General features: G+C 37.1%; 1 protein-coding gene across 1 annotated transcript; it reads left to right on the forward strand.

Moving 5' to 3' along the window:
• The first annotated feature begins 60,680 nt into the window (after nt 1-60,680).
• LOC5566945 (NACHT and WD repeat domain-containing protein 2) lies at nt 60,681-121,657 on the forward strand. The gene is made up of 16 exons (XM_001651312.2): nt 60,681-60,933; nt 74,382-74,470; nt 78,204-78,394; nt 78,450-78,579; nt 78,650-78,794; nt 78,848-79,515; nt 79,577-79,777; nt 79,838-80,683; nt 80,740-81,132; nt 81,220-81,404; nt 106,469-106,698; nt 106,944-107,131; nt 107,189-107,502; nt 107,557-107,775; nt 120,278-121,367; nt 121,435-121,657. The coding sequence occupies exons 1-16, from the start codon at nt 60,831-60,833 to the stop codon at nt 121,567-121,569; spliced, it is 5,127 nt and encodes a 1,708-aa protein (XP_001651362.1). The 5' UTR covers nt 60,681-60,830; the 3' UTR covers nt 121,570-121,657.
• Nucleotides 121,658-122,003: the final 346 nt, after the last annotated feature.

Genomic DNA, 122,003 nt, shown 5'->3' on the forward strand with positions numbered 1-122,003 from the left:
TTTATCGATACAGATCTATTTTCAACACTTATCTATATTTACATCTAGTTTCACTCTCTCCTACTCTTTAACTCTCACACCGAGCAGGTAGGAAAGATCTCTGCTATAAGCAGTGCTGGGAATGGTAATAGTAGTAGGCTTGAATTTCGCGAAAATCACGTGCTCTCTCATTACAGTAGTTTAAAATCGTGAATCTCATCAAGTGGCCTATATTGGGTACATGAATTTCTTCAAATCAGTAGTGTCATTGAAGGCTCTAAATGCGGGAAATAGAACATTTTTCTACAATAATTTTGGGTTGCCCTTAGCAACGGGTGTTTTGCAATTTTCAAGGCTTTTTGCCTACAGCAGCGATGGGCGTGAGTTTCACTGGCTTCGCTGACTGTGATTGGCTTTGTTTGACTACTGTAGAGTGAATTTCAGATTTTTTCCCAACCCTGGCTATAAGTGAGGCTAGCTGCCTGCGAAGAGGGTCAGTTTGTCTCAGTCACCATCTGATATTGACGGAGGATGGATGTTCTGGTGGCTGGACGGGTTTTTTGTAGAGGGGCTGGGAATCGAACCCATGACCTTCCGCTTATGAAGCGGAAGCATAACCTCAAGGCTACAGACCCCCCTAATTGAGGGTGTTATCTCTTTCAAAAATCAGGTTTATATTCAAAACAGGCGATATTTTTAGAGAAAATTGACATAATTTCCATTGTTTTGCTCTCAATTCAGTACTTTTTATTTATTTTAGTATTGTAAGATCATATGTGGTACACTTAACATCGAATAAAAACAGATTTGAAACAAAAAGATTTTGTGAAAAATTTTCAAACTTTTGGTGAAAACTCTAATTTACGAACTAGCATCACGGCCGGGCTAGAAACGAAGTGCCCTATTGCAATCCAACTCAACGATGTGAAAGTAGGCCTATGCCAAAACAACCAATGAGAAGTGGTCTTTTTTTTGACAGGCAATTGGTTTCATTTTTTGTACTTTGACCTGACACGTCTTGTCTTAGGTGTAGACAAGAAGTGTCGTAAGGGGGTGATTCTAAATTTATAGCATGCTAGCGTAAAAATCTGGATATACTACCAGGTCCGTCACACTCGGGCTCAGATTGTGTACCACTTCTAGTACTGCATTTGGTCCCTCGATAGTACAAAAGGTACCCAAGTTTGACAGATCGCAGTACACTTTTCACGGCATTCTAGATTACCTTATGAGCCATAAAATTTTGGGCAACTGCAAGGGACATCGAGGTCTTTAATTTGTCTTTGATACTACCGTTTTTGAAAATGCCATAGCCCGTCTGGTATTTGAGATATTGACTTTTGGAAATACTTTATTTATAGATTTCAGTCAACCTGTAAGCAAGTTTACCCGTTTGTATGCTAATTTTACTACAGAAATCAGGTTTAGGTGTTAACGATTAGCATTTTGCACAAATTCGTAGGTGGTACAGTCCTAGACCATTGTATGATGGTTGCCTCCTTCCGGTCCGTAACAAAAGTCAGAAATTTGGAACTAATCTCTAACTCTTAGACAAGATTGACGCATCCTCCAATAGTCGAGAGCTGTTCTGGTCACGTCCTTGCAAAAGCTGGAGAATGGGAAAGGAAGATTGATTGAACATCTACTTAAGAAAGATGTAGAGAACTCTACGACCTCTCATAGGTATTACGGGATGTTGTGGAATGTTGATGGAAAGGGCATAGTGCCATAGGATACGTTCGGTAGACGTTCTGACCGACAAGTATTTAATATTTACGCATTGTGATCATGCGCTGCTAATCAGAACAAACTTTTTCGAAACTCCTCTGCAATCTGTCGCTCCTCTAACAATTAAAGGCCGGTTTGCTACTGACAAGAAAAGGAATCGCCTATCTCGATGCGTGGAAAATTTCTCCCAAGAAATGGTCAAGAAAATCACTTTTTTCTGATCGCAGTACGCAGTTGAGAAGAAATGTCACTTCAAAGGGGGCTCTCTGTAGGAAATTTCTCGACCCTTTCAGTCAAGGAATTTCTTTACTTTTCTTGAGCAAAACAGCATACTTAGCTTAACAATCGCGTGAGCCGTAACTAAGCACTGCCCACCAAAATGCACACTCCGCACGACAAAAAAAAACTGCATAATACCATCCGCCAAATCTAATTTTCACGAATTGAAAAATCGTGGAACGTGACACAAAATTCAAAACGCAGCCGCCCGCTCGCACGGCTTGCTGTGATCCAGCGGGTTTAGGTGCTCAATTTTACATATAAAGCCTGATTTGCTACTGAAAAGGAATCGCTAAAGAAATTTCTCGCCCATTCCTTGCAGAAATTTTCTACAGCGACTCCCATTTGAACTGACAGTTCTTTTCAAGTGCGTACTGCGATCAGAAAAAAAGCGCATTTTTGATCGATTCCTTGCAGAAATTTCCCATGCACCAAGATAGACCGAGAAATTACTTGACAGCAGCGAATCAGGCTTAATAGTATATTTTACATGCTCGGGGAATATACTTACCAAAAGGTTTAATGTATCATAATCAAAATTTAATATGAAAATGTATAAAACCAGTATTTTATACAACTTACACAACCTGTAGCACAAAAATGTGAATGCTGGAACATTTATACAATGAATTAGTTCAGGTTTGAAATTAGCTATTTTAGATTTAAAAATAACTATTTTAGGTTCAAAATTGACTATTTTAATACACAAATAACAATTATCAAAAGTGTGACACAAAAATATACTTCACAATTCCATATTTAACTATCTAGACGAATACAAATTTCTAGATTTCAAAAGGAGTTGCGATAAAAAATAAATAATTTGATAAGGTACTCCAAAAAACAATGTGCTAGATGAACTCCTGAATGCCAGGATCTAACATTGGGAATATTCTTGGAAAAAAATGTCAACATAAGGTAATTACGATAGAATATTTGAAAAACACTTAAATCAATTCTACAGAAAGAAAAGAAACAACAAAAAGATAAATATTTGCTTAGAGAAATGTTTAGATATATTAACTGAACTTAAATTGCTGGATCATTTCTTATAAAAATTTTACACATGGGTGAAAGAAAATAAGGGATCGTCCATAAATGACGTAGATTTTTTTGGTCTATTTTCAACACCCTCCTGGGTAGCCTATTTTCCCATACCTAATACATGATTCGTCACGAAATCGCCCTCCATCCTAAAATGCTACGTTATTTATGGACGGCCGCTAATAAATTTCTGGCAAAAAATTGCTTGAAAAAAAAAACAACTTAAGTGTGAGTGAACTTCGTGAAAAAAAATTGGAATCTTTGAAAACATTATTGTGCTAATCGCTGAATAAATACCTAAGATAAATAATGGAATCATTCAAAACTGATTATTACCCGTAACGCGGGTAGATCACCTTTTCGAGGTGCGTTACGGGGTAAGATCTACCAAATTGTACTCTTGCTGTATCTGTTCTTGTGAATACTTATAAGTTACGGTCGGAAGAGTATAAGAGAGTAACAAGCCACTAAGGCCCACCTATTTGTCCTAGATGATGAGGAGGTCGAAGTGGAAAAATGGCTCAATCAGCATCTGAGGTTGGTTTCAACGCATGAGACAATTTCTTTCCAAGTTCAAGAGTTTATCTTTCGATATCTAGGAGGGAAACGATTCCGAATCAGTGGAGTAGCAGACCTCTTAACTTCTAAAATAAGCTTTTTGTTTCAAGGAATCTAAATGTCTCATGCGATGAAACCTGTTCACAGTTTCAAAAAACGACTTTGAACCTTATAAGTAGAAGCAAAAATTTGATACGCTAGAGTACCGATGCATGATCAAAATCAGTATCATTCAACCAGCTTAGTGGCCGAACCTGATTAAAGGGCGCGCTTTTGAGAGTTTAATGGTGACAAACTGTTTTCTCCAACAGGTATAAATAGCGGTATCTTTTTCTAAAGAGGCTCTATGCAAAATGGTAAAGAATGATATTTGTATAAAAAACGACTACTTCATTATTTCTCAATAGTAATGGAGTAGAACGACATGCACTAAATAAAGGACACGGGTATACCACGAAAGATAAAAAAACTGGTCGCAGTGGTTCATCCCGAACAGAAACAGAAAAAAAAAACTGATTATCAACTACCTATCTGAAAATCTTTATAAACTTCCTGGAGGAATCTCGAAAACAAGTTTTACAGAAATCTTTAGGCTTATGCTTAGAAAACCTTTAACATACTCTTAAGAGAAGACATGAAATCTCTGGAGGAGAAATGTTTTGAAGTCAAGAGGTATTATTAGAAATTTGGTGGGGCCTAGATAGTCGTAGCGGTAAACGCGCAGCTATTCAGCAAGACCAAGCTGAGGGTCGTGGGTTCGAGTCCCACCGGTCGAGGATCTTTTCGGGTTGGAAATTTTCTCGATTCCCAGGGCATCAAGTATCTTCGTACCTGCCACACGATATACGCATGCAAAAATGGTCATTGGCATAGTAAGCTCTCAGTTAATAACTGTGGAAGTGCTCATTAGAACACTAAGCTGATAAGCAGGCTCTGTCCCAGTGGGGACGTAACGCCAGAAAGAAGAAGGTGTCATTAGAAGTAAAGTAAAGGTTTCTTTTTAAGATTTCTAGCTCAATTCAAAATAAATGTTGTAAGTATCGTAGTGGTTCGAATTATGTTCATCTAAGTGGCATTAAGATGAAGATTAATCAAATCCACACATCAAATTTACAAGAGCACGAATCTGGAAAACTATAAGGCCCACCAAGCTGTAAACTAGATATATTGGTCACTACTATCAACTGTCTAAATCAATTAGGTTTTCAATTTGATCGGCCATCTGGTTATCCCGATTTGTGCATTCTAAAGTTTGAGGTTGGGCTCGATTTATCTTCACAATAACTACAAATATTTGTTACCGATGATATCGGCAACAATAGAGACGTACTTAAATTAGATTTTTCGTTTAACATTTTTTTCTATTCTCTTAGTTTACCAGTTGAAAATTCCTTGTTATATTTCATAAAATAAATAATATTTATCCTATCGTAAGTGTTTGACCTAATCCGATCATTAGTAATTAAAGAAACATAAAAAAGAAACATTTAATTAAGAACCACTGCTGTAGGTTAAAATCAAATTCAAAACCCAGTTGAAAAAAAATGTTCCTTACAATCTAAAGGTGTGATGTGAAAAACTTGAAATTGTGGTATATTTGACAATATTATATAAGCATAAGCATAGATGACCGTACAATTCATAGTTGCTACTCCGTGATTGACCAGAACAATCGAAGTTGCACAGAGGTTTAATGAATGGGGCTTGGGATTAGCTTACCATTCTCAATGTACACAAATCGAGAACTCAAATTTTAAAAGTCAATGACGGGGCCGGCCACGTCCTTACGGTCATCGAGAAGGAAGGAATGTTAGTTCGACAACCGTTGTTACTAGAGACCGAGATCACCTCTGCATCTCCACAGCTGTCATGGAGAGGATATTGGGTTAGTGAGATATCTGGGAGTCACCAATGTTTGGCGATGCGATCCATGATATAATCACGCTTAACCAGATTCGGAAATAATTCGATAACCACATTGTACGACGAACAAGTGTTCGTCACTCGCCTACGCAAGAGCAAGCGACGCGAAATAGATCAAACACTACTAACGATTCGTGGCGCTTTTTCATTTCACTGAGCGAACGACGCGTGACATGTTTTATCCTGCCCTCATTGCCCGCCCCGCAGGGGCAAGCGTCAAAGTCAAAGGATCAAACACTACTCTGTGGTATGTTTGACAATGTTGAATGTGGAATAAAGTATTGTTTCTCATGTGAAGTCCATTATACACCAGTTTATTTCGTGTAGGATCGTGAAACCGACAAGCGACAACGGGACGCTTCGTCGCTTCTAGACGTGTCCCCGATTTTGAAAACCTTACAAATCAAACGAATTTTTACAAAATTGTAGTTCAGTTACAAATGATTAACATGCCCTCGAATTTGTTATTTTATTCTAATTTTTGTCTTAGTTCTTAGGGATGCAGAACTATTCTGCCCCCAAAGAAAGAATTTCCAAGGGCATCTTGAGCCTATGTATATACCTCATTTCTTAGCTTCAAGAAATTACTTGTTATGCTAACAGATTCGAAGTCTTGTACTCTACGAAGTTCTGGAGCATCTTCGAGCTCTACATTGAATTGATTATATTTGTTTGAGCCTTGTGTCGTACAAACCTCATTCATTGATATCCAGAAGATTACTGGTTACGCTGATTGATCAGAATTTCTGCAATCAATAAGTTCTTAGATTAGCTTAGAACTCATGACTTGATGGATTTTTTTAATCTGATTTAGTATGTACCTCATTAATTAATCTAAAGATCCCGGATTATGCATGTCGATATGAAGGCCTAAATTCAAATGATTTCTTAGGTACCCATAGCCAAGTATTAGCCAATTTTTTTAAGGTCATGATTACAGTCAACCCTCCATGAGTCGATATTGAAGGGACCATGGAAATATCGAGTCATGGAATAGCAATGCTATGGGAAGCTGTTTGAGGGGACCATCATAGTAACCATGAAATTTGATTTTTTGTATGGTTCCATGAGTCGATATCGAGTACCGTGCTGCATCAATACCCGGACACCTAAGCAGTTACAAACGTTTGAACCCTATTTAAAATATGATTTATAGCGGTTACATTAATATTTTATTGTTTTACAAACAAAGTCATACAACATCATTATGGAAGTAATTATGCTTACTTTAAAAATTACGATTTTATTATGAAAATCGTCAAAATAATGAGACACGTCTTGGTTTTAAATCCGGACATCTGAAGTGGATCTTGTCTTTAAATCCGGACACTCTTGAATCGAAATCCGGACAAGTCTAAATTCTCATGAATTATTCACGATCATTCCACTAAAATCATACTCCAGTTCAATTCCATAGCACACATTAAAGGATTTAAGTCATTCATGTGTCTTACAATGCTTCGAAGAGCAGAAAATAACTTAAACATGCACTTTGATTACCTGCACTATTAAGCTTGTGGCTTGAGCGTCAGCAACATCAGATTCAAGCAATTTTTCCACATAATTTGATGCTTGTTTCACTCATAATGACTTCTTTATGAATAGTCGCTGTGTTTATACATATCTCTTCATGTTTCACATTTTTAAATTGACTCATTTGACGTAAAAAAAATAGTTAAAATACAATGTCCGGATTTCAAACACTTGATTATAATCCCGGACAGTTTCTTCTTTCAGCACTAAATACACATTTGCACTATATTCCTTGGTTTGCGAGTCACTGGAATGTTCAATTCTCATTCAGGGTACAATTATATTCAAATGAATTCACTTATGACTATTGAAAACATCACTGATGACTTATTAATCAAACACATTATTAGAAGTCACACATTGAAGCTGGGTTTTACCAAACGAACTTTCGTGGTGAAAATATGACGGCTGACTGGAGCAAGGTTTTTGTTTTGTTTTTATTAATTATATGGCAATGGTTACTAGATCTAAAATGGTATGAACATGTTCAAAATACTTTAAATTAACAATTTCAATCAAATGTGGGCACTTAAATATTCAATTTCACATCATTTTAATGAATTTATTCAGACTGTCCGGATATTGGTACCGTCCGGATTTTGATTCACCACGGTAATGGAACATCGACTCATGGAGGTTTAACTGTACATAATTTGATTTTTTTTAGTGATTTGCAGTGTTTGAGCTCTAGAAAATCACTGGGTACACTGCAAATAATATTAACCCCTCTACCGGCCGCTTCATTTTTTACTGTCAAAAAATATTTAAATCGCGATAACTTTTTTGTTTCTCTATATTTTTGCATTATTTTTTTACAAGTTCTCAAAAAACTCCTTGTTTAAGAATCCGTGTCGATATTGTTCATTGGTGATCTGGTTTTGAAGATATTCAGATGTTCCTTGGGGGACCGACGTTCTTCATATAAATGTCTTTAGCGGCTATTTTGTTTTACGTCAATTTATCAAAAAATGAAATATGGGCTATATATTACTAGTTAATAAGGAGGTACTCTGAAAAAATCATTCAAATCGGTTGAGTATTATTGGAGTTATCTGAATATTACGATACGATGTTTTTTGAAGTTTTCAAGATCTTTATTTGGCCAGTGTGGTAAGAGACTCACAAATGCCCATTACTCAAAAACAGCTGCACCAAATTGCTTCATTTTTTTACAACATACTCGCATTAATTTACTGTATCGAATAGTGAATATCAGAATACGATAAAAAATCTGTAGCCTGAGATATTTAGGTGGGTTATGGCTACGCGTCGGTCCCCCAAGGAATTTCGGAATATCTCCGGATCCAGATGATCAATTATCAACTACTTCTTTGAATCAAAAAAAACACTGTGCTATGTTTGCCCAATCCTTGAAAGCACCGAAAATCAAGCCACTAATTTTTAGACATGCATCGGCTACCCACAGGACAAGCGAAACGGAACTGGCTGACTGACACACCATCGAAAACAACAACTGTTGCGCCCCGGTTCTTCGACCGGGACAAAAGACCCTACTGAACCAGCCAGTCAAAGTTCTCCAATCGAACCTTCCGAAGAGACAATGGCTTCAATTGGACTAAACACACGGCTTGAATGAACGACAGGTTCCAATTGAGGGAACTGAATGCTTCCTCCCATAACAACAAGCCGTGCCGCCAGAAGCCAATGTCGAGTGAGTTTCGTTAGACGCATATAGGTGCAGAGTTTCTTCATCAATCTTTCGCGGCTCGTGAGTTATAACAGGTCAGGTGGATCCTGTCGGTATTTTCCAATCACATGTGCATGATGAAAAAGGAAAACATTTTCGTTGCTGGTCTGGTTCCGGCTGAACGTCAGAAGTCGAAATATGCTCAATCGAAAGAAGCAACGAAACATCCCAAATTGACTTCTAGCGTTGAAATTAGCTTTGATAGTGCATTTTGAACATTAGTTTTTTTTCTTTTTATTTTATTTCTTTATTAGTATCATTCCAAACATTACATTCATTTCTTATATCTAGGTGTTCTGTGTTAGACAACACTATCATCCTAATTTGATAAAACAAATTTAAGATTTTATTAACATTTTGTTAATAACATATTACATTTTATTTGCCGTAGCAATTCAGATTTTTTACAGGTGAGTTGATTTCACCTACTTATAAGAGAAAAAAAACGATTTCAATATACTTAACCTAACTAAACATAAATATATAACGCTTTAATCGTGGCAATAGAAGATTGTAACGATTTTTGCCTGAAATTATTAATTATTTTATTTGACATTTGTTCCAATGTTTCAACATTGAATATTCTATGTAACTCATTGGTACTATACCAGGGAGGAAGCTTCAGAATCATTTTCAAAATTTTATTTTGAATTCTCTGCAGAGCTTTCTTCTTGGTATCACAACAGCTAGTTGGTACACCAAACAACATGGCTGGCCTGAAAATTTGTTTGAATATCAAAAGCTTGTTCTTAACAAAGCTTTGATTTTCTATTAATACGGGGATAGAGGCATTTTACATATTTATTACATTTGGCTTGAATGCCCTCAATGTGATTTTTGAAAGTTCAATTCTTATCTAGCATGGGCCCTATAGTATGGCCCATAAAAAAATGCGAAAATGGTCAAATCATGTTTTATGGTAGTTTCATATAGAAAATGTGAACGAAACATAAATGTTATTCATTATTTGTATTGTTTAATCTATATATACTCAGTTTTTCGTTTTGGATATGATTTTTATCTGTTACTTTTACCTTACTGAAGAGGAATTGGAAGCATACCTGCAAATTTTATCATGAGGTTGTAGCCGGCTCGAGACGGCGAGCGAACCAATCTGCTAGGGCGTTCGGGTTGGGAGAGAAACAAGTAGCTTATGCGCCACCTCCTTAGAGGACCACTTGTCGATTTATATTGCCCGGCAAACTCAAACCTCAGGGCGAGTCCTGTTATCCTATCAAACTACCGAACGATCTAGCAAATGCTCCGTGTAGTCAAAGTACTCAAAACGCTACCCTCTGACCGGCTCAAAACATAACCGACAACTCGACTTTCTACCGATAACGAATGCACGTGGTCGACGGGTATCATCACTGGCCAAGTTCGTCACGACCACAATTCCCTTTCACGCTTCAGGACAAAAATGGAGGACTGAGATTCCCAAGCAGTCCGACTTGGAGTACAACAAACAACTACAAGCAATAACTACAACATCTAGGGAAACGCAAAAATACTAATAACATTTATTCATTTCTACTTTCCTAACATTCACTTCTACTCGGGTACCCACTTTCACATAACGTTCTCTTTCCTCTTCCTCTCCCTTCTACTTTCTCCTAACTGTGCGGATTTCTAGCTATCTACCTTAAAACTTTAAACTTTAAACAAACGCTCCGGAGCTTTCAAACGCTTCCCAAGCTTACGAACGCTTCGGAGCGTTTGGCGCCCAACTGCAGGTTTCTATTTATTTATTTATTTTATTTTTTAACTTCAAATTTTGAAAGAGGGAAATCCCCTTTGAGTGATTTTTAATTAAAATCTTTCTCAAAAAGGCACAAAACCTCTTTATCTTTTCTGAATACATTATAAAATCAACAATCTTAATAATAAAAGGCTAAAACGGTAATGATCCATAGCAGAGCCAGTTTCTTGAAAATGGGAAACGTCCAGGATTATTGAGATACCACACACAGTAAAAAATTCTTCACATCTGAAAATAAACATACGAAGAAAAAGAAAATATCACACATAATATGAGATTTCATTTAAAAACTGAAATAGAAGTTTCAAAATTGGCAGAAACATATTTCCTAAAATATCTCGAACAGATATTGGAATGGGATAACCTGTATTTTGAATTTGTTTTAAAAATGTATTTCTTGGTAAGATGTATCGAGTACAATGAAAAATTATATGATCTATGTCTTCATAGGATTCACCACAGTCACATAAATTGGAATCTTTTATGTTAATGCGATATAAATGACTATTACAATTATAATGGTTTGAAATCAATCTTGAAATACAGCAAATAAAATTTCTACTAACTGATAAATTTTTAAACCATGGATTTAGATTAACTTTTGGATGAATAGAATGACACCAACGCCCTTTATCACTAGTGTCCCAAGACACTTGCCAATTATACAAAGAAGATTTTTTTAGTTTTGGAAAATATTCAGATCCTGAAATAATGCGATTATATGTACTTCCACAACGAACACCTAATTTAGCTAAAGAATCAGCTTGTTCATTACCGTAAATTTGTGAATGAGCTGGGACCCATACAAATTTAATAATAAATCCTAATAAATTTAATTCAAGTAATAATTGCTTTATCATTTGAATAAGATGAGTTTTAGAATGAAAGTTTACTGAACGAATAGCTTTAAGACAACTAAAACTATCAGAACAAATAAAAAATATATTTGGTGAACGAGATTTTATCAAACTACATGCAAAATATAATGCAGTTAATTCAGCAAATAAAAATGGTACACGGGGATTGTAATTTGAAAAAATGTGCTGAGAAATGATTATACACTCCAAATCCTGCAATATCATTGATTAATGATCCATCTGAAAAATAAAATTGATCAACATTTACTCCAACAAATTTTCGATGAAAAAACAATCTAGCAAACCGAGAATAGTCATGACATGAAATTTGTTTCAATTCTTCATGTAAAGATAAATCAATGAAAGGTTGCAGTGAGTGAATTTCAATTTCATGTTTATAAAAAACGCTTGAAGAAACAGGTATAATGTTTTGCTCCATGCAATAATTGAAGGAATCTAAAATTTTACTCGTATGATTAATTTCTGCTAAGGATTTCAAAATTGTTATTATAGGATGATTGTTCGAAATACATTGAATAATATATTTACAATTTAATTCATGAAATCGAATTTTTAATGGAACAATTCCTGTTAAAACTTCCACAGACATTGTGTGAGTGGAATTCATTAATTTTAAACAAATTCTTAAACAACGATATTGAATTTTTTCAATTTTAGAAAAATGCGTATGAGCAGCACATCCAAAAGTAAAACAACCGTATTCTAGAACAGATCGAATTGTTGTTTTATAAAGTGTTAACATATCAGAAGGATGAGCACCCCACCAAGTGCCAGTAATTGTTTTCAAGAAATTTATCCGTTTTGAGCAAGTTTTTTGAATTTGTTGTATATGAAATTTCCACGTTAACTTAGAATCAAAAAATATTCCAAGATATTTGTATACATCAACTTTTTCAATTTCAATATTATTGAAAAATAAATTAATATTAATATAAGAATGTTTACGTGAAAAAATTATAAATTTTGTTTTAGCCACTGAAAACGTAAAACCATTATTATGTGCCCAATCATAAATATTATCAAGTTTACATTGCATAAAATGACGAATTGTTTCTCTATTTTTGCCACTAATAGAGATAACTTTATCATCAGCAAATTGATAAAAGTAACAACCATTTGGTATAACAGATGCTAAATCACTTGTAAACAAATTATATAAAAAAGGACTCAAGCAAGATCCTTGAGGAAGACCAAAATAACTATGACGAATCATTTTGGATGATCCATTGTGGTAAAAATTCATGATTTTGAAAGAAAACAAATTACATATAAAATTTGATAATACAATTGGAATTTTGAAATTTATCATTTTTTCATATAATAAATCAATAAGAACAGAATCATATGCTCCAGAAACATCAAGAAAAGTTGAAACCATATCTTGTTTTCTATTAAAAGATAAATAAATTTGCGATGCTAGAAGTGCAGTACAATCCCGTGTACCACAACCTTTTCTAAAACCATATTGTGATGAAGATAAAATGTTATTCCTCTCAGCCCATAATTCAAGGCGATTTAAAATCATTCTTTCCATGAGTTTACGTACACATTAAACTAATAGGCCGTCGACTGTCAGCCAATGAAGGATTTTTACCTGGTTTCAATAAACTTATAACTTTTACAAAACGCCATTCTGGTGGGAAAATATTTTGAAGAAGAAAACTGTTATACAATGATAGTAAATGCATTTTTCCTTCAAATGGTAAATTTTGTAATACAATAAATTTAATTTTATCAATTCCTGGAGAAGTATTATGAGTAACAGATAAAGCCAAATTCATTTCTTCCAGAGAAAATAAACTACAAAGCTCTGGGAAATAGTTGAATTTTTGATGAGTTTTGAAATTTATTTTTTGAGGTGCAAAATTAGGACAAATCTTTGATGCAAATTTTTCTATCCATTCCATAGAATATTCCAAAACAGGTTGAAATGAAAATTCATAGTTTCTCAAATTTCTTGCAACTTTCCATAAAGTGGATAATGGAGATTCTCTGTCGAGATTTTGAACAAAATTTTTCCAATAATTTCTTTTCTTAAATTTGGTAATTCTAGTAAACTGAGCTTCGGCTTTACAATATAAAAAATAATTTTCCCTCGTTCCAAATTTTCGAAATTTTTTAAATGCATCAGATTTATTCTTCAAGCAAAAGAACAATCATTATCCCACCAAAATGTCGGACGTTATTTAACAAAAGAATTGGAAGCATTATGTTTAATTTGTGATCTCATCAAAGCTTCTGTTAATAACTTCAAAAATAATTTGTAATTTTCAAGTGGAGTAGAGGAATAATCGAACTGAATTAAAGAAAAAGAAACATGATCTGAAAATTTATTCCAATCAACATTTTTACACAAATCAGGAGAATTTGTTGAAACATATTCAGATTTACTTTTAGAATCATGAATTTGTATTAAAATGGGTAAATGATCACTGCCATTTGGATCATTTAATGTTTTCCAAGAAGAAATAAATGATAAATTACTAGTGCAAAGTGATAAATCAATTGCTGAATTATGAGCCGGAGGAACTGCAATTCTAGTGAATGATCCATCATTCATTATAATTAAATTTAGGTCATCTATCAAATCCATCAACAAAGATCCTCTACCATCAATTTTATCGCTTCCCCATGCAAAATTATGAGCATTAAAATCTCCAAGAATGTAAAAAGGAGAGGGAACATTTTCCAAAATATGTTTAATATCAAGTAATGAAAATGAAACATTTGGGGGAATGTATATACAAATAATTGAAAATTGTAAACCATTACAATTTACAGAAATAGCAACAAATTCAATATTTGTATTAAATGTTATATCCAAATATTTAAATTCAATATTATCACGGATACCAATTTATACTCCTCCATAGGGTACATTTCTATCACAACGTATAATATTATATGAAGGAACACGAAAGAATTTATCCTCAGTCAACCAAGTCTCACTCAAACAAAATATATCAAAATTATAATCAATCAACATGGCTTTAAGCCTATCAATTTTTGGAAAAATACTATGGCAATTCCATTGTAAAATATTCAAATCTTCTAAACTTGTAGAAGCCATTACGAAAATAATGAAGACAAAAAGGGACCAAATGAATTGAGTTTTTCAAAAAGATTCGCAAGAAATGGTAAAAATCGTTTTATTAAATTTTTCCAAAAATCACTCATACCTAATAAATTTAAAATTTCTTCCAAAATGCTCAAAAAAATCATTTTTCTCATTATCACCTGAGTTGTTGTTATTATTATTATTGCTATTGTTATTATTTTTAGTTACGTCATTACTACAATCATTCGGTGACCTAGAAGGTGTATTTATTTTCTGAAAACCAGGAATGTTTTTAGAAGTTGATGCAATATTTAAGGGAGGGAAATTTTTTTCAAACTGGTTCGAAGAATAAGTATAAGACATATCATCATCATGAATTGATGAAATATTAAGCCTTTTTCTTTTACTAGGAGGTTTGTAAATATATTTATTATGATTATCTAATGAAGTATCATTTTTAATATCTGATAATGTTTCATATACATTAGGTGAACTAAAGTCTTCAGAAGTTTTTAAAATTTCCGAATAAGAAAATTTATTTTGATTTTTAATTTTTTCATTGAGCTTTTTTTGATTTGTCATGTATACTGAACAATTTTTAATCGAAATATGTTTTTGTTTACAATATACACAATTATCAGAATTTAATTTACAATCATCTGCAGAATGAAAATCTCCACATTTTGAGCATTTTTGTTTGTTCGAACAAAAATTTGATGTATGCCCAAACAATAAACACCGATTGCAGTGCATGAGTTTCGGAAAGTAAAGCCTTACACGAAACAAAACATTATCTATGTTTACAAAATCTGGTAAAACTGACCCAGAAAAAGTAATTTTGATGCAATTGGAATGAATGTATTTAGAAATTCCTTTGTCATCAAAGAATAATTATCAACCGATTATCAATCGATTATCAACGTTCACAATCTAAAATTTTAACTGGCGAGATCGATTGATTTCTGAAAATACCAGAACCATGTGATCAAATATCATCACAATTGAATGATTCATCATAAATGACTCCGCTGATTTCGCAAGAATCACACGGAGCATAAACACGATAAAATTCATTAAATAATTTAGACTCCAAAAGGGAATTGGCATCTTCTCTATTACCAAAAACTACCCGAAGTTTATCTAAGGAATTTTTTTTAATTTCCTTAACTGATTTGTACTTCTTGTAAACTTCCGATGAAATTAAAAGAACATTTATAGGTCGTTCTTTCTTTCGGAAATATACAGGAAATGGACCAGCAAATGTTGAGGGATAAACTTTTACACGAAAAGGTTTTGAAGTTGAAGGTACTAAATCATTATTAGTACCTGAGTTTTGCACACCCCCGTCAATTTCCATGATGGAAATTGAACGTGGGGACTGAATAAATAATTAAAAAAAAGAAAAACTAAGCTAACAAAAAAATAGAAATAAAAATACTTAACGGACGACAAACTGAATCCAAGAAACACCGGAATTTTCAATCGTTTCAGCTACTTCAGTATCCACCGAATATCACTTCAAAAGCACGCCAATCAGCAACTCCTGATACAATTCCACAGATAAACAGATTCACCAGGTCACAATAATTGAAAAATCTTGAAAACTCGTATCTGAAAATTGAAAAAAAAATGACAAGCAGAAAAAAGACCATCCAAGCCGGTCAAGGCCTACTTACCTTTTTGTGAAGGTTTCTAATTACGTACTATTTGTTGTTGAAGTTCATTTTTTGTTCCATATTCTATTTATTTCATTGCAAGTTTCTGTTCGTATAATAAGTTTATAATATCAAAGTAAAACCGCTGTTTGTATTCATATACAGATTTGTAGCTGTTCAGTTGTTTGTATGATTTTGAGAACATTCTTTTTTTCAATTTACTTGAAGTACATTAAAAAAATGGCTGCCAAATTTCCGCGAGCAGACCATTTAACAAATGAAGAAGTAGATTATGAATTGATCATTCGAGGGAAAAGGGAAGAGACAAAGGAGGAATTAGGTGTAAAACATCGACTACTAAGAAATTTAATTTTTGAAGATGTGCGAGAAAATAAAACATACACTTCTCGTTACACGATGGACCAGGAATATGACTATATTGCAAGTAAACTTGATATTTTGGGTAAAAGGTTACAAAAAGGCCAAGACGATAAAAGTATCTCAAGATTGAAACATTATTTAATGAGAGTGGAACGGTGTGTTGCGGATGATCCACGATCAATACAGTTAAAGGAAGAATTAAGCCAAGAAATCAATTCCATTTTGAGCAGGTTTGCACATAAGGACTTCTCTAACAAAGAACCATCAAATTGGGAACAACTGACTGGAGCTGTAGGGGGAATTGAAGCACAAGATCAGGAAAACATGTCAGAAAGGTCAGAGAAGAGCGATTTTCACAATTCTCCTGACAAACGAGTAGATTCACCAGTAAACGAAAACACAAATAATTCTTTAGGAGCTATTCCAAAAACCAATAACTCCCAATTACAAAACCCATCCATGGAAGAAAATGAGGCTCTGCGACGGCAAATTCAAAGTTTGGAAACACAATTAGCAGAATTGCGTGCCAAAGCACAGAACACTCTTGGTAAATTGCCAGGCCAAGGTGTAAATCCTAATGCAGTCCAGTTTGACAAAACCTCTCAGCAGAGAGAAATGTTTCATGAGCAACCTTGCTCAGGGAATATTGCTGGGTTAGAAAGTTTCAATAAGATTCCGGAAACGAGGAGAAACGATATGCAAAACTGGGGTAATGTAAATAGAATGGACAGGACACGAAGAAACAGTTATAATACAGTAAACTCAGAAGAGAACTATAGAAGGCAGAACCACATCAGAAATAGTCAGGGGTATTACAGGGCAGGTATTAGAAATCAATTCAGGTATGGTGCATATGAACAGGAAAACATGAGGTATCAAGGAGTAAATCCGCACGAAGCTAGAGAAAACAGTGAAATTTTCGTTGAGCCTGGTCTAAGACAGAGTCGAGTGCAAAACAGAAGGAATGACTTCCGGAATAATGCAGCGTATTTATACGAAGAAGACGATAATGACCTACCGCAGTATCAAGCTAGACGTTCAGTAAGTGAATTTGAAATTATCAATGCTGATAGGCGGATGGAGAAATGGCACCTAACGTTCAACGGCGACTCTCGTCAAAGATCGTTAGAGGACTTTCTCCATAAAGTTCGTAGGCTTGCTAGAATGGATCGTATTGAGGGAGATGTACTACTCCAGCGAATCCATACAATTTTAAGAGGAGAAGCGTACGATTGGTACCTTTGCTATTCCGATGAGTTCATGAGCTGGAATGACTTTGAAGAACGAATAAGGTATATGTACGGTAATCCTAATAAAGATCAAGGCAACCGTCAAAGAATATACGAACGGAAACAGCAACGCAATGAAACGTTCCTGTCGTTCAAAATGGAGATCGAGCGGTTAAACAAACACTTGACCAGGACAGGTTGTTTGAGGTCATTTGGGACAACATGCGCCCACATTATAGATCCAAATTAGCTTGCATCAATGTTAGAGATCTTCAGATGCTCGAATATTATGCCTATAGAATAGACGCCAGTGATTCCTCGTTCCGTCAACAAGAAATTCCGTCTAGAACGACCAATGCTGTTCATAACATAGAGGCGACCACTGACTCAGAGAAATCCTACTCGTCTGGCTCAGAAGCGGAGGAAGTTAACGAAGTTGGCAGAAAATATGATAAATCCAAAAGAGTTCCTAGCAGAAATGTTCCAAATCAGCAGTCTAGAGTTACTCGAGAGACAGCTGAGGACCAGAACATTCCTCTTTGTTGGAATTGCAACAAAACTGGTCATTTGTGGCGGTACTGCAAAGAGCCGAGAAGGATTTTCTGTTACTCATGTGGAAACCCAGGCAAAACGACGGTATCGTGTCCAAATCACGTACGAGATGCTCAGCAATCAGCTCAAAGATCGGGAAACTAGATTTGGAGTGTAACACAGGGAGCCAGTCCACTCCAAATGATGATAAGGTTCCCAGCGTTAAACCCTTTCAAGACCCTTTTCTTCAAATTTGCGAAATCAAAATACATACCGGAAGCTGTCCTCATGTTAGCGTCCAGATTTTCGACAAAGTCTATGATGCACTGCTTGATTCTGGAGCAAGCGTCAGTGTTACTAATGTCATAGACATTGCACGAAACCACGGTTTAAAAATGCATAGAAGTCCATTTCGAATCGTTACTGCAGACAAAACGGCTCATGAGTGTTTAGGGTATGTTAATCTACCCATTGCTTTTCGAGGAGTGACCAAGATTGTACCAACTGTAGTTGTGCCTCAGATCGCCCGAAAGTTGATTCTCGGATGTAACTTTTGGGATGTCTTTGGTATAAAACCAATGATTGAAAACGAAAATGGATTTGAACAAATTGCATCCATTTCAGTCGAAAATAAATCAGCTGAAACGATTGAGCTCTCTTTGTGTCCCGTTGAAACCTTGCCGATCATCAAGAAGTTTGAGCCTGATGAAACTCTGGATATTCCGGCTTTGGAGTTACCAGAAGCTTCTAAGACAACACCAGAGACTATTGAAACTGAACATATACTTTCTGAGGCTGAACGAAAGGAACTAACAAAGGCTGTTGAAGCATTCCCATGCACTTCTGAACATCGACTCGGTAGAACAACGTTAATACAACATGAAATCATTCTCAAAGAGGGGGCTAAACCAAGGCGACAACCGTTGTACAGGTGCTCACCAACGGTTCAGGCCGAAATGGAAGCAGAACTTGAAAGGTACCGGAGAATGGACGCTATTGAAGAGTGTACCAGCGAATGGGCCAGCGCTCTAGTGCCAGTTCGGAAAGCGAATGGTAAACTACGAGTTTGTCTGGATTCCCGAGGAGTTAACGCTTTAGAGATGGGCAAAACAGTTCTTTTCAATGAACAGTTCCCATTCGTTCCGTTCTCGAAAGAGAACTAGTTCTTTTGAACCGTTCTTTCGTTCTTAAAAAAATCTTTTTTTTTCGCTTTCAAAATAATGTATTACGACTCATGAAATTTTTTTTAGTCAGCGCGGGAATTTTCTGCTAAATTATGATTAATTAATAATAATTATGATTAATTAAATTATGTTTCTGTTTACAATTAGAAAACTTTGACAAGAGAAAATTGAACAGAATGCATTTATTTGGAAACTAGAATAAAAGATTTATTGTAAAATAAATTATAAAATAAAAATAGATAAGCTTATTCCTTGCGCTTTTCTTTGCACGCCAAGCCTTGTCGTATTTAGCCTTATCCAGCTAATCCAAACACATATTGAATGATTGAAATGATTAAAGCGAAGCGACGAGGACTCATCATTCACACAAACACATTTCATTCGTTGCTCATTCGTCGCACATAATCATAACCACACGGGAAAAAATTCTGTGGTAAAAATAACTATTTTAGCTGACTACACCCATTCTTGAAACTACCATGGAAATTCAGACCAATTTACTATGTTTGCGGTACACCCCACCGCATTACTGGTACATTTGACAGAAATAATTTACAACAATCTGATTCCGACTATAGACATGGTAAAATCAAGCGCATTTCTGGTCTGCTGAAAATTGCCGGTGCGAGCGCTTAAGTTAACCCCCTAAAATGGTAGTTTTTACCGCACAATTTTTTTGCGTGCAGCGTCTTGTGGACGTAGAAAGGACAGGACATACCAAAAGCGGAGTGTAGCGTTCTTCATTTGCTTCGTTTTGTTTCTTTCGTTCGGTGAGAACGATCGAAGAATGCATGCCGAATAGTTCTCTCCTCCAGTTCGTTGCGTTCGTTCATTCGCAGTTCGAGTTCAGTAAACCGTTCTTGCTGAACTACCGTTCTCAAAAAAAGAACTACGTATCATTCGTTCACCGCAAAGAACTAGTTCTTTTGAACCGTTCGCGAACGGTTCGCCCATCTCTATAACGCTTGGACAAAAAAGGACTCGTACCCTATGCGGAACATGGGAGGAATCTTCCATCGGCTAGGGAGTGCGAGGTTCTTCTCAGTGGTGGACCTAAAGGACGCGTACTTTCAGATTCCTCTAAAAGAGGAATCTAGAGACTACACAGCTTTTAGGACCCCACAAGGTCTATTCCGATTTAAAGTTTGCCCATTTGGTTTAACAAACGCGCCCTTTACAATGTGCCGGTTGATGGACCGTGTAATCGGGTTTGATTTGGAGCCGAACGTGTTCGTCTATTTAGACGATATTGTCATAGCCACAACCACGTTTGAAGAGCATGTTCGTCTATTAAAGATAGTTGCTGAACGCCTCACTGCAGTAAACTTGACGATATCGCTCGATAAGAGTAGATTCTGTCGTAAACAGGTGTCTTACCTCGGTTATCTTTTAACAGAAGAAGGCGTATCGATCGATAACTCGAGAATCTCACCGATACTCGATTATGCTCGACCAAAGAATGTAAAAGACATTCGAAGACTCTTAGGCCTTGCAGGCTTTTACCAGCGTTTCATACGCAATTATAGCGCAATCGTAGCACCGATATCGGATCTGCTTAAGAAGACGCGTAGCAAATTTGTGTGGACAGAGGCGGCTGAGAAGGCCTTCGGGGACCTTAAGTCAGCTTTGGTATCTGCCCCTATCTTAAGCAACCCTGATTTTAATTGTCCATTTATAATAGAGTCAGATGCATCGGACAACGCCGTTGGAGCTGCCTTAATCCAGCAGCAAGATGGCCAGCCGAAGGTAATCGCCTACTTCAGCAAAAAGCTCAGTAGTATGCAGAAGAAGTACGCTAGCGTTGAAAAGGAGTGCTTAGGCGTCCTTCTGGCTATCGAGCATTTTCGCCATTATGTTGAAGGCACTCGCTTTAAGGTAGTTACCGACGCCAGAAGCCTACTGTGGTTATTCACCATAGGCGTAGAGTCAGGCAACTCAAAGTTGTTACGGTGGGCGTTGAAAATCCAATCTCACGATATCGAGTTGGAATATCGAAAGGGGAAGCAAAATATTTTGGCTGATTGCCTCTCTCGATCAGTCAAAGCGTACATAGACGCTAACGATAGACCCCGAGTATCAAGAACTTCTGGATCGTATTAGGCAAGACCCAATAAAATATCCAGATTTCAGAATCGTCGATGATAAGATCTTTAAGTTTATTAAGATGTCGGGAAAACTGGAGGATAGCAGATTTCAATGGAAATCCTATCCACCAAAGTCAAAAAGATCGGCGATAATAAAATCCATTCACGACCAAGCGCACCTAGGAGCGGATAAAACAATCAATGCGGTCAAAGAACGATACTTCTGGCCTTCAATGGGCGTTGAAATAAAGAAGTATTGCCAAAGCTGTCTGTTATGCCAAACGAGCAAGGGCACTAACAAAAATACTACTCCTCCAATGACAGAACAGAAAAAAGTTGTCCAATATCCATGGCAGTTCTTGGCCATGGATTATGTTGGTCCACTTCCGGCATCAGGCCGTGGTAGAAACACATGCCTTTTAGTTGTGACAGATCTTTTCACGAAATTTGTCATAGTACAGCCTTTTCGACAGGCAACAGCAGAGTCCTTGGCACAATTTGTCGAAAACTCTCTGTTCCTGCTATTCGGAGTTCCGGAAGTAATCCTTTCAGACAATGGAACGCAGTTTACTTCAAAGCAGTTCCAGTCATTGCTGGCAAAGTACCACGTAAATCATTGGCGCACACCAAACTATCATCCGCAAATCAATGATACGGAGAGAGTAAATCGTGTGATTACTACTGCCATTAGAACTTCGATTAAGAAAGGTCATACAGAGTGGTCCAATAATCTCTAGCAAATCGCCAATGCGGTCAGAAACTCTGTCCATGAAGCGACACAGTACACTCCGTACTTCATTTTGTTCGGTCGCAATATGGTTTCCGATGGCCGTGAATACAGGAAGCTACGGGACCTAGACTCTACTAACGACCACCAGTTAGGGGCCGAAGATAGGGAAAAACTATTTGAAGATGTGAGGAATAACCTTAAGAAGGCATATGAGAAGCACGCCTCTTACTATAATCTACGCTCCAACTCAAATTGCCCAACATATGTCGTAGGAGAGAAAGTCCTTAAGAAAAATATGGAACAATCAGACAAAGGGCAGAACTTTTGTTCAAAATTAGCACCAAAATATGTCCAAGCAGTGGTCAAAAGAGTCGTAGGAAGCCACTGTTACGATCTTGAAGATCTCAATAGGAAAAGATTAGGCATCTTCAATTTTAAATTCTTAAAGAAATTAGTTCAACAGGGCTAGTTTCTCAATTGGTCAAGCTATGTAGCTCTCAATTTTGTTGAGTAGTAACAATTGCACCATGATGCTTTGGCTCTGGTTGCAGCGAACACGCTATGCCACCGTTTGTGAAGTTTAGCATCAGACCTAGTCTGATGCCGCCCCCACAAAAACATTATCTACTGGGGGAATCCTTGGTGCAAGGACATCTGTTCGAGCCCAAGAAAAAACTTCACAGATGAGTAGGTCAATGTTATCTTTCGACCGCCTTAGGATAGCAAATTCTCTTTACAATTAGGTTGGTTCTGTGAATGCCTATCCCCTCGACAGGAAGACAGAGCGAGTCCTCGATGGTTTCATCAGGACGATGAGCTTCATTAACAGAAACTCTGAGGTAAGATAGCGTTGATGAGGAGTACCTCAAAGGGAAAAAGAAGCGAAAGTTTGAGATCGGGAATGCTCAGACGCTGATCGCATCAAAGACTCAAATGTCATCCAGGAATGGATAGACGAAAAAGAGCAAATTAAGTCAATCGAGCTATCAGAACAACCAAAGTTGCAAATAGAATTTAAAATACTAAGGAACTAGTTTTAAAACTGAATTTTCCCATTCTAGTCTCCTAGATCGTAGATCTGACTGAACGTGACGTTTCATGAATTGTATATACAAATGTGACCAATGAAGGGTATTTCTTTCGTTTGATAAATGTTAGCAAGTAGTGCACATCGAGTCTTATGGCTATGTTAGTACTTAAGGCTAGATGATTTATTGCGCTCTTTGTAAATATGTTGTAGAGTATATAGATGTGTTAATTTATTTATTTTGTGTTATTTATTAGATGTTTGTTTATTGATTTCCTTATTTGCTAATTGTATATATAAATTATTAGATGCTTTATTTACAATCTGTTAGATGCATTATTTATAGCTTTAAGAGATGCATTATTAATTTATATATTTATTAGATGATTTATTTATTTATTATATCAATTTATTTAATTATTGGATGCTTTATTTATTTATTTATTAGATGCTTTATTTAGTTAGATAGTAATTTATTACTTTTTTTCATGATTAATCGTCGTTGAAAGCTCTGTCCGTGACGTCATGTTCATTTCGGTGCTTTTTAAGCGGCTACGCATCGCTAGAACCATTTTTCTCTATAGTTGCTCGTCTGATTGTACCTAAAAATAACAAAACATGGATATAGTACATGCTCAATAACAAAATATTATATGGAATGATACTTATCTGTTGCCTCAAGATGTGGTCATTCCGCAATTCACCGAAAACCATCCGAATCCGTGTATTTTCACTCCTATTCTTCAATTTTGAGGCCGTTTTCGTTGATATGCTTCGTCCATAAGAGTTCCGATGTAGTCCTTGGCACCGTTCCGTATGGTTTCCTACAGGAATCATACATAAAAACATTGAAAACATACCTTTTATAACAAGAAGGATGCAATGGTTACTTCTTCGATAATTTTCCAATTGAAGGTGTAAAATTTCACACTAATTGATTAAAAAATATTCCACTTCCACAAACTGTAAACAAACTTCTGTAACAGCTCATATATTTGACGTTTCTGAAGTTCATTTGGAGTCATCGATGAATATGTTCATAGTTCATGTGATGTAGTGATGTTGCTCATTTCTTATGTTTCGGTGAGCCGAGCTTCTGGCTTGGCGTGAGAAACATAGAAGAAGTGGGGTTTCGAGTTATGATTCAACATAATTCTTATGTTGAGTCAAGTTATGCTATGAAAGCGCTCTCTTCCTAGCCAACACGTTGGTATTGAAGACGATGCGTGATCATGTAGTTAGTTTTAAGTTTTGCGTTTGTACCTTAGAAAGACATTGTTTCAGGGAATAGCCTTGATGTTCGATCTAAGGACAGACAGTGAGGTGAATTCAGAATGAGGTATTGTATCCATCGTCAGGAATGGAATAGCTTCATTACTGAATGAGCCGGTTTATGATGTTTCGTTGAGTGGTTGTGTATGGAAGTTGATATGAATCAATTTTCATGTGTTTTTGATGTCGATGTCGTTCTGTTAACTGAACTTAGGAATTGATAACTCCAATGAACCAAAGATCCGTACTATAGTATACAAGTTGAGACCACATTATTGTAATTAATTTGTACATAGTCACAGTTAGATTGTTAAACTTTGTTTATTTATTTAATTACTCAGTCCACTTGTTATTGTGTCATGATGGATTGATAGATTTATTTACACATTTATTTATTCAGATATTTACATCTATGTACAGAAAATATTTGTTCATTATATTTTTTCATATTTTATTTATTTATTTACTATTTATTTATTTAGTTATTTATTTATTTATTTATGTGTTTATTAATTTATTTATTTATTTATTTATTTATTTATTTATTTATTTATTTATTTATTTATTTATTTATTTATTTATTTATTTATTTATTTATTTATTTATTTATTTATTTATTTATTTATTTATTTATTTATTTATTTACTAATTTATTTATTATTTTTTTATTTATTCTTCTATATGGCATATTATTCAAACCATTGAATATACTAAAAGATATCGATGTTTATGGAAAATATATGTACTTTTCGTTAGAAGTTTATTTACAATAGGTGAGAGTCTCGATTTGACAAATCTGTAATGAGTAAGGCTTGCCCTTACGAAAATTTGGTTGTACTCCTACAACCAAATTTTCGTAAAACAAGTCCGGTGTTATGTAGCGGTATTTGCTAGAGTAATTAATTAAGGATATTTTGTTATGGTAGAAGTATAATAAAAGGCAAACGAACAGCAATATAAATTCATTTACGTTTCAAACGAACAGCAGTATAGTTCACTTGCACTGAACTTGCATGCAAGAGTGAACCCCAATCACTCGCAAATAAACTCTTCAGCGAGCTTCACTCGTACAAGTTATCGTTCACTCACTTGGCGCGAACATAACTCATCTCACGAAGCATGCGCCGGGGGCCGTTGGGATTGAGTATGCTCTCCCGTCGGGACCACTTGTCGTTAGATTTAAAGAATAAAACGTTACGGGAAAGAATTGACACGAACTAGCTAAATGCGAAATGTTTGAGAGGGAAAAAGACAATATTCACTGATCGGCTCAAGGGATAATCGGGAACCGACTTTTGATAAGATCGTTCCACGATTTCCGGTACGAATGCCGAAAACATAAACTGCGACCTTTCTGAGGCATCTCAAGTTCTGTCTCGTCCACTTTGATCTGACCCGTGGAAGAGGCAGGAGTGTGAAGTTTTGTTTAAGTAGTTTCGCGGTGTGTTTGTAAAGGTAGTTAAAACGTGGAAAGTGTCTTAATGTTCAGTGTAATAATTGATAGGTTTTTCCCTCCCGATAGGTAGTGCTAGAGTAATAAATTAGCTAGCTTGTGCGGTGCTGTGCGTGATAGTGGAGATAAAAATAAAAGGTAATATTTCTTAAACGCTTTCCGAACAAAAGCTTACCCCGTCGAATAGCCGTTCGATGGCTTTTCATTTGCTAGTTTTGTTTCCCGCACCAACCCACCTCCCGCTCGGCACACCGCGCCCATTTTCGCCACATTTCCACACTTCTGACCCCACGTGCCAGCTTCGAAGGTATTCCTAACTGCCGGCCGGAGTTAGAAGGGAGTTGCGCCGTCACCATCGCACTCCGGAAGAGCGATTTACCCCCCCAGCTAGGGAAATTCATCGTATCGACGACGACAACGGAACAGCGCTATTCATTCCGTGCGCTTTTGTTCATTCGTGGGCAAGCGTCGTAGAGGCGACGCGAAGAAGGAAGCAGCCGCTAAAGCAGAAGCCAGACTGTAAGTAAAAGGCTATTTTTGTACATTGTTCGAGAGTTGGTGAAGCGTTCGTAAGCTTGGGAAGCGTTTGGAAGCTCCGGAGCGTTTGTTTAAAGTTTAAAGTTTAAAGGTAGATAGCTAGAAATCCGCACAGTTAGGAGAAAGTAGAAGGGAGAGGAAGAGGATAGAGTGGGTACCCGAGTAGAAGTGAATGTTAGGAAAGTAGAAATGAATAAATGTTTTTAGTATTTTTGCGTTTCCCTAGATGTTGTAGTTATTGCTGAGTTGTAGTCCCCGTAATTGAATGCACTGGTCTTAGGATATTTCCCACGTTTCGTTGTTTCGTTGTTGTAGTTTAGTTGTTTGTTGTACTCCAAGTCGGACTGCTTGGGAATCTCAGTCCTCCATTTTTGTCCTGAAGCGTGAAAGGGAATTGTGGTCGTGACGAACTTGGCCAGTGATGATACCCGTCGACCACGTGCATTCGTTATCGGTAGAAAGTCGAGTTGTCGGTTATGTTTTGAGCCGGTCAGAGGGTAGCGTTTTGAGTACTTTGACTACACGGAGCATTTGCTAGATCGTTCGGTAGTTTGATAGGATAACAGGACTCGCCCTGAGGTTTGATTTTGCCGGGCAATATAAATCGACAAGTGGTCCTCTAAGGAGGTGGCGCATAAGCTACTTGTTTCTCTCCCAACCCGAACGCCCTAGCAGATTGGTTCGCTCGCCGTCTCGAGCCGGCTACAAGGTCATCGAGTTTGATATCTTTGTGATGAAAGCTTCTAAAACATCGACGAAGGCATGAGATTCCTCACGTGTCTTGTCTCCAGCATTCGCCCATATCAAATGATAGAATTGGATCATATCTGGGTCATTGGAGACTTAAACATATTTTCGAAAAAAAAACGGCTCATTTTGGAGAGCCGTGGTTGAACCTTCATATAAGTGTGATAAGCGGCTTTGTTTTGCTCAAAACCTATGAGCTAGTATTGATATAAGTTGTCTTTAACCGAAGGAACAAAATCCATCCTCAAAAAAGTGTTATAGACCTCCGTATTTATTTTTTATTAAACTTTAACACAAAATAAAGGCATATCAAATTTATAAGACGCAAATGCCCTTAACACTATGACCCTGGCAAAATATTTTAATGTGACCATGAAAAAATCGTTCTCTAAGAACTCCTCTACCCTCTAATACCAAACAAACTAAAATGTTCAACAATAAAGTGTGATTTTTAAAGGTGGAAAGTTTATCACCAGAGTATACGACAATCAGACGCTATTTCTAACTTTGAGCAGACAAAACCTTCAAACTTCTTTGCTTTATTACATTATTTACACACTTAATTCAGAATGCCGAGTCTCGGCTAATTTTAACCGAGATCCGCACAGCCGAGTAGTCGGCAAACAAATTTCCTGGGATCTCAGCAAATAAAAGCCGAGTATCAGTAAATCGTGCTTCGTTGCTAAGCAACCAGACAATTTGTTAGCTGAGTCTCGGTTAAAATCGGGAAACCGAGATTCGCACAGCCGAGCTCGTGAAAAAAATCTTAGTGTGTAGTACAGTAAGAAACATATGAGAAAAAATTTCCTAGATAGCGAAGTTATATTAGAATATAATACAGTAATCAAAAATTACATTCACTCACAAAAACAATGAAAAAAATGCTTGTGGATGCTATATTCACGTTCAAACATTTTTCGCATTTTTTTATGGGCCATACTGTAGATACTTAAGGCCGCACGGGACGTCATCATAATCACCCTATCCATTTCAAAAAGCAAATCTCAAGAACTACTCCATATATCGAAGCGAAAATGTATCACTATGATTCTATATATGTAGTGCACAACCCGACAACAATTTTCAGCTTCATCGGTTCACTAAAACTCGAGATTGGCTTCCACAAAGTTTTGATGATTATTGTTAGAGTGAGACGAAAGATAGGTAAAATAACACGGTCTCCCGTGTCCCCTTAACTTCATCTGACCAATTTATTGGAATCCCTCTCATCGTGACAACATGTCTACTTGAAGGTTTCAAATATAGAGCTTTTGGTTTATGTGGGAATATTATTAGTTGAGTTTTGGAAGCATTAGGAGAAATCTTCCATTTTTGTAAGTATGAAGAAAAATATATCCAAACTTTTTTGCAATCGACTACAGATGACACGCAGGCTTCGACCTTTAGCGGAGAGGCCTGTGTCATCCGCAAACAAAGATTTTTGACATCCCTGAGGTAACTCAGGTAAGTCAGATGTGAAAATATTGTATAATATTGGTCCCAAAATGCTGCCTTGAGGAACACCAGCTCTTACAGGACGTCTTTGGAAAATTAAAGTTTTTTTAATTTTACAATCAAACCTTCATGCCAAACACTGTCGAATGCTTTTTCTAAGTCTAGAACTGCAAGACCAGTAGAATAGCCTTCAGAGTTGTTGGAACGGATCAAATTTGTTACACGTAAGAGTTGATGAGTGGTCGAATGTCCATGACGGAATCCGAACTGTTCATTGGCAAAAATTGAATTTTCGTTGATGTGGGCCATCATTCTGTTACAAATCGGGTTTATTCTACGACTGGCATGAGGTGACAATTGTCGGTCTCGTATAGCGAGGTGACAATTCTCGACTCGAGTGAAGTGACTCTCCATTTGATTTACACGGCGAATCACTTCACTCGAGTCGAGAATTGTCATCTCGCTATACGAGACCGACAATTGTCACCTCACGCCAATCGTAGAATAAACCCGAATGACTTTTTAAAAAGTTTACTGATGGAGGAAAGCAAACTGATTGGACGATAGCTAGAAGCTTCTGCAGGATTTGTCTGGTTTTAAAATTGGTACATTTGTCAGGAAAATATGCTAATTGAAAACATTTGTTAAATATATCAATTAAGAATGATAAGCTACTTTCTGGAAGTTTCTTGATGAGGATGTAGAAAATTGAATTGAAACTTGATTTTCAATTGGACTGGTAAGTCCTTAATTAAAATTGTGCGCGCTTTCAAACTGCATAGCAAGTTTTTGAGCTTTTTTGCAATTGGTTAGTAGTAATTTGTTATCCTCTTTCAATGCCGGTTCTGGTTTTTTTCAAAATTTTAGATAATTTCCAAAAGGGCTTAGAGCCAGGGTCCAATTGAGAAATTTTATTTTAAAAATTTTTGTTTCTTAACTGTGAAAAACGTTTCTTGATTTCTTTCTGCAAATCCTGCCATATTATTTTTAAAGCTAGATCGCGAATGCGTTGAAATTGCCTTCTCCTCACGTTTTTAATACGGATCAAGAGTTTAAGATCATCGTCTATAATCACGGATTCGAAATTTACTTCACATTTTGGAATTGCAATGCTTCTGGCTTCAACAATGGAATTTGTTAAAGATTCAAGAGCATTGTCAACATCAAGTTTTGTTTGTGATGAAATGTTAACATCAAGATTAGAATCAATATATGTTTCATATATATTCCAGTCGGCTCGAAAATAATTGAAAGTGGATCTGATATGATTGAGAGGGACATGATCAGAATCAAAATCAGCATGAGTAATCAGTTGGCTACAAAGATGACTAGAGTCGGTTAAGGTGAAAGTTCAAACATAATGTTGCCACCCACTCGAGCCACCCGCTAAAGCACCCTCTCGAGAAGAAGTTCAATGATTATCATTCAGCAAATTATGACAATATAAGACAGAAAATCAATCAAATAAGTTGGCAAAATGTGTTATGAAGCGAAGAAAATGTTGAATCTGCCGTTAAAATGTTTTACAAAATTTTAAACGACATAATACACGACGATATACCCTTAATAAAAAGAAGAAGGAATCATAACTCAAAGTATCCTATATGGTTTAATAGAGAAATCAAAAATTTAAAGAATCGTAAGCAAAAGGCACATAAAATATACAAAAAATGTCCTGGAGATGAACCAGCCAAGGGCTGAAAATCTCCCTAATAAAGATAACTAACTAACTAACTAACAAAAAATGTAAAAATGATGAAAATTTAATTAACTATTTCAATATTTGCGATCAATTAAATCTTGATATTGATACCGCATTTGAAGAGTATAATGAGCGAACTGAGCGTAAATTGAAATCATGTCCTAAAAATTTCTTTAAATACGTTAAAACAAAAACCAAATCTGACCTTGATGATAAAATTGGTATGAACCCTGAAGAAAGTTGCAATCTTTTTGCAACATTTTTCCAAGTCGTTTACACTACTTATTCGGAAAATAATCGAGATCGTGAATATTTCTCATTTCTTCCGGAAATTCCAAAAGACGTTTCCGTCAATCAAATCAAAGTACATGATATTGTAGATGCACCAAAAATTCTAGATGTCTCCGAAGGTGCTGGACCTGACGGGATTTCACCTGTATTTTTGAAAATGTTATCAATCGAACTTGCATCTCCGCTATTTTGGCTCTACAATATGTCTCTGCAATCAGGTAGTTTCCCTGAAACATGGAAAAGCTCATTTTTAGTGCCGATCTTTAAAAGTGGCAAAAAATTTGACACACGTAATTATCGTGGGATAGCCATTATCTATCTAAGATTTTCGAATCAATCTATATAAATAAAAATGGAGTGGTGTTTGTATGTCACGAAATGGCTTGAGAACGGGACAACCGATTTTCACAATTGTTTCACTGTTGTTTCGACGTGTTCATGCGACGAAAAAGTTTAGAGAAGTTTTCGGGAAATTTGGTAAAACGGGAGAGTACTAATATGCCATTTTGTATGGGAGGTATCATTGACATCTTCCAACAGCCTACTTGATGGCAAGACGGGCACCACTAGTAATAAATAAAACTTTTATACAATATGGTTAAAAACAGAATAACTCACACTCAACATGTTTTTTAAGGGAGCCGTTTCATGCCATTTTTAGCCGTTTAAAGCAGTTTTAAGCCATTTTTATCCGTTTCAAGCGGTTTATAGCCGTTTTATGCCGTTTTAAGCCGTTTTATGCCGTTTTAAGCCATTTTAAGCCTTTCTAAGCCGTTTTCAGCTGTTTTAAACCATTTTAAGCCATTTTTAGCCATTTTGAACCGTTTTTAGCCGTTTTAAGCCGTTTCAAGCCATTTTTAGCCGTGATAAGCCGTTTTAAGCCGTTTTAAGCCGCTTAAAGCCGTTTCAAGCTGTTTTAAGCCGATTTAAGCCGTTTTAAGGCATTTTAAGCCGTATCAAGCCGTTGTAAGGCATTTTAAGCCGTTTTAAGCCATTTTAAGCCTTTTTAAGCCGTTTTAAGCCGTTTAAGCCGTTTTAAGCCGTTTTCAGTCGTTTTATGCCGTTTTTAGCCGTTTTAAGCCGTTTCAAGCCATTTTTAGCCGTGATAAGCCGTTTTAAGCCGTTTTAAGCCGCTTAAAGCCGTTTCAAGCTGTTTTAAGCCGATTTAAGCCGTTTTAAGGCATTTTAAGCCGTATCAAGCCGTTGTAAGGCATTTTAAGCCGTTTTAAGCCATTTTAAGCCTTTTTAAGCCTTTTTAAGCCGTTTTAAGCCGTTTAAGCCGTTTTAAGCCGTTTTCAGTCGTTTTATGCCGTTTTTAGCCGTTTTAAGCCGTTTAAAGCCATTTTTAGCCGCGATAAGCCGTTTTAAGCCGCTTAAAGCCGTTTCAAGCTGTTTTAAGCCGATTTAAGCCGTTTTAAGGCATTTTAAGCCGTATCAAGCCGTTGTAAGGCATTTTAAGCCGTTTTAAGCCATTTTAAGCCTTTTTAAGCCGTTTTAAGCCGTTTAAGCCGTTTTAAGCCGTTTTCAGTCGTTTTATGCCGTTTTTAGCCGTTTTAAGCCGTTTCAAGCCATTTTTAGCCGTGATAAGCCGTTTTATGCCGTTTTAAGCCGCTTAAAGCCGTTTCAAGCTGTTTTAAGCCGATTTAAGCCGTTTTAAGGCATTTTAAGCCGTATCAAGCCGTTGTAAGGCATTTTAAGCCGTTTTAAGCCATTTTAAGCCTTTTTAAGCCGTTTTAAGCCGTTTTCAGTCGTTTTATGCCGTTTTAAGCCATTTTATGCTGCTTTAAGCCGTTCTAAGGACTGTTCATTAAAGAAAGTGGACACCCGATTATTAACATTTTGGTGTGAAAATTCCAAAGAAAAAAATCAAATTTTGTTTCAGTGTGTACTCAAGTGTTTTTTTTTTTTTTTTTTTTTTTTGACAGCAGAAGAAAGTTGACATCAAACAGTTGTAAATTCCAAGCGATAGGTCGGTTTAACATAGCGACACGCAGCTTTATTCTGCACTACATCTTAAGAAGGATGGAAGATGAGCAAATTCCATGGATTTTTTCAAGAAAATGTGGTAAGCAACACAAGGAAAAGTTACAAAGAAAGTTGTGTAGAACCTGATGGGAGGCATAAGAGAAAAGTCAGAGCATTATCCAGGAATGCTCAATAAATTTTCAAACTTATGTGAATTTGGTCGAAATTACTTTGATTTCCATGTATTTCAAGAAAACTCATGAATTTGTTCGAAAATAAACAGTTTGTTTTAAAAATACGTGTCCACTTTCTTAAATGAACAGTCCTTAAGCTGTTTTAAGCTATTTTGAGCCGTTTTAAGCCGTAATTAGCCGTTCAAAGCCGTTTAAAGCCATATTTATCCGTTTTCAGTTGTTTAAGCCGCTTTAAGCCATTTTTAAGCCATTTTAAGCCGTTTTTAGCCGTTTTAAGCAGTTTTTAGCCGTTTAAAACCATTTTAAGCAGTTTTCAGTTGTTTAAGTCGTTTAAGGCCGTTTTTAGCCATTTTAAGCCATTTTAAGCCGTTTTTAGCCGTTTTAAGCCGTTTTATTCCGTTTAAAGCCGTATAAGCCGTTTTTAGCCGTTATGAGCCGTTGTTAGCCGTTATTAGCCGTTTTAGCCGTTTAAAGCCATTTTTAGCCCTTTTTTGCCGTTTTAGGCCGATTTAAGTCGTTTAAGCCGTTTGAAGCCGTTTTAAGCAGTTTTTAGCCATTTTAGCCATTTTAAGCCGTTTTCAGTTGTTTAAGTCGTTTTAAGCCATTTTAAGCTATTTGAAGCCGTTTTTAGCCGTTTTAAGCCGTTTTATTCCGGTTAAAGCCGTATAAGCCGTTTTAAGCCGTTATTAGCCGTTTTTAGCCGTTTTTAGCCGTTTTAAGCCGTTCTAAGCCGTTTAAAGTCGTTTAAGCCGTTTGAAGCCGTTTTAAGCAGTTATTAGGCATTTTTAGCCATTTTAAGCCGTTTTAAGCTGTTTTTAGCCGTTTTAGCCGTTTTAAGCCATTTTAAGCCGTTTCAAGCAGTTTTAAGCCATTTTAAACTGTTTTAAGGCATTTTAGCCGTGTTTAGCCATTTTAAGCTGTTTTAAGCCGTTTTAAGCTGTTTTTAGCTGGTTAAAGCCGTTTTAAGCTGTTTTAAACTGTTTTAAGCCGTTTTAAGCCTTTTTAAACCTTTTTGAGCCGTTTTAAGCCTTTGTTAGCCGTTTTAAGCCATTTGAACCCGTTTTAAGCCTTTGTTAGCCGTTTTAAGCCATTTTAAGCCGTTTTAAGCCATTTTAAGCCGTTTTAAGCCGGTTTAGCTGTTTTAAGCCGTTTTAAGCTGTTTTAATCCGTTTTAAGCCGTTTTAAGCTGTTTAAGCCGTATTTAGCCGTTTTAATTCATTTTAGGTAGTTTCAAGCCATTTTAGCCGTTTCAAGCTGTTTTAAGCCGTTTTAATCCATTTTAAGCCTTTGTAAGCCGTTTTAAGCCATTTTAAGCCGTCTTAAGCCGTCTTAAGCTGTTTTAAGCCGTTTTAAGCTGTATTTAGCCGTTTTAAGCTGTTTTAAGCCGATCTAAGCCATTTTAAAACGTTTTAAGCCATTTTTAGCCGTTCAAAGCCGTTTTAACCCATTTTAAGCTTTTTTAAGCCGATTTAAGCCATTTTAAGCCGTTTTAAGCCGGTTTAGCTGTTTTAAGCCATTTTAAGCCTTTTTAAGCCTTTTTAAGCCGTTTTAAGCCTTTTTAAGCCGTTTTAAGCCTTTTTAAGCCTTTTTAAGCCGTTTTAAGCCGTTTTAAGCCTTTGTTAGCCGTTTTAAGCCATTTTAAGCCGTTTTAAGCCGTTTTAAGCCGATTTAAGCCGATTTAGTTGTTTTAAGCCGTTTTAAGCTGTTTTAATCCGTTTTAAGCCGTTTTAAGCTGTTTAAGCCGTATTTAGCCGTTTTATTTCATTTAAGGTAGTTTCAAGACATTTTAGCCGTTTCAACCTGTTTTAAGCCGTTTTAATCCATTTTAAGCCTTTGTTAGCCGTTTTAAGCCATTTGAAGCCGATTAAAGCCATTTTAAGCCGTTTCAAGCCATTTTAAGCCGGTTTAAGCCGTTTTAAGCTGGTTTAGCTGTTTTAAGCCGTTTTAAGCTGTTTTAAGCCGTTTTAAGCTGTTTAAGCCGTATTTAGCCGTTTTAATTCATTTTAGGTAGTTTCAAGCCATTTTAGCCGTTTCAAGCTGTTTTAAGCCGTTTTAATCCATTTTAAGCCTTTGTTAGCCGTTTTAAGCCATTTGAAGCCGATTAAAGCCATTTGAGGCCGTTTCAAGCCATTTTAAGCCGTTTTAAGCAGTTTTAAGTCATTTTAAGCCGTTCTAAGCCGTTTTAAGCCTTTGTTAGCCGTTTTAAGCCATTTTAAGCCGTTTAAAGCCGTTTTAAGCCATTTTAAGCCGTTTCAAGCAGTTTAAAGCCGTTTCAGCCATTTTAAGCCGTTTTAAGCCGTTTTTAGCCTTTTTAAGCCTTTTTAAGCCGTTTTAAGCCGTTTTAAGCCTTTGTTAGCCGTTTTAAGCCATTTTAAGCCATTTTAAGCCTTTTTAAGCGTGTTTAGCTGTTTTAAGCCGTTTTAAGCTGTTTAAGCCGTATTTAGCCGTTTTAATTCATTTTAAGTCGTTTCAAGCCATTTTAGCCGTTTCAAGCTGTTTTAAGCCGTTTTAATCCATTTTAAGCCTTTGTTAGCCGTTTTAAGCCATTTGAAGCCGATTAAAGCCATTTTAAGCCGTTTCAAGCCATTTTAAGCCGTTTTAAGCAGTTTTAAGTCATTTTAAGCCGTTCTAAGCCGTTTTAAGCCTTTGTTAGCCGTTTTAAGCCATTATAAGCAGTTTAAAGCCGTTTCAGCCATTTTAAGCCGTTTTAAGCCGTTTTTAGCCTTTTTAAGCCTTTTTAAGCCGTTTTAAGCCGTTTTTTAAGCCGTTTTAAGCCTTTGTTAGCCGTTTTAAGCCATTTGAAGCCGTTTTAAGCCTTTGTTAGCCGTTTTAAGCCATTTTTAGCCGTTTTAAGCCATTAAGCAGTTTTAAGTCATTTTAAGCCGTTCTAAGCCGTTTTAAGCCTTTGTTAGCCGTTTTAAGCCATTATAAGCCGTTTAAAGCCGTTTTAAGCCATTTTAAGCCGTTTCAAGCAGTTTAAAGCCGTTTCAGCCATTTTAAGCCGTTTTAAGCCATTTTAATCCGTTTTAAACCATTTTAAGCCGTTTTAAGCCGTTTTAAGCCGGTTTAGCTGTTTTAAGCCGTTTTAAGCTGTTTTAATCCGTTTTAAGCCGTTTTAAGCTGTTTAAGCCGTATTTAGCCATTTTAATTCATTTTAGGTAGTTTCAAGCCATTTTAGCCGTTTCAAGCTGTTTTAAGCCGTTTTAATCCATTTTAAGCCTTTGTTAGCCGTTTTAAGCCATTTTAAGCCGTTTTAAGCCGTCTTCCCAACTAACATTCACTCATTTAACAAACACCATTATGGCAATTTTATCCAGCATCATGTTTTATAACATTTTAATAATTTCCATGGCCAACCTTTGTTAAAGCATTGTTAACACAAATTTGGAGAAACTTTAAAGCATGTCGTTGAATACCAACTTTATTTTTCAGCTTTGAAAACGTTTTACAAGCATTTAGTTCAGCTTTTATACGGCTGGTCTAAAAATAATTAAAGACTAATAAAAACAAAAAAATATTTTTCTAGGCACTTCATAAATGTAGTGTGCACTATTATTATGATAGTATAACAATCTTATTTAAAAATCGCCTGTATACTGGATTCGAACTCGAGACCTTCCAATCGTCAGCGGTATGCCTTGCCATCTGCGCCATCCTAGAATTGATAATTATACCGTCCAGTGCAAAATATAAACTTCTCATAGCTGAATATTGACCATGTTCGAGCTTCTATTCGACAACGTCTAATCAACACATGGTAAGCTAATCTACAACTGAACAAGCATATTATTCAGCTGCTGTTTAGTGCTGATCCAAGCTGAGTTCAGTCGGCTATTTTTAGCGCACAGTGAGAAAATTTATGTCGATGTTGGTCAAAATAATGTTTATTTACACAAAGTAAAAACAGTCTGAAATGATTAATCTAATTTCATAATAAGTTTTAGTTTGTTCAAAAACGATTAATTACCTTAAATAATTTTATAAATTATAATTTGATTATTTTTTATTTGTATTTTTCATAACCCTATTACATATGCATTGAAGTAAAAGTTCTCTGTATGAATATATTTGAATCATTTGAAGGGTTAGTCCTCAGAACCCACCTGAATAGAAAAATATTCGAATATCTTGATGCAATTTTTATTTTCAGAAATGGCCAAGTAAATCATTTTTCTTAGAGCGCAGTATTTATTCAGTTGTGAAGAAATGTCATTTCAAATGTAGCTGGCTATAGAAATTTATTTAATCAATTCTGTCAAAGAAATTTCCATTTTTCTTGTACGGAAAAACATCCCGAGCAGGCGAAAAAAGCTTAACAATAGAAAATATAATATGGATAGCTTAAAGTGATATTAACTTAATAGATGTATGATATAAAATATCTGGAAATGATATCTAAAATAAACTACTAGAACAAAATTGGCATGTCATATTTAGATTCTGCAAGATTTTACCAATAGCTGCGAGCTATTCATTAGATCTTCGTAGGGGAATGTGGGGCAAGATGAGCACTCCTAGTTTGTGTCGTTCCTACCGAATTTTTTCAATAAATTATTTGGGGTTCTGATGAATATCATCAAATTGATATGACGGCCACAAATTTTAACTAAAAAATGAACAGCACAACGTAAATATTGTCAAAAATACATAGTAGTCCAAAAGTTTACCTTTTCATGTAAGATTTGGTCATTTAAAAGTGATAATTTTGTTACGTAAACAAATTAATTCATAAATTTTTGGCCGTATAGTTATAGTATAATCTTCTGTAGATAATCAGGAGCAAAACTTTTATCAAATTTAAAAAAATATTTCAATTGTTTTGATTATAACAAGGAGTTTTCACCCTTGGGGCAAGATGAGCACCATGTTGAAAATTAAGTAAAACTGCGAAATTATAGAACCACATTTAGCTGTGGGCTTGACTTACGGTATCCCCTTTGCACTAAACTATTTTTTACCATCAGAAATTAAAGATAAAATCTTCAGATATTACAAGCATTGCTAAATAATAGTTTTCTTTAGTAAATTGCATCTTTTTATGGGGGTGCCTATCTTGCCCCGCAGTATTTTTGACCGATGATAAAAAAGCTATTTTTTAACGTGTTATTTGGAAAACTATTTATCAATTTTTAAAACTTTTAATGGTTGGAGGTCAAAGTAATAATGTAAAAGATAAGGATGGTTACCAATTTTACAAAAATAAGAACGTTTAAGTAGGCTTAAATCGCGCTTATCCTTAGGGTGCTCATCTTGCCCCGCCTGACCCTACATCATTTTTTTCATAGGTTTTGAAGTTCCAGGAACAAAATTTTGATATTGTCTTCAGATATTTTATCTCTTATGTCAATCAAGTCAATATCACGCTTTGTTTGTCAGTACTTTGCTCCTACTCGGAATACTTAGCTTAAATGTTTATTTTTGTTTTTCACAATAATTCTGCATTTCTGGAGACTGACCATGTTTATTTTCTGAACAGCTGTTTCAAAAGTTTTAAGAAAGCATAATTTATGAGCTTTGAAATGCATTCGGAACTCAACACGAATTTCGGATATTTTGTCCATTTTATGAAATTTAGCTATAGTGTGATCGCATTTACAAGGCTTATTTATTGCTGAACAATGTGTTTGTTAATCGTCACTTTGGCCTCTATTGGATCAACTGTTCTTATAATATACTGAAGCTGAATTAGGATTTTATAAGATACTTATTTAGCTCTTATTCATGCTTATGTTAAACATGTGGAAATAGCTGAAGTGCGACGCAAGTAAAACGTTAGTTCGTCTTCTGAATATCCTTTTATACATATACATTTGTTTAGTGGAATATTGGCTTTTTAATTGGGGGAAACATGTCTTGTTCAGCTCATTTGTAGAACAATCTTGACTAGTCGAATGAGAATCTTTGGAAACGTTTAATAAGTAGCGATTCAACTTTTGTTCATTCTAATGCATAACGTTGAACATTGATCTAAGTTTGTGTTAAAAAAGCACCTTCGCAGCTCTTTATAGAGCAAATTTTTTATTCAGCTGCCATTACCATTATTGAACAATAATTAAACAAGCATGCTTGTTTGTGGCTCTGCATTGTTAGTTGGGTTAAGCTGTTTTAAGCCGTTTTAAGCTGTATTTAGCCGTTTTAAGCTGTTTTAAGCCGATTTAAGCCATTTTAAAACGTGTTAAGCCATTTTTAGCCGTTCAAAGCCGTTTTAACCCATTTTAAGCTGTTTTAAGCCGATTTAAGCCATTTTAAGCCGTTTTAAGCCGGTTTAGCTGTTTTAAGCCATTTTAAGCCTTTGTTAGCCGTTTTAAGCCTTTTTAAGCCGTTTTAAGCCTTTGTTAGCCGTTTTAAGCCATTTGAAGCCGTTTTAAGCCATTTCAAGCCGTTTTAAGCAGTTTTAAGTCATTTTAAGCCGTTTTACGCCGTTTTGAGCCTTTTTAAGCCGTTATAAGCCGTTTTAAGCCATTATAAGCCGTTTTAAGCCGTTTTAAGCCATTTTAAGCCTTTTTAAGCCGTTTTAAACCGTTTTCAGCCTTTTTAAGCCTTTTTAAGCCTTTTTAAGCCGTTTTAAGCCTTTGTTAGCCGTTTTAAGCCATTTTAAGCCGTTTTTAGCGTGTTTAGCTGTTTTAAGCCGTTTTAAGCTGTTTTAATCCGTTTTAAGCTGTTTAAGCCGTATTTAGCCGTTTTAATTCATTTTAAGTCGTTTCAAGCCATTTTAGCCGTTTCAAGCTGTTTTAAGCCGTTTTAATCCATTTTAAGCCTTTGTTAGCCGTTTCAAGCCATTTTAAGCTATTTTAAGCCGTTTTAAGCCGTTTTAATCCTGTTTAGCTGTTTTAAGCCGTTTTAAGCTGTTTTAATCCGTTTTAAGCCGTATTTAGCCGTTTTAATTCATTTTAGGTAGTTTCAAGCCATTTTAGCCGTTTCAAGCTGTTTTAAGCCGTTTTAATCCATTTTAAGCCTTTGTTAGCCGTTTTAAGCCATTTTAAGCCGTTTTAAGCCATTTTAAGCCTTTTTAAGCCGTTTTAAGCCTTTTTAAGCCTTTTTAAGCCGTTTAAAGCCTTTGTTAGCCGTTTTAAGCCATTTTTAGCCGTTTTAAGCCATTAAGCAGTTTTAAGTCATTTTAAGCCGTTTTAAGCCTTTGTTAGCCGTTTTAAGCCATTATAAGCCGTTTCAAGCTGTTTTAAGCCGTTTTAATCCATTTTAAGCCTTTGTTAGCCGTTTCAAGCCATTTTAAGCTATTTTAAGCCGTTTTAAGCCGTTTTAATCCTGTTTAGCTGTTTTAAGCCGTTTTAAGCTGTTTTAATCCGTTTTAAGCCGTATTTAGCCGTTTTTATTCATTTTAGGTAGTTTCAAGCCATTTTAGCCGTTTCAAGCTGTTTTAAGCCGTTTTAATCCATTTTAAGCCTTTGTTAGCCGTTTTAAGCCATTTTAAGCCGTTTTAAGCCGTCTTAAGCTGTTTTAAGCCGTTTTAAGCTGTATTTATCCGTTTTAAGCTGTTTTAAGCCGATTTAAGCCATTTTAAAACGTGTTAAGCCATTTTTAGCCGTTCAAAGCCGTTTTAACCTGTTTTAAGCCGATTTAAGCCATTTTAAGCCGTTTTAAGCCATTTTAAGCCTTTTTAAGCCGTTTTAAGCCTTTTTAAGCCTTTTTAAGCCGTTTTAAGCCTTTGTTAGCCGTTTTAAGCCATTTTTAGCCGTTTTAAGCCATTAAGCAGTTTTAAGTCATTTTAAGCCGTTCTAAGCCGTTTTAAGCCTTTGTTAGCCGTTTTAAGCCATTATAAGCCGTTTAAAGCCGTTTTAAGCCATTTTAAGCCGTTTCAAGCAGTTTAAAGCCGTTTCAGCCATTTTAAGCCGTTTTAAGCCGTTTTAAGCCTTTTTAAACCTTCTTAAGCCGTTTTAAGCCTTTGTTATCCGTTTTAAGCCATTTGAAGCCGTTTTAAGCCTTTGTTAGCCGTTTTAAGCCATTTTAAGCCGTTTTAAACCATTTTAAGCCGTTTTAAGCCGTTTTAAGCCGGTTTAGCTGTTTTAAGCCGTTTTAAGCTGTTTTAATCCGTTTTAAGCCGTTTTAAGCTGTTTAAGCCGTATTTAGCCATTTTAATTCATTTTAGGTAGTTTCAAGCCATTTTAGCCGTTTCAAGCTGTTTTAAGCCGTTTAAATCCATTTTAAGCCTATGTTAGCCGTTTTAAGCCATTTTAAGCCGTTTTAAGCCGTCTTAAGCTGTTTTAAGCCGTTTTAAGCTGTATTTAGCCGTTTTAAGCTGTTTTAAGCCGATTTAAGCCATTTTAAAACGTGTTAAGCCATTTTTAGCCGTTCAAAGCCGTTTTAACCTGTTTTAAGCCGATTTAAGCCATTTTAAGCCGTTTTAAGCCGTTTTAAGCAGTTTTAAACCGTTTAAGCCATTTTAAGCCTTTTTAAGCCATTTTAAACCTTTTTAAGCCTTTTTAAGCCTTTTTAAGCCTTTTTAAGCCGTTTTAAGCCTTTGTTAGCCGTTTTAAGCCATTTGAAGCCGTTTTAAGCCATTTTAAGCCGTTTTAAGCAGTTTTAAACCGTTTAAGCCATTTTAAGCCTTTTTAAGCCATTTTAAACCTTTTTAAGCCTTTTTAAGCCGTTTTAAGCCTTTGTTACCCGTTTTAAGCCATTTTAAGCCATTTTAAGCCTTTTTAAGCGTGTTTAGCTGTTTTAAGCCGTTTTAAGCTGTTTAAGCCGTATTTAGCCGTTTTAATTCATTTTAAGTCGTTTCAAGCCATTTTAGCCGTTTCAAGCTGTTTTAAGCCGTTTTAATCCATTTTAAGCCTTTGTTAGCCGTTTTAAGCCATTTGAAGCCGATTAAAGCCATTTTAAGCCGTTTCAAGCCATTTTAAGCCGTTTTATGCAGTTTTAAGTCATTTTAAGCCGTTCTAAGCCGTTTTAAGCCTTTGTTAGCCGTTTTAAGCCATTATAAGCCGTTTAAAGCCGTTTTAAGCTATTTTAAGCCGTTTCAAGCAGTTTAAAGCCGTTTCAGCCATTTTAAGCCGTTTTAAGCCGTTTTTAGCCTTTTTAAGCCTTTTTAAGCCGTTTTAAGCCGTTTTAAGCCTTTGTTAGCCGTTTTAAGCCATTTTAAGCCGTTTTAAGCCTTTGTTAGCCGTTTCAAGCCATTTTAAGCTATTTTAAGCCGTTTTAAGCCGTTTTAATCCTGTTTAGCTGTTTTAAGCCGTTTTAAGCTGTTTTAATCCGTTTTAAGCCGTATTTAGCCGTTTTAATTCATTTTAGGTAGTTTCAATCCATTTTAGCCGTTTCAAGCTGTTTTAAGCCGTTTTAATCCATTTTAAGCCTTTGTTAGCCGTTTTAAGCCATTTTAAGCCGTTTTAAGCCTTTGTTAGCCGTTTCAAGCCATTTTAAGCTATTTTAAGCCGTTTTAAGCCGTTTTAATCCTGTTTAGCTGTTTTAAGCCGTTTTAAGCCGTTTTAAGCCGTTTTAAGCCTTTGTTAGCCGTTTTAAGCCATTTTAAGCCGTTTTAAGCCTTTGTTAGCCGTTTTAAGCCATTTTAAGCCGTTTTAAGCCTTTGTTAGCCGTTTCAAGCCATTTTAAGCTATTTTAAGCCGTTTTAAGCCGTTTTAATCCTGTTTAGCTGTTTTAAGCCGTTTTAAGCTGTTTTAATCCGTTTTAAGCCGTATTTAGCCGTTTTAATTCATTTTAGGTAGTTTCAATCCATTTTAGCCGTTTCAAGCTGTTTTAAGCCGTTTTAATCCATTTTAAGCCTTTGTTAGCCGTTTTAAGCCATTTTAAGCCGTTTTAAGCCATTTTAAGCCTTTTTAAGCCGTTTTAAGCCTTTTTAAGCCTTTTTAAGCCGTTTTAAGCCTTTGTTAGCCGTTTTAAGCCATTTTTAGCCGTTTTAAGCCATTAAGCAGTTTTAAGTCATTTTAAGCCGTTCTAAGCCGTTTTAAGCCTTTGTTAGCCGTTTTAAGCCATTATAAGCCGTTTAAAGCCGTTTTAAGCCATTTTAAGCCGTTTCAAGCAGTTTAAAGCCGTTTCAGCCATTTTAAGCCGTTTTAAGCCGTTTTAAGCCTTTTTAAACCTTCTTAAGCCGTTTTAAGCCTTTGTTAGCCGTTTTAAGCCATTTGAAGCCGTTTTAAGCCTTTGTTAGCCGTTTTAAGCCATTTTAAGCCGTTTTAAACCATTTTAAGCCGTTTTAAGCCGTTTTAAGCCGGTTTAGCTGTTTTAAGCCGTTTTAAGCTGTTTTAATCCGTTTTAAGCCGTTTTAAGCTGTTTAAGCCGTATTTAGCCATTTTAATTCATTTTAGGTAGTTTCAAGCCATTTTAGCCGTTTCAAGCTGTTTTAAGCCGTTTTAATCCATTTTAAGCCTATGTTAGCCGTTTTAAGCCATTTTAAGCCGTTTTAAGCCGTCTTAAGCTGTTTTAAGCCGTTTTAAGCTGTATTTAGCCGTTTTAAGCTGTTTTAAGCCGATTTAAGCCATTTTAAAACGTGTTAAGCCATTTTTAGCCGTTCAAAGCCGTTTTAACCTGTTTTAAGCCGATTTAAGCCATTTTAAGCCGTTTTAAGCCGTTTTAAGCAGTTTTAAACCGTTTAAGCCATTTTAAGCCTTTTTAAGCCATTTTAAACCTTTTTAAGCCTTTTTAAGCCTTTTTAAGCCTTTTTAAGCCGTTTTAAGCCTTTGTTAGCCGTTTTAAGCCATTTGAAGCCGTTTTAAGCCATTTTAAGCCGTTTTAAGCAGTTTTAAACCGTTTAAGCCATTTTAAGCCTTTTTAAGCCATTTTAAACCTTTTTAAGCCTTTTTAAGCCGTTTTAAGCCTTTGTTACCCGTTTTAAGCCATTTTAAGCCATTTTAAGCCTTTTTAAGCGTGTTTAGCTGTTTTAAGCCGTTTTAAGCTGTTTAAGCCGTATTTAGCCGTTTTAATTCATTTTAAGTCGTTTCAAGCCATTTTAGCCGTTTCAAGCTGTTTTAAGCCGTTTTAATCCATTTTAAGCCTTTGTTAGCCGTTTTAAGCCATTTGAAGCCGATTAAAGCCATTTTAAGCCGTTTCAAGCCATTTTAAGCCGTTTTAAGCAGTTTTAAGTCATTTTAAGCCGTTCTAAGCCGTTTTAAGCCTTTGTTAGCCGTTTTAAGCCATTATAAGCCGTTTAAAGCCGTTTTAAGCTATTTTAAGCCGTTTCAAGCAGTTTAAAGCCGTTTCAGCCATTTTAAGCCGTTTTAAGCCGTTTTTAGCCTTTTTAAGCCTTTTTAAGCCGTTTTAAGCCGTTTTAAGCCTTTGTTAGCCGTTTTAAGCCATTTTAAGCCGTTTTAAGCCTTTGTTAGCCGTTTCAAGCCATTTTAAGCTATTTTAAGCCGTTTTAAGCCGTTTTAATCCTGTTTAGCTGTTTTAAGCCGTTTTAAGCTGTTTTAATCCGTTTTAAGCCGTATTTAGCCGTTTTAATTCATTTTAGGTAGTTTCAATCCATTTTAGCCGTTTCAAGCTGTTTTAAGCCGTTTTAATCCATTTTAAGCCTTTGTTAGCCGTTTTAAGCCATTTTAAGCCGTTTTAAGCCTTTGTTAGCCGTTTCAAGCCATTTTAAGCTATTTTAAGCCGTTTTAAGCCGTTTTAATCCTGTTTAGCTGTTTTAAGCCGTTTTAAGCCGTTTTAAGCCGTTTTAAGCCGTTTTAAGCCTTTGTTAGCCGTTTTAAGCCATTTTAAGCCGTTTTAAGCCTTTGTTAGCCGTTTTAAGCCATTTTAAGCCGTTTTAAGCCTTTGTTAGCCGTTTCAAGCCATTTTAAGCTATTTTAAGCCGTTTTAAGCCGTTTTAATCCTGTTTAGCTGTTTTAAGCCGTTTTAAGCTGTTTTAATCCGTTTTAAGCCGTATTTAGCCGTTTTAATTCATTTTAGGTAGTTTCAATCCATTTTAGCCGTTTCAAGCTGTTTTAAGCCGTTTTAATCCATTTTAAGCCTTTGTTAGCCGTTTTAAGCCATTTTAAGCCGTTTTAAGCCATTTTAAGCCGTTTTAAGCCGTTTTAAGCCTTTTTAAACCTTCTTAAGCCGTTTTAAGCCTTTGTTAGCCGTTTTAAGCCATTTGAAGCCGTTTTAAGCCTTTGTTAGCCGTTTTAAGCCATTTTAAGCCGTTTTAAACCATTTTAAGCCGTTTTAAGCCGTTTAAGCCGGTTTAGCTGTTTTAAGCCGTTTTAAGCTGTTTTAATCCGTTTTAAGCCGTTTTAAGCTGTTTAAGCCGTATTTAGCCATTTTAATTCATTTTAGGTAGTTTCAAGCCATTTTAGCCGTTTCAAGCTGTTTTAAGCCTTTTTTTTTTTTTTTTTTTTAATCTTTATTAGAGTGTATTTTAACGCACGAGGGCTAGTTCTACACTTCTGTTTTAAGCCGTTTTAATCCATTTTAAGCCGTTTTAAGCCGTCTTAAGCTGTTTTAAGCCGTTTTAAGCTGTATTTAGCCGTTTTAAGCTGTTTTAAGCCGATTTGAGCCATTTTAAAACGTGTTAAGCCATTTTTAGCCGTTCAAAGCCGTTTTAACCCATTTTAAGCTGTTTTAAGCCGATTTAAGCCATTTTAAGCCGTTTTAAGCCGGTTAAGCTGTTTTAAGCCATTTTAAGCCTTTGTTAGCCGTTTTAAGCCATTTTAAGCCATTTTAAGCCATTTTAAGCCGTTTTTAGCCGTTTTTAGCCGTTTTTAGCCGTTTTTAGCCGTTTTAAGCCATTTTTAGCCGTTTAAAACCGTTTTAACCCATTTTAAGCCATATTATGCATTTTAAGCCTTTTAAAGCCGTTTAAAGCCATTTTGAGCTGTTTTAAGCCGATTTAAGCCATTTTAAAACGTTTTAAGCCATTTTTAGCCGTTCGAAGCCGTTTTACCCCTTTTTAAGCTGTTCTAGCCGTTACAAGCTGTTTAAGCCGTTTTAGGACATATAAGCCGTTTTAAGCCTTTTAACCCGTTTAAAGTAGTGTTTAGTCGTATTAAACCATTTTTAGCCGTTTTAAGCCTTTTTAGGCCGTTCAAGCCGTTTTTAGTCGTTTTTAGTCGTTTTTAGCCGTTTAAAGAAGTTTTAAGATTTTTAAAGCCGTTTTAAAGCCGCTTTAAGCCTTTCAAAGCCGATATAAGCCGTTTTTAACCGTTTTAAGCTGTTTTAATCCGTTTTAAACCGTTTAAGCCGTTCTAAGCCATTTTAAGCCGTTTTTAGCATTTTTTTTAGCCGTTTTAAGCCATTTTAAGCCGTTTAAAGCCGTTTTAAGCCATTTTAAGTCATTGTAAGCCGTTTTAAGCCATTTTAAGCCGTTTTAAGCCTTTTTAGGCCGTTCAAGCCGTTTTTTGTCGTTTTTAGCCGTTTAAAGCCGTTTTAAGCCTTCTAAAGCCGTTTTATGCCGTATAAGCCGTTTAAAGGTGTTTAAAGTAGTGTTTAGTCGTTTAAAGCCATTTTTAGCCGTTTTAGGCCGTTCAAGCCGTTTTTAGTCGTTTTAAGCCGTTTAAAGCCGTTTAAGCCTTTTAAAGCCGTTTTAAAGCCGTTTTAAGCCTTTTAAAGCCGTTTTAAGCCATTTTGAGCTGTTTTAAGCCGTTATAATCCATTTTAAGCCGTCTTAAGCCTTTGTTAGCCGTTTTAAGCCATTTTAAGCCGTTTTTAGCCGATTAAGCCGTTTTTAACCGTTTTTAGCTGTTTTAATCCGCTTTAAGCCGTTTTATGCCGTTCTAAGCCGTTTTAAGCCAATTTAAGCCGTTTTAAGCCATATTATGCATTTTAAGCCTTTTAAAGCCGTTTAAAGCCATTTTGAACTGTTTCAAGCCGATTTAAGCCATTTTAAGCCGTTTTAAGCCGTCTTAAGCAGTTATAGCCATTATTAGTTGTTTTAAGCCGTTTTAAGCATTTTAAGCCGTTTTAAGCTGTTCTTAGCCTATCTTCGGTAAGTAGGCCTTGACCGGGCTACAGGTCTTTTTTTCTGCGCTTGTCATTTTTTTTCTACTTTCAGCTGATTTTCAACCCCGAAGCTTTGCAATTTGAGGCGTTTGGATTTTGTGTGCAGATCACTTGGATAGAAGGTGCCAATATCGGTTGTATCGTTGGAAAGCTTCAAATAGCAAGGCTCCTTGTAGGTGTTGGTGATTCCAGCCGTTAACGTTGCTGTTGTTGGTGTCGCCGAAGTTGATTGAAGCTCTATCCTTGGTTGTCGTTCAAGAGTTTCAATTCAAGCATTTGGATTCAAGTTTTCGTCGCTTTTGTTGTTTTTGGACGTTTCGCTAAACCTTGAGTATAGTTTTATCTTAATTATTTATTTCTTTAATTGTTCTTGTTTACTTGGTAGTCCTAGTTATTTTTTTTTTTTTTGGTTATAAGTTTCCATTATGGAAACTGACGGGGATGAGGGAGAACCCAAAGAAAATAATAATTGTTCTGAATCCTCTTCTTCGACCAAACCTTTCCGTGTAAAAGTATACCCTTTCAGTTTTCCTGGGCCTTTTGTCGTATTTTTTCGAAAAAAGGAGAAACCCATTAATGTTTTACTGATTTCCTCTGAGATTTATAAAAAATATAAATCTGTAAAGGAAATCAAAAAAATTTCTTTGGACAAATTGAGAATAGTTTTTGGATCACGAGATGAAGCTAACGCTCTCTTGGAATCCAAATTATTTTTTAATTCCTATCGTGTGTATGCTCCTTGTGAGTCATGCGAAATAAATGGAATTATATATGATGAATCATTAGACTGTGATGACATTAGGAATCATGGTTCAGGGTTTTTTAGGAACAAATCCATTTCTCCTGTCGAGATTTTGGATTGTGTTCGTTTATCAAAATTATTTATTGATGGAAATGATTCCAAATATGTTCACTCGAACTGTATCAAGATTACGTTTTCTGGATCTGTACTTCCAGACTACGTAAATGTTGATAATGTAATTTTTCGCGTGAGACTTTATTACCCAAAGCTCATGCATTGTGACCGATGCCTTCTCTTTGGTCACACTTCAAATTTTTGTTCAAATAAACAAAAATGTTTCAAGTGTGGTGAATTTCATTCTTCATCCACTTGTAAAAATGTATCGAATGTTTGTATTTATTGTAAACAGAAACACAATTCTTTGAAAGAATGTGCTGTTTACATTGAAAATCAATCAAAATTTAATCAAAAAATTAAAAATAAAAATTCTTTGTCTTATGCTGAAGTAATGAGATCCACTGATAACATTGCTTCTACAAATACTTTTGAAATTTTGTCAGATGATGATGATAAAGTAGACCAAGAAAATTTTGGTAATTATGTGTACAAACCTCCTAGTAAAAGAAAAAGAATTAACATTAAAACTTCTAACAATCATAATCAATGCTTCGAACCTCAACCATCTACTTCTTTTGATATGAGCTTTCCACCCTTAAATGATACTGTTTCTTCTAAAAATATTCCTGGATTTCGTAAAGTAGATACTGATCCTACTTCTAACAGTAAAAATCAAATTTCAAATAATTTTCCAGAGGAAAAAGTAAAAGAAGATACTGGTAGTTCAGTTTTGAACATTTTAGAAGAAATAGTAGAATTTTTGGGATTGAGTGATTTTTGGAAAAAAATAATTAAATTATTTTTACCTATATTGACTACTTTTTTAAATAAATTGAATTCTTTTGGCCCTCTTTTATCTTCATTTTTCTCTTTCTAATGGCTTCAATAAATATTAATAATTTGAACGTTCTACAATGGAATTGTCGAAGCATTATTCCAAAAATTGATAGATTGAAAGCTTTGATAAGCGGTTATAATATAGATTTGTTTTGTTTAAACGAAACTTGGTTAGAGCCATCCAAATTCTTTCGTATTTCAAAATTTAATATAATTCGAAAAGATAGAGATTCTTCATATGGAGGAGTTCTTATTGGAATTCGTGATGATATAGAGTTTAAATATTTGGATTTATCAATACATTCACAAGTTGAATATGTTGCTATTTCTATTAAAAAAGAAAAGAGTGAGTTTTCAGTTATTTGCTTTTATATTCCTCCAAATGTATCTTTTTCTTTATCCCAAATTAAGAGTATATTAAATGAAGTTCCTCCTCCATTTTATATATTAGGCGATTTCAATGCACACAATTTTGCATGGGGTAGTGAGAAAACTGATGGTAGAGGTTCGTTGATTATGGATTTGATTGATGATTTAAACTTACATATCCTAAATGATGGATCTTTTACTAGGATTGTTGTACCACCAAATCATCATTCGTGTATTGACTTATCGCTATCCTCTAATAGCTTGTCTATGAAATCTTCATGGAAAACTATTGACGATCCTAATGGTAGTGATCATTTGCCAATTTTAATAAAAATTCAAAATCCTATTCGTGATAAATCAGTCCATGATTCTAATGTTCCTAATCTATGTGAAAATGTAAATTGGACAAAATTTTCCGATCTTGTATCCCTTTCATTGATTAATTTTATTGATTCGGTATCTCCAATTGACAATTACAATAATTTTTCAAAATTATTAATTGATTGTTTATTCACATTGAAGAATGGTTAGCTAATCCCAAGCCCCATTCATTGATTCCCTGTGCAACTTCGATTGCTCTAGTCAATCACGGAGTAGCAACTACGAATTGTACGGTCATATATGCTCATGCTCATTATTAATTGATTGTTTATTCAAATCTCAAAATAAAAAAAATGGTTCACGATTTATTAAAAGAAATCGCCCTTCTTTCTGGTGGGATAATGAATGTTCCATTGCTTTAAAAACTAAATCTGATGCTTTTAAATTATTTCGTAAATCAGGCTCCAGAAATCATTATTTTGCATATCGTAAAACTGAAGCACAATTCATAAGACTAACTAAATCCAAAAAGAGAAATTATTGGAAAAATTTTATTCAAAATTTAGATAGAGAAACTTCTTTATCTACATTGTGGGATGTTGCCAGAAATTTAAGAAATTATGATCCCAGCATTTCTACTGTTTTAGAATATTCGGAAAAATGGATACATGAGTTTGCTTCAAAAATTTGTCCTGATTTTGTCCCACGTTCCATTAAATTTAAAAATAGTCCATTGAATTATTTTCCTGATCTTTGTTGTCCGTTTTCATTAGCCGAATTCAATTTAGCATTATCAATTACAAAAAATACTGCTCCAGGTATTGATAACATAAAATTGTATTGAAAAATTTACCTGATGATGGAAAAACCTATTTACTTTCAATATATAATGCTTTCTTATATCAAAATATAATTCCTACTGAATGGCGATTTATTAAAGTTATAAGTATCCTTAAACCTGGTAGAGATCCGTCATCGGCTGATAGTAGAAGACCAATTAGTTTATTATCTTGTTTGCGTAAACTTTTGGAAAGAATGATTTTAAATCGTCTTGAATTGTGGGCTGAAAACAATAACATTTTTTCATCTTCTCAATTTGGATTTAGGAGAGGTCGAGGTACTCGCGATTGTGTTTCACTTTTAGCTTCACAAATTCAGCTTTCATTCAATAGAAAACAAGACTTAGTTTCTACTTTTCTTGATGTTTCTGGAGCCTATGATTCTGTTCTAATTGATTTATTATTTGAAAAGATGAATAATTTCAAAATTCCTAGTATGTTTTCTAATTTCATAATTAATTTATTTTCTTTCAAAATTATGAACTTTTTTCATAATGGAGAATCAAAATTATTAAGACATAGTTATTTCGGACTTCCACAAGGATCATGTTTAAGTCCATTTTTATACAATTTATTTACCAGCGACATGGCATCAATAATTCCTAATGGTTGTTATTTGCTTCAATTTGCAGATGATAATGTTATTTCTATCAGTGGCAAAAATAGAGAAGTCATTAGTCATTTTATGCAATGTGCCTTAAATAACATTGATTCATGGGCACATGAGAATGGATTTTCATTTTCTGTTCAAAAAACAAAATATATGATCTTTTCGAGAAAACATTCGAACATTTCCATTAATTTATATCTTAATGGAATCGAAATTGAACAAGTTGATGAGTTTAAATACCTTGGCATATGGTTTGACCCTAAATTAAATTGGAACATTCATATTAAACAAATTCAAAAAACATGCTCAAAACGAATCAATTTTCTCCGTACTATTACAGGTACTTGGTGGGGTGCTAATCCATCTGATTTAATTACACTTTACAAAACTACTGTTCGTTCAGTCATGGAATATGGTTGTTTCACTTTTGGAAGTGCTGCACAAACACACTTTATCAAACTTGAAAAAATACAATTTCGTTGTTTGAGAATTTGTTTGAAACTTATGAATTCAACTCATACTCAATCAACAGAAGTACTGGCTGGTGTCGTACCACTTAAAATTCGTTTTCAAGAACTCAATTGTAAATTTTTGATGAATTGTTTATCAAATAATCATCCAATTATCAATATTTTGAAGTCTTTATTCGAAATTAACCCAACGAGCAAAATATTGGAATCTTACATCCATTGCTCATCTGAAAATATAGTATCAATTTCATATAATAGTTTTTATAATTTTGAAATTAATATTCACACTTTTCAACCTTTGATTGACTTTTCTCTATTCCATGAACTGAAACAAATTCCAAATCATCTGTATTCTTCTTTTGCCAATATTTTATTTATGCGTAAATTTGATGGAATTACTTCCTCACAATTTTATTTCACTGATGGATCCTTAGCTCAAGGTATCGCGGGTTTTGGAGTATACAATGAATTTTTGGCTCATTTTTTCAAATTAAAATCTCCTTGCTCCATATTCATTGCAGAATTGATTGCTTTATATTTTACTTGTAACTTGATAAAGGATTGTCCACCAAATGTTTACATTGTATGTTCTGACAGCTTGAGTTGTCTTCGTGCTTTGAGTACCATCTCTTTCAATTTCAAAACTCATCATGTTTTATTTATGATGAAAAAAATATTATTTAATTTGCATAGTCAAGGATTTATTATTAAATTTGTGTGGATCCCTGCTCATTGTAGAATATACGGTAATGAGCAGGCTGATTCATTGGCTAAACTTGGTGTTGTTCGGGGTATAACTTATGATCGTGATATTTTTCCTTCTGAGCATTATCCTAAACTGAAAATACATTCCCTTGATAGTTGGCAAACTTGTTGGAACTCCAGTGATAAAGGAAGATGGTGTTATTCAATTTGTCCAAAAGTAAGTCATTTTCCTTGGTTTAGAAATATACCAGGAACCAGAAACTTTATTTGTTCATTTTCGCGATTGATTTCAAATCATTATATTTGTAACAATCATTTATATCGTATTAATATTGTGGATTCAAATCTATGTGAATGTGGTGAATCTTATGAAGATATTGATCATATAGTTCTTCAATGTTCCAGGTTCATTTTACCAAGGAATAAATTATTTAATAGTATAATCAATTATGGCCATCCAATTCCTGTATCTATTCGGGATATACTGGGTACAAGATGTTATCATATACTTAAACTCTTATTTAGTTTTTTGAATGAAATCTCATATATTGTTTGATACTCGTGCCTTGTGTGTGTGTTTTTTTTTCTATTTTTATTTGCAGATGTGAAGATGGATTCTGTTTTGGAAGACCCCCTCCCTCATCCTGGTTTGGAAATCACTTCATACTTCAGATAGCTTGGATTCATGTTGCAGTTTGTGGCTTTGTTATGGTATATCTTTGCCGTATGAGCCTTTAGTTAGGCTGATACAAATATTAAATTTCTTTTATGTCCGAGACCACTTGGAAGGTACGAGGGGGGGGATAAAAATATATAAGGAACAAAAAAATAAAAATGAAAAAAAAGTTATTCTTTCGAATTTTTATTTTTAACGATAGTTGCTAAACTTTTTTCAATCGTCCTCTGAATCATTATTTTACTTGTTTTTTACTTTAAAAATTGAAAAAACCTAACTGATGTCAAAAAAATTATGAATCTTTTTTTTTCTCCCCTTCAAAATTTTCGGATTTTTGAAGGGGGGGGTGACATAAAAGAAAATTAATATTTGTATCCGCCTTATAAGATTTATTTTTGTTTTGTAACGTTATATGAAAAGATGAAGAGGTTTTGTGCCTCTTTGAGAAAGATTTCGAATGGAAATCACTCAAAGGGGTTTTTCCCTCTTCCAAAATTTTTGTTAAAATAAATAAATAAATAAATAAATAAATAAGCTGTTCTTAGCCGTTTTAAGTCGTTTTAATCCGTTTTAAGCCATATTATGCATTTTAAGCCTTTTAAAGCCGTTTAAAGCCATTTTGAACTGTTTTAAGCCGTCTTAAGCCGATTTAAGCCATTTTAAGCCGTCTAAAGCTGTTATAGCCGTTATTAGTTGTTTTTAGCCGTTTTAAGCATTTTAAGCCGTTTTAAGCCGTCTTAAGCTGTTTAAAGCCATTTTTAGCCGTTTTAAGCCTTTTTAGGCCGTTCAAGCCGTTTTTAGTCGTTTTTTCGTCGTTTTTAGCCGTTTAAAGCCGTTTTAAGCCTTTTAAAGCCGATATAAGCCGTTTTTAACCGTTTTAAGCTGTTTTAATCCGTTTTAAACCTTTTAAGCCGTTTTAAGCCATTTTAAGCCGTTTTAAGCCATTTTAAGCCGTTTTAAGCCGTTTTAAGCCGTTTTAAGCCGTTTTAAGCCGTTTTAAGCCATTTTAAGCCTTTTTAAGCCGTTTTAAGCCGTTTTAAGCCATTTTAAGTCATTTTAAGCCGTTTTAAGCCATTTTAAGCCTTTTTAGGCCGTTCAAGCCGTTTTTGTCGTTTTTAGCCGTTTAAAGCCGTTTTAAGCCTTCTAAAGCCGTTTTAAAGCCGTTTTAAAGCCGTTTTAAAGACGTTTTAAAGCCGTTTTAAAGCCGTTTTAAGCCATTTTAAGTCGTTTAAGCCGTTTAAAGGCGTTTAAAGTAGTGTTTAGTCGTTTAAAGCCATTTTTAGCCGTTTTAGGCCGTTCAAGCCGTTTTTAGTCGTTTTAAGCCGTTTAAAGCCGTTTAAGCCTTTTAAAGCCGTTCGAAAGCCGTTTTAAGCCATTTAAAGCCGTTTAAGCCGTTTAAAGCCGTTGAAAGCCGTTTAAAGCCGTTTTAGGCCGTTATAAGCCATTTTAAGCCGTTTTAAACTGGTTTAAACCATTTAAAGCTGTTTTAAGCCGTTTCAACCCGTTTAAAGTAATGTTTAGTCGTATTAAACCAGTCTTAGCCGTTTTAAGCCTTTTTAGGCCGTTCAAGCCGTTTTTAGTCGTTTTTAGCCGTTTAAAGCCGTTTTAAGCCTTTTAAAGCCGTTTTAAAGCCGCTTTAATCCTTTTAAAGCCGATATAAGCCGTTTTTAATCGTTTTAAGCTGTTTTAATCCGTTTTAAAACCGTTTAAGCCGTTCTAAGCCATTTTAAGCCGTTTTTAACATTTTTTAGCCGTTTCAAGCCGTTTTAAGCCATTTTAAGCCGTTTTATGCCGTTTAAAGCCGTTTAATGCCGTTTTTAGCCGTTTTAAGCCGTTTTAAGCCTTTTTAAGCTGTTTTAAGCCATTTTAAGCTGTTTAAGCCGTAATTAGCAGGTTTAAGCCGTTTTACGCCGTTTCAAGCCATTTTAGCCATTTCAAGCTGTTTTAAGCCGTTTAAATCCATTTTAAGCCGTTGGTAGCCGTTTTAAGCCGATTTAGCCGTTTTTAGCTGTTTTAATCCGCTTTATGCCGTTTCATGCCGTTCTAAGCCGTTTTTAGCCAATTTAAGCCGTTTGAAGCCGTTTAAAGCCATTTTAAGCCGTTTTTAGCCGTTTTAAGTTGTTTTAAGCCGTTTTAAGCCTTTGTAAGCCGTTTTAAGCCATTTGAAGCCGTTTTTAGCCGTTTTAAGCCGGTTAAGCCGTTTTTAGCGATTGTACCCCGTTTGGCATAAAGTCGTTTGGTATAATGGTCGTTTGGCATAATGGCCATTTGGCATAATGGTCATTTGGCGTAATGGCCGTTTGGCATAATGATTGACTTAGAATGAATATCGGCATTTTCGAAGCTTTTACCGTAATCAACACCACCAACCCCATAGCAAAATTTCCGTAGGCTCTTAATAAGCGTGGTAGAATATTTCTCTGCAGATCAAGCTCTGTCCCAGTTTGGACCTAACACTGGATGAAATTATTTGGTAAAAGAAGGGAAAATTTATTTTCAAAATATTAAAAGCTCTTATCCATAAATCTATTATTGCAGCATACTGCAAAAATAGCCTAAGTACGAGAGCAGGTTATTTTTCGTTAAAAATATTTAAGGCTCTAACGAAAAATATCTTCTCACAGCATAACTCAAACGAACAACACATTTATGAAAAAAAAAAAAAGAAAATATTTGTGGCAAACTTTTGAACGATTCTATATTAATTTTAATTTTGAAAGTGTACATCAAAAACACTGTCTATTATCGAAATAAGGAAAAAAATGTGATTGAAATTTTTTTTCCAGCATATCTCAAAAGGAAATATATATAAAGGATGGATATTGGCACGTTCTATCTATATATTCTATATTGGCACGTAACTTCTTCTTTTAACGTGTAGTGTCTTCTAACTATCATTCCAATAGCACGTCTTGCAAGAATTGATAAAAAACAAAAAAAAGGTTAACATTTAGTTAATTAAAGAATAAAATTTAGAAGAAGGCAAAATTAATGATTAAACCAATAGAATATTGGACGCCAAAAATTATTTTGGCATAATAAACCGAACTATAATAGCGTTCAAAATCATCGAAGTGATTTTGGTACTTTTCGCTGAATTTCGTTTATCCGAATGCCGGTTCCCCGAATGACGCTTTTCCCCCAAAAAGTGGTGTAGTTTAAATAGGTGCTATGATAGCCTTCAGTGACTGTATGGTGAACGAGAAGAACGATAAGCAATCTAAAGAAGGATGTATTCTGTCATTTTCGGCTATACACATGTTGGTAAAATGCTGAAGATGGAAAATCTCGAAAGAACCGCAAAATAAATAAAGAAGGATGCATATCAGATGGCCAGTTCGTTCACCACCCCGAAATGTATAAAGTTACGACAATTATGAGTGCCACAAACTTTTCGGGGAAGTAGGCTATTCGGGGAAGCGGGATATTCAGGGAACTAGCATTCGGGGAACTGGCGTTCGGGGTAGCGACATTCGGGGAACTGACATTCTGGGAAAAGTAGCACAACTCATAGAAGTAACTGCATTAATCGATGTCTCTTTTCGCTGATTACTTGAGCAGATCATTGTTATCGATTTCCGCCCTTAAGTCAGTTGGAAGCAAAACAATATCTTAAAAAGTAGCTCCAAAGAACAGCCTAAGTATAAAAGAAAGTGAAATTTATTTAAATTTCAATTAAGTTTTGTACCTGATATGATTATGATGATAATTATGGTAACATCATATTCAGAAAAAAAATGTTTGAAAGAAGGGTAAATTTGTGCTAAATATATAAAAATCATCTGTGCAAAAATCTGTTCCAATAGCGGAACTCAAAAAAATAATTAATATTTGAAAGAAGGGTAATTTCTGGATAAATAATAAAATACTATTGGCAATAAGGCGGATACAAATATTAATTTTCTTTTATGTCACCCCCCCCTTCAAAAATCCGAAAATTTTGAAGGGGAGAAAAAAAAAGATTCATAATTTTTTTGACATCAGTTAGGTTTTTTCAATTTTTAAAGTAAAAAACAAGTAAAATAATGATTCAGAGGACGATTGAAAAAAGTTTAGCAACTATCGTTAAAAATAAAAATTCGAAAGAATAACTTTTTTTTCATTTTTATTTTTTTGTTCCTTATATATTTTTATCCCCCCCCTCGTACCTTCCAAGTGGTCTCGGACATAAAAGAAATTTAATATTTGTATCAGCCTAACTTTCCTAATATGCTTTATTTTATTCAAGAGCAGATGATTGTTGAATAAAGTGACATTTTGTATCAATTGACTATTATGCCAAACGACCATTATGCCAAACGACCATTATGCCAAACGACCATTATGCCAAACGACTTTATTCCAAATGACCATTATGCCAAACGGCTTTATGCCAAACAATTTTATGCCAAATGACCTACCACACGCCGTTATAAGCCGTTTTAAGCCGTTGTGCAAATAACCGATTGAAATTTCATTGATAAATTAAAAAGATACAGCATCCACAAGGTGTCCGCTTTATAAAATGATCAGTCCTTATAGAATCTGTTCAAAATTTATTAAAATAAATAATTGTATTTTCAAATTGTACTAATTTCTAAAAATGTCAAAAGTAGCCACTTTTCTGTTTTGAAGAATACATTTTTATTTTTTTTATAGATTTGCCTCATATTCACACATTTGTAACACATATGCAACTTAGATACAGTCATCTCTCCCTTACTCGATATTGAAGGGACCATCGAGTTAGGGAGGTATCGAGTTACAGAACACAAAACCAATGCAACTGCGATCCAAGGGACCATCGAGTTAGCCATGAAAACCAACTTTTACTATGGTTCTCTAACTCGATATCGAGATACGGAATATCGAGTAAGGGAGAGTTAACTGTATATGCAAGATTTATCGAAATCTATCTAACTACACTGCCCCACGCTATGTCTGAACCAGACGATTATAAAAATCGAATGTACATCGGATTTTTTCTCACTAGAGATCAGTATTTTGTCTATATTTTCATAATCGGAAGGATTTAAAATATTCTATCGGTGAAATTTTTTTCATACATTTTGTATGGGCTGAAATGCGTCGAAAACGTGATTTTCATGGGATTTAGTATGAAAAATGGCTAAAAAGTGGAAAAAATCAAAATTTCACCGATGGAATATTTTAAAACTTTCCGATTATTAAAATATAACCCAAATACTAAACTCTAGTGAAAAGAAATCCGATGTACATTCGATTTTTATAATCGTCTGGTTCAGACATAGCGTGTGCCCATACTCGTAATACAGTCCCATTAGGAAAATCATCAAGTCGAGAAAAACACATCCAAACATAATTGAAAAAGTTTTCGTAAGACCGCTGATGGGCGCAGAAAAATCTGATGGCATTACTCAACATATTATCAATACAGTATAAGAAAACCTTCAAGAACTAGAATATTGTTAATACGGTTATTTTCAAAGTACAAATCCAAGATACTAGCAAGTGGGACACGTTATCCGAGTACTTTCCCAACTAATTCCAAATATACCCGCATACCAGTCCCATTATTAGGGGCTCGCTTACTATGTTATCGCGCACCTTGACACATTTATTGCCAAGTTGACTACAGATTACAAGGCACTTTTCCTTTGGCTACCATTAGTACACTCAACTTTTAATTTCAATAGTAACTACAAAATATTGAACTATCCGGTGGTGATAGTGACAGTGCTGAAGACATTCCTGAGTTTGCCGAAAGCGTTGCGGCCGGCTAATAAGAAAAGTATTCTGGATTCACCAGCAGCAGCTTTATGTTGGATTTGAAAAATAGGTACCCCAGCGAGCATGTTTTGGTTAGTCTGATACCACAACTGGTATGCGCGTATTCCCATGTTGGCCCAAAAAGCCTCCCCCTCCATGTCGTGGGAAGATGAATTTACCGGAGATTTTGTTCAAATTGGCTAGAGGACGAGAGTAATCACAGCTAAAGGTTTGCCTTGGAGGGAAACTATTTTTTTATATTTTTTGTTTAGCCTCTCGCAAGAATTAACATTTTGCTTCTATCATTTATCGCACCAAAAACATTCTGAGAAAGAATCAAGTCATGTCAAACAAGAACAATAATTTAATGGAATTAAGATGGTTCAAAACACTGCCATTTTTAGTATTCCTTTTTCTTATGGGAAGAAAACATTGATGTAATATACTAACAGGGATAACCTTGCTTGAATTTCATCGTAATCTACTAGTGGGACTGTTATGCGGGTACTTTTAATATGGGACGCACGTGATTTGGTATTTTTTTCGCATTTTGTCCATACAAACAAACAATTTTGAGTATGATACCAGGAAGTACAATAATAATAAATATGATTCATGAAGAAAACTCAAAAGTGCTGAAAATTCATATGGGACTGTTATGCGAGTAGGGGCAGTACAAATCCTCGAAGTTGAAGAATGTGGAAATTATGTCAAAAGAAGCCCCATTTGACGGTATCAATAATTAAGATTACACACTGAGGAGAAATTGATCACCATATTAACTAGGCAGTTTTAAGAGATAACACATTCCTCAATATTATCTGAATGCAAATTTATCTGAATGCAATGTGTGAATGAAAAGTCTCTAGGACACGAAAGTTCATCACCTTATCACCGCACAGTGGCCCACAGCTGGCCAAAAGTCCAAAAACTGAAGTTTCCAAATTCCTTCTCGAATATTTTTACTTGATATCTTCATTATTGAATAACAATTCCCCAGAATTTCAGATTCGAATTTTCACAGCATGTGACCTGGAGAGATGTCAGCTGAAAATGACCCTTTGAAATTTTTCAAAATTCGAAGATTCGTAAAGTTTGTTTTATAGAAATTGCAGCTTCTGTACTAAATCATGAAAAAATCTTTCTCAACCGGTCTCATTCAGAATGTACATAAGGCTTTGTTTTGAAGATGTTTTGATCTACAGTCATCTCTCCCTTACTCGATATTGAAGGGACCATCGAGTTAGGGAGGTATCGAGTTACAGAACACAAAAGCAGTGCAACTGCGTTCTAAGGGACAATCGAGTTAGCCATGAAAACCAACTTTTACTATGGTTCTCTAACTCGATATCGAGATAAGAAATATCGAGTAAGGGAGAGTTAACTGGATATTGTTTATGTTGTTTACCATATGAGACTGTCAAGAAGTGTATAACATATAGCTACTACAAAAATTAGGCATTTTTTTAAAGGTGGTGCAAGATATCTAGAAAACGCTCTAAAATAATCATTTTCCCCTCAATCGGGATACGGATTTCATTGATTGAATTAAAAAACATGCTATTTCAAACTAATTCTGTCAAATGTACCGGAAAAATCGATTTTCTGTATTAGTGACTATTTCTATCAAATTACCTCTAAAAATCATGTTTTGTCAAATAATTAGAATTTTTAAACGTTTTGAGTGAAAATTGCACTTTTGGCCAGCATTTGTATGGAGTGCGGCCACTGTGCCCAGGTGTGATACGAATAAATTGGAGTTAACCCTCGAGATCTAAATAAAACATTTCTGTTTTACCAAAAAGTATATTTTGTTTCAAATACCGAACACCATGCTCATTCTGTCTCATTTTCCGAACATCTTGCTCTAAATTACATATCGTCTAAATATCGTTACAACTCCTACGTCGTTTACTGCAAATTCTTTCCTCCCTTTGCCGAGTGATTAGAGTCCGCGGCTGCAAAACAAAGTCATGCTGAAGGTGTCTGGGTTCGATTCCCGGTCGGTTCAGGTTTCTTTTTCGTGATGGAAATTTCCTTGACTACCCTAGGCATCGTACCTGTCATACGAAATATGAATGCAAAAATTGCAACTTTGGCAAAGAAAGGGTTAATAACTGTGGAAGTGCTCATTGAACACTAAGATGAGAAGCGGACTCTGCCCCAGTGAGTACGTAATGCCAAGAAGAAGAAGAGTCAGATTAAACCCAATTCACATCGTCGAACATGTTCTATAGCAGCGTGGGTAGTATAAAATTTCGGCTCCGAGTGGTAATAAAACAAGGATTAAAAAAAATCCGATATTTCGACATTGCATCATTGAAAGCAATACTGTACCTTCTCAAAACGTTTCAAATGTTTTGCAGCAGCGCAATTTCCAACCAATTCCGTGGCATGCAACAAGAGCGCCAGGTTGGAGAACCTTACGGACTCACGCGGAAATTATCGACTAAACAAAACGCTATTGTCGTCGATTTGGGTAAAATAACAACTCTTCAGAGCAATTTTCGCAGTTCTAAGGAACCCCTCGAGCTTGAAACACCAAACCGTAAAATTTGCTCCTCGGCAAGGATTTTCAGTTAAAGTGATTAAATTAGGAACATATCCAACTCTGACAAGTGACAGAACTAACGTGAATCATCCACCAACATGGATGATCGTACAATTGATACGATTTTCGCGGGTTCGCTGGAAAACTTACCTCCAGTAAGCTCCAAAATCGTTCGCATTTTCACAAGCTCGACGTTCACAGGTAAGTTATATAATAGCCGCTTGACCTATACTCTTTACATGTTACCTTGAAAGCAAAGTTTTTCCGGATGTTTTGAAAAGTTCAAGTCCGTTATGGGAACTGGTTTGCGTTATTGTTCTCTTCGAGGCTTAATGCGCAATTTCTGTGAATTTGCTTCAAATATGTGAATGAAGATCATTATTCAAGAAAATTCGTCGACATTAGGAAAATTTACCAATAATAAATTTATCTTAAAAGGTATAATTGAATTCGACTGTTAATGCAGTATGACATTCTACTTGCTGAGTTTGAGCGAACTTCCTAATAGATTGTTAAACGACATCTCAGATTAAGCGAAACGCATTACAAAAATGGCCTTTTAAAACACCCACCTACCCCATCGTAACGCTTTTACAATATTTTACCAATTTTGTATGAGCTATAACATCATGATGATACCCACCCACTTTTCAGTGTTATGAAATGTGTGAATGGGCCTTGGTCTGATGTTAGTCGGAGATCTTGAAATGGGATGAACTTTCCCGGCACTCCAGCTGGAATTAAACTAATAAGTAGGTATAACTGGATATAAAATAGGAGTTCGCATCAAATGTTACTTTTGTAGATCTCTACAAAATGCAACAGCAAATTAGTTATCCAAAGCACCGTAATAAAAAATGAAGAGAATAAAATGTTAAGAAAGTTATATTACTTCATTTTAATTGCTTCAAAGTGATTCGTAAGGAACTTTTGCCTCTGCGCTTGTGGAACATGAATCTAATTGATAATTACTATTATATATTTGCGCTTTGTAATGTTTCATGTGTAAAATATGATTATTTGTGTACAAAATTATTGATTTCTCTATACATTCCTTCTTGGCATTACGTCCGTCACTGGGGCAGATCTCGCTTCTCAGCTCAGTGTTCAATGAGCATATTCACAGCTGTAGGTCATTAGGCCGAATGCCGTTAGGCCGAAAGGGATTTTATTCTGAAAGGATCTACAGGCCGAAATAACATTTACCATTTAAGACTGAAATTTGTGAAGGCTAAAAACGTAAAAATTATTAACCCTCTTATACCCAATTTTTTGTTTTCGATCTAAATATATTATTTTTCGTTATCTAAAATCATTCTAAACACGGTTTGGGCAATGATTTATTTTTCTTCGCAAATTTATGAATTTTGGTTTTTGGAGTTCTGTTTGATTTTTCAACCTTGACGCTTGCTTTTGCCGGAGCGAGCGACGAGGGCAGGATCAAACATGTCGTGCGTCGATCTCGTAAGTGAAAAAGTGGCGTGATCGGGGAGTTCGGTTGGAGTAAGTTAAAAAGTGCCGCGATCGGTTCGTTCTTTTTGATCTTTCGACGACCTTGACGCTTGCTCCTGGGCAGTGCGTCAAGAAAGCCCGAGCTGACGTCCGTGTTTTTTTTTTCGGGTCGCGCGCCTATTTTTTACTTTTTTTTTTTCTGAGTGCTAGCCGAGCAAACGAGTGAAGCTGAAAGTGGATTGTGGCTGCTCAGTCAAGGATAACGGATCAATTGGTGAGCTCGTTTCATGCTACTATTTCTAATCTATAAAATATGTATGACTGCACATTTAATCGTTACAATGGTGGGATGTAAATATGATGTTTCAACAAACTATGGATGGTTCGTCACTGTGAGTGTCGACACAAACTCTGATTCATGATTTATTTATGTTTAGCATTTTTTTTTCAGAACACCCCTTATATACCTTTATTTTTGTAATTAAAAAAAACTTTGAATGGTTCGACACTACAAGTGTAGACTTGCGAAAGGTTCACTTTATTCAACAAACTTTGGATGGTTCGCCACTGTAAGTGTCGGCATAAGAATAAGAGTGTTCTATGATGTCCCAACCAATTGAGTCTTTTGTTTCTTTTCAAATGAGTAATATATAATAACACATGCTTTCGTACTGACAGCTGTAGGAATGTTACATTTAGGTATTTGTTCAACAAACTTTGAATGGTTCGTCACCTCAAGTGTCGGCATAATTTTCCTCTACATAGAAATTATATGAACAATTATATTTACGTATAAGCATGTATATATCTCACAAATCATTGTTTATCATGGTCTAATCGCTTATCAAAGTGAATCCTTTGACCCAACGATCCTCCCCATTAACAAACATCCCTCCCAGTAACCTTTGTGGAGATGCAGAGGCAAACACGGTCTCCAAATAGCAAAGGTTACACACTTACATTCCTTCCCTCAATCCCACCTGACTGCAAGGACGTGGCCGGCGCCGTTATTGACCTTGTATAAATAGAGGCACTGAATTATGCACACTGAAGAAGATTATGGCCAATCCCAGCTGAACTTCTAATTGATTCTTTGTGCATTTTCACTGACTTCGGTCAATCACGGAATATAAGCTAGCAAATTTATGAATTTTGGTTTTTGATTTTTATTATTTTTATTTTTGAACATCCCTATCCTTTTCAATTTTCTCTTGAAGCCTTTTCTGGTTACTGATTTTTGACAATAATAAAAATTTGGGTTTTTACTATACTTTTGAAAATGTGATTTATTTTTCTGGAATATTTTTTATTTTCCGTGTAACTAACGGAAAAACAGATTTGAAATAATTTCAATACCATCAGGCTCTTCTTCTGTGATAGGTTGATCGTAGAAAAATATAAAAGGTACGATTTTTTTATAATACACGTTAAATGAATCCCAGGCATTTGTAGGTTATATAAGAATGCAATTTTTCAAACAATTTGCAATAATAAGGCGGGGTTGGGTATAAGAGGGTTAATTGAAACACTTTTTGATGTCATCATACAGAAGTTTGATCATTTTTTATTACCATCAATCACTTAGATAAGTTTGATTCATATGCAATTTCTAGTATTATGAGGTCAATCATGGATTATTTAAACAAGGTTTTAAGTTAAAAACTCAGATTCACTTTCTCCTGCTTTTATGCTCACTTGATTCACCTGCTTTTATACTGACTTGTGTTAAATGGTATATTTTCCAAATTTTCAAACTTAGTTAGAGTTGAAGCCAATTTTAAAGAAGATGCAATTACAAAGAGAACATCGACGACCATTGTTAGGGACAATTCCCAAAAATTTTGTCAGGATCAGGGCTGATAAGTTTCATGACCAACTTGCCACCCTAGCAAAGTCGGATAACTGAATGATATCAAAATGATAACAACTTTTATCACAGCGATGATTTCATTTTGGTATTCTGTTATCAATGATAATCGCATTATAACAAAATTTGCAATCATTGTATCCATGACAGACATTTTTTATAACAGGTTGATAACAAAATATGTTATCACAATCTTTACCATTACATTTTTTAAGGTGACACGGGAGACCGTGTTATTTTCCCTATCTTTTGTATCACTCTAACAATTATCATCAAAACTTTGCAGAAGCAAATCTCTAGTTTTAGTGGACCGATTAAACTAAAAATTTATTGAATTGTGTACTACATATATATAATTATAGTGATAAATTTTTCGCTTCGATATATTGAGTGGTACTTGAGATTTGCTTCTTCAAATGAAGAGGATGATTAAAACACCGTCCCGCGTTGACTTTTCGTCATACAATATTTTGTAACATTATTAAGCTTAAGTTCAGTCCAAAACACTCTCTCTTCCCAATTTCCGAGATTTATGACCATAAAACTCATACAAATATGATGATGCAAATTTAATTATCAACTTGAACTCAGTTTATTATTTTATTATTAGTTATTCGACAAACAAATTTAAGTTCTCATTTTTGTTCTGTTGGTTGTTAATTTAGCCAAGATGATAACAAATTCAGTTATCAAATGATGATAACCAGGTAACAATATTTGTTATCATTTTGCTATTCAACTTTGCTCGGGGACACTGACGAAACGAATCTTCTCACTGTCACTAGACGAAGTAATATTTCATGTGCTCACTTCGTCACGTCGCAATGACGGAACTCTCACGAAAGCAATTTTAATGCTATCTCATTTTGGAGAATTTCTGGAAGTTAATGTGTTTGATAAGTTAAGTGGATATCCTATCACGATTCCAGTGATATCAACAACAATCATACCAGATAATAAACTAAAAATTATCAAGTTTAAGATTTCGTCAAAAGTTGTAGCGACGGAAAAATTAAAGAAAATTTGAAAAAAAAACTCTGTCATTGTCTCGCCGTTCAATGACAGTGAGAAAAGCATCTATAGTCGCACGGCACACTCTATTTACATTGACGCTTTCCAGCCCTGGTCAGGATAAAAAAAACTAAGACCCCCTTCTTCTAACCAGTGTTGTTCAAAAACTCAATTTCTCATAACTCACGTTGAGATTTTTCTGCGTGAGTTGTCAATCACGCAAATCAGCAGTCAAAAAATCATGGATGAGTTGGCTCACCTTTTTGACTCATTGTCTCTTATTTCCACAGTTTACTCACACACGGCAACAATTTCTTGTTAGTGTGGTAAAATAATAGTAATCCTTTCTAACATAAACAACAACATTCGGGTTTTACGAGTTTTTGACGGGTTTTGCGACTGTATCATTTTTTACGGTTTGAATAGATTGAGTGATTTTGCATCTCACGGGAGAGCGTATTGATTGAAATTTGAGTGTGATTCTATCGACACTGCTTCTAACAGTGTCTCGCAATTTATGGACGCTCCCGTACAAATCATTTGCGAGTTACATAAATAGCATAGCATAGTGAGTTACATAAATATATAATTAAGTAATTTTTGCAAGACGTTAATGCTTTCAGTGGACGATTTGCCCTTTGAAGGAAGCACCACACTAGACAATGGACTAGCATGCAACGCCCAGTGGCACAGGCGACATACACTCCTGACGGAAAGTTTTTCGGACTGAAGCGGGAATCAAACCCACACTTTTTGACTCGATGCGGCTAAATGCTTGGTAACACTAATCGCACGGCCACGAAGCCTACAAAATATTTGTGTGCACTGAAAATAATGCTGTGGTAAATTAAACAACTGCGACGTGTTCAATTCTACTATGTCGATAAATAGTATAACTACCTACATGCCTTGTTATGATTACCATGCTTCAATTATTGGTACCATATTTTGATTGTTGCCGAAACTATCCAACAAGTTAAGTCGACCTTGTGTACATTTGAGTTTTTCTCCCTTTTGTCAGCAGATCAAATTCCACCATTGTGAATTTATCTGGCTGTATAATTTAATTAGTAACTAGTTTTCAGACAATTATTAAGATTCCGCAGAGAGTTTCCCGCGTAAAGTTATGTATTAGCGTTTCCCATAATGTCGAATTATAAGTGCTCCAGTAGTTATTCATTTTTTGCACACTCCCAGCGGTAAGTTCTAAACCTTCGTTCCTTGGCTAATCTCAAACTAAACAATTACTTTATTTTAGACAAAAACTTGGCATCTAAGTGCGAGCAAGTTCTGGCGGGATTCTCCGGCAGCTGGTCATGTGAATACGAAGGTTTTTCTAAAGATGAAAACATGAGTACTGCGGTCACGGCAAGTCGATCCCGAATATACTTGTTCCGGTAATCAGAAACTGACCGCAGACAATTCGCGCCACTTCACACGGCTAGGTCCTTCATTATTTAATATTTTTTGTATAATTCTTTCGATATTTAGAAATGTTTGCTGTTATCTATCAATAAAAATATCTAGCTTTAATCATGCAAGGAGAATGAGAGTTTTTTTCTTCTTTTCATCCCCATCACAACAATCCAATCAACCGGCACTACCCGTGTTCTCATATTAACGATGGTAATGGTATGTATTACTATGCCCATTTGCTGTCAAAACATAGTAATTATAACCACGGATTTGTCGATCCAATAATGTTGCATGTTCTGCAAAAATCAAGTAGTAGAGTAGTTTCAATTTGACCCTCGGTTTAGTCATCGTTACCATGCCTTTTTTATCAGTGTGGATTGTTCCAAATTATGACATTAACATTTTGCTGCCAAAACAAGTATGAGAACAGACTGAGGCTATAGACATGACAAAGATGCTGAAACTGCACTGAAATGAATTTTATTGTAGAAACAACTGAATCCATGGTAAAATTAAGAACTGCACCAACTATTTTCAACCGACTACATTAATCTGTTAACTCTACCATAACATAGTCAACAAGAAAATATATTCTGTTTATTTAACCAGAGTTGTAGTATTTATGACTAGAAACATTCTAGATTTGACAAGTTTGGCATTGTACTTTTTACCATACTGTGTTGTACGGTGGGTGTCACGGATTGAAATACAATGCTTTGTAGTCGCGGCTACTATGGACATAGTGACATTTACTACACGACTCAGTGATTTTTACCAGATTATAATAAACTTAACAGATTTTTGTAGTCGGTTGAAAATCGTTGGTGCAGTTCTTAATTCTACCATGGATTCGGTAGATTATACAACAAAATTTGTTTGCGTGTGATATTTGCAATGAGCCTATGCATGCTATAAAACCATGCATGTGATAAAACGTTTGACTTTTACTGTGCGCAGTGTTTCCAAATTTTCCGTGATGGAGAGCGAGACAGCACCAACACACGGCGCACAGTAAAAGTCAAAAGAACAAAAGGATTCATGGCAAGTACAGAGGCTCATGATGCAGGATTAGATCTGGGATATGTAGGGGAGCTGTGGGTAAAATGAACAGGAGGGAGGGTAAAATTGACAGGTTTGTGTTATTATGTCATAAATCTATGCCAAACATAGCACCATCCTTAATTATCAGACAATGAAACTATTTCGACCACTTTAAGACGATCTAGAACTGTCAAAAGCTGGCAAAGTAAACAAAAACAATGTACGGCTCTCCGTTTTCTCACATGATTTAAGTTTTCACTCATGAAATTAAAGGTTATTATAACTGAAACCATCAATAATCGACTATACCATATCTTTCAAGTATTTCGCAAAGTGCACCTCGGGGAGTCGTGAGTTCGATTCTCACTGAGAAGACGTGTAACTTTTTCGAAAATCTTCACATCAATTTGTCCATCTAATCCAATTGCAAATTATATGTAATGTTTAGCTTTTCGGTGGTTGTTAAACTTCCACTCGGCTGGTAAGCCGTAAACCACGATTCATAATTAAAAACAAGTATTTATCGAGCAAAGGACTCATGTTCCGTAACCGGTCGTTTGAGAATGTCGCGATCCATTGGAAGTCCACACAATAGAAACCTCAGCCAGTACAGTTGCTGGCTAGTGTTGTGTGCTATTTCATTACCTAAAAAATAATGCGCTCTCGGGCTAGGCATTGGATATAAATAGAAAGCGTTGTGTTTGGATGGACATCTAATTCTTCCGAAAGAGGTGCACTTTGCGAAAAAGGACCACGTGATTATTGAGCTGAAATCGAATTCAGGTTAACTTCCACGTTCATGAGTCCTCTCATGGCGTAGTGGTAACGCGCCCCAACTAGAGATCGGGGAGTCGTGAGTTCGATTCTCACTGAGAAGACGTGTAACTTTTTCGCAAATCTTCACATCAATTTGTCCATCTAATCCAATTGCAAATTATATGTAATGTTTAGCTTTTCGGTAGTTGTTATTGAAAAAAGGTTTTATTGTCGAATTTGTACTTTTATTTCAACCAAAATTCTAGCTTTATTGAACATTTGAGAAATCCCGGGATCCCGGGATAAGTTTAGATTTTTGTCCCGAATCCCGGGACGAGCAAAATGTCCGGGAAATGGACACTCTATTGCAAATATATTGTCTAAGCCTGTGTATTCTAATTATCCGTCCAGAACAAAAAAAAACCTTTTGAAAATAAAAGTCCATTATACTTAAAAACGGCAAAAAATATGTCAAGTATATGAATTAAGCCATGAGGTTTTGGCCGACATTTGTTCTAGATCGAACCACTGTGCGGTATATGGGATTTTACATTGTGGCAACATTGCTGTTCTGTGAAACACACAAGACTACGGTGGCGCTATCTATGCTTTTCATAGCGACCGTTTTGGTTATTTTAATGATCCATACACGCATTTCACGCCAACTCGAACAAACATTGGCAGCACCATTTCAGATTTCAATAAATTTTTCTGGATGTGTAAACCTTGACTAAATAAGCCACTTTGCATACTTCTTCCCAAATTTATCTAGACTATCAAATGAAAAAGGTAAAACTGTTTTATCCGTTTTAACGAATGAATGCAATTGAAAAATGGCAAATCCTACATAAAAGAGTTGTATCGATAATTTGCACAATTTTGTCTGAAAGCGCCTTGCTCATTGCCTCAATTTAGTCTAATCAGTTTCCATTCAAGCACTGATGATGACAAGGACGCATTTTACGCGCAGCTCGAACGCGAGTACGACCGCTGCCCAAGCCACGACGTCAAGATCATCATAGGAGACTTACACGCTCAGGTTGGCCAGGAGAAGAAGTTCAGACCGACGATTGGAAAGTTCAGCGCCCACCGGCTGACGAACGAGAACGGCCTACGACTGATAGATTTTGCCGCCTCCAAGAACATGGCCATTCGCAGCACCTTCTTCCAGCACAGCCTCCCGTATCGATACACCTGGAGACCACCACTGCAGACGGAATCACAAATCGACCACGTTTTGATCGATGGACGGCACTTCTCCGATATTACCGACGTCAGAACCTATCGTGGCGCTAACATTGACTCCGACTACTACCTGGTGATGGTGAAACTGCGCCAAAAACTATCCGTCATTAACAATGTACGGTGTCGACGCCCGCCTCGGTATAACCTAGCGCGACTGGCCCAACCGAACGTCACTGCCGTATACGCGCAGCATCTCGAGGTAGCGTTGCCGGAAGAGGGCGAGCTTGACGAAGCCCCTCTTGAGGACTGCTGGAGCAACATAAAAGCAGCCATCAACAACGCAGCCGAGAGCATTGTCGGGTACGTGGAAAGGAGGACATGTGACGATTGGCTCGACGATGAATGCAGGCAGGTTTTGGAGGAGAAGGATGCAGCGCGGGCTGCAATGCTGCAGCAAGGAACGCGACAAAACGTGGAGCGATATAAAAGAAAACGAAAGCAGCAAACCCGCCTATTCCGGGACAAAAAGCGCCGCCTGGAAGAAGCGGAATGTAAAGAAATGGAACAGCTGCATCGTTCACAAGAAACGCGAAAGTTCTACGAGAAGCTTAACGCATCCCGAAAAGGCTTCGTGCCGCGAGCCGAAATATGTAGGGATAAGGACGGAAGCATCTTGACGGACGGACGTGAGGTGATTGAAAGGTGGAGGCAGCACTACGATAAACACATGAATGGCACGGAGAACACAGGCGCCGAGGGTCACGACAGCGGAGGAAGTGTCTACGTCAGCACGGCGGATGAAGGAAACCAACCTGCCCCCACATTGAGGGAAGTTAAAGATGCCATCAACCAGCTCAAGAATAACAAGGCCGCTGGTAAGGATGGTATTGGAGCTGAACTCATCAAAATGGGCCCGGAGAGGTTGGCAGCCTGTCTGCACCGGCTGATTGTCAGAATCTGGGAAACGGAACAGCTGCCGGAGGAGTGGAAGCAAGGGGTCATATGCCCCATCTACAAGAAGGGTGACAAACTGGAATGTGAAAACTATCGAGCGATCACTATCCTGAATGCCGCCTACAAAGTGCTATCCCAGATTATCTTCCGTCGTCTATCACCAATAACAAATGAGTTTGTGGGAAGTTATCAAGCTGGTTTCATCAACGGCCGCTCGACAACGGACCAAATCTTCACTGTACGGCAAATCCTCCAGAAATGCCGTGAATACCAAGTCCCAACACATCACTTTTTCATCGATTTCAAAGCGGCTTATGATTGCATCGACCGCGAAGAGCTATGGAAAATCATGGACGAGTACAGCTTCCCCGGGAAGCTCACAAGACTAATAAGAGCAACGATGAACGGTGTGCAGAATAGCATGAAGATTTCGGGCGAACATTCCAGTTCGTTCCAATCCCGCCGGGGACTTCGACAGGGTGATGGACTTTCGTGCCTGCTGTTCAACATCGCGCTAGAAGGTGTCATGCGGAGAGCCGGGTTCAATAACCGAGGTACGATTTTCACAAGATCCAGCCAATTTGTTTGCTTCGCGGATGATATGGATATTGTCGGCAGAACATTTGGAACGGTGGCAGACCTGTACACCCGCCTGAAACGTGAAGCGACAAAAGTCGGCCTGATGGTGAATGCGTCAAAAACAAAGTACATGCTGATAGGCGAAACCGAGCGCGACAGAGCCCGCCTGGGAAGCAGTGTTACGATAGACGGGGATACTTTTGAGGTGGTTGATGAGTTCGTCTACCTCGGATCCTTGTTAACGGCTGATAACAACGTTAGTCGTGAAATACGGAGACGCATCATCAGTGGAAGTCGCGCCTACTATGGGCTCCAGAAGAAGCTGAGGTCGAGAAAGATTCACCATCGCACCAAATGTACCATGTACAGAACGCTTATAAGACCGGTGGTCCTCTATGGACATGAAGCATGGACCATGCTGGAAGAGAACCTGCAAGCACTTGGAGTGTTCGAACGAAGGGTGCTTAGGACGATCTTTGGCGGAGTACAGGAAAACGGTGTGTGGCGGCGAAGAATGAACCACGAGCTTGCTAGGCTCTTCGGCGAACCCAGTATCCAGAAGGTTGCGAAAGCCGGAAGGGTGCGCTGGGCAGGGCATGTTGCAAGACTACCGGACAACAATCCTGCAAAGAAGGTGTTCGCATCGAATCCGGTTGGCACAAGAAGGCGAGGAGCACAGCGAGCGAGGTGGCTTGATCAGGTGCAACAAGATCTGGAGAACGTGGGCCAAAATCGAAGTTGGAGAGACACAGCCATGGACCGAGTAAATTGGCGAAACATCGTTAACGAGGTTTTATCAAATTATTTGATGTAGGGCGTCTGTACCAGTGATAGTGGCAATAGTAACGGGTTGAGGAATAAAACATCGCCAAAAAATAACGGAAACTCGTTTTTTATATCTGAATACGTCATTCGAAAGCTTTTCTATTATATTTCACGTAAAAAATAATCTTAGAATGATAAAATCATTAAATCTATCAAAAAAGCATTTCCTCCATTATTGGAACACGTTCCAGTAATAGTGGTATTTGCTAACTTTTGTTCCTATGATAGTGGTTTACATTGATTTCCCATTGAGACTCACTATTATAGGAACGCCCCACTATATGGTACAAAGGAGCAAAAAAGTTAAGGATTTTAATTGTTTTCTACTATTTCCTTACTATTTCACAAGATTTTTTTTCACACATTCATATCATTTTGACAATGTCCATGTTAGAAAAATACACATAAAAATAAAAATTGGCTATAACACGCTTGAAACGGCACTACCACTATTATTGGTACACACACTATGACTGGATCAGACACCCTAATACCAACTAAATAAATAATATAGTTTCCATTCAAATATCGAGGATTTCATATAAAAATTGTCTCATTTGTAGCATACGCTGAAACTAAATTGATTTTCAAAATATTGTCTGTTTCACGGACAAGAAAACGGATCAAACAGACCGACAAAATTGAGGCCAGCAAACAAATCAAAGGAGGTTATTTTCCGTTGTGTTGGTAAGATTAGTGGAACGTCAAATTCGCAGCGGCTGATTAGCTGGCATCGATTTTGGCGACGGCACGGTGTACTATATTGAGAAGGTGATATATTCCGAAAACTGACAGCTGGTTGACGACATCATTCCTATCCATCTCGAACAAATTTGTGAAAAAAATTATCTAGTGGTCCGGATGGTATATGGTACGATAGGACTGACGTCACATGTTTACAACCAAATTTAATTTTTACACCAGTAAAGAGCCTGCCTTGTTAATTTTTATGCCGTGGGCGACGGTTTCACTGGCGACGATTACACTCTGTTAAATGTTCTGTGTAAGTTTTTGCTTAATATTGTATAATTATATTATTTGATTAAACTAATTTACACAGATAAAAATATTTGAATGTCAATGTAGTGTAAACTGAAGAGTACTGTAAAAGTAAACCCAACTCATGTATTGCTACAGCATCATGTAAACCTATATAAATATACATTTATTTTTCATCTAAGAATGCTTGAATATTACATGGTCATGTAAATTTAAAGTGCGCTCTATTGAAAAATAATGGATCGGTCGTTGAAATTCACGTTTATTTTGATGCTCCAATTATGTGCATGAAAATAAACTTAAATCTACAACATTTTTTTTTTTTGCTGTGTAGTTTCTGCTCTGGGATCCCTTAAAAGAAAACCTAGGCATCCCTAGATATATTTAGTTTTCTGTAGTATTCATCACTTTCGTTCAAACACCAATGTAATAATGTAAAAGTAAGTGTAATTATTGTAAACTTAGACGAGTCCACTACCAGGGGACTCGAGGCAGAGCTTTTTGCTGTGGGGGCTAGTGGTGGGCATAGAAAAAATCGTCGTGTCCGATAAGGTGCACAACTTACAATATATACCGTCAAGCTACCATTCACCGTACATTTAAGAACAATCTGCCCTTCAAAAAATTGTATATTTTTTTAAACAATTTAAATCGAAATAAAATACCACTACCATAATTCATAGAAAAATCTAAAATTAGTGATGCATAACAAACCCAGGATTCAGGATCTTTTCGTAAAGGAAATTTCCTTGACTTCCCTGGGCATAGGTATAATCGTACCTGCCACACGATATACGAATGCAAAAATGGCAACTTTGGCAAAGAAAGCTCTCAGCTAATAACTGTGGAAGTGCTCATAAGAACACTAAGCTGAAAAACAAGCTCTGTCCCAGTAGGGACGTGAATGCCAAGAAGAAAAAGGAACTAAATGTTTCAAAATGCGTTATGACAATAACTACTTTATTTCACCAGTTTTACCTTATTTTGCCAACAAAACAATAATTTGTTTAAATTGTGTGAAAATTCTGTAGGTTCTGTACTAATCTGCATTTGGGCACGGTGAATGGAGGCCGCACTGTGACAACCGCGATGCATCGTGGATTTTGTCATGATCACTAGATTTCCATCCTTGCTACGAAGTCTCCTGCGAAGTTAGTAACGTACCTGTCTAGCGAATTGGGAGTCGTAAGTTCGATTCTGACCGAAAAAATGTCAATAATTAATTAATCCACTTGCAACCTATATGTACTACCTAGCATTTCGGCAGTTGGTAAAACTTCCACTCGGCTGGTTAGCAACAAATGTGATAAATCAAAATTAAAAGTAGCTTAGTGTTGCCTAACATGAATGTAGTATTTGAAATTATACTAATAAAAACTTAAAAAACGGCATTTTAAATAGACATAGAATAAACAATACATATTAATAAAGCCAAAATATAAAACTGTTTCGAGGCTACCTGTCCACTCAACATAGTCCTATTAGGCAAACCAAAGTTTTCTGAAACCATCTTTTCTAAACCATAAGTTTCTCAGCTATAACATTTAGTTTTCTTCTGTTTCAGATACAACCATGGAAAGAAACAACTTGATGGCTAAATGTTACCCAAGGATCAAGGATTACTGTCGAGAGAAACATGGTTTGGAATTCCAGGTATGACACATTGTAAAACATTATAGTTATTTGAGCACAATAATTGTTTGAAATACAAGACAGTTTTAGTGCCTAAGGGTGACTTTCCTCAATAGAGAGCACTGCCCGTAGAAGCAAATCAAACACGTTAAATATGTAGCGTGCAATGACTGCTACATTTATTGCAGTTCATGCCACCCATGCAATCCAATCTGCATCGCATGACACTATCACCCTATTTTAATAGGCTTATGATTTACCTACTGGCGATGGCCCAGTGAACTGTTTTTTATTGATTTTCCATTTTTAACACCTGTCTCGTTCGCCAAATAAATTGACGCTCGCTGACTGTTTTCGTTTCCTATTGAATCGGCCTACATAGGAATAACACATACCTTCCATATAGTAGACACATGGTAGGCATGCTGAAGCTACGAGATATCAAAAGTTCAACCCCCGAAAATGTATGGCTTATTTTGGGACTTTCTTCCATTCATAAAACGTTGTGTCTGCTGAACCGGCAAAACAATAACCAAGACACGAACAGTCAATTCCGGAACCGGCATTCCTTGGCATTCGGTCCGTTGTCAAGGGTAGCGAAATAAACAAAACTATAACGGCCGGAGACTAATCATGGCACATAATTGCCAATTCACGGGACGGCTCAGCTCGAGGTGAGAGAAATACCTTCAGAACATTTATCGTATCGCCGTACCGGCTGGAATTGGTATTTTTTCTCTCACTTTCCGTCACTTTCGGGTTCCAACAGCAGGTTTCCCTGCGACGGTTCGTCACAAATCAAGGCTGTCTAGGTAGTGGCCAGAGAAAATTGGCTCATAGGTGTAGCTGTAAGGCTAGGTTGAATAGGGGCTCATTTTTGCGAAGAACATTGAATTACAGCACTAAGCTTCACTGCCTATGATTGCATGGTTCTTGAATCTTTCAACAATTTTGGTAAAATATCATGTACATTTGAAAACATAAGGAGAAATCTTCAATTTTTGCAAGTATAGAAAAAATATCCTAACTTTTATTGTCGTCCTGTCGAAGCAACCTAGTTCTGCTCCTAGTATCCCTCCTGAGGTTGAGCCAGTACGACACGGTTGCTTTTTTTCCTTTTCTCACTTTTTTATTCAGTTGCCGCAATTACCGAAAAAGGATGGTTGTTACGAAAGGGAAATGTTTTCCGGGATAACTTTTCGGAGTTCCGAGTCAAACTGTAGTGGGCAATTAGTTTGATTGATTCCACTTCATAAATCGTGCGATGGTGACCTGTTTGGAAGAAAGGGAAAACTTTCTTCGTTTGTTAGTAAAACACGATTGCATGCGTCTCCATTGCGGACTTATGTTTGGTGACAATAAACAAATTATCTTTATATCTACTATTCAAGTAGAAGCATGAGGTCCAAAGAGATAATAGCTGTAGTGTGCAGCTATTCGGTGAGATTATATTAAGGATGAGGGGTTATAATGCCGTTCCGGCATAGGATTCTTTTAAAATAGGGAGTTTACTTTGCTTCCTAAGGCAATTCTTCGTACTTGCAACACAATGTACAGATGCAAAAATGGACAAATGGTAATGAAAGTTTTTATTTGATAACTGTGGAATTAGTAGAGGCCTGTCTAAGTCGAGTGATTAGAGTCCACGGCTATAATGCAAAGCCATGCTGAAGGTGTCTGGGTTCGACTCCCGGTCGGTCCGGGATCTTTTCATAAAGAAAAATTCCTTGACTTCTCTGGGCAACGTTTCTCAATCTCGTTGAGGTCACGTTTCTCCATTAGGTGTGATAAAGAGAGCGGGGATGAACACGAGTGGCACGATCTTCAGAAAGTCCGATACTTGGTTTCGCGGGCGACATTCATATTGCAGCAGGGAACTTTGAGACGATGGTGATTACGTACATCCGACTAAGGGCTGAAGATAGGCGAATCGGACTGAACATCAATGTACCGAGGACGATGTACATGATAGCAAGGGGCTCAAGAGAGGACACGGTATGCCTCCTACCTCATATTGACGGTGATGAAGTCGAGGTGGTTGAGGCCCAGATAGCCGTAGCGGTAAACGCGCAGCTATTCAGCATGACCATGCTGAGGGTCGTGGGTTCGAATCCCACTGGTCGAGGATCTTTTCGTAAAGGAAATTTTCTCGATTCCCAGGGCATAGAGTATCTTCGTACCTGCCACACGATATACACATGCAAAAATGGTCAATTGGCATAGAAAGCTCTCAGTTAATAACTGTGGAGCTGAGAAGCAGGCTTTGTCCCAGTTGGGACGTAACGCCAGAAAGAAGAAGAAGAAGAAGTCGAGGTGGTTGAAGAATTCGTGTACTTGGGCTCATTGGTGACCGCCGACAACGACATCATCAAAGAAATCCAGAGACGCATCGTGGCTGGAAATCATGCCTATTTTGGACTCCGCAGAACTCTTCATTTGAGCAAAGTTCGCCATCGCACGAAGTTAACAAGACGCTGATTAGACCGGTACTCCTCTGCGGGCACGAAACGTGGACTCTACGTGCAGAGGATGTTTTCGCACCCTTGGTGATATCGAACGGAAAGTGTTGCGGATCATCTACGCACTCCGCTGCAACTCCTTCCGTAGAAGACGGATGAGCCATGAATTGTATCAGCTGCTAAGAGGACCAAAAGGACCATTCGTAGCACCGACTTCCAACATAGCCGTTGCGATACATCACAGCAAGCAGAAAAATTGCGTTTTTATCGATTGGCGACACTTTTCCGAGATCATTGACGTCAGGTTCATCGTTGCGCTTACATCGATTCAGATCACTACCCGGTGATTGTAGAACTGCATCCAAAACTCGCGACTTAAGTAGCCGGATATCGCAACAGAATACGCATAGCATAGTAAATAAACGTTCCCGGAGAAGAATTTTCTTGCCGAACTCTTTCTCGAGAACTGCTAGAGTGCAAAAAAAAGCCATCGACACCGCAGGCTATACTATTTTCAGGTACCGTAAAACGGGGTAACTTTGATAGTTGTTTCAAAGAAAACTTGAATATTTATGCATGCTGTTTCAAAGAATTATAATTTTTATTTTTAAAACAAGTACTGGTACTTAAATCTAAATTTTCAATGTAAATGATTATTAAATCAAACAAATTTATCAATGATTTTACCCTTGTTTTCAGCTCTAACACTGCTATTTTTTGCAGTAATATGTGGCACATTGTTAACTTTCGCCAAATCCTGCAATACAGATGCACTTAGTTGAAAATCTCTTGATTTTGCGCACTGATCCGTAATATGTCAAAATTTGATCCATAATATGAAAATTGATCCATAATATGGTTTTCAGGAACGGATACAATTTTTAATTTGTTTGCAATCCTATTTAAATATTCACTCAAAACAGTTTACTAACCGAAGTTCCAATTGGAAACGATTCAATTCGTGCTTTTAAGGTAATTATAGAACGAAGCCACACCTCAAATTTTCAAGAGCACAAGACTTGAGAACCAAACAGCGCTCTGCGTTGACAATTCATCCCATTGGTCACCACCAGCAAGCAAGTAATTTGATTGATTTTCAACGCGAACTGTTGTCAGATTCTCCAGTCTTGTGCACTTGAAATTTCAAAGTTTGGCTTTGTTTTATAATCACCTTAAATTACAATTTTACGTTCCATGTCGTTTTATTGAATTTTATAGGTTGGACTCCACACTATTTGATCCATAACTGTGGGGTCATGGTACCTAAAACTATAACCTTTAACATCAACCCACAGGTTGTCGACATGAGATGGGGCGTAAGGGATGAAGCCACTGATGATCATATGACCACTGAACTGTGCATGCGGGAAATCAAAAACTGTCAGCGACTCTCGATGGGTCCGAACTTTGTCGTTTTCCTCGGTCAAAAGTATGGATATCGTCCAATACCTACCTACATTCTATCTTCGGAGCTCCAGTTGATCAGGTTAGGTCAAATCCAGAAAAAAATGATAATTATTTATTAAGTCTTGCTTTTCTAGGGATGATCTTGCGGCTATGGGTATCGATGTTTCACTGTTGGACTTGTGGTACAAGAAAGATAGCAATGCAGTGCCTCCGATATCAATTCTTCAACCCATCTCTTCGATCCTGACCAACTTTAACAATAAGGTATGCTCGTACCACAATTCTCAAATTTCACCATTTTACTAATCATAATACTTCTCATCCTTGAAAACAGCGTGTTCCGAAACTACAAGCGGAAGATCAAGCAGTTTGGTGGGATACCATGACGAAAATGCAAAAACTATTTCGTAAAGGAGCGGCTTCTCTGTTTTCTCAAGGCAAACTCGACAAAGATCAAACTCACAACTATTTCATGTCTGGTATACGGAAATCATGTAAATTTAAGAATCAAACTCAATGAATGATTTTTCAGTTACTGAGAGGGAGGTTATTAACGGTGTTCTAAATGTGAAAAACACCAAGAATCATTGTTTGGCATACATTCGTTACATCAACAATATCAATCTGCAAAATCTGAAGAAGGCATCTCTGTATGTGGACATACTAAATCGTAGCTTGGACACAGAAGCCTGCAAGCTACTGGCTGATCTCAGAGATGTTCGCGTACCGAACCGAATCGAGGCATCCAATATTCAAAAGTACACCATCGAGTGGATCGGTCGCGAAGGATTGGATGTCGAAACCCACGAAGAGTATCTGAATCATTTCATTACACATTTCTACAAAAATATTGTTAAACTTGTAGATCGTGCCATGCGCAAAGAAGACTCCAGTGCCCAGGGTCAGATTGTCACTGAGATACTGCAACATTTGCATGCATGCAATAATTCGGTCAAAGTGTTCTATGGCCGTGAGGAACAACTGAAGCGGATTGAGAGTTACATGCTAGGGACCTGTGACAAGCCTTTGGTGCTATATGGCGAGGGAGGTTGCGGCAAAACATCACTGTTGGCCAAAAGCGCAGCCTTAACATTCACAGAATGGTTTGCTGACGTTAGGCCAATCAGTATTATACGTTTTCTCGGAACAACTCCAGATTCCAGTGCCCTGACGCCTACTTTGATTTCAATCTGCCAACAGGCACGTTGCACAAGGTTTCAATTTTCACTGCCTACTATATATACCAATTGATCCTTTTCAGATATCGTACAACTTTATGTTACCTTTTGATCAAATACCAGACGATTTGGTTCCTCTAACAGCGCATTTCAAGCAACTTTTGACCTACGCTAATAAACAACAGCCCTTGCTTCTGTTTCTTGATTCAGTTGATCAACTGACTGGAACTCAAGATTCTAGCAAAGTTTCTTGGCTACCAACTCGATTACCACCACATTGCCGGGTAACATCCTATTTTAGAACTGCAATAGTTTGTCCCACTAATAGTGTTTTTTCCGCTAAGATTATTGTTACATGCGCCGCAGAAGAATCGAACCCTGTAGTGTCCCAGGAGTACCATTTATTGCGCCGAATGATCGACATTGAGGACAACTTCATCGAAGTCACGGCTCTGGGCGAAGATCTTGCAATGAACGTGATCAAGATGTGGATGGCAACTGCTTGTCGGGATCTCTCCAATTATCAGTGGCGCCTAGTAGCAAACGCGATCGGCAAATGCTCTCTACCGATTTTCGTCAAACTTGTGTTTGCCGAGATCTGTCGTTGGAGAAGCTACACACGGCCACAGGATACCCATCTGGCTTCGACCGTCATGGATAGTATTATGATGCTTTTTGAGCGTATTGAAAAGCAGCACGGACGAATCTTAGTATTCCACGCACTGGCTTACATCACTGCGGCAAAGTCAGGCCTTTCGGAAAGTGAGCTGGAAGATCTGATCTCACTGGATGATCGCGTACTGGATGATGTCTATCAGTACCATTTGCCCCCAGTTCGGCGTATTCCTCCTTTGTTGTGGACGCGAATCCGTAATGACCTGCCCAACTATCTCAGTGAACGGGAAGCAGATGGAGTTAACGTAATGAACTGGTACCATAGGCAATTCAGAGACACCGCTAAAGAACGATACTTTAAGAACATGAATATGGCAATCTATTTTCACTCAATGATCGCCGATTATTATCTTGGAATCTGGGGTGGAAAACCTAAACCTTTCAAATACACCGAAATTCAAAGGCATCGTTTCGGTCTAACAGATAAAGAAGGCATTGCTGATAGGAAGGTTCCCGTTCAACCGTTAGTCTTCACCAATAAGGAAGGCAAAGTTACTCGATATAATCTACGAAAGGTGAGTAAAGACAAACGATTTTCTGTGAGACTGGTCATAAAATTAAACTCTTTCAGTTTGGGGAATTGCCATTCCATTTGGTGCGCTCAAGACGATTCACTGATCTGTACGAAAACGTGCTGTTCAACTACGACTGGTTACACGCAAAGTTGTCCAGTTGTCCCTTGCAGGCCGTGTTGGCCGATTTCGAAGATGCTTCGGTGAATATTGACGATAAAGATGCCAAGCGTGAGCTTATGTTAGTTGCCGATGCCCTTCGGCTAGGCGGTGCTATTCTCGGTGTCTATCCAAACATGCTGGCGGCGCAGTTGATCGGTCGTTTGCTGCCCGAAATTGGCGGAAATCCCAACATTAAGATGTTGCTTGAAGCTTGTGATAAATCCGGTCCTAAAGACTCCGCCCTCATCCCATTGAACCACTGTCTCCACACGCCGGGTGGCCCATTAAAGGTAATCCTCTCGTTACTGAAATGTACAGTCATTTTGCTTTCTTTGTCCCCTTCTGGCTTTCTCTGTTTCTAACAAAACACCCATCAGTACTCACTGGAAGGACATCAGTTTGCGGTGTTTGGGTTCTGTCTTACCAGCGATTATCGCTACATGGTGTCAATTTCGACGCGATTCATCACTTGGGATTTGTCCACTTCCGATCTAACGCGTGATGTCAATCCAGGCATGGAAGGGATTATGCAGCAGTTGGTTCTCAGTCCGGACAACAAGTGGTAAGTAGTGCGAGGAATAAAACTAGGTATCATTTCTTAAGTACAAATAGCTTGAATAATGTACGTTTTGACTGACATGGAAAAGATAAATTTGCGATGAGCGGTTTGAGATGATTGTGTTGACCTATGTTTTACGCAGTAACCTAACATCATCAGTGAAAAGAAACCAAAAGTCTAATGTAACGTAGGTACAAAATATATAACACATTAGTTCATTGAGTCGTAGTATCTTTCAATAAACAAACGGATTTTGATTGTTCAGATAAAAACTGTTCGTAATGCCTCCAAAAGAATGCACAAATTTGTGCTTTGTTCGTGAAGCTTTTATCGAGTCCCTGTATAGGACAGTGACACGACGAGTTTCAGAACCATAAATGAAATAACCGTGATAGTTATTGGAAGAAAATATGGTTATTTTTGCATTCAGTTTAGAAGATTTACATTTTAAATTTTTAAAACGAGTGCAGGTGGCTTAGTAATCGATTGAAGTTGAAAGATTACATAATGATTGTTTTTGAAAGAACCTGTAATTTTTCATTAAAAAAAGAATTTTGGTTTTAGGATGACTATGATAATAGGTATGCTGTTTGACATCAATACAGTTGGAGCTGTATTGAACAATGTTGATAGAAAACATGGATTAGGTATGTGCATTGAAAAGCAGAATCATCCACGAAAGTGTTTTTAGTTAAAACTAGTGGTCCCGGCAAGCTTAGTCTTTCCATCAAGCAGGCTGTTGAAAAACACCATGAAAAATCCCATACAAAATGTCAGTTTCGTTCACTCTCGTTATCACGACTTTCTCGGGGAATATTCTGAAATTTTTATACACATACAAACACCACTCCATTTTTATTCATATAGAGATAAGCATGACAAAACTTTTATAAGTCTTTGTGTATTTGTATAAAATTATGTTTCTGAATAGATATAGATTAATTTTCACGTTTTAACATTGACATCAATATAAAGTTAAGTTTTTAAATTGAAATGAAAAAAAAAATGGAATGAATTACTTAGAGTGTATAGGGCGTTGCATATTTTGGGCGTGTGTACGTTATATACTCCAACCTCTTTTTACGTCCTTTATTAGAATCGAAATCGGTCGTAAAAATCATGTACAAAAATAAAAAAAAATAATTCAGCTATTCAAATAAAAACCCGATCTAGTGGGTCACCGAATTTCGTAAAATTTTGCTATTTTGTACCTTATCCTTGGGTTTTTTATTAGTGTGACCATTTCCGAAATAGGGTTACCAGAAAAAAAACGACTTTGTAAAATTTGTATATTTTAAAAATTTATAACTTTTAAACCGCTTAACCGATTTTCAACTTTCTTGAACGAAATGGAACCTTAAGATTTTGAATTTTCAAGAAAAATCTAAAATTTCACAAAAATTGGTTGTTTAAAATAAAAATATATAAAAAATTTCCGTTTTTTGTGTTTTGAAGGCCGTGGGATCAAAAGGGCAATTGCTGTTCTTTTTTTTTCTTGAAATTTCAGAAAATTTTACGGATTTTTTTTATTTTTTTCACATAAAAAAAAAACAATTTTTGTGAAATTTTATATAGCTTTCATTTCCTCCAAGAAAATTGAAAATCGGTCAAGCGGTTCAAAAGTTATATTTTTAAATAAAAAATTTGCAGACTCGCGATGTTTCTGGTCACCCTAATAAAAAAATTCAAAATCACGTGTATCCTTATTTCGGATAAGGAACAAAATAACAAATTTTCACGGAATTCGGTGACCCACTAGATCGGTTTTATTATGGAATGGCTGAATTATGTTTTTAAAACCGTCTAGATGTAAAATACTGATACGAGATATTCGTCAAAGTTGAAACATCAAAATGGTCATTTAAGATTTTATATTCTGATAATAGATGCCAGCACTGCTCGATTAAATACAAAAGAGCCAATTATATGGGGCTGTTATATGCAGATACCAATCTATTTTAAAGATAACGATATGGTATGTTCACTAAAGTTGAAGGAAGTGTTGCATGACATACAGTGTGCCGAAGCACAAACATTTATGTGGGTGGCAACGCTGTTTAAATCGTGTACAGAATCAAATTACGACACACAAAAATGTTTGGAAAAAATCGCACTACCAAAAAACGAAACATTACATATACTTTACAATTGTATTAAATGGACAAATTGATGTGAAGTTTGCGAAAAAGTTATACGTCTTCTCGGTGAGAATCGAACTCAGAACCTGTTATCTAGGGCGCGTTACCCCTACGCTACGACAGGACGCAGAAGTTACCCTGAATTCGATTTCAGCTCAATAATCACTTGGTCCTCTTTCGCAAAGCGCTCTTTTCGGAAGAATTAGATGCCCATCCAAACACAACGCTTTCTATTTTAATTTAAAATCTGTCCCAGTGGGGATGTAATGCCAAGAAAAAAAGAAAGAATATTTCCCCAAGTTTGTTTTATTCAATCAGTACCTCTGGACGCGAATACAACGGAGAGCGGAGCTTCACGGGTGCAGCCGAAGGTAATACCGTTGCAAATACGGCGGTGACAATGGGCGGACTGTTAGGCGAAGCCTCCATGCCTAGTGCAATTCAAGTAAATTCGAATCAAGGTTCCATTGTTCCATTGGTTACCATTCCCCGAAACACCGCGACCAAACCGAAACAGCAGCAGGTAGATATCATTCCCAAAAAGTCAAAGTCAGTCCCAGTAACGTCCGACACGAAACGGAATCCGGTACGCGAAGTTCGAAGGTAGCGATTCGTCATCAGTGAGATGGAGAACATATCGAAGATTCAAGAGTGGGTAGCACAAACTGAGCACCATGACGAAGCGAGCGATTCCGGTTTAGTAGAAGAGGAGATGAATGGACATGTATACAATGCTTCACTCCGGTATGAACTAGTGGAAAGGCTTCCACCCTCTCTCAAAATGGACTGGGTCAGATTCTCCTGTGGGAATCCAAATCCAATGCTCATTGACTTCAGTGCGTGGTTGTATACTACGGCGGAGGATGCAAGCGCCGTTATGATCAGTAACGGTAACAACGATCGAAGAACCCGGCAGAGCAAAAAGGACGGGTACATCCACTCTGAGTCGGAGTCGACAGCCACAAGATCTAATGAAGCGCCTGCCAGACTGAAAACTTCCGGCACCGTCACGAAATAGCAATGTGTTGTGTGTAAAGGAGTTTGTTCTTCTGTCGCTAAATGGCAGAGATTCGAGGGGTTCAGTCATGACTCCAAGTGGGCGACTGTGAAAGAGTGTAGACTGTGCCGAAAATGTCTTCGGAAACGTAATGGAGCGTGCAAGCAGTCTAAGCAGTTTGGAATCAATGGATGTGAGTTTCTTCATCATCCTCTCCTTCATAACACACAAAAGCATGGTGCACCGAAATCAGCACCACGGACTACTGCTAGCAACACACCACCAGAGAGGAGCAGAACGGATCTTAGCTGTAATATTCCCCAAGTTCAATCAGAAGTTATGTTTAGCATCATCCTGGTCATGCCATACGGACCAACAAAGACGATACGCACATACGCGTGTGTTGATGGATCTGAGCTCACTTTGATTGAGTAGAGCCTATCCGACGAGTTGGGAGCGGAAGGACCGGAAAAACCTTGTGCTTGAAGTGGACCGGCGATACGCAGAAGATGAAGCAAGGTTAACAATAGATCAATCTACAGATCTCCGGCGTGAATAACCCGAAGAAGTACGAGTTATTAAAGATTTCCACAATATCTTCTCTGAAAATTTGCCCACAAACTCTACTGGTAGAAGAAATCAATGAAAGGTACCCTTACCTGGAAGGACTTCCGCTTGAGTGCTACCAGAGCGCCAGCGCTCGAATTCTCATCGAAGTAGATCACGCTAGACTTGTTAACATTATCACAAGCCGTGAAGATAAGGACAATGAACCCATTGCCGTTCAGACACGATTAGGTTGTATGGTCTTTGGAAATTGCACTGCGACGAAAGAGGAACGGTATGTAAACTACCACAGTATCCAAACCTGCGAGTGCAATCGAGATCCTAGTACACAAACTAGTGAACTCTTATTTATCGCTAAATAGCCTCGGAATATCAAAACCGGACAAATTGTTGGCATCGCAACAAAACGAACGAGCACAAATGCTTCTCGAAACTCTCACTCACCGTACAGATGGGCGATACGAATCCGGCCTTCTTTGGAAGTACGACGGTGTTCGACTTCCGGACAGTGAAGCTATGGCACGGAAGCATTGGAGATGTTAGGATAACAGTATGAGAAAAGATCCCGGATTATCTGGGGCGTTATCAGAGGAAGAGTTTCAAAAATCACCACTTCGTGTGTGGTATCGCCAAATTTTCCCAGTGATCAACCCAAACAAACCGGGCAAGATAAGAACCGTGTGGGTGCGGCATCCCACAGTCCACGGAGTGTCTCTGAACACCTTTCTTCTGAAACGCCCTGACAGCTTTGGGATGATCTCGAACATGCCCGCAGACCACTTCTTCATCTTCTCGAATAGCCTCAGTTCAATTGAGGCACTTCGGTCGATGAAACGTGTTAAGCATGCATCTTACTTTCTTACAAAAATAAGAGAGCAGATGTGTGCACTGGTCGCAGTGGCGTAGCTAGAGTTTTCCGGGCCCGGTGCGGAGACAAATTTGGGGGCCCCTGAAATAAAATTAAGCACAGCCGCGGCATCGTGAAAATAAGCTACATTATTGGATAGAGTAGCTGTGTGTCAAACTACCACCAATTTTGGACCTAGCACTAGTTTTTGACCAATTCATACGATATTGCCTACTTTATATAAAAATCCGAAATTTGGCACAGATTTCTTCTAGGTCGAAAATTAGTGCTTTTCTCCTAATGCAGCGACCCTGTGTTGAAAAAGCTTGACTTAATCAAAATAAATATGTCTAATTGTACTGAAAACGCATATCCCTTCAATATTTTTTTAAAACTTTCTAGTCAAAACAAAAAAGATATTCAACCAGCGAAAATTCTCTCATGCAAAGGCGTAGTCAGGATCTCCATGAGGAAGTAATACCTACATGCCAGGGAGTAATACTACAAAAAGTTATACAAGATCCTGTATATTTTTTTGTAATAAGTCTTCAAGAAAAATACCTTGAAAAATTTATAGAAGTTTGCTCAAAGTAGTTATTTGTTGAACTTTTGTCATGGAAGGCTAGTGAGAAAAAAAATGATAGTAAAGTATGTGGTCGATTTCATATTCGATTCCATATTCCTGAAATTTTTGAAGTTTTTTATGTTATTTTAGGGTGCAAGCAAGATGAATACTTGATGGAATAGTTGATGTTATTTTATAAGGATACCAAAGCGTAAATCAATAGAAAAATATTGGGTTAAATTATCTATGACTTAAATATTTATTTTTGTAAGATACCTTGAGAAAGAAACTCGCAGAGAAGATATAAAAAATATAATTTTGGACTTCCGTTTCTTAAAATTTTTGGAAGATTATTTTTGGAAAGTCCTTTAAAGAACAACTTATGGAAGAATATTAAGAGATATTTTTGATTGCGAAAAAATGATGGATTTGTGAGTAGTTACTGTATGAAGCACTTAAGAAACTCCTTGCAGGAATGCCTGTAGTAAGTCCTGGACGAATCCAAGAAGGGCTGCTTAACAAAATTGAAGGTTTGCCACTAATCTCAGTAAAATCTCAAGGAATATACTTAAAATAACTAAGATAGCTCGTGGCAAAACCGCTGAAGGTATTTGTGAAGGAATATCTCTCCTCAGTGGAATTTTTGATTGATCCATTAAAAAATTCGTAGAACGATTCCTGGAGGAATTTTTGAATAATCTCTGAAAAAAAATCTAGGCGGAATTCTGAAAGAATTTTAGAAAGCTCTGCAACAATATCTTTCCCTTAAGTTGTTCTTATATTAACGACAGATTCACTCCCGTGCAAAAGTTGGCGTTCATCTCTTAAAAAAAACATACAAATGTGTTTTGTCCATATAACTGTGATTACACGTTCAATTAAAACTCTCTATGACGCATTAAAAAGACAATGAGTTATTCTTACTTCGCAGATATTTTCCCAAAAAAAACATGTTTAGAATCTTGCATTTAAAATTTAAAGCTTATAGTTGACAGAATTTTAAAAAGACACACTGAAAAAACATGGCTAATTTGCTCAGCATTAAATTGATAAAAATTTAAAATCAATGTGTCATTAGAATCGTAATCTTATATTCTTTAAACAGAACTCACGCGAAAGAAACTAAAAAACTTTTTGAAATCTATTAAACGGTAATTCAAGTCATCGTGCAAAAGTTTGGGTTCCACGATACACCATACTAAGGGGTGAACCCAAACTTTTGCACGATAACTTGAATGACTGTTTCTTTGATTTTGAATAGCTTTCAGATTTTGCAAGTGCTCTTCAAAGAATATAAGATTACGCTTCTAGTGACACATTGATTTGATTTTTTTTGTCGATCCATTGGTGAGGAAATCAGCCGTGTATTTCTAGTGTGTGTTTTGAAAATTGCCATAGAGAGGACGTGTAATCACAGAGATATGGACAAAACACTTTTGTATGTTTTTTAGGGGGCCAAACTTATGCACGGGAATGTATATTTTCACTAGCTTTTTTTTAAGTAATTCGTCACCCAAGGAAATTCTTACAGCATTTACTAGAACATTTCCTGATGGCAATGCTGAGAGTATTCTTAGTTTATTCATGGAAGTGCTGAACGAAATTTTCTGGAGTTGCTAATGTAAATGCTGAAAGAAATGTTTGATCAAAAATTGATCATACTATTAACGATGATTATTCATAGAAATCACGAAACGATCTCAATTAAACTGCTCTAAGAAATTTTCAAACATATATCTTGATAAGCTGCTCTTAAAATCCAAATCTTTGTCAAAAACTGTTTCCTTAAAAATCATGCTTTTGAAAATACCATAAATACCATAGCCTACAAACATGGGTAAATGGTTAGAAATCAGAATTTATGAAACGAAAGCCGTTATTCTAAATCTCAATATCTTTCAAATGTGAGCCTGGATCTATATAAGATTCTTATTTACCCGACCAGAACCACATAACAAGATTCTAACACATTCCTATCAGCAGCAGTTAAAAATAGCTGAAGTTGATAAGATGTTGTTTTCAAGATGGCTTTGTTCTCAACTTGCTATATTTTTAGTAACACATTTATAACAACATTTGTTATATTCTTGACATCGCATTTATAAGTTTGTTGCAAATAACATCCGATGTCATAAACAGTAACATAGTTTGCAATAATTTTGTTATTTTGGAACATCCTTGAAACACATTCTGTTATAATTTTGATATAATTGTAACAGGGTTTGTTACATTTTAGTTCAATTTGGTGCAAATTTTGTTAGAATTTTTGTTATTTTAACTACTAACAGTACATATTTTATAACAACTGGTGATATAAAAACATCACATCAGGGGAACACATTCTGTTATAATCTTGTTTCTTCCGTCTGGTCGGGTAGCTATTAGGAGACTTGGAGCCATATCATGCGTGGGGTTGATTGAACCTCACCGATTTATAGGAAAATATTTTACAAAACACACTTTTAAGAAGGCTTCAAAAACATGGGGCCCCTAGGCTACGGCCCTTTCGGGCCCCTCGGCCCACTTTAAACCTAGTCCGGAACATAAAACTAAGGGAGAATTAAAGAGCCTCTGTATATTGTCGATATATATTTCCTCCAAACCCTATTGTTGTCATGTTCATTTTCATTTTAGGGTATTACAAATTGTCATATTACTAGCTATGTCCAACTTTCAATGTTATGAGGAATCCTTACCGCGATCTTGGGGCCTAGACTGGCCCAGCTTAGTATGGGAGAAAAAAAAAATTGTATGATTCCACGGGGCACCCCCTAGGATTATTCCTTGGGGTTAGAGGAAGCCTTTCTGAAAAGTTTAGCTCATTTGGTCGTTCCATGAGCTGGCGCATTTGAATTGAAGTTGATATGGGATTTTTAGCTCAAACATATGGAAAACAGCACATCATCTACTGTTTGGCTCAGAAACATTGTTGATGACGTTCAATTAGACCCAGAATGTCAAAAACTTCTTCTTCTTTCTGGCATTACGTCCCCACTGGGACAGAGCCTGCTTCTCAGCTTAGTGTTCTTATGAGCACTTCCACAGTTATTAACTGAGAGCTTACTATGCCAATGACCATTTTTGCATGCGTATATCGTGTGGCAGGTACGATTATACTCTATGCTCTGGGAAGTCGAGAAAATTTCCAACCCGAGAAGATCCTCGACCGGTGGGATTCGAACCCACGACCCTCAGCTTGATCTTGCTGAATAGCTGCGCGTTTACCGCTACGGCTATCTGGGCCCCAGATAGCCGTAGCGGTAAATAGTAGTATCAAAAACACTACTTGATATAATAGCGAACAATATTGTAGAAGGTTGTATCATGATTAAAATTGATAAAGTTGGTGTTTTAACCATCTGAAGTATATCATGCAATACTGCTGTGTTTCTTAAACATAGCTTGGATGTAGCCACTAAGCGCATCATAGCCACCTATGACGCTGGGCGGGCTGAGGCACATGTCGCATGCATATAAGTGTCTGTACGGGAGTGCTGATCGAAGCCTAACTTTCAACAACTGGAAGAGTAATGAAAATGAGATTAAATCCAGATACAACCTTCTGCAATTATGTTCATTAGGGTATCAACTAGTGTATTTGTCATTCTGAGTTTAATTTAACGCGAGCAATTAGTATACGGAACAAAACAGTGACATAGTGTCAATTTTCAATATATTTGAGACGAATAACTCATACAAACTTCAAATCGAATGCGCCAGCTGGTGCAGCAATCAATTGAGTTGAAATTTTGAGAGAGCGTTTTTCTTACCCTAAGGCTCATATCTAGGGGGTGCCCCATCGAGTTTTACAACTTTTTTGTTTGAGGGCCCGCACCCACCGCACCCCCTTAGCTACGCTACGGACTGGTCGAAAGATCATATAAGATTACCTTTGTATGGGTCCCATCACATTGCTCAATTTATGGCCATGAAGGCGGACTCTCTCGCAAAGGTGGACGCAGAGGAAGGTGAGATATATGAAAGAAAAATTTCACACGATGAATTGTTTCGTTTAGTACGTCAAAGTTCTCTTCACGGTTGGCTAATTGGCCAACTGGGACGGTGGTTACATTCCATAATTCCTAGAGTTTCCTTGCGAGGCTGGTGGAAAGGTTTCGACGTAAGTCGAGATTTCATTCACGTGATGTCAAGATTTATGTCCAACCATTACTCGCTAGATGCACATCGGCACAGGATTAACCTCGCGCTGAGCAATATTTGTAATAGGTGTGGTTTCGGTTATGATGACATTTCATTTATATGGTCGCAGTTTGAGATTTCCTTCGCTTTTTTGTATACAAGTTTAATTCTCTTGTGTTCTCTTCTCCAGTTTTTGTTTTCTGTGTTGTCCCTTTTGTGTTGGATTGAGGATTCTGGCCATCCGGCAGACGAATACCGACAATAAATTGGTAGCAACATTGGCGTAGCTAGGATTTTTTTCTGGAGGGGGCCTAGGGGGGGCCTAGCAAATACTTGTTTTTCAAAAGTTCTGTTAACAGCAACAGTCGGATTTTCACAAATTTCGTAATTTCAAAGGATTTTTATTCATTTATTATTTTGTTTCATTTCACGGCTCATCAGTGATATTTGTTATTTTCAATTTTCACAACGAAAAAGATTCATTCTTTTTGTAATACAGTCAAGATTTCTAGAAAAATAAACTTACAAGGAATGTCCTTTGTGATTCTTCCACGAATTTCGCAAATACTTAAACATGTGCTTTGGAGAGATTTCTCTGAGAATTCCTACGGAGATTTGTTCATGAATAGTTTTCGTAGTTTTCAGTGCTTTCTTAAAGAACTTATTTATTAGTTTTCACTGAGTTTGTCCTGGGATTCCAACGGAAAATCATTTCCAGGCTTTCTGATCTCACCAGAAAATTTCTCGAACAAATTGGATTGAAAAAATTTCTTGAAGAATTCCGCCAGAGAATGCATATGAAGTTCTTTTAATGATTTCTCCTGGAAAGTCCTCTACGTACTTATTACATATACATTCCAACTGTAAGTTCGAAGAATCCTCCAGCAGTTCATTTATAATTTGTTTGGGATTGTTAGAAGTTACTTACAATTTCTCCAAAAAATAGTACAAAAAAATCTAGGAGTCTCACCAAAAATGTCTTCATGATCACTTAGTTATAATCCCCCTCAATTTTTTTTCTTTTATTTTTTCAAAAATTTCAAATCTAACATTCCTAGGAAGTTCCTAGCGGAATACGTTCAACTGTTTCATTCTTCTGCAAAAATACTCAAATTAGTTCAGGAATTTCTTAAAGAATTATATTATTGTTTCCCTAAGATTCTTCCGAAAGATTTACCAGAGATTCTTCCAAGTATTTTCCAGAGATTTTTTTCTTTACATTTTCTTTACCAAATGGGAATTTTCAAAGAGTGTTTTCATCAAAGTTACAGTTCCATCAAGTATTTCTTCGGGCACTAGAAATAACTCCAATTTTTTTCAAATGGTAATCTCAGGATTCTTCCATAAAATACATTTAAAAATGTATCCGCTATCCATATTAATTTTTTTCAGTGATTGCTTTACAAACTCCTCCTACGAATCACGCCATAAAAAATAAACATACAAAAAAAATTGAAAGAATTGGTATTTTTTTTATTTTTAATAATTGCAGCTTAAAAATAATTCGCGAAAAATTACTAAATTCCTGTCGTAAAATTCAAGTAATATATCGTAGAATTTCTGAAATTTGTTGACAATGTATTTCAGAGAAAAAATGTCCATGCAGGATTTACTACAAAAAATTTTTCTCTTTTTCCTTCGTCTTCTATAACAGAAAATGATTGGTGTTAAAATGGATGGAATTTCAACTGAAAGTATTTGTTACTAAAATCTTACATAAAATTTTGTATGAACTCGACAGCTTCATGATACTATGTTGAACATATTAATGTAGAGCCCATTTTCCTAACTTTAGAAATTTCCAAGCAAACTTTTTAAAAGGGTGTATCATTGATTATTTTGTGGTACTGTAGAAATTTAACGCGAAAATATTGCCGGTACTTTTTTAAGAACATTACGGAAGATATATTGTGGTAAAATTCGTAATGTAAGTTTTTAATAAATTTAAATCTTTGGATAAACTTTGCATTACTTTGAAAATTTGTTGAGGAATTCCTGATGGGCTTTGAGAAATCCAAAACCATACGTATAAGAATTCTGCATTTTTTAAACTATCATAATTTACCTTTTTATAGATTCTATGAAATGTTGGTTTTTGTAGTATGGAAAGATTTTTGTACGAAGTTCCTTAAAGCGTCATGGGAAGGAAGGAGAAACAACAAATTGTTGAAGCAGGTAGAACAATAGATGGGCAATGGAACAATGAAAATTAAGTTAGGGACTGTTCATTTTATAAAGTGGACATCTTGTGCAGAAAACCGCTTGAAATTTCATTGATAAATTAAAAAGACAGCATTTTTTAATTTATCAATGAAATTTCAAGCGGTTTTCTGCACATCGTTCGACTAGTATTGTACAATTTTGTGATAATAAAAATTCTCCAAAATAATTAAATTTCACACGAATATGGCACAACGATTAGAACGGTCGATTTTTGCAGGTTTTTAATATTAATGATTGTTTGGAAAATTCGACAATTCATATTTTTTATTTTCAAAAAAGGCTTGTTCTTCGAAAGCGTTATCAATCAGAAGCCTGATGGAAAAAATCAAGCGATTTTTAGAACAACAATTTTACAGATAGAATAAAATCATTTTCCCCCCATATTTTTCAGAGAAAACAATTTAGAATTTGAAGGGAACTGATATGAGTAGAATTTTTTGGTTAAAGGTATGTCCTGACGGAAGTCCTAATATAGTATTAATATGCAAAACAACTTACGTCTTCATAAAGTTACTTATCTAGTCCCCACGTCACACTTAAAGAACATTAGAATTATAATTGCTTTATTCTTAGAAGACCTTTCAAATTACAATGACAATCATCAAAATTGGCAACACTGCTGTAAAAAAATCGATTTAATTTTCCACATATTATTTTCATAGTATGTTATTCTGAGGTTACCAATTGAAATATTTGTAGAAAACCATTTACAATTTGCTGTAGATCGATAAATATGCGTACACGATTTTAAAAGTATGAGACTTTTTAGTAAAACTACCATAAACAGTAAAATTTGTACTTAAGACTATGGTTTAACGCACGATTTAGCTCTCGTTTGTACAAATATAGTTTCTTTAGTAAGCCAAACTTGTTTTGAACACGCTTTCTACTTTTCTCTTTTGCTGAGAGTGAAAGGATGGTGTTTCAGCAAATTTGGCTATAAATGGGTAAATCACTAAAGTTACCTAATGTCAGAGAATGGTGGAATATAATTAATTTTTTTTAGAACTATACCTTCAGTGGGATAGTAAAGAATACAAACATACAATTTGCTCATAAAAATTAGAATTTTTGTTTTGCGAATTATAATGTTAAACTTTGACGAACAGCTTTTCTTATGAGTTTTAGGAAAAACTATTTAGCTCATCAACTAAAAGCATTTTCTAAGATTTCATATTTTCATAGCATTATAGAATAATAGTTGAACGATGCACAGAAAACCGATTTCGATTTTATCAATAAATTAAAAATATATAGAATAAACAAAGTGTCCTCTTTATAAAATGAACAGTCCTTATATTTATAATCTGAAAAATTACAAGATAGTTGCAACCTCTCTAATGAATTTACAAATAAAACAAATTTCTCAAGAAGTTCCATCAGAATCTTCTTTGGAAATTGTCTTTGGAATCTATCCTTCCTTGACTTCTGGTTTTCTGGAATTCTGCCAAAAAGCCTCCTAAAATTCCGCCCTCGTATCGCTGAAAAATGCAAACCAAAAATATGGATTCTGCCAAAAAATAGTAAAATTATTTCTGAAGAAGTTTTTTAAAGGAAGATCAATACAAATGTCTTTATGAATATCTTAATAAATCCTCACTCCCTTCCCTGTTATATCGCTACATGGTTCTCTACAGATTTCTTTACCGCTATGCTTATTTTGGAAGCAAAAATTTCCTGGAGTTTTGCAACTTATTTTCTCCGAAGATTCGCAGGCAAGAGACATTCCAAAAACAATTTTCTTTTCAATTCTTGAATAATCCGGGAACTTGAAGCAAAATTTCTAGAAAAGGAAAACATAACAGAATTTTCGACGCAATTTTTTTTATGTATTTTAGAAATATTTCTCAAGGGCTTTTGATAAATTTCGTGAAAGAATTAGTAATCAATTTTTTGGGAAAACTATTTGAAGGAACAGAAGAATTTCTTATATAACTTTCAGCGAAATATCTCAGTATAAGATTCGACAAAATCAATTATTTTTAGAGGAATGCTAAACTTTTAAAAGATTGGGTAACATTTTTTTTGGTAAATCCGGGATTATATTCCGGAATCATTTTCCTAATAAATAGTAGACATAGAACGAATGTCCATCAGGAGGAAATTGCTTTGAAAGTATGAACAAACCCCACAATATTACTCGACTAATTTTCAAGAGATTTTCAAAATTTCTTAAGCCACCTTTCAATATTTCTTCAAGAATTTCATCATACTAAAATTTCATAAAGAATGTCGAAAAGTTTTTTGGAAAATTTTAGAAAACTTGGCCATGCCGAAATTTTTTGAAAGTCAAGCCTTATTTTTCGACAAAAAATCCCGCTATGTACTGTCGAAATTCCTTTAGTAATTTTGTATATTTTTTTTCAATTTTTTTTCGGACATTACCTTGAACAGGGTATCCCCCAAAAACATGAGAAATTATAATGCAGTGAATATGCTGCTTTATGCTGAAACAGCATTTATTTGGATTATTCAGAAAAATAACGAATTTTGGGATTTCAATTTCCCAGATACTGCCTTTTCTTGTACCACGATATTTTTTGCAACGGAAATGTCGAAAAATTGCGCTTATCGCAAACAACAAGAAGCTATTTCTAACAAATAACCATTCAATCGACGGCCGGACGGTTATGATTTCGGTTATCGTGCGATTCACCAAAGTCAGAACCACCACGCTGATGTTGTATAAGACAAGCGAGGTTTCATCACTATAGATGTACATAAAATAACGTTACTATAGAAGAGATTGTTGTCAATAACAAGAGTCATGTACATTGAATCAGAAGATTTCTCTTCATGTTAAATAGTTTTTGTTAAAATTTTCATTTTTATTATCATCAAAATTTTCTGGGGGGGGCCTGGATGATTCTGGAGGGGGCCAGGCCCCCCTGGCCCCCCCTGTTCCTACGCCAATGGTAGCAACGCCATGACACTATAATAGATCTACCACGCTATACCTCCCGGATGCGCTGCAGAGAACCCTAAACCCAATCCTTACCATGTCCTTCCCTTTCCAGAATTGTGACCATTAATCTCGAGTTGCCACGAGTATCCTGGCTCCATCCCGTACTAATTTTGGTACTGAAAAGTAAATAAATTGTATATACAAAAAATGAGTTTCGGCTCCGTAAAGCGTTAAACGCGATTGAGAGTTCTGTTTGTTCCTTCGACCTTGTCGCTTGCTCCTGCGGGCAGGATCAAACATGTCGCGCGTCGGTCTAGAAAAAGTGAATCCGCGATCCGCTAGTTCTGTTTGATCCTTCGACCTTGACGCTTGCTCCTGGGCAGTGCGTCAAGAAAGCCCGAGCAGTCGTCAGTTTTATTTCCCTCTCGGGTCACGCGCCTATTTTTTCTGAATGCTTTCATATAGCCGAGCAAACGAATGAAGCTGAAAGTGGATTGTGGCTGCTCAGTCAAGGATGACGGATCAATTGGTGAGCTCAATGCATGCTACTATTTCTAATCTATAAAATATGTATGACTGCACATTTAATCGTTACAACGGTGGAACGTAAATAGGATTTTTCAACAAATGGTTCGTCACTGTGAGTTTCGACATAAACTCTGATAAATGAATTATTCATGTTTATTATTATTTTTTTTGACTGCAAGGACGTGGCCGGCACCGTTATTGACCCTGTATAAATAGAGGCACTGAATTATGCACACTGAAAAATATTATGGTCAATCCCAGCCGAACTTCTAGTTGATTCTTTGTGCATTTTCACTGACTTCGGTCAATCACGGAATAGCAACCATTGATATGTGTAGTCAGTCTAAGCTAAGCTAAGCTAAGCTAAGCGTAAAGCGTTAACCCGTATAGGCCTGAGTGAAAGCAAAAATTCTAAAAACCTCACCGCTCAGAGAATTCTTGATGGATTCAAATGATTTTTTGTCAGTATACTGGCACACATATCTAGTTTCTAGAATTGGACAGAGGAACTCGGAAATATTCCTGTGGTCGGAGTTATTCCGGTGGATCACTGGGTCAGGTCGGGTGAAGAGGGTACTGTGCGATTGTGCCCCTGGAAGTAGGCAAATTTCAAGACACAGATAATTTCTGGAGTCGGTTAAAATGTGGCCACTACATGACGGAATTTTAAGAAAATTGCATCAGTAAACCTTTTGACAAATGATTGAATTGGATAACTATGAGTTTTGCATTTGATTAATCCTACAAATGACCATTTTCGGGTCCCGGGACGCCTCAAACTTACGATAAAGTGTCCATGAATCACTGGCATCACTGCTACTTGTACGTAATGCAAATTGTATTCGGTCTCGTATTTAAGCTTCGTTTTATTTGTTAACCACATCCTAAAATCGCCGTTTCTGTTCCCCGTGTACTGTATACGTTCAGTGAATCGAGCGTTTATGAGTCAACGTCTGTGATTAGTGCCTTTGTGATATAATCGCTAATTGCGCTAAGTCGTACTTCGTTTTGCTGATAAACAATACCAATACTGCTCTCCACGCTGAATTAAACCAAAGCGACGCACCCCGGTGGATAGCGTAAACTACAATTGCAAGCTGCGCAGCTAGTGTGCTTTCACCTACTCGACTTGCACGCAAGTTAAATTCGTAGTCTTCGAAGTAGTGGTGCACATACACACTCGCATCCGTGCATTGGACTTACGCTAGCATAAAATATCAAGTGTGTGCTAGAATAAGGGCCAATCATCTCGTCGAAATGACCGCTGCATGTGACCGCTGCGCAAAATCGATCAAGCGTGGCGAAGAAGTGATTATTTGCATGGGATTCTGTGATCATGTCGTTCATTTGCGATGCGCAAACATCGACAAAAATATCATCAAAGCCATTAATGATTCATCTAATTTGAATTGGATGTGTGATGAATGCGTGAAGTTGATGAAGTTAACGCGCTTCCGAAATGCCATCTCTTCCGTCGGAAACACGATAAATGAGCTCACCAGAAATCAACAAGCTGCTCACGATGAACTGAAACGGGAATTAATGAAGCATAGTGAACAAATCGCTCAGCTTTCGAATCAATTCAACTCGGTCACTCCATTACATCCCGCTTCTATCAATCGTCGCGCATCAAAGCGCCGCCGGATGGAAAATGATCCTCAAGTTACCAAGCCTCTTCTTGGTGGTACAAAGGCGACTGACTCTGTCAGTATTGCAACCGTGCCACAGCCAACTGCTTTGTTCTGGATTTACCTCTCTCGACTGCATCCTAGCGTTAAACCAGATGCAGTTGAAAAATTAACGAAAGAGAGCCTGCAATGCAATTCAGCAAAAGCTATTCCTCTAATCAAGCAGGGAACAGATGTGAATTCGTTGAATTTCATTTCATTCAAAGTCGGCATTGATCCTGAATATCGAACAGCAGCCCTCGACCCTTCCTCATGGCCAAGCGGAATTCTCTTCCGCGAATTCGAAAACACCAACGAACGGAACTATTGGATGCCCGAACCAAGTACTCCATCGATCCTTGTTACATCAGATTCCGAAGTAACTCCCCATCAAGCCGCCATTGACACTGCTGACTGCTGACCACAAAATAATAAACCACGACGCACCGTAGAAAGCACAATGGAGACCTCTTCTCAGATCGGCGCAGTCCAGCCAATTGCAGCCATCGTTCATCGGAGTCGTCGTGGTCCTGCTGTCGAATCTGTGGAAGGGGTTCTCCAGCCTGCTTTTCCAGGCAAGTACTCTAACTCAATAGAACAAACTCTTCCTGATCGTCTCCCCGCTTCCAGTACATTAACGATGTCCTCTGTACCCATCGCATCGTATTCGTACCGTTCATCATGCTCATCAACATCTAACCCGGGACGCTCGACACTAAGCACTATGGAAGCCCCTGGTCCACCTAGCTCAGTCGCGCCATCGAGTGTCGTCGAAGAAACGTTGCAGCAATGTCGTTCGTGCCATCCAAGTCGTCCCGGCCCTGAGTCTAGTGTTGGTGAAGGGGTCTTCCAAGCCACCTGCGATGGCAAGTATCTATCCAATAATGGTGTGTCTTGTCCTGACGATTCTTCAATCCCTAGGGCCGCAACCAATGCGAGAAATGATGCGTCGGCTCCTACCAATATTCTAATGTACTATCAAAATGTTGGCGGGATCAACAGCTCTCTTGCCGAGTATCAGTTGGCCTTCAGTGACGGTTGCTACGACATCTACGCCCTTACCGAAACCTGGCTTAACGGAAATACTTCTACTAGACAACTGTTTGACGACTCTTATTACGTCTATCGACAAGATAGGTCATCCTCGAATAGTGATAAATGCTCAGGAGGTGGAGTTTTGCTAGCCGTTCGTTCAAACTACAAATCCCATGTGATAGATCCTCCTGGAAGTTCGATGGTTGAGCAAGTTTGGATCGCTATCAGCACTGTTGATGCAATGCTATATTTATGCGTGGTCTATATTCCACCAGATCGTGTAAATGACGAAATTGTGATCGAAAAACATCTCGACTCCCTGAATTGGGTGGTCTCACAAATGGGACCAAGAGACAAACTTGTTATTCTGGGTGACTACAACTTAAGTGCGATCTTTTGGCAACGGAATTTTCACGGTTATCTTTTTCCCGTCGCAACCCGATCCTCGATTAGCCTGGCTTCGCGGAAACTTCTTGACGCGTATAGTACCGCTAGACTCCGCCAGATGAATGATGTGGAAAACGAAAATAATCGCATACTGGATCTGTGCTTTTTCATTGAGGAAATACAAAACGACTGTGTGGTAATGCAGGCTCCGTCCCCACTCGTAAAAATGTGTAGGCACCATCCACCTGTGCTGACGAAAATTGCGATAAGACCACAACTACGCTTCCGTGATACAACTGAAGGTGTCAACTACGACTTCAGCAAGGCCGATTTTTCCGGAATGAATAATTTTCTTGCGAATGTTGACTGGGACGAAGCGCTCCACGATTCTGAAGCTAGTCTCGCTGCGTCGACCTTGTCTGGTATTCTGATGTACGCTATTGACCAGTTCGTTCCAGTCAAGCTCAGGCGCGATATGCCCAAGCCAGCGTGGTCGAATACCGGACTTAACCATCTGAAAAGAATGAAACAATCAGCTCTTCGGCGACATAGCAAGTACCGTACAGACTCTACGCGAGCAACATACATGGAAGTGAATGCCGAATACAAGAAACTCAATAATCGTCTGTACAACTCTTTCCAAAACCGTTTGCAAAACCGCCTCAAAACTAACCCTAAAAGTTTCTGGCGTTATGTAAATGAGCAAAGAAAGGAGGTCGGATTGCCCTCTACGATGACCGATGGCCTGAACGAATTCAATTCCACCATGGACATTGCAAATCTTTTTCGCACCCAGTTCAGCAACGTTTTCATCAATGAGCATCTCCACCCTCAAGACATAGCCAATGCCACCACAAATGTTCCTCGACTACCTGCATCAGTAGAGCAGTTCACTATCACTGACAACATGGTCATCGCGGCTGGAAAGGAACTGAAATCGTCTACTGGATTTGGCCCTGACGGCATACCCTCTCTAGTCCTCAAACGCTGTATGAATTCACTAGCATCGCCGCTGGCAAAATTATTCAACACATCTCTAAGTACTAACGTTTTCCCGGACTGCTGGAAACACTCCTATGTTTTTCCAGTGTTTAAAAAAGGATGTAGACAGAGCGTTTCGAATTATCGTGGAATTGCTGCACTGAGTTCAACATCTAAATTGTTTGAGTTAATTGTTCTTCGCAAACTAACTCAGAGCTACTCTCATTACATATCGCCAAATCAGCATGGCTTTATGTCTAGACGTTCAACGACTACCAATTTGACTTGCTTTACCTCATTCGTGATACGCCAAATAGAATCTGGTCACCAAGTAGACGCGATACACACCGATTTATCGGCAGCGTTTGATAAGATGAACCATCAAATTGCAATTGCGAAATTTGACAAACTGGGCTTGAATGACAACATGCTTCTCTGGCTGAAATCCTACCTGACTGGACGAAGCATGTCCGTCAAAATTGGCGAACATGTTTCAATGCCTTTCTCGGTCTGGTCTGGCGTACCTCAAGGCAGCCACCTCGGGCCTTTCTTGTTTTTGCTCTACATGAACGATGTCAACTTTATTCTGGACTGCCTAAAACTTTCTTACGCTGATGATATAAAGCTTTACTGCACAATCAATAAACCGCAAGATTCTGAGTTTTTGCAACATCAGTTGGAAATATTCGCAGAATGGTGTAATATCAACAGGATGTCCCTAAATGTGTCCAAGTGCTCAGTGATTTCATTTGGCCGCAGACGCACACTTCTACAGTTTAATTATGGTTTGGCTGGTGTCGAACTGCAACGTGTAACTACGGTGAAGGACTTAGGCGTTCTATTGGACACTAAGCTGACTTTTAAGGATCATGTTGCTTACATCGTCTCGAAAGCTTCTGCGCAGCTGGGTTTTCTGTTCCGCTTCAGCAAAAAGTTCACCGATGTGTATTGCCTGAAAGCTTTATACTGCTCAATTGTACGCCCTATCCTGGAATACTCATCGGTTGTATGGTCACCATTCTACAGGAACGAGATTCAACGAATTGAGGCCATTCAACGCAAATTCGTGCGCTTCGCCCTTCGCCGACTTAGGTGGAGAGATCCACTGAACTTGCCAAGCTATGAAAGCCGCTGCAAACTTATTGATCTGGACCTTCTGGAACCTAGACGCAATGTAGCAAAGGCGTGCTTCATCTCTGACCTTTTGCAAGGATCGATAGACAGCCCTCTGCTGCTCAGTTCATTGGACATCAACACTCGTCGCCGAAATCTCCGGTTTCATCCATTTCTGAACATTCCTTCCGCCAGAACAAATTATGGCCTTCACGAACCAATGCGTAGCATGTCCCGTGTGTTTAATAGTTGTTATCATGTGTTTAATTTTAATGTGTCGCGTGGAACAAATAAGTGTAATTTTAGACAATTTTTATGTTAATTCATGTGAAATGTTTGTTTTGGTTTTTTTTGCTTTTAGACTTAAGATCAATTGTCATTGGGGTGGGAACTTCACCTGTTGACTAAAGCAGTAAATAAATAAATGAATTTGTATCTGAACATCTGTGCCAAGCTTACGGGAACGCATTTTAGTGCACAATTGTGTTTGATTTCTACTTTTCGAGAATTGAAACGGTTTAGTGTCCAACAAATCTATAGCCGGTTCTTGCGGGCATAACGTCCGAATGGCCACATTCAGTATATTTTTAACGATGCAAAACTCTTTATTTATAATGTGGAATATCAGATCTTAATGATTTATGCAAATTAAAATGACTGTCATTGCAAATAAATAAAAGTAACTTGGCATGTCCCAAAAAATAGCCCTTTTTTACCCGACTTGACCCAGTGACCCACCGGAATAACTCCGGCCACAGGAATATTTCCGAGTTCCTCTGGTCACTTCTAGAAACTAGATTAATGGGCCAGTGAACTGACAAAAAAATTATTTGAATCCGTTAAGAATTCTCTGAGCAGTGAGGGTTTCAGTATTTTTGCTTTCACTCAGGCCTATACGGGTTAAACGCGATTGAGCCTCAAATAAACAAACTAGTAAAAAAAGAAAAGCCCATTGAACGTCTCTCGTTTCCGTTCTAGAGCCTGATATTAGCTTTATATAAATCGAAGTTATGCATCAATTGCAGTTTGCGCTCCTATTACTCGACTTCAAGTTGTTACAATAATTCTCAGAAATAAATTGAAAAACTTCCAAATTACATAACGCTTAGGAGGAAAAATGTACTGATTTTATTGTTGATTACATTTTTTATATAAAATGCAATTATTTACTTGTACCGTAGCATTTCTCCATATCTCTGTCTCCAGCGTGCCTTGCATTTTTCCAAGTGAATTCGAATTAAAATAGCCTCGTCTATGCTTCACTGACTGCATTATTAATCAGCTTCTACCGCCTAAAACTAATTTTATATACTTTTTTGTTTCTTGAAAACAACGAAGGATGTCGTAGTTCAAACAAAAGATTTGATTATACAAAATTATTATTTATATAATTCAATAATGAGTTCATAATTATTTTCAGTGTAAGGCAAGGAAAGAAAAACAAAATCAATCCCCAAAATGCTGACGAGGCTATTTTATTATCCTTGGGAAAATTTAAATAACATTGGAGAGAGATATGGACCAGTGTTATTGTGCAAACAAATTATTGCATTTTACTAAAGGTTATGTGAAAGTGAGAAAATTGGTGAAATATTGTTAGTTTTAGCGTTCTGTAACTAATAAATGTTTTTTTTTTTTCTTTATTAGTATCATTCCAAACATTACATTCATTTCTTATATCTAGGTGTTCTGTGTTATTAGACAACACTATCATCCTAATTTGGTGAAACAAATTTAAGATTTTATTAACATTTTGTTAACAACATATTACATTTCATTTGCCGTAGCAGTTCAGATTTTTTACAGGTGAGTTGACTTCACCTGCGTATAAGACAAAAAAACGAGTTCAATTTACTTAACCTATCTTAACCTAAATATATAACACATTAATCGTAGCGATGGAAGATTGTAACAATTTTTGCCTGAAATTATTAATTATTTTATTTGACATTTTTTCCAATATTTCAACATTGGATATTCTATGTAACTCAATGCACACTGGGCCAGGAGCAGAATTTAGCCAGACAAAACCTCTAGCGCTTTAGGAGTGCATTTTTTCGGGTTGGTGTCAAAGGAGACTTATCTTGAATTTGTTTGTTCTTCAATTTGATGATATTACGCGTTGCAAGAAAAATTTTGATTCATGGAAAGTCCAGAGCTACTGATTGCCAAATTTTCCAACAAAATTATCATAGTCACCGATGACTTTAAAGATTATATTATGGCTGTTTATTTTGCATCAACTATCACAATGAATTCGATGATTTCGACAGATTTTGTTTAATCTCTCACCCTTTCGGTTCTCACACGAGAACTTGTGGAGAACCACTATGAAGAGGAGATCCCGCTAGTTCAGAACTCATGCATTAAATGCGCCATTACATCCTAAAGGGCTGATGGGAAGGTTTAGCTTTCGTTGATAGTACATCTTTTTCAAAAATGATTCAATTGTAAATACAGCTGCATGCATGTTAGTAATAGGTATACCGCATACATGGAAAATACATAGAAAATACTTGGAGGGGAAACCATTGAGAATCATTCTTTAAAATGGATAGTGACACAATTCCCGATGTAGGAAACACTTCATCCACGGTTTCCAGCTACGTTGGTCTTGAACGTAGTTATGTGTAGTTGAACCGTATACATGCAAAACCGTAGTCTACGAAAATCAAGCAACTACGAACCAGCATGAGTTTTTTATTTTGCAGAATCTCTCCAACAACATGCCGAACTACACCAATGGATATGCTGTAAGTTGTCAACGATTTGAATTGTATTTAGAACCTCAACGGTTGCTGTGATTAATTTGTTCTGTGCGGGGATTGATAGCTGCGCGTTATTTCCGCGAAGCAATCCAAATTTTTAAATTTCCCCGCAATAAAAGTTAATTGGAAATTTCGCCGCATAGGTGGCGCTCCGATGCAAACTTTTTTGTTTTGCGTCCTAGAGCTTTCGCGTCTTCGGCAATGTTTTAGAACGTGTAAAAATGCGACAAGTTGTCGAAGACACCAAAGTTCTAGGACTTCAAATAACAAAGTTATGGTAAAAATGTGTAAATCACTTAAATTTTACGTTTTTTCTACTTTTTACCTCAAAATCGTATAATGTTTCATTTTAACAACCATGCATCGCTTAATTTCGATAACATGCATATACTTTACGAAAAAAATAATCTTTTAACAAATTTAAATAAATTTAAATAATTTTTTAACAAATTATTGTAAAAATATGATAATTTTTAACATAACTTAACTCAAAAAGTTGCAAGTTTTTGCAAAAACTTATCAATGATCCCAAATACGCTATATTTCATCTACTAAATGTCAAAGTTTGCCGGATGTATATTTTGGTATATTTGAGATATCTGAATTCAAAATAACCACCGTTTTCATATAAATAGAATAGACTTATTATCAATTTTATCATTGTACTACAAGATTGTTAGACACATTGCGTCAGTCAAGTTTTATTAATCAAATACTTTTTATTAGTCAGGTGTTACAGTATCTAGATATTTTCATATTGTTGTGTGGCTCTTATGTCATCTCCAGCAACTGTCTAATTAGAACTTGGCCATAGCGAATTCATGCTATAATTCATTTTTTACATCCTGTTATGACCGCGTCGAGACAGTTCTCTCTGACATAAATCACAATTTACAAATCACTAGTATCAAAATAAAAGTATTTGATTAACAAATCTGAACGACGCAATGTGTTAAAAATCTTGTAGAATAATGATAAAATTTATAATAAGACCATTCTATTTATATGAAGAGATGGCTATTTTGAATTAAGATATCTCAAATATATCAAAATATACATCTGGCAAACTTTGACATTTGGTAGATGAAATATAGCGTATTTCGGTACATTGATAAGTTTTTGCAAAAACTTGCAACTTTTTGAGTAAAGTTATGTTAAAAATTATGATGTTTTTACAATAATTTGTTCAAAAATTCAAATATTTATATAATAATAAGATTTTTTTCATACAGTACATGCATGTCATCGAAATTAAACGACGCACGGTTGTTAAAATAAAATATTTTACGATTTTGAGGTAAAAAGTAGAAAAAACGTAAAATTTAATTGATTTACACATTTTTTACCATAACTTCGTTATTTGAAGTCCTAGAACTTTGGTGTCTTCGACAACTTGTCGTATTTTTACACGTTCTAAAACATTGCCGAAGAAGCGAAAGCTCTAGGACGCAAAACAAAAAAGTTTGCATCGGAGCGCCACCTATGCGTCGAAATTTCCAACTAACTTTTATCATCAAATTGAAGAACAAACAAATTCAAGATAAGTCTCCTTTGACACCAACCCGAAAAAATGCACTCCTAAAGCGTTAGAGGTTTTGTCTGGCTAAATTCTGCTCCTGGCCCAGTGTGCATTGGTACTATACCAGGGAGGAAGCTTCAGAATCATATTCAAAATTTTACATTAAATCCTCTGCAGAGCTTCCTTTCTGGTATTACAACAGCTAGTCCAGATTGGTACAGCATACAACATGGCTCGTCTGAAAATTAGTTTGAAAATCAAAGTTTGGATTTTCTATTAATAAGTGGATACAGACATTTTATATATATGTAAAATTTTGGCTTAAATGCCTTCAATGTGTTTTTGAACGTTAAATTTGTATCTAGCATGAACCCTAGATACTGAACTTTATCTGAACAATTTGTTGAAACATTTCTCATCGAGATAACATGTCTACTTGAAGGTTTCAAATGAAAACTCTTGGTTTATGTGAGAATATTATATGTTGAGTATTTGAAACATTAGGAAAAATTTTCCGGTTTTGCAAGTATGAAGAATAAATATCCAAGCTTTTTTGCAATCTTCTACTGTTAAACGCAGGCTTCGTCATTTGGTGGCCTGTGTCATCCGCAAACGAAAATTTTTGACATCCCTGAGGTAACATAGTGTTTTTCTAACAAAACTAAAACAACATATTTCTTCCCATAGGGCCGCCGCTTACACTAACAACAGTCAAAGTGTATTGCTCAACATGCTTTCCAGTGAGTTTTCCATCATAGAAAACCCTTTCGAAGAAGACGAAACCATTACGGGGCTCTACTTGCTGAACAAAAACCTTTTCCTGCACACAAAACTGCGCTACGCTTATTACGATATGCGAGGAACCCTGATTGAAAAACAGAATCTCGAGGATGTTACAGATGACTGGGAACTGCTGTGTAAGCTTTATTTGTTTTTGTTTTCTATATGTAAAAGGCTAAAATGAAGCTAATATAGAGCAATATTTTGAATTTTTCAAAGTCTTATACGGTCGAAACGTTTGAAGGTTGTTCCAAAATTCAATACGATGAACAATTTTCAAACCATTTTCCTCTTTATCTCACGGTTTTTTTTTTGTGAGAAGCCTTTTTAACAGTAATCTTACACACTTTCGAAAATACCCACATAAATTTTGTATACGTAGTTATGGAGTTCGTATCCTTCACTGACTTCTTCGCAATACTTTGGTCCGGAGCGATAAACGACACCAGGCTCATGTTGTACACCAGCAAGGAGGAGTTTAAAATTCCTATGGTCAAAATGCACAGTGTTGTCACAATGAAGAAAGATAGGAAGACAATGTACTGTTGCCATCAGGAAAATCTTTATCAGGTAATTTCAAAAAGGCAATTGTTGCTCTACAATAACTATCCATAATACTGCTTAAAGGTGAGCGAATTCCAATACGAGGAAAACGAGGAGGATAAAACTGCTGAATGGAAACATGTGCGAGATTTGCCACGTTATGAGAATGATGTCAAGGAAATGGCTCTTCAGCTCAAGATGGATCAAAACGATCGATTCCTGTTGGCCAGCACCGCTAACGGCTTCGTCGTTTGGGATTTCGACCAGGAAGATCCCATCTCTGAGGAAGCCATATATCTTGCATTACCCCATGGCGTACGCAACATTTCCACGAAGATGACCCAATCGAACTCCGTGATGATCAGTTCCAAAGTCGATTACGCGGTAGCCGGCGTGCGGTAACTTGACTCATATTGTTTGATTTTGCAGAAGCTCATATTTTGATTTTTCAGGAAAAGCCTCTACGTTTGGTGTGTGAAATCGAAACAACTGATGAAAGTCTTGGATGCGCATTTCGGAAGAATCATGCAGCTTGAGGCACTAACTATCGGCACATGGAACAGTGTGATTACATCCAGCATCGATCGTTCAGTGAAAATATGGAACATCAACAACATTTTTGAGCAGGTTCACGTGATTGACCGGCATGAGCTGCAAATTGATGGCATAAGGTGGGTTTGAAACGATCTCAATTGGTGAACAGCTGTAGTGTAAATCGGTCATTCTAGTAACAAGGAGTCATTAGTCCACAATACCTGATGAATCCTTGTCACAAGCTGACGAGCGTAGTGGAATCTCGTGTCCAAGTCAATTGATCGTCATTTACTAAATTTGAATAAATTCTTATTGCTTGTTTTATTTATTTGTTTATTTATATCGTCAAGCATAAGTAGACTGCATACAATTACAATAATTTCTTATATTGTCTTTAAGTGGTTTTTTAAGCTGCTCTTTGGACATAGGAATGTCAATAAATTCGCAATATGTACATTATACTGACGCACGGTTGATTGGTCCGTTTTGAGCATAATTCGTTATGTATGATTTTCTGAAAATAATTTCCTTGTTCTTAAATGCCGAGAGGATGTGTAGAAGTTTAATTGAGAGAGAAGTACAGGTGAGTCTACACGGTTCGAAATACAGTCAAAGCTCGTTATAGCGACATCGCAAGGGACCGTCGTTATATGGATATGTCGCTATATAATCGTCGTTATAAAGAGGTTTGATGTCGTTATGGAGCATGGAGGAATAATACGATCATAATATGTACTAAAATAACTAAACGCATGTCGTTATATTGAGTGACTATTGAATATAACACATATTTTGGGGCTTCGTAGCCGTGCGGTTAGCGGCGTCAGTCGTTTAGGCGTATTGTGCTACGGAGTGTGGGTTCGATTCCCGCCCCAGTCGGAGAAAACTTTTCGTCAAACGAAAAATTCTTCACTGGTCCACTGGTCGTTCTGTGTGTCCGTTGTCTAATGTTAGTTATGTTCAGTCTGTGCAGCCTATGGCTGAAGACGGTGTAAATTGTCTTTATATGTCGTAATAGAGAACGGTCGAAACAAAGAAATGTCGCTATGAAAGTTGAAATTAGTATGGAAATTTGAAGGGACCATTGGAAATGTCGTTATAGAGAGATTTGTCTCAATAAAAGTTGTCGTTCGAGCTTCGACTGTAATGTTGATGATGAAGAGAATCATTGCAAATTCCCGGCATTGTTTCCAAGTTGATGAGCATGCAGCGTGCTTCATATGACGGTAGTGGCAGTACAGTACAATTCAATTTCCGAGGAGTGTATAAAAGTAATTGTTTCTGTCTACTGTCTACGCGTTATTCGTGTACGATATGGTACAGGTTCCATACTAGATTGCGCAATGCTTATTCCCCCTCATTCTTTTTTTACGGAGGATCAAAATTTCGATCGAATCTTATTCGTTCGAATCCATAGCCCACTTGATTTCGCTGGCGTAAACGGTTTTCGATCGAAAAGGCATTCAAACTTAGATAGAATAGGGGTGATTATCTCCGTTAATAATGACTGGTTGTTGCTGAGCTTTGATGTCCAAGTTTTCGAATAGCCAGTATAACTTCCTGCAACTGTCCGTCATTGTAGTTAAAACCAAATCTAGCTTCTCTGGTTTAGTGCAATGTGTTCCTCTGAACGTGTGACTTGATGCCTGAAAAAGAATTCGATGTCAGTGTGTCCACACACGACCATGGGGTGGCACCAACAGGTTGGTAATGGCTAAAACAAAGGTACTTTGGCGCCCTAAAAATAGTCATCCGAGTTACTGCTAACTATAGCACCTAACAAGCTCTCAAGAGCTACTGGAAATAACGTAATCAAACGGAACTCGAGCTACATAAGTAAGGCGAAGCGGAGGCGAGAATACCACCAGGTGACCCGTGAGAGTAGTGACATATCTGTCAATTAGATACGACAGGAAAGTTTTCTGAGAGGTTCATCCTCAACAGGCTAATACCGTATACAGAAGGTGCGGACAACCTGTCTAAGGGGTCATGTAAAAATTAGGTCGCGCTCCAAGGGGGGGGGGGCGAGCCTTACAAAAATTTCGGAAGACTCATACAAAAAGTGTGACAAAGGAGAGGTCGAAAAAGTTGAAATTTATCGTGACATAATGTCCGTCTTCCTAACAACTGAGATAACGATTCAACATAAAAAGAGAAGATTTAGTTAACACCCAGACGGACAACACTGAATCATTAATTTCACGCCACAAAATTCGGTTCGTGGCCGCATCTCTCATTCCTCGGTTCTCGCCAAATCGCTGCGTACTTGATCCCCCACGCCTTCTTGTACCAACCGGATCCGAAGCCAAAAACTATCTTCGCAAGGTTGGTGCCCGGCATTCTTGCAACATGGCCTGTCCATCGTATCCTTCCAGCTTTGGCCACCTTCTGGATACTGGGTTCGCCGAAGAGTTGAGCGAGCTCGTGGTTCATCCTTCGTCGCCACACATCGTTTTCCTGCACACCGCCAAAGATCGTTCTAAGCACCCGGCGTTCGGAGACTCCAAGTGCTAGCAGGTCCTCTTCGAGCATCGTCCATGTTTCATGCCCGTAGAGATCTACCGGTCATATAAGCGCTTTGTTCATGGTACATTTGGCGCGGATGAATCTTTTTTGACCACGACTTCTTGTGGAAGCCATAGTAGGCCCGACTTCCATTTATGATGCGCCTCCGTATTTCACGGCTAACGTTATGATCAGCCGTCAGCAAGGATTCAAGGTAAACGAACTCGTAGACAACCTCGAATGTGTATCGTACACTGCCCTGTCGCACTTACCACCTTGAACTGGTTTGCTACCTCATATTTCAGGTGGGTGTACAGGTCTTTCACCTTTTCAAATGTTCGACCGACAATCATCCGCGAAGCAGACAAATTGACTGGATCTCGTGAAAATCGTATCCTGGCTGTTAAGCCCGGCTCTCCGCATAACACCTTCTAGCGCAATATTGTACAATAGGCACAAAAGCTCATCACCTTGTCGTAGTCCCCGGCGGGATACACACGAACTGGAATGTTCGCCTGAAACCTTCACACAATTGTGCTCTTATCAGTCTCGTGAGCTTCTTGGGAAAGCTGTTCTCGTCTATGATTTTCCATAGCTCTACGCGGTCGATACTATCGTATGCCGTGTTGAAATTAATGAAAAGGTATTCACGACATTTTTGGAGGAATTGCTGTACAGTAATGATCTGTTCCGTTGTCGACTGGCCGTCAACGAAGCCGGCTTGCTAACTTTCCACAAACTCGTTTATTACAGGTGACAAACGACGGAAGATGATCTGGGATAATACTTTATAGGCCGCATTTAGAATGGTGTCACCCTTCTTGTATGTGGGGCATTTTGCCGCTTTCTTCCACACCTTCGATAGCTGTTCTGTTTCCCAGATTGTGCCTATCAGCTAGTGCAGACAAATGAGTTCAGCTCCGATTCAATCCTTACCAGCCGATTTATAGGAATAACGAGTCATTGAACAAAAACTTTCAGAAAACTGTTTAAATCCCGTTTTAGAGCAGTACCTTGAGTTGATGTCGAGTGCTGTGGATGAAAGTGTAGATTATAACTGGGTACATGTACACGGAGAAAACGAAGTACTCAAAGTTGGGTTGTTTTGACCCAACTCGGCACGTTCGTGCGTTACCCCAAATTTGAGTAAGTAGCCTAGTACTCAAATTTGAGTAGCTGCATTGAATTATATCAGTAGGTGTTTTTTACCCAATACAACCTCGGGTGAAAAAACTCAAAAATGGGTAGTTTGTTAATGGAAAAGCTTTGCTAATGAAAAATATAGTCAAAATATATGAATGTAGTCATGGTTTGGTAATTAATGAAAACGAATAGAGTTAAATCATATTTTATTTTACTTTTACATCATGATCACATTTTTCTTTTTATTTATTTCATCACATTTGAATCATATTCACTGTAATCAGCTTGTCGGTTCCGACAATCATCCACCGGTAACCGCTGCAGGACAGTTCCGGAAGAAACAACTATTTTTAACCGAAATATTTGCTGATGGATGATGGTGGATGGGTGGTTGGAACGGCAACAACAACAATTGGAACGGCCGTCTCGTTTTTTCATCGTTCATGACGGGCGGCAACTAACGGGAACAGCTCAGTAATGTTTAGCTGAGACCAGGACCCTTTTAATTCCGACAATCCTGCACCAAGAACAATTGTAGACCCAGGGCAATGGAACTCCTGAAAAAGAAAAGAACCATTAAACATTATTTGTTTCTGCTCACCTAACTCTTCAGTGCACTTTACCTTTGATCAATTTGGAATATTTCCTAGCTGGCTTTCAGAGATTCCTATAAAACGACGTCATGCACAGTAATTCCACCAACTTTTGGACTTATTTTAAATAAAATTTTGGTTTTTCAGCTGCTACGTCTAACACCGGCGACGACTAATTCACGATGATCAGCGTTGACGTTTCAAAATGGCTGACACATTTTTTCAACCAAAATTGAGTTTAAACAACTCAACGGCTAGTACGCAGCCTAAATGTCGGACGTTGAGTTATTTATACTCAACTTTGGGTTTTCGAAGTGTTTGGCAAATTAATGATCCATTTACATAGTTTTGTGATTTACCGGTTTTGGGGAAGTTTAAAATACGCTGAATACCATCAGTAGTATGTATAAACAAAACAATCAAGGTTTTTTGTAACTCGGACAATACACTAGTTCAAAATTGTAATATTTTGTAATTAGGATTCCAATAAACAAAACAAGTATTTTTTTACTTAAATTTGAGTTTACATTAAACAACTCAAAGGTTGAGTTCAATGCACGTATTTGGCAGAACGAAAATTACCCAACTATTCAGTTCGATTGCCTTTACTTAATTTTGAGTATAAAAAAACTTATTTTTGAGTACTTCGTTTTCTCCGTGTATGTTTTTCTTCAATGATCCAAATGATATAGTATACCTTAAAAAACTTGATCATGTGTCAGTTAGGGGTTGTCCATTTATTACGTAAGACATTTTTCGGGATTTTTCAACCCCCCCCCTCCCCCCATGGGAAGATTTTTTGTATGAAACTTAAGAATCATTTGTATGGCGCGTAAGAAATCTCAGATCCCCCCTCCCCCCTTAAACCCTTACGTAATTAATGGACCGCTCCTTAATTGTTGTCATCCTGGCTCAAGGTGAGTAGTTTATTTTGTGAATGTGTTACTTTTAATACGGAAAATCAAGTTATGAATAGCATATATTCATGTCGATATCTCTTAATACTAAAATTTCAGAGCGCACGATCTCTTGTCATGAGCTTGTAGATTTGTTTTTAAGCGGAAAGCCCGTTGATCCTTGAATGTTTTGAAACAGAGGATACAAATCAAAAGTGTCAATTTGGAGATTTCTTCGACTTTGAGAATTGTTAGGTTGTTTAACCTCAAATATGTGAGTAAATTCCGGTGATTTGCTTAAATGTTGAGCTTCCGAAAACTGCAACAGAAGAATTTCAGATGAAATTCAAAGCCAGCCTGTGCTGTAAGCAGATATAATAAATTCATGAAATAATAAAATATAATTTTTACACTAATTTCAAATTACTCTTAAATATTTGCCACGAAAATATTAATCACGTAATGAGAAGAACACCATAGAAAATGGAAAAATCCTAAAAACACCAAGTTTTTTCATTATTTCTCAACTTTTATGCATCGCATTATTTTGATTTCACCAGAGCTTGTGTTTGTTATATATTTATCAGCAAAAACTATTATACGACATTATACGTTCATATAAAAAATGTCATATTCGGTAAAAAATCGTTTTTACACTAATTTGGTCTTATTTTGCCAATAACTCGAAAACTGTAGGAATTTTAACGTCTTCGAGAGAGTTGTTTGTTTTATCAAAATGAACCATTTTACCGAACATGCCTAGTCTCTAGAACATCACAGAAAAAAGTTAGATTGTGGCGCCACCTATGCGGACGATTTAAGAACTTACCGTTTATGTCGACTGATCAGTAGATAGTCCTCGTTGTCATAAAAAACTTTGCCGAAGACACCAAATGTCAGAAACGCTTCGTTACCGAGTTATTAATTTTGTCCCGCCAGGTTGCGTCCTTGGCCCATAGTGCATTGGATATCGAGTGTACACGCAAACAAATTTTGTTGTATCTACCGAATCCATGGTAAAATTAAGAACTGCACCAACGATTTTCAACCGACTACAAAAATCTGTTAAGTTTACTATAATCTGGTGAAAATCACTGAGCAGTGCACTAAATGTGACTATGTGGGGGGTCTGTAGCCTTGAGGTTACGATTTGTGTTAACAAATTTCTTAGCCTTCGTAGAATAAATATTCAGCACATTGGTATTGAAATCTCCCAAGAAATAAATTTGATTATAATGCACACCGTATTCACAAAGCAAGGTATCCACAAGCGTAGAGCAGTCTAGATCAGAAAGATTATTAAACGTGCCCAAAAGCAATTTATCGCCATCGATCATAAGCTCGAATAGTATGAACTCAGTATTAATGATGCCCATCACATATTCTGATTTACGAAGAACATTTAGTTTAATGTCATTTTTTACAAACACAACAATACCACCGCCGATCCGTCCAACCCTATCATTTCTGACTATTTGATATCCATTGATGTTGATAACGCTATCATCAATTTTCTCGTTTAACCATGTCTCACAAATGCAGACTACGTCTACATTAGATATGGATAGAATTTCGCGTAACTCATCTAGTTTTTCAAGCCTCCGTGCACAAATGCTTTGACCATACAAACAAGCAATTCAAACAATAATTTATCTGGCAATAAAGCCGATTTTAAAACAATTCCTGGTAAACAAAAATTCGTAGAGGTGTTGTTACTGGCAACACTAGCCATTTATAAAAATACGTAAGGCAGTAAAAAAGAGGAAATATATTACGAACACTATCCCTACGAAAACTAACAGACAATTCATTTAAATCATATTACTAGTGACGCAGAACTTGAAAAAGGGGAATAATCAACGTGAAATGAATAGTTATTTTGAAGAAAAGTAGTGAATATTCAACAGCATAGCAACAGCAACGAACGGTATTATACAATACCAGCAGCAGCAGCAGACAACAACAGCAGCAAGGACAGCATTCTTCTGTAGCACTCATCCTTAGTAGCGAATACACTTTACGGTTAACTTACAGGAGTGGAATCATGGAATTATTGAAAGGATTGGATTGGAAGGAATGGGAAAAAACTATTTGGAGAGGTACTAACGCCACGTTAACATTTATAACTTTTAGGAAGGAGCCAAAGGAAAAACTGGAGAGGAGCGGAAGGATCAAGATAAACTTTTATGGAAAAGGTTTTAGTTGTTCCGCATTCAAGAACTGTTCCAAGGAAGCCTTCGATGTTACTGCCAACGTTCGGCGCATCGATACCAGTCTAACCGTCTTGGTTAGACTTGATCCCGTTCCGAGAGAACACACTTCGGAAGATTCCACGTTTCTTCAAACCGATTGCCGTCGCACGAAGTTTCCTCTCTTCAGGTCCCAGGTCCTCATTTACAAAGATCCGCTCACTGCTCGAAAATCCAATGCTTCTCAACGACAAATTGCAAGTTCGTAAATAGCGGGAGAAAAAATCTTTGGGAGCGAATCGCAAATCGTAGAATAATAGCTGACGATCGGTTAACAGAAATCCTTCTTTTCGATATTCGTTGAGCACTCACTACAGGAGTGTAGCCCTCATGTGAGTATCCCAGAGCACGGCACCAATCATGGAAATATGTACCCAGTTTCTCTTCACTCAAGTAGGGTACCCCAGTTACGACTAGATTGTGTTGGCGATGCAATCTGTCCAGAGATTTCCTGGTGATGTTCGCAATATTTTCGATCGCTGCTTCCAGTGCTTTGGATGCTTTTGCCCTCTCTCCTCTCAACTCGCTGATATTCGCAGTTATATCCGAGATAAACGATCCCATCTTCAATCTTAAAACGGTTGCCATGGACATCACATCCTCTTGTGTACGTTGTTGGATATCGGTTAGCTTTGATTGTAGCAAATTTGCAAGTTCGGAGATATTCATGTCACGGCTTCGATGGTAAACGGCTCTCATAGATGAAAAAACGGAACGAAAACGGCCGATTTAGTTCGCAGCGCTCAACACATGAAAACTACTCGAAAAAATGGCGTAGATCACACAGTGATTGTTTCTGGTGCTGTTTAATTGATTTTAAGAGTCTATTCATGGTGAATAATGTGGAATAACACTAACACTGCATATATTTCAACATTAACTTCATGATTCACATTAGATGGTGATTTTATCACGTTGATTGCAGCAGTTTGGAAAACGTTCCGCGCCAGCACCGTATCTTTACGTGCACTTCATTCTATCGTAGCACTTCACTTCACTTTGGGGAGCACATCCATCCTCCGTCAGTATCAGATGGTGACTGAGACAAACTGACCCTCTTCGCAGGCAGCTAGCCTTACTAACAGCAGAGCTCTCTCCTACCTGCTCGGTGTGAGAGTAAAAAAGTAGGAGAGAGTGAAAGCAGATGTAAATATAGATAAGTTGAAAATATGTAGATCTGTATTGGTAAAGATGCTACAGATCAACTGATTCCGGCACGGTAGTGGCCACGAGCACAGAGTGCCTTATAAAGAAAAAAAATGTGACTATTTATTTATTTATTTTTTTTATTTACAGTCTTCGATATTTTAACATCGCACAGACTAAAACTTAATTACTTATTCTAGATTTGAACGCAGATTTACACAAATTAAAATCATACATGTGATACACATCATTAAAAACTTGGCAGCAAACATCGAGTGGGTTGTGTTGTCCATACTGTGTGCGATGTGCCGATCGTCGAAAGAAGTCAGTACGCCGTATCGTTCTACCTGGAGCATTGAAACGAAGCTTTTCCAAAATATCCGGACAGTCAACGTTGTTCTCCAGTAGGTCGAACACGAAAAGCCTCTGAAGATATGTTCTCCTAGTTGCCAACGTCGGAAGACTGATGAGTGCGCATCGGTTTTCATAAGCAGGGAGTCGAAATCTATTACGCCATGGTAGTCTACGAAGTGCAAACCTGACAAAGCATTTCTGAACACGTTCGATGCGGTCAATCTGCACAGCGTGATACGGGCTCCAGACCACAACGCCGTATTCCAAAAGGCTGCGAACCAACGAGATGTATAATGTTTTCAGGCAGTAAATATCATTGAAATCCCGAGTGTTCCTGATGATTACACCGAGTACTGCGTAGGCCTTAGCTATCACCGACGATATGTGCTCGTTGAAACGCAGTTTGTTGTCCAGGGTGATACCTAGATCTTTAATGGTTGAGACTCTTTTCAACGTACAGCTTTGCATCGAATACTCAAAAAGAATTGGAGCGCGGATTCGTGAAAAGGTAATGATGTTGCATTTTTGTATGTTAACCTCCATTCCGTTTCTCTCGCACCAGATCAGAACTTTGTCAACATCTGCCTGTAGTGCACAGCAATCCACTGGAGAGGACACCACATGAAAAATTTTCATGTCGTCAGCGTACATGCTTTTCAGGGATTCTAATTCGCTGCAAAGATCATTCACGAAGAGTACGAAGAGAAGAGGACCGAGATGGCTTCCCTGAGGAACACCCGATGAAATGCAAAACGATCCGATTTAACTGTTCCAAGCTTTACGGAAGCAGAGCGTTTACTGAGATACGAAGAAAACCATTTGGTCAGCCAATCAGGAAATCCAATCCGCTTAAGTTTTTCGATCGCAAGTTGGTGTGGGACACGGTCGAAAGCCTTCGAGAAGTCGATGTATACTGCGTCGATTTGCTGTCGTTTATCTATTAGATCGACCAGTAGTTACTATGTCCATAGTAACTTCGACTACACAGCATTGTATTTCGATCCGTGACACCCACCGTACAACACAGTGTGGTCAAAAGTATAATGCCAAACTTGTCAAATCTAGAATGTTTCTAGTCATTAATACTACAACTGTGGTTAAATAAACAGAATATATTTTCTTGAGTAGTGATGTTGACTATGTTTTGGTAGAGTTAACAGATCTAGAAAGATTCGCGAATCAGGCGAAACTGGCAAAATGTACACAATTTAAGAAAATATAGCGTTGAAATTGTAGCTCGATTGTCTATTCACTGCACTTGAACTTTTCCCCTATCGATAATTTAACTATTAAAAAAAAGCAAATTTGTAGAAGACGAAACTTCACCTCATGCCAAACCACACACTTTATTGATTACGCCTGTGTTTTTGTTTATCAAAGTGATGGGCGCATCTGAAATCGAAATCAAAACACGGCGAGAGTAAACGGCGACACTGCAAAAAAAAAAAACAAGGCGTACATGGCGGGCTTAATTGAAACCAGAATGTAAACACGGCGCAAAAGTAATAGGCGACACTGAAAATAATATCGATTACAGGCTCATAACATTGGGCGATACTGGCATCCTTGAGTGCGTTTAAGGCGAAACCTTATAATATTTTTTTTAGTACGAAATAGCTAGGGAAATTGTATACATATAGGAGATGTGTGTGGTATTGATTAGGATTTAAAACTAAACACGTAAATAACTTTACACGTAAATATGATTACATTTCTTAACTATTCGCGAAAAAATGATGTTACGCATATATGTTCTTTGAGAAGTATAAACAATCAATAGAAATTATAAAAATATCGAAAATCAGGTTTTTGGCGTAAAATTATGCGTCTGACAAGCAGTGTTGACCAGACTCATTTCCCCGAAATTCGAATTGTGAAGCCATGAACTGTTATAACTGTGCGTTGTATTCCTGAGATGGAGGGGGAGGTGGTTAGGCTTGAGTGTTGCACATGGGATCCGACAGTTTCGATCTCGGTGGGCCGCAATTCAAGTTTCGGTGAAATGATTCGCTCTCACTCACTCACTCATTTCATTTCACCGAAACTTGAATTGTGGCTCTCTGGGATCAAAATTGATCGATTTTGTGTGCAGTACTCAAGCTTAACCATCTGCTTTTCTATCTTAGGAGGATAGAGCATGGTTGTAGTAGTTCGTGGCTTCGTAGTGCGGAAAATGTTATTTTCGGGGAAATGAGTCTGAACAACACTGCTGACAAGCAAGCCTTGCCGTAAATGAAGCCCTTCCTTTACTATTGTACTTATTACAAAAACTTTTACCGGAAGACGACTGCTAATGGACCCCTTTAAGCTTAGCAAGTGGTGGAATTCTCCTTGGAAACATTTCTATAACGCTGTGGACCTTTTTTCTATGGGAGGGGCATATTGCCCGGGTTGTTTTGAAATGTAAACATTGGGACGGTTTACAAAAAAACATATTGCACACTTTTTAGAAGCAACCTGGAAAGATAAAGTTGCATGCAGAGCTTGACCAACTAAATAAGCAACACATTGACATAAAAAACTTTGGGAGTGATGCATTTGCTACTGCGAAAGAGCAGTTTTTCGTAAGGGGGGCGTATTACACCTTTTTACCTTACACCAGCAAAAAGGCAGCAAACGTAATCACAGCGACCTGTCGGGCCATGAATGCTTCAAGAAATATATGAAAAACGCAGTCACGTGGATTCTCTATTTTGTTTTGCATGTAAAAAAGATCGGGGAGACATTGAAGCATGTACTCTACGAGTGCTTAAGATTTGTGTCGGAGACGTAAATTTCAGAAACATTATACTCAAAATTTGTGGAATCAGTTCCACTTGTAATCACTTCTGCATTTGAAATGCGGTGAGTAGAGCGATGATCAGCGTCATGTCATCGCTGCAGAGGAATGGTGCGACGACCAGGGAATATCGGGTCGCGGAGCGAGTAGGCTAGATCCACAGCTGGGAATAAACCGAGGAGAGAAAGCGTTGCGTAACTTTGGTGATAGGTGTCAGAACGCCTGTGAAGTGGAAGTCTTTCTCCACCGAAACCACAGAACCGCTTCACAAGATCACAGGAGGTAAGCATCGATGTAACTGTTGAAACTGAACTTCTCCGGGAATGTTCACCATTAGTCATCAAGTAGAACGCGAAATAGTACCATCGTTTGGTTGTCGTGGTACCTCCCGATCAACCAGTCAGTGATTGTCGATAGCGATTGACATTGCTGGACAAAGATCTATAAAGAAATTGTTACCCTGGTTGATCGGGCTGCGAACTGGAAGACGTCGGAATCGGAGCTTAGCATCGGTTCGGAATGTCTTCCACCACCAGGGAACTCTTAGTCGAAGTAGGCTAGCTCCACTGTCGGGAACTAAGTCGAATACTACCGGTAGAACCAGATTTTGGCCGTAAGGGTGTCATCAAACCGTAAACTACCCTCCAACCGGGATCGATAGACCGACCTCGGCTTCCAACTGATTGTCCTCCAGAGAGCGAGTAGCAGCACATAGCAATCAACTTGTCGCAGAGCTTCGCAGCCAGCACATGAAAAGTACATTTAACATGATGTACATGTTAAATGTGCTTTTCATGTGCTGGCTGTGGCTGTTCTACTCTGGGTTGAAAATAAAACTTCTAATCTTGACACGAAACAAACTTGAATGATTTCTCATTTAAAATTATTTATTAATCAATTATTGCTTTTATGTGTTGCATTAATTTTGTTTGAATTGACAATTACAAAAATGACGATTAACCTTTCTTTTCCAGCCTTTCAGAGAACGGTGAGCTGGCCGTAACCGTAACGCGATGCTGCGTAGGAGTCTGGGAGATAAGAACTGGTCGATTGCTGGCGAAGCTGGCGGACAGTCCACTGGGAGCTATTGTAACGCATGCCGAAATCACACCGGACGGGCGATATATCATATCATCGGAGACAGGGAAAATACTTATCTGGAACAGGGTTACCGAACAGGTGCTTTCGCGGGACTCTCAACCGGGCATACAACAGTTGAACTTTCTGGAGAACGGAGAGAAATTTTTAGCCGTTTCCTGTCCCAATGCTACGAACGCATCGGCTTCCACTGCTGGAGGCGATGTGCAGCAGCTGATGGCCCACGTCAAAGTTCGCAGTATTCCGGATGGACAAACGATCTTCAATTTCGAATATCCTGTTCGATTGGTTCCAGGATTACCATTCCGATGTGCTGTTGTGACGGCTGATGGTCAGCATATAGTTTGTGCTTCTATTGATAAGAACAATAAGGACTCAGTTTGGGTATACAGTGCAATTAACGGAACCCATGAGCATAAGATTTCTTTGAAAGGATGCAATATTAAGGAAGTCGCCTCGTTACTTCCCCTTCCACATAAACCCACACAAGTGGCGGTAATAACTAATGAAAAGGGAAGTATTATGGACATTAAAACCAGAAAACATGTTCGTTCTATCCCGAAGTGGGGCGGCACAAGCACAAAAGATGGAAAATTTGGTCTTTATGCTCCATCTAGAGGAGGCTTAGAACTATTAGAACTCAAGAAAGGTTCTACGGTGAAGACCTTCATCCCAAAAGTTGCTGAAGGAGTATTCACAGTAATTTGTATGTTTACGGATACGGATGAGTATGTTCTGTACTACCATAGCGGTAGGAAAACCTTGAGAGTATTCCGTACCAGCGATACTGAAATGATCGCCAACTATCGTATGCAAGCCGAACTCACGGCCATCAAAAGCACTTCGGATGGTAAAAGTCTAGTTCTGGGTACAGTTGATGGTTGTATTTCTGTGTTGGCCATAGCTGACCAAGAAAAGCCCGAAATGCAAGATTTCCTCAAGCAGCTACCTTCACGTGATGCAAATGTTGGTATTTCATTCGTTTCAAAATTATACAGCGGTTAACCGAATGCCCATTTTCTTTCGTTTTCAGTGGAAAAAGAAACTTGCAAAACAGAAGGCATCTGCCAGGTTCAAAGCCGCGATGAGATTGGCATCTATCTCAACTCGATTCGGAACACCGGTAGATGAAGATGAGGATGATGATGATAAAGATAATGATGATTAATTTATGAAAGATCTTTTATATGTTATAATGTGCTCCAAGTTCCGTTACCATAAATTGTATTTAAATAAATGTATGTTATTGAAATGTAGCTACCATTTTCTTAGTTTTCTGATATTTTCATATTATTTTATTCTTTCTGTTATTCTTATATATATTTACTCAATGAAATTGTGTTTCTATTTACTACCAGAGATATCCAATTTATTCTAAATGTTGAAGGGTATTTACAATTCAATTCATCCACAATTTCACATACAGTCTGGTATCATGTAGATATTTTACTGACTTTGCATTTTTCTCTTTGGTATTATCCAAGGCTTCTTTTAGGCTGAGGTTGTTAATATCGTATTTTCTTCTTTCCTGCTCATACTTTATGCAGTGCAGAATACGATGCCGTACATCAAGCGAAGTTCCGCAACAGCCGCAAGTGGGTG

Source organism: Aedes aegypti, chromosome 3, assembly GCF_002204515.2.
Source record: "Aedes aegypti strain LVP_AGWG chromosome 3, AaegL5.0 Primary Assembly, whole genome shotgun sequence".
NCBI lineage: Eukaryota > Metazoa > Arthropoda > Insecta > Diptera > Culicidae > Aedes > Aedes aegypti.

Bases quoted from the DNA above. Each gene is read 5' to 3' on its own strand.
- LOC5566945 (XM_001651312.2), top strand. From the start codon at position 60,831: ATGGATGATCGTACAATTGATACGATTTTCGCGGGTTCGCTGGAAAAC. The intron at 106,699-106,943 runs GTAAGCTTTATT...TTGTATACGTAG, and splicing joins AGATGACTGGGAACTGCTGT to TTATGGAGTTCGTATCCTTC. The intron at 107,503-107,556 runs GTAACTTGACTC...TTGATTTTTCAG, and splicing joins TACGCGGTAGCCGGCGTGCG to GAAAAGCCTCTACGTTTGGT.